At 37.2% G+C, this 121896-nt stretch overlaps 6 protein-coding genes and 1 pseudogene across 8 annotated transcripts; 2 read left to right on the top strand and 5 right to left on the bottom strand.

Annotated features, from left to right (window-relative positions):
* The first annotated feature begins 305 nt into the window (after positions 1-305).
* On the top strand, positions 306-7027 carry sephs1 (selenophosphate synthetase 1). 2 transcript variants are annotated; one of them, XM_039650543.2, is made up of 9 exons: positions 306-589; positions 1960-2224; positions 2661-2764; positions 2849-2956; positions 4455-4609; positions 4719-4809; positions 4883-4982; positions 5063-5275; positions 6001-7027. In XM_039650543.2, exons 2-9 carry the CDS (start codon positions 2032-2034, stop codon positions 6213-6215), a joined length of 1179 nt encoding a protein of 392 aa, XP_039506477.1. In that variant the 5' UTR covers positions 306-589; positions 1960-2031; the 3' UTR covers positions 6216-7027. The 2 variants fall into 2 exon arrangements, with proteins under 2 accessions (XP_039506477.1, XP_039506478.1); XM_039650544.2 differs by having other exon boundaries at positions 585-721.
* Positions 7028-8006: 979 nt separating this feature from the next.
* On the bottom strand, positions 8007-22416 carry cpt1b (carnitine palmitoyltransferase 1B (muscle)). Of its 2 annotated transcripts, XM_039650530.2 has the most exons (19): positions 21987-22416; positions 20775-20936; positions 20336-20475; positions 19822-19993; positions 19634-19735; positions 18080-18217; positions 17567-17644; positions 16574-16681; positions 16396-16480; positions 16093-16288; positions 15677-15862; positions 11730-11835; positions 11519-11635; positions 11217-11381; positions 10985-11119; positions 9484-9636; positions 9285-9398; positions 9092-9184; positions 8007-8261 (listed from the first exon to the last, which is right to left on the bottom strand). In XM_039650530.2, the coding sequence occupies exons 2-19, from the start codon at positions 20913-20915 to the stop codon at positions 8178-8180; spliced, it is 2313 nt and encodes a 770-aa protein (XP_039506464.2). In that variant the 5' UTR covers positions 20916-20936; positions 21987-22416; the 3' UTR covers positions 8007-8177. The 2 variants fall into 2 exon arrangements, with proteins under 2 accessions (XP_039506464.2, XP_039506465.2); XM_039650531.2 differs by lacking the exon at positions 20775-20936 and having other exon boundaries at positions 21987-22414.
* A 123-nt stretch (positions 22417-22539) lies between these two features.
* LOC120462082 (kelch-like protein 26) lies at positions 22540-27727 on the bottom strand. Its single transcript, XM_039650535.2, has 4 exons — positions 26801-27727; positions 25987-26712; positions 24397-24697; positions 22540-23251 (listed from the first exon to the last, which is right to left on the bottom strand). Exons 1-4 carry the CDS (start codon positions 27065-27067, stop codon positions 22908-22910), a joined length of 1638 nt encoding a protein of 545 aa, XP_039506469.2. The 5' UTR covers positions 27068-27727; the 3' UTR covers positions 22540-22907.
* Positions 27728-29194: 1467 nt separating this feature from the next.
* Positions 29195-36307, bottom strand: chkb (choline kinase beta). Its single transcript, XM_039650542.2, has 11 exons — positions 35630-36307; positions 35299-35407; positions 35027-35140; positions 34698-34831; positions 33520-33624; positions 32690-32748; positions 32456-32540; positions 32263-32371; positions 31574-31668; positions 31343-31424; positions 29195-30945 (listed from the first exon to the last, which is right to left on the bottom strand). The coding sequence occupies exons 1-11, from the start codon at positions 35932-35934 to the stop codon at positions 30889-30891; spliced, it is 1254 nt and encodes a 417-aa protein (XP_039506476.2). The 5' UTR covers positions 35935-36307; the 3' UTR covers positions 29195-30888.
* A 2292-nt stretch (positions 36308-38599) lies between these two features.
* On the top strand, positions 38600-78493 carry mapk8ip2 (mitogen-activated protein kinase 8 interacting protein 2). Its single transcript, XM_039650509.2, has 13 exons — positions 38600-39012; positions 56455-56560; positions 65665-65889; positions 65997-66075; positions 66410-66604; positions 66715-69060; positions 70127-70202; positions 70395-70567; positions 70869-70978; positions 71102-71224; positions 71392-71462; positions 74068-74166; positions 74695-78493. The coding sequence occupies exons 1-13, from the start codon at positions 38948-38950 to the stop codon at positions 74765-74767; spliced, it is 3741 nt and encodes a 1246-aa protein (XP_039506443.2). The 5' UTR covers positions 38600-38947; the 3' UTR covers positions 74768-78493.
* Positions 77235-85097, bottom strand: arsa (arylsulfatase A). Its single transcript, XM_039650538.2, has 8 exons — positions 84685-85097; positions 83832-84072; positions 83452-83670; positions 82465-82634; positions 82263-82387; positions 82024-82151; positions 81078-81180; positions 77235-80991 (listed from the first exon to the last, which is right to left on the bottom strand). The coding sequence occupies exons 1-8, from the start codon at positions 84909-84911 to the stop codon at positions 80705-80707; spliced, it is 1500 nt and encodes a 499-aa protein (XP_039506472.2). The 5' UTR covers positions 84912-85097; the 3' UTR covers positions 77235-80704.
* Positions 85098-104131: 19034 nt separating this feature from the next.
* Positions 104132-121741, bottom strand: LOC148977411 (uncharacterized; annotated as a pseudogene).
* Positions 121742-121896: the final 155 nt, after the last annotated feature.

Raw genomic sequence — 121896 nt, 5'->3', positions numbered from 1 at the left:
TTTTAATTATTTTGTTTCCAGATGATTTTGCAATTGTATATAGCCTATACAATTAAAACTGTGAAGATTAAATTAGTGGGTTATATTTACATTTGTGGATGTGGAATTTACAAAAACAAAATTAAATGTATAATAAAACAGTTATCATCATTGAAATAACAGTTTATTTTGTAACCAAAAAGAATACATATATAAAGCAAAGACAAAAATCTGTAAATACTCATAAAACTGGCAAGACCACAGTAAGTTTAAAGGTACAAACTAATGTGGACATTTTTTGTTGCCGCACTCCGATCTCCTTTAAAGGGGAGGTGATTACGTCACGCGGGAAAGAAGGACCCTTGTCGAACTTCGACTTTTTAATTAGAATATCTCCTCAGAACACTTATTAGCTTCAATTGATGTCCGGGATTAATGTATCATCACCTGAACCGTTAAAATACTCTTTTACGCAACACGAATATGGCACTGTTCGCCAAGAAATAGAGTATTGAATTCAGTGGCATTCTTTTCAGGCACATTTTCGAGGCGCCCTTTCTGCGCGCGGTGCATTGCGGGAGCGTCGCCTCTCTTGTATCGAGCGAAACCGGTAAGCACAAACTGAACAGCACAATTAAAGGGGAAATGGGGCACGAATATAACTGTGCCACAATGCATTAAGTGTGAGGGGAGCTATCTAATTTATTCCAGTAGAAGACATATTCAGCGGAATTTGTGTAAAGTGCGTCAAATAATTTTAATTCTTTATTATTTCTCTGTTGTGCACTGCAATCATGGCGCGGGCGCTTTAAGGGTTAATTTTTTCCACCGCCGACATTTTTAGAAACATTTCGACCGGCTTTCTTCTTTTATAAGTGTGGATCATCTGACTTTTTAAGTAATTTCTTAGCGTGCATAACTTATACTATACATTAGATGCGATGAAATGTGATCGGGCAGCGGAAGGCGTTGCATTGGATCAGCGCGTGCAGCAGTATTAGTGATTCATTAGCGAATTGTTCGGTTGAAATGATTCTTTTTTTAAATGACTCAGTCAAGCAGTTTGGTTTGCAAGCGCCTGTATGTTTTATTGTTGATTCTCTAACATCTTTGAATTTATTAATGTAAACATAAGAAGGCAAAATCTTATTTTCGCTGCTTTAAAGACTATTGGTAATCATATAGCTTAAGTAAAAAATGAAAGAGTAATAATTCGGTAAACTGATTAAAAAAATAGTATATGTCTTTGTTTTCTGCCTTTACTGTATTCGTTGATGTCTGAATCGACATTATAAATGTAATATATTTGTTGTGGTAAAAAAAAAAAGTTGCGCTGAGAACTTTGATTAATAAAATGAGTCAAATAAATATTCCGCTGGTTCATTGAAAGGAACTCTTCGAACGAACCGAATCTCTAAGTGAATCAGTCTTGGATAGAGAGTGCGCGCCACATCAGTACAGTTCGAACTATCGGATCCAAGAGATCACAAAATTAGCATGCATGCACCAAAAAAATAGGCATGCACCCATACATCTCTACATGAAAATGCCTTGCATGATCTGATTTTAAATAACCAATTATTTATCACATGAAATCAAGTCTAAATAAAGAGTAGAATGTGATAAATCCGTAAGGTTGAATGTTTTTTTTTGTTTTATTTTATTTATTTTTTTGGTTATGAGCGGGGCTGTTGGGACAGTAATTCATAGGGAGAGAAAAACGTTGCCAAGTAAACAAAAGAAGGATGGACAGTTTATTTCAGCTCAGTAAGAGTTTTAAAAAGAACTGATGTTTTTAAAGGGGAGGATCACCTCAGAGTATCAGTTGCATTATTGTGATTCATATTTGGGGTGAAACAGTAAAATGCAATATGTATTATTATCACTAGTTGCATTTTTGCTCATTTGAATGATCTCTTTTAATGTCTTAATATTGTAGCTTTACACAATTTAATGTTTCTTTCTTTCTTTCTTTTTCAGATTGCATTTGCCATAGTTTGAAGGAGGTGTGTAAGCCATTGTGCGTGCCAGTAACGTTTTGTTTTTTTAAACATGTCGGTGCGGGAATCTTTTAACCCAGAGAGTTATGATCTGGACAAGAACTTCAGACTAACACGCTTCACAGAGCTCAAGGGAACAGGTTGTAAAGTCCCTCAAGATGTGCTCCAGAAACTGCTGGAATCCCTGCAGGAAAACCATTATCAGGAAGATGAGCAGTTCCTCGGGGCTGTAATGCCCAGATTAGGTACACACACACACACAATCATATATAGAATGATTTTTATACTGTTCAAACTGTATATTCTATTCCCCTACACTAAACCTACCCATCACAGAAAGCTTTCTGCATTTTTAAATTTTCAAAAAACAAAAAATAAGCTGTTTCCCCTTATGGGCACTAAAAATGTGTTGACAAGGTTTTTGGATATTGCCATCTTTGTGGGGACATTTTGTCCCCATAATGTACAGTTTACCTGGACCACACACATGCACAGCTAGAAATTATTATTTTTTTTAAGATATTTTATTAGTCTGGTCAGAGAAAAAAAAATCTTTAGACAAAACAGCATTTGAATTTTTGCATGAGCTATTATATTGTAATTGCATGAACTTTCAGCACGTCTTAAAACTTCAGGAAAAGCATTTACCCTGTTTAAAATAACAATGTTTACTTCCAATAGGCATTGGTATGGACACCTGTGTGATTCCGCTGAGACATGGAGGCTTGTCACTTGTGCAGACCACAGATTATATCTACCCCATAGTGGACGATCCATATATGATGGTAATACTCATTTTAAAATAACATTAAAGATGTAATGCATTAGAGAATGTAAATGTTTTTTGTATGAATTCTCTTGTCTTCTAGGGGAGAATTGCTTGTGCCAATGTGTTGAGTGACCTGTACGCTATGGGTGTAACAGAATGCGACAACATGCTGATGCTTCTTGGTGTCAGCAACAAACTTACAGAGAAGGTGAGGCTGAGGAAAAAGCATTTTGTGCTACTGAGATGTGAAACTGATCTGTAAATGTACAGACAAGTTGTGGTTATTTTAAGGAATGGTTAAGTCATTGTTTCTCCTGAGAGTAAATTACAGTTTTGGGGTAAACAAATGTAATAACTGTATAATATTTGATAAGCTAAGTTTGATAAGCCCTTTATATGATCAACAGAATCAAAACTGTGATGGAAAACCTGTTGTACATAATCTGTTTACACTTTTTTTTTAAGCATGTAAAGGTCTTTTAGTATCATTCTAAAAACCTGAAACCTGTGAATAACTTTATAAGAATAGCTTTTACTTTGTTAGTAATATTTCAAGATGAACACTTTCTAGACTGAAGCAGCTTAGGCATTACCATATTTTAAGCACTTAGCATACTTTTTTTTTTTTTTTTTTTAGAAAAATCATGTTACAAATATACATTTGGCTTTTGAGAAATGTTTAAGTTTGTACAACTCATGTCTTAATCATCATTGTATTGTATTGCATTATGATTTATCCCCCATAATGAAAACTACAGAGTTTTGATCAATGGTACGATAAGCTTTAAAGGGTTAGTTCACCCAAAAATGAAAATTCTGTCGGTAATTATTCACCCTCATGTTGTTCCAACCCCACTTCAGTACGTGAAATCTCACAGCCCACAGAGAAGGAAATGAATAGTTGAATGAAGTCGTTATTTTTGTTTGTTTTTTGCGATCAAAAAGTATTCTTGTCGCTTTATAAACTTACGGTTGAGCCACTGTAGTCACTATGACTATTTTAATAATGTCTTTCATAACTTTTGGGCCAGCCAGGTTCGATCCTTTAAGAAGCCTATGGAGGAGTGATTGTATGGTTGTTATTGTTTTTATTATTTGTTGTGTGAGTTTTGTATTTTAGAGTTTTTTTATACAGTAATTTATTATTTTAGTGGATAGCACTTGTGATTTGAAAGTGCTCTATAAATTAATTTTGATTGATTGATTGATTTGATAGCTCAAACTAAGCATTTAAATATCATATTTAGAATTACAACTGATATTTAAAGAGGAACTTGGCAACTCTAGCCATTTCTTCACTGATTTTCGCTTTTAATGTCGCATGTTTTCTCATCACCCGAATGATTTCTAAACGGATTTGTTAAGTTGAAATAGTGATATTAAAATCCACATTGATTTCATTAAAAGCTATCAGAATTAAATCTAACAGTTTGTCCATATTAAATATCCGCACAAAATTTTATATTTTTGTCCTCATTGTGCCTCTGAATATTTTCCTCCTCAAATGTCATTGCCATATTCTGCTATATCATATTATATAAGCCATAAAAGCCTGATGTATCATATAAAAAGCCTTTTTTCATTAGTTTGGTCTACTAGTTAAATACATTTTATTTTGTGGCTATTATTTCTAGGACTAATAAATATGATATTTTCAGAAAGCAGTGCAAAACTAAATTCAGATGATGTGTATATGTGTTTTGTAGGAGCGTGATAAGGTCATGCCACTGGTCATCCAGGGGTTTAAGGATGCATCCGAGGAAGCGGGAACCTCCGTTACAGGTGGTCAGACTGTTATAAATCCTTGGATAGTCCTGGGAGGCGTGGCCACAACAGTGTGCCAACCGAATGAGTTCATTATGTAATTATCTCTAATTTTATGTACTTTTGGAGTTATTGCTACATGCTCAACTAATAGGTCTGTCCATTTCTGTAATTGTGTGCATGTGTGTGTGTTATGCATGTTCTAGGCCAGATAATGCAGTACCAGGGGATGTGCTGGTTCTCACCAAACCACTAGGAACACAAGTGGCGGTCGCAGTGCATCAGTGGCTGGACATTGTGAGTGTTTTAGACATTTGTAATTTTGCATTATAGCTTGAACAGGGTTTAACGATCTTTCTTTCTGTTTCAGCCAGAGAAATGGAATAAGATCAAATTGGTTGTCACTCAGGAGGATGTTGAACTGGCGTATCAGGAGGCCATGTTAAACATGGCTCGACTCAACAGAACAGGTCAGTGCATGTCACATGAGTGCGGCTTATAAATGAGTTTGGAGCAAACGCTTGACACTTCTCTGTTTCTCTCCGTCCAGCTGCCGGGCTGATGCACACCTTCAACGCACATGCAGCGACTGACATCACAGGGTTTGGGATCCTGGGCCACGCTCAGAACCTGGCACGACAGCAGCGTACAGAGGTGTCCTTCGTCATTCACAACTTGCCAGTTCTCGCCAAAATGGCTGCCGTCAGCAAAGCTTGCGGGAACATGTTCGGCCTTATGCACGGCACCTGCCCAGAGACCTCAGGTACAAGATCTGATTAGATTATTAATTTCAAAATTAGAAATTAAACAAGAAAAAAGTACTGATAAAAATGGAATGAATCAAATGGATAAAAAAAATCTAAAATATATTAATAAAAAAAATAATGTAGAAATTCTAGAAAATGTAGTTACACTACCACTCAAAAGTTCGGGGTCAGGGAGATTATTATTATTTTTTTTATTAATGTTTTTTTTTTTTTTTTTAATATCTTATGCTCACCAAGACTGCAATTTTTTGATATAAATATATAGTAAAAACTGTAATATTGTGAAATGTTATTATTCTGTTTTTTATTTGAATATATTTTAAAATGTAATTTATTCCTCTGATGCAAAGCTGAATTTTCAGCATCAGTATGTTCCTGATGTTCCTTCAGAAATCATTCTAATATGCTGATTTGCTACTCAAGAAACAGTTATTATTATTGCCAATTGATATTTTTCAGGAAACCATGATAAAAAATATCAGGATTCTTTAATTAATAGAAAGTTCAAAATTGCCATAACCTTTCTTTTTCCTCAGAATTATGTTTAAGCTAAAATGGGAAAATTAGTTTTCAATATGGTCTCAGATGTTTAAAACCCACTGTATGTTTATTTGTATACCTCCCTGTATATAAGTCTTCTTAATGAGCTATTATTACACATTTAACTTTGCAGAAAGCAGCAATCTGAATCTTGCATTTTTCTCCTTTATTTTTTCTGTAGGAGGTTTGCTGATCTGTCTTCCACGCGAGCAAGCAGCCCGTTTTTGTGCCGAGATCAAATCTCCCAAGTACGGCGAAGGTCACCAGGCGTGGATCATCGGCATTGTAGAGAAAGGCAACCGCACGGCACGCATCATCGACAAACCCCGCATCATCGAAGTCGCACCGCAGGTGGCCACACAGAATGTCAACACCACCCCGGGAGCCACATCTTAAATCTGAGCGGCCCAAACAGCTAGCGTACTCTAGCCTCACCTGAAAATATATCAGCGTAATGATATATATAGAACATCTGCCCACCTTGGCCTTCTGGCAGATTCTACATGGACACGGTTATAAAGCAGAAGAAAATTCAATTGCCTTTTTGTGTCTATAATTTTCTGTTACATTAACTGGCCATGCACCTGATTGTGAGGCAGCTTACAAGTAGAAAGTATAATTAATAGTATAATTCTTATTTGATACTGTTGATTACTTCCAAATATCTTCTGCTAGCACATCACCTGCGGTCTCATACATAGCCATGGTGTGTTTTTGCCTTTCCTGTTAGTATGCACAACCCATGCCGTAGTTCACATCATAATCTTTGCCTCGAACAATAGTTAATGAAGCTGCAGTGACGAGGAAGAGCGTGTCGGGGAAGGATTTCTTTTTTTACTTTTGTATTATCCCTCGTGCGTCGGATAAAATAACCCTCCCTCACTGTTCGGTGGAAACTTTGTTGGACTGAAGGAATCCAAGGTAATACCTCTCTAATAAATCAAGACCTCTTATTCTGGGAAACGCACCGCTGTCTTTGACGGCGACGCTGATTTTTCTCAAAGAATGTGCTAAACGTTGGAGATGCAGTTTGTATTGTATGATAGCTACTGTTTCACATGAACATCATTAGTTCTGTTCTGTGGTAGAGATGTTTTTATATTCTGTACAAAGGTCATAATTTCTTGCCGTCTCTATTTACTATTCATCATGTATATGCCTTGAAAGCCCTCCAATAAAACTCGGATCCTTTTTTAAATTCTTGAAAAGACGTGTATCTGATTGTGTGTTGGATGGTAAAACTTGGATTTTTTTTTAACAGCTTTTTTTAATCAAGTGCAGGGTAAATTCAGAACTTTAAAAGTAAATATGCACCAATTAAATATTTACAGACATTTCACAAAGATTACATGATAAAATATTTACAATTAAATACAATAAAAATTTGTACAATTTTCTTTTCACCCATCATAAATCCCTTTTGCTTTAAGAGCGCTATTTCACTAAACATGTTCTTACCATAAATTACTACAATATATTTACAAGTTTAGGTAACACTTTATTTGAAGGGGTGTGCGTAAGACTGACATGACACTGTCATAAATATGACATAACACCTGTCATGAACATGAAGGAGTCTTTATGGATGTTTATGACTGTTGTCATTAAGTGTCATCTGGTAAATTATGACACTTTTAATGCAAAGTTGACATTGTTTAAAATGTCTTGATTATGACAACTTGACATTAACCAAGAAATCATAACCTGTCAACCTGTCATAACAGGTTTAACTATCAAACTTATACGTTATTTAGCTTTGTGTTAACATTAGATTACCCTGTCATATGTTATGGTTGGTATTAACTTTGGTTGTCATGACACAATTATAACTGTGACATGGATATTTTACTTGTCCTCAAGTAAAGTGGAACACATTGTACTAGTTATAAAGATGTCATTAAGGGTTATTATTACACTGTCAAATGCTTTAAAAACAGTGTCATTAATATTTCCCTTTACCTCAAGTAAAGTGAAAGACGTTGGACTAGTTATGATTTCTTGGTTAATGTCAAGTTGTCATATCAAAGACATTTCTGTCTGTTAATGTCAAGTTGTCATAACAAAGACATTTTAAACAATGTCAACTTTGCATTAAAAGTGTCATAATTTACTGAATGACACTTACTGACAACAGTCATAAACATTCATAACGACTCCTTCATGTTTATGACAGGTGTTATGTACATGTTTATGACAATGTCATGTTAGTCTTAAGTACACCCCTTCAAATAAAGTGTTACCCAAGTGGATTTCATAAAAACGTAACCTAATATTTGTTTGTAGTGATGTTTGTTCAGATTATTGTAAAACTGGTGCTTTCAACTTGGGTCAGGAATTTGAAATTCCTGATTTTAGGAGTCAGATCTTCTTCTCTTTCTGGTTGAATAGAGCTCTTATGTCCAGCATGGCCTGTCTGATATTCTGGCCAAAGCGAAATGAGTCCTGAGGACGGAGGAGAAGATAAAGAGCGGAAGTCAGAAGTGTGATATAATGAAAGCAAATCATCATATGTACCATTCATAAAATTGCTTGGGTTTAGAAAGACATAAGGTTGAATAAATTAGTAAATTTAATTTTTTTTTGTCTGAATTTACAGATAAACTGAATCTGTTTGGTTATTATATTTTTATCCTAACTTAAAATTAAATTCAAATTCCTAAATTCAAATCAAATTCTCAAAATCGCAGATCAAATCAAATGCTCAATGCATTTAAATTTTCTCATTTGATGAAGAATAAACTATAACATCAATTAAATTAAATAGATTTTTGAAATATATTTTATTTTCATTATCAATCCAATATAATCCTCCCTGTCATAATTTAAAACATATTTCAATCTTCAAATAACAAAGTAAATATTTAAATAACTCCAAATGATGAATCAAATGCTCAAAATATAACAGGAATTATAAAGAACTGTAGTTTCAAAAAGAGAATAGCAGAGTTCATAACCAAAATATAACGATAACAACAAAGTTGGAATCACTATTAGTGATATTTCTTTTCTTTCTGATATACAATACTAACATCAACAGTCAATCAAAATCTTTCCTATTTTGACGCACACACTGCCAGCACGTAACAGAAACTTGCTTGCGGTTACATCCGTTGGTGTGTGGAAGCTAATATTTATTGATATAGTTATGATTCTTGGCGTGAACGAGTCAATAACAAGGGTCTTTATCTGAATAGTGTGTGGCCTTTATGTATCATCTCTTCTTAAAGTGGTTGTTCAGTTATGAAAAAATGCAGCGTTTTAAATTCTCTTACCGTCTCAGGGCTGGAGAACTTGCTAGAAATGTGGAATGTAATGAGATCCTCACCGACAATGATGTAAGAAACACCATAACCGTCATCAGCAACCTGCATAAAGAAATTCAAATAACAACTGGTCAAATATATGGGTATATTCATTCACTAAACTCGTTGCAAAGACATGTGCAGTATAGGAGGAGACACTCACAGGCCCAAAGCCGCCTCCTGCTCCCACATATTTGGGAAACTTCTGAATGTCGATGAGATTGAGCTGCTGTTGAGGGGTCTGACTGGTGGAGAGACGCCAGGGCTCAGATAAAACCTTACAAAAGAAGGTTTCCTTGAGACTTTAGCTAAATTAAACAGGTAGGTCATTCTTTATGGTCATGAAACAGACTTGCACTCACCTGTTTGAGGAAGGGTGAGTCTATGCCCATTACTTTGGACACAATATAGAGGCAGAAGAGATGCCGGTCGATCCCGGCTCCTGTCATTGCCAGACGGTACATGTTCTGATGTTTCTCAGCAGCTTTTTTGAAGAGATCTAACCTCTGCTCATTCTGGAGAACAAGAAAAGGTCAGGCATGTTAATAACAATATCATTTACAGGAAGAATAAAACAAATGCAGATTTTTTTTTTCCAAATCAAAACTTATAAGTGCTGATGTAAAAGTCATACAATACTGACAAAGTGTGGATGCAGCATTACCAACACGATCTCATGTAAGTGTGTATCTATACCACAAATTTAATTAATCGTGCCATTTATACGCCAAAATTGTTTTTTGTGTACATATGAGCTACACACTGGGTAGGATTAGGGGAGTGTGTGCATATTACACACTATAAAGTGCGTATCATATGCATGCGAAAACTGCGTAGGATTTAAAAATTAAATAACACAAGAGATAGATAGATATGCACTTTCATGAGATCGGCTGGCATTAAACAAAAACAAATGTTTTCAGTTATCGAAATGTTAAAGGGATAGTTCACCAAAAAATGAAACTTCTGTCATAATTTACTCACCCTCATGTTGTTTCAAACCTGTATGAATTTCTTTCTTCTGCTTAATACAAAAGAATATATTTTGAGGAATATGGGTAACCAGACAGGCCTGTTTGTTTACAGACATTCTTCAAAATATAATCTTTTGTGTTCAACAGAAAAAAAGAAATTCATACAGGTTCGAAACAACTTCTGACAGAATTTTCATTTTTGGGTGACCCAGCCCTTTAATTTTAACTTTTAAAATGGCACCAGAGCCCGTCTAACGGAGAGCCTTGGCACTTCCTATTAGCCTCATTGTGTATCATCTTGGTTGCAGTTCCATTAGAATTCCACTGGAGGTGATCGCGAGCGAGTGCAGAATGAATGGGAGTCTATGGAGCTAAACGGCTAAATGTGTCTCTTTCTCCTGTTTGCCGTTGAATCAACAGAGATTTTATTTTTGATTCTGCAAGTTCAATATAGATTATAGGCCAAAAGTCGAATGAACAAGTATTTATGTCCTTTCGATTTCTTATAGGTTAGGCCGTTGGCCGGAACATGCTAGCATTCTGCTTTTGTGTGGCGTCATCACATTTTTGAATGGATTTTTAGAACAGATAAGTGAACTTAAAAAGAGAATATTATCTTAACCTTCCCTTTTGAATGCAACTTTCAAATTACTTGACAAAAAATTACATCCTGAGAAAAGTGGATTTCTGGGGGTGAAACCCCATAGACTCCCATTCATTCTGCACTCGACCGCGACCGCCCCCGCATGGACAGAGATGTGTTACTGCAGCCAGTCCAGAAACCGGAAGTAACCAGCCAGTGCCAATTCTCTTCAATTAGACATACTCTGATGGCACTTACTTCCTAAATATGACCCCTGGGTTGGGTCTGTATATATATTGCTCTCACCGTTTTGCTCTCGTCTTCCATTGCTTTTACAAACGCTGTGGACTCACAGGTGCAAGAGCGAACGGTTTCCGTCCGGCCCTCGCGGAACATGCGTGTCATGGATGATTCATAAGTCAGACAGAATTTCCCCTTGTCCTACACCAACAAAAACAGCAATAAACTCAGCAAATTAAACGTTATGTTCACAATATACAGACACATTTTTGCAGAGGGAAATATGTGTGGCTTGTACCCTGTATTGAGCTAGCTGCAGTGCTAGCTGGATAAAAGCATCTGGACTTGTTCTGCATTTCTTTATCAGGCCCTTTCCAAACTCATTAAATAAGCAGTCGTGGAAATCCACATCGTCAGCAATTCCCTTAGCAATCATGTAAGAACCTTCAATAATCTCCTGGCACTGAGAGACACAAGGAACTTTGATCAGTTATCAGGATTTATAATAAATCATCATGCATACAATTTCAATTTGTTCAATTTATTCATCTTTAAAATGAAAAACCATGTCAAGACCTAAGATGGAAGGGTAATTCATACCGCTTTTGGGATGTCCCATTGTAGTCTGGTAGGGGGCGCCAGGCTTTTGTTGATGTCTCCTTTGCAATGTCCCTCTGCAGTATATCCCAGGTGGAAACAATCTGTGGCCGAAACATACTAAACAGAAAGTTGTAATGGAAGTTATTTATTACAGCTGAATAGTGTTTAAAAATAAATATATTTATAATTATTATTATTATTCTTTGTTTACCTCCCACATATGTCCAATGATAGGGGAGTCCGCCCATGAATGCTCAGTGTTGACGCCCATTTTACCGTTCTTGTAGACGATCAAAGTGAAGGATTTATCAAACCACCTGACAGATGCGAGAAGATAGATCAGTTAATGTAAATTTGTATGAGTTCATGTGGTTTGAATGTGTGCAGATGTCACCACTATGAACTACCTGGTAATGAGACAAAAAAAAAAAAAGTGTTGATCTAAATTCAAAGTTCTGTTTGTCATCTAATTAGCACAGCTGATTGGTTGCTATTGCATCAGCAGCCAATGAGCTTGCTCCTTAACATAGGAAAAGGATTTCTGTTTCAATAGTATTAAAATCGATACTATAATCCAGCAGAACAAAGAAAATGTAATATACGTAGTATATAAAAAACAGAGCTTCTAACTCTACCTGGATAGCATGTTATTTGTTTTGCAAAAATCCACCGCTCCGGTTCATCGGGTCCAATCAGCGCAGGGGGGGTGTGAGATCTAACTGTCAGTCACAGGTCGTGCAGACGCCACCCCTCGCGCAAGTTACAATCGGATCAGCATTTTGAAAGGTGGAGATTTATGTGATTTAATTGGGTTCAAGCTGGATGCAGAGCTTGCAACATTTCTTCTCGACAGGTAATTGTGCTTTATCAACCAATTACTTTGTTATAAGGCCCTGTTTACACGAGAACACTCGCGGGTGAAAATGTGAAAATATTTTATCGAATTTGCCTTTCGTTTACACGGCGACGGCGTTTTTTGGGGCTTAAAAACGCAAAAAAGTGAAACCACCCTCCAGAGTGGAAATATTTAAAACTCTCCACCGCCGCGTTCTCGTGTAAAGGGTAAAAACGCAAAGCTCTGCTTGACAGTGAAGGTTGTACGCCGGCGCGCGGGCTTGGTGTTGTTGTAGTATGCACTCTTAGCCGCCTGGAGTGCATACTACAGTGAATTTCACAGACTTTTGCGTCACCATCTGCACGCAAATTTCACACCCAAAACGCTTTAGACGGCTGCATTTATGAAAAAGAAACACCTAACCCTAAAAAAATTCTAACAAAAGGTTTCTCAGCTGTTTTTTGTTGTATTAGGTGTCCTAAATAGCATACTAAAAGTTTACCAAAGTTTGACCACTAGAAAGGTGTAATTTTCAAGATGGCGTCTAAGATGCACAAGAAGCCCTTAAAATATCCTACCTCCTTCATTATTTGACTTGAATCTATGAATCCATTGGACTTGTCTAAATTGCACTGACATGATTACAAACTTATGGAATATATGATTTTGTGAGATTACTGTAAGGATTTATCTCTGTTTGGGGTGAACCAGAGATGTAAACCATTTAGCCTGTCATGTTATTCCTACTCAGTACGTGTTTTTGGACACATACCCTTTTTTTGCTAAAACACAGACTTTGCATTCAATGTAAAAATTATTGCACCCAAAAGTAACTTAAATTGGATTGTATAACTCGGATCATAAAAAAAATCTGAATTAGCCCGAACAGAGGCCTGTGTGTGAACCCCCTAAAAAGGTCACTCATTTCAATTTGAATAAGGTAATACATGTGTAATGCATCCTCTATAGATGTTTTTTGAGTATACAGGGGGCATTATACTAAACCCAACAAAATTAAATGCACAATTTTCAGCAATTGACATTGTTGAATTAGCTTGAGGAAAAAGTACACTCCAAATGCAATTTTGACCATGAGTCATGTTGTTATAATCCAAGAAACTTTCCCCATTTGCTGTAAAAACTTAAGAGATGGCTCTGATGTGGTTGAGGTTTATCAGAAGGTAGCTGATGGAATCAACAACGCAAGTGTACAAAGAGCCGACGATGATGTTCCGCTGGTGAAATAGTACTCAAAATGTCGACGGTGTCGAGAATAGTACATAAATAAAAAAGACATTAAAATCCAACAAGAGAATAAAGCTGAGCCACCAAAAAGAAGTGGTCCTTTCAACAGCCAAACCGATTGCCTTTTCTGTTGAACTAACACATGGAAGTAAAGACACAAGTAGTGTTCAGACTGATATGCTCGCAGAGTCCATTCTTGAATGTTGTGACAATCATGCAGATCAATGGGCTTACTTGACTCTTTGCGCTACAACCTTTTTAGCAAGAAAATCATTACCGCCAAATCATTTGTTACCCCAGAACGTCTGCCTCCAACTGAGTACTCAACCAAATACCACTGCCAAAGAGTTTACTTCCAGATCATGGTGTGGATTGGAAAGGAAAGTGTCATGAACACAGTGAATTAGGGATGGAAACTGCTGGACAACCAGTTCCTGCTAGTTATGACCAGTAAGACTGCTGCCCCAGAAAGCCTCCTGCAGATCGATGATCCACTGTAATTGCACAACTACCTGCCGAACACAACCGTGCAGTTGTAGGGCATATGGACTACCATACATGCTTGCTTGTGGACTGTCAAGTTAGGAATTGTGAGAATCACTATAATCAACCTCTATGGGAGGAAGAGTGTGACGACTAATGGTAATAGTCACAGTACAAAAAAAGTATAAAAAATAAACCAGAATTAGAGGAAACAAATAGAAAAAGATATGTATAAATAAGAAAAGTATAAAAAAAGAAAAGAAAAGGAAAAAAAAACACTCATTATGAAAAATATTAAAAAATAAGACAAAAAATTAAAAGGGGTTAGTGGTACTGAGCCTTCACGTGGCAGCCCTGTTTTGACTAATTTAACAGTGCCACACAGTTCTAATGAATTTATTCATTATTGGAATTAAAAGAATTGTTATAAACTACAGAAACCACCAACACTAGGCAAAATGGTATGAGAAAGGAGAAATATGCAATTACTTAAGGGAAATTTTACTTATTTGTTGCATAAATATGCTTGTAACCAATTGCTTTAATATATAATAGCACTTGAAGTCACTTATCTACCATGCAAATATGCTAATTATAATATTACATGGCCAAAACATGTATCAGGCACCAGTATTCCTGGTCTAGGAGGAATACAAAGGAGTAATGGTCATTTTAAAGACCTGACGGCTGCCATTTTGAAAATGGGGCCTTTCTTGGAGTCAAACTTTGGTAAACTTTTAGTATGTTTTTAAGTACATCTGATACTACTATAAACCACTGAGAAACCTTTTGTTAGAATTTTTTTGGGGTCAAGCCATATTTGCAGCTGACTACTTGTCTAAACGCAGAATAAAAAGTGATAACGCAACGCCACTTTTGCGTTTTCTCTTCAGAATCGTTTCAGTGTAAACATAGCCTTAGTGTTACGTTAGTAATCTAAGTAGCCTATGTTTGCCCAAATGTGTTGGTATGGATAGCTTACGTTAGTACTTGTTTGGCAGGTTCGTTAGTTTAGTTTGCACTGAAATCCGTGTGAACGTAACGTTAAGTGTATAAACATGTCCAGATGAAGGAATAAAGTTCGGATTTTTGGAAGAATGTTGATGGATGCTGATGAGACGGGCACATTCACAGAAAAGCTGGTGCGCGCACTGACGAGCACAAACTCTATGGGAGGGTATTCATTGATAGTGGGGAAGGGCATGAGTGTTGTAAACATTAAAAATTTTGCCTAAGTCCACTCAATCTGCCAGACATGCCGACTGCAGCTTTAACATTGCCATATCCATTACCATGCCAACCTTTTAGAGAGTTGTCATGACAGAACTAAGTGTTATTGTTAACTAAAACAATTAAATTGTTTTCGTCAATTGAAATAAAATAAAATAAAATATAAACATTAGCCTAGTTGAAAAAAAAAACAGAAATGCAGTTGGCAACTAACTGAAATAAGTTGAAACTAAAGCTGAAATAAAAATAAAATTGGCCAAATATGTGAAATATAAAATATTAAAAATGCCAAAAGCACATTACAAAATTACTAAAACTTAAACTAAAAATATATGAAATAATACTGAAATAACACTGGTTTCTACCTGTCATAGCACTTTCCATGCAGTAGAGATTTAGCGTAGAGGTCCAGGGATTTTAAATTCTCTGGATCATATCCATGCGCCTCATCGTCCAGGGTCAGGAAAAACGCAGCCGTCTCAATGGCCTCCAGAGACGCCCGGTTGACACCCTCTCTGAAGTACTTTAAACGTGCCCTGGCCCAAGGAACCCTGCATGTGTGTGTTAAAGGGGAAGATTTATATAAAATTTAAAAAAAGATTTCTATCTTTTTTCCCCCTTTGTTTATTTAATTTAATTTGATTTACAACAATATTCATGTTCTTACAATGTTACTATATAGTACTATTATTATTTTTTTATTATTAAATAATTTTCTTTGAAATGTCTGACTGAAAACCCCTGGTTTAGCACACAGCCTATATTACGAGGTCTTCTTCACCTGTTTCCAGCAGTCAGTGAAGGGAGCTTGATCTCTCCAGGCTGTGGTTCAGATTTATCATCCAGGATACGTTGAAACTGCAACTCGAGCTCTGAGGGCCAAAGGTGGCGACCACCATAGTACAACCACACCTTAAAGAAACGGCCTCGATGGTACACCACCAGGTGCTTCCTGTCCTTCAGATGCTGCACAAAATCTGAGCATGAACAAAGGTGGGTGAGAAACCATCATGAGACCATCATCTTTAGGCCCATCATCTATAGTCAAACAGTATTTAAAACATAAATGAAAAAAATTCCTTACCAGTCTCAATGCCAGGGATACGAGTGGTGTTGAACATCCTTTCAAACTGAAAAGAGCACATAGGGACAATCCCAAGAGCTCTCAGCTGAGAAGAGAGAACAGTGGGCATATTTATTTTTGAATGTATTTCATTGTAGTGGATGGAACAACTATTTGTATGTGTTGGATGTGTGTGTACCGGGGTAAGTTCTCCTCGCTCCAGTTTCCGACGATACTGCAGCATGGCATGAACTACATTTCCAGCCCGTGCAGCCTGTCTGTGTGTTGGGATCACATAGAGGAAATCCTGATGGACGGAGAGTGAGAGTAATGGATATAGACAGTTTTATTAAATAAGGCTACGACAAAACACAACTACAAACAAACAACTTTAATGTTTATAAATTTCCATTTTTTTATAGTTAGTCAGTAGGTGGTACCATTGTATTTCAACAGTCAAATGATTCATTTATACTTGAAATTTAGGTAACACTTTATTTCGATTGTAGGCTACACTTTATACATTCGACTAACTACAAGTAACTTTGCAAGTACATGTCAACTAACTCTCATTAGTAGACTGTGTTGCTTTAATATCTGCAAACACTTTATTTTGATGGTCCCCAACAGACATTCTACTAAGTAACTTTGCAAGTACGTCAACTTATTCTTCTAACATGAACCCTAACACCTAAACCTAAGTCTACTAATACTCTAATGACAGTTGACATTTATAAAGCTACTTATAGTTGGTATAATGTCTAAACTGGACCATCAAAATAAAGTGTAACCAAGTTATTTATACTTATTTTGAGTTGCTATTTATTTTGTCACCTTAAAAACAAATCAGATTCACCTTTTATGGGTCTTTTATGTCTTGTAAGCTGGCGTACTGGTGTCCGTGTCCTTAAAATTATGTCCTAAAAATTGACTAAATTAACTTTTATAAAATTGATAAAAACAAACTTATAATGATTTGAAATGAAAAAATAAAAATACTACCAATTTTAGTCCAAATAAATGTTTTTGTTCAATTAAACCCACCTGTGTCTGACTGGTAATAGCATGTAGCAAATCATGCTTCGTGCCTCGAAATAAAGAAATGAGCCTTTTGATATGTACCACCCCAACTTCCTGTTTCATTAGGAAGTAAACCTATGTCAATTCCAGGGCAATTTCATTTCATACACACCATTGTGTAAAAGTTGCTATTAACCATGATGGGGTCGCGTCCTCTCAGGTAGATATACTCCTCCCACCAGTCACTGACCTGTTAATACACACAATGCCATGTCTGTTGTTAGACAGCATTTATAAGAGGGTTTTCACCTGATTTATTAAAGCTGCAGTCCGCAGTTTTTACTCTTTGTCGCCATCTCTGTTTGAAATCTGCAATTGCAGTTATTCGCGGAATTATCAACTTTACGTGAGTTGTAGTTCGACTTGGTACAGCACAGATGAACACAATGTTTGAGGAGAGTGTGCAGATGTCAATATCGACTATATATTGATACAATATCAGCTAATTATATCAAGTGCTTAGTGCAGTGAGAAAGCTATAAATCTCCACCTCCAACATCCTCACACGCAATATAGCCTATTAGACGGACTCCTTCATTTTTGTGTACTGGTGTGACATGCTCGGCTGCAGCTTTAAATGAATATATTCCACTCATGTAGAACATCACTATCTTTGTTTACTTACATAATTTGTGGCCCACCAGGATTTGAGTTTTAGGTGTTTTTGGAATTTGGGGGCAGGGTCCTTTTTGAAGTCATTAGCAACAATCTCCATCTGTTTATATTGATCATCATCCAGAAGAGGTCGAACTGATTCTAGATACTAAAACCATGAAGAGAAATAATCGTACGAATGAAAACAGCCAAAACAGAGTGCAATGTTTAATTATACACAGAACATTGACAAGTGAAGCTCAAATAAATCATGTAATATTGTTTTACTGGTTTAATTTATGCACAAAGCTATATATATGAAGAGTTCAGATGCAAAAGCCTCTAAATGCCATTTGAAATTTTCTTCTTTAATGATGATTTTTCTCAAACTTGTATATTTAAGTTCAGTAATTTCACTTAAATAACAATTAATAGGTAATTATCATTGCCATTTAAGTGAAATTACTGAACTTAAATATACAAGTTTGGTAAAAATCATAAAAATCAAAAATCAAAATCATCATTAAAGAGGAAAATTTCAAATGGCATTTAGAGGCTTTTGCATCTGAACTCTTCATATATATATACTTTTAATTTAAAATAAGCATAAGTTAAAACCCCTTGACTGTCACTGTCCCACCAGCGGGACGCCTAAGTTGATTTCACTATATTACATTTAAATTCTAATCTAATCATGAAAAACTATATCTGTCACGTGTGTCATGTGTTCCCATGTCTTTCCATGTCAGTTGTTCCCCATTTTGTTGATTAGTCTCAAGGTGTTTCTGATTAGCCACTCCCCCTTGTTACCTTGTTTAGCTTGTTTGTCTGTGTATTTATACCTCTGTTCTCCAGTCTTTGTTTGTCTGTCGTTGTTTAGTGTAGTGGTTTCTTGCTCCTGCTTCTGTTTCCTGAGTTCATGTTCTGTTAGTTTGCCTGAGATTACCTGTTTGTTTATTTAAATAAAAGTGCCTGCATTTGGATTCCCAGACAGCAAACTGACATTGAATTAACGTGGAAACGAAGTGTCTCATGACATTGAAACAACGTTGATTTTGCTCATCGAATTAACGTTGAACCAACGTCAGACGCGGCATTCTTCAAAGCTAAATGAAAATCGAAAATTGGTTTGCTTTCATAACGTTGAAATAACGCGTTGATTTCAAGTTGATTTTCCGTTAGTTTTGAAAGAATGACGCGTCTGACGTTGGTTCAACGTTAATTCGATGAGCAAAACAATGTTAGATAAACGTTGTTTCGATGTCATATTTCCACGTTGATTCAATGTCAGTTTGCTATCTGTGTTCTTTCCGTTTCATTCCTCCATGCTCGTAACAATATCATTGGAAAGGTCTAAGACTCCTAAATATATATTTTGCCACTGTTTTTGTTACAAATTACGTAGGAACAGTAATAGATTAATTTATGACAGTCCTGACCTTTGTCACAAGAAGCTGATGCACACAATTGTAATAATTGAAACTTTGGTTTTCATGCTAAAAGTTCATAATAAAAAGTATAATAAAAAAAAAAAACATTAACTCTTGATAACATTATATTTATTAGACATCTAATGAAATTTTACCCTGCTGATTGTGTCATCAATGCTCGGTACTGGCAGATGGGGCAGAGATCCCTGAAAGCTGAAGAGCAACGGCCGTCGACCAGACAACAGCTTTACAAGACTCTAAAAAGCAGACAGAAAATTCATACATCGATCGAACCACTTTTTAAACTGCACTATACTTAAATTTTATTTAATGAGATACGTACCAGCCAAACTTTAGTAGAGAAGCTCATTTTACCATGTGACTCAAAGATCCAGTCATGATAGGACAGGAGAGCTTTCAGGATGTACCGCAGAAGGAAGATGAAGGATAACCACAGGCCTGTGGCAAACAAGATGGCACTCAACACCATCTGAGTCTGAACGGTCATAAATTCACTACAAGGGAACATATTAAAAACTTGTAATTTAACAAATAATATGATCAAAATTGTGAATATTAATGTAGATGTTAAGAAAGAAAATTATATATTTATTATATATTTAATTAATATATTCTGTGGAGCAAGATTTGATTTGATTAAACTGTGCATTGGTAAAACACTGCTAATATTAAAATGCTATCACATCTTATCAGAAAATGTTATATTCAAAACCAAAAAGATAATTTGAATACCATCTACACAGAGCAAGTATTTTTTTTTTTGGTTGTTTTTTAAGCTGCTTTATTCATGCATGATGGTCATACCAGAAGTTTCCACAAATGTGTTAGTAAGTTACCTCACTGGTAGAGATGTCTTGATCCTGTCAATCATACCCATGGAGGGGTCGATCCTGGCATACATTGTGCTCATAATCGCAATGACTACGATTAGCCAGCTGGAAGGACTGGCGGGGTACACACCTGTGAGAACACCATTCTACTCGAGACAAAATAAATAATATAACTTTTAGATAGATAGATAGATAGATAGATAGATAGATAGAGAGATAGATAGATAGATAGATAGATAGATAGATAGATAGATAGATAGATAGATAGATAGATAGACAGATGGATAGATAGATGGATAGATAGATAGATAGATAGATAGATAGATAGATAGATAGATAGATAGATAGATAGATAGATAGATAGATAGATAGATAGATGATTGATTAATTGATTGATTGATTGATTGATTGGTTGATTGATTGATTGATTGATTGATTGATTCACCTTGAAGCGGATAGCACGCTTCTTCCATGATGTCACTCCAGATATGTAAATGTGTTTGAGCACCTCACGGCTCAACTGTAGGTCGATGCCATCTGGTGTGACGGTGAACTGAAATGCCACCGCCTGGTGAGCCTCGGCCATTATACAGGCTTAAAGCACAGCCTGAGGAACAAGACAGGCCCTATTCAAATATATTTTGCAAACACTGCAATGTTTATGTACTATTTTAGCCCAGATGGTGTAGTCTAGTGGAAAGATCTGGGCTACTAAGGGAAAGGTTAAGCTAAGGGTAACTGATGTAATACTGTGACACTTGATCTCAGGATGTAATGTATTAGAACTTAATAATAAACAATATAACTTAATAACTTCTTAAACTCATTAAATTATAAATGTATGTCCTTGAGGGCTTGAGGTTGAAACCTGGCAGGGGAATTTATAAACTGGATAATTATTAAAATCCATCACCACTGCCATTTCACCTCAGGTTGCTACAGGGAAGATTTGCCTTTAATACGTTTCCTGTAAGTTTCTGATAAATGACCCATGAAAATGGGTTTACTAGAACCTATAGAAACTTATAAAGGACATGTACAAGTCACAGAGTTCAGTTATGCTGGGACACTGTCAAGCTTATGTTTCTTTTTCCATGTCATATGACTTCAGCCAGAAGAAGTGGGGCAAAGTTGAATGGTCAGAAATAACATGACATCTGAGAGGGCTTCAGTGACACTGGCTAAAACACACGTGACATCTGATGCATGACAGCGTAGATGAGGAGTTTTTTTTTTTTTTTTTAATAGAATATGCAGCATAAAATATTATTAAAATATATGTTTTGATATTAAATTTGACAGAACTTTTAAACCAATACTTTGTTATTTCTGAACTGTAAATTTTGTCCAACACATAATAGGATAATATAAACAATATGTACATGTTTAACACAAATATGTTATAACAATAAAAAGCATGTTTAAAAAGTTGTACCTTAACTTTTAACAGTGCCTAAATATTTACTACATATAAAATATTTATGTTATCAACATAAAAAAAATTATTTCATACTTGGAAGTGATAAAAATCTTGCAAAGCTGTAAAATTTTAGAGACAATTAGAGAAGACAGACTACACAAAACTCAGTTTGAGGCATTATCAAACAGAATGATTAAGAGTAAAGTTTTAATAAGAAATATACTGGATTTACATTACCTGCAATGCAATGTGACTGCAAAACAGTGTAAGTCAGATGAAATTCAGTGGATAAAAAGATCCAATTTTCTCTCAGCTGGAATGTCCTCGATGGAAGTCAAATGTTCTGGACTCTTGTGCCCTTCAGTCGACGACTCGTGCACTCTGCAAGTCTGTTGCTCAGGGACTAGTTATCTCCTCTTCTACTCAAACCCTCCCACTCTGTTTTCTTTTATTTTGCGAGTTGCCTGTTTTCTGTGAGAGTGTTTGCTTTCTTCTTGTATGCTCTAAACGACCTGTTACATAGTAGCCCTTGTAAATGCTCTCTCTCGTTCTGTGTATGTGTAACTGGATCCTCTCAGGCAGAGTTAAACTGGTGGATGTATGCTAAGTGCACACTATATGATCAATCTCAGGCCCAAATCTTGTGCAGCTGGAAATATCCCACGCAGCATGCCAGAACACTCTGACGACAGTCAGAGACGGAGAGACCTTATGTACATGTAGGGATGTGTCTTTGTAAAATATCCATGAACTGAGGCTTGTGAATGTGTTATGTAATAGACCAGGCATCTAAAATGCACGCATCTTTAATATAGAATAAGGAACTTGATAGACAATCAGATTGTACATTTGTAAAGTACTTTTTAAAAAGAAAACGTAAGTGGTCTGAAATCCCAATTTTGATTACCTAGAAAAGTAATAGCATGCCTCTCTCCTCAACAAGCTGCAAGATTTGGGGAATCATTTATGCCCACAGCAAAGGACATTTTACATGCAAAACAACCAAAAAAGCTTTATCCAAAATATGCACAAAAGTAATGGTCATGTCATAGCAAGCAGACATAATTGTGTTTTATGAAAGATTACGCCACATTAACAGGTTCTTATGGCATTCTCAACATTTTTGAAATATTGTTGTATTTTATTGCAATTTTAAGGTCAGATGTAGAGGTGGAAAATGCTCTCATAACAAGTAGAGAAAGGAAGTGAAGGAAGAGGAAAGAGAGACAGGGAATCCAGGTTAAGTTTAACTACAGAATTGTCCTTTGTCCCTGACATGTAGACGTCGTTATGCCGAATGGTGCCCTGGCCAATTAAAGTGGTCTTCTCGATTGCCCTGACATGGCCCCACTTCTGAGAGTCAACGCAGAAAGAAGTCACCATGGTTTTAGAATTGTTTCCACCAATTATAACCAACTGACTTTCGTTAGCACCCAGGAAGTGCAAGATGGGGAGCTCGGCATTGGTGCGGGTTAGAGTGGGGAGCAGTTCACACCAGCAATCTGAGGGAAAGAGAAATAGTCTACTTTCTAAATGCATCTCAGGGGCAACAGCTCATAGATGAACCCTGAATGCAGCCCGTTCTCATCCCAAGACGTCATCTAACTGACGCTTTTGATCATACGTCATATGTTTTGGTTGGGAGTGTTCATGCGCTTGCGCGTGACAGAACGCAGAATACGCAGCGCTATGAAACCCATTCATTTCAAGGACTTCCAAAGATACATAACAGCTACAAGCACTATCAAGCACTATATATAGGATTCACCGTATTGACACAAATTGATAAGTCAAAAAGCAAACAGCCAGCCATCCACAAATAGTCTATAATATAGGCTGTCTTTGAGTTCACTTGAACAAGGGTTAAATTACTCGTTGGCTACAGAATACCACCTTTCCTCCGTTCAATTAGGCCTAAGACATCGAGAGTCAATCAGACCTATAACAACCCCAGTCACAACACATTATTGGGAATAACATGCCTTACCTTAACACAGAATGGATTTCAAGGACTTGGATTTCAAGGACTTTGCGCAGATCAATGGGCTCCAGCAACGTTTATATTTTTTCTACGAATCTTTGCGTTGCGAGTTAACATGTACTGTATTAAACATGATTGGAATTTGCACTGCAGCGCCACCATACATTGATGCTCATGACAAGAATAGCATGTATAGTTATCTTTATTGAAGTGAATTAGGTTTAAATCGGCGTCATGCATGAATTAAAAATATTTTTGATGTTTTACACATAATACTCCACGATGATCACATTACACAAAACTTGCACGTCAAAATAAAACATTGTCAATATTTTTTGAGACCCCCCAAAATTTCACGAATCACGTTTTCAGGGGAGCCCATGCCATATTAAGGGGAGCCGAGCTCCCCCTAGCTCCCCCGTAGTTCGCACCCTCCTAACCCTACCCCAGACCTAAACCTACCCGCGTCATCTAACTGACGCTAAAGGTAAAGCGTCAGTTATATGACGCCCTAGGATCATCATCTAACTGACATTAAAGGGTACCCTAAAACGTTGGATGTTGACTTATGGTCAAAAGCGTCAGTCAGATGACGTCTTGGGATGAGCATGTGTTGCTGAATGTTGTCCAACCCAAATATCTTTTATCTCTAGGCTACTGTGGTACCTTGTCTTGAATTGTAGCGCAGCACCAGTTTCTCTCCGGTTCTTTGGATGTTTCCCAGTACATAGATGCAGTGTCCCAGGCTCGTTGTGAGTGGGGAATCATGGGAAAGGGACAGGCTGAACTGGAAGTCCGTCAGAGGGAGAGAGGAAACGAATGCCCAGGTGTCCGTCCATGGATCATACCTCTCCACAGCAGTGTAGACACTTGTGCTGGAGTTGGGAGTCACAAGGGAATCCAGATACCAGCCGCCCACAGCAAAGATTCTCCCTTCACACACTGCTGCACTGAAGTGACGCCTGTGCTGGGAGGGATAATGGATAGTCACATTTGAATTTACGAATTTCACCTTTATTTACGTATTTCTGATACTTAGAAGTGAAGCTTGGGTTTTTGGAATGAGATCTTTAGGGATAAACAGTTCCAGACAGAAATCTGCCCTTGCTTCGTTATACTATCTTTAGGATATAAAGTTGAAACATGGTAAACCGGTTTCTTGCTGGTCAAAGGTGGTATGTTGGACTTAAAGGACAACTCCGGCGCAAAATGAACCTTTGGTCTAATTACACATTGTTACCTAGTCAACCGTTAGCTGAGATTTGTTTTCATGATTGCTGAATGTAAATAGTTTTATCTCTAAAAACAGTTTAGCCAATAACGCTAGGGCATAGGGTGTTATTACCACTAACAAGGCTCAAAATAGCCCCACACTAACACGGTAGCATAATAAGGGTCCCTACATTCAAACCGAAGCATTGAGAGCTTTGTCAGTGTCCAAACAGTTTAATAAGAAGATATTTTATACACACAGTCAACTTCGCGAATACAGAATGAAGCCATCTTTGAAAAAAAGTCTCTATCAGTCGATCTATGAACGCCGATCCAAGTGCACCAATGAGATGTGAATAAGGTGATAAGGTGAGCGCGAACAGTAGGCTACGTGTACATATTGAAGAGAAGAAAATGGTTCGTGTTTGTGTTTCTTCCGGAAACAACAGACCATATGAGATTCTGCACAGTTCAGCGCACTTGGATCGGTGTTTGTAGATCGACTGGTACAGACTATTTTTCAAAGATGGCTTCTTCCTGTATTCGCGAAGTTGACTGTGTGTATAAAATATCTTCTTATTAAACTGTTTGGACACTGACAAAGCTCTCAATGCTTCGGTTTGTATGTAGGGACCCTTATTATGCTATCGTGTTAGTGTGGGTCTATTTTGAGCCTTGTTAGTGGTAATAACAAGTGATTTTTTTGTCATTACTCTATGCCCTATATACTAGCATTATACTAGCGTAATAGGCTAAACTGTTTTTAGAGATAAAACTATTGACATTCAGCAATCATGAAAACAAATCTCAGATAACGGTTGACTAGGTAACAATGTGTAATTAGACCAAAGGTTCATTTTGCGCTGGAGTTGTCCTTTAACCAGCTTGAAATTCAGCAGGTCAGTTACTTAAAATGATTAGTTCATCCAAAAACGAAAATTATGTCATTACTGACTCACCCTCATATTGTTCCAAGCCCATATATATCATTGGCAAAGATATTGACTTTTATCTTATTGTAAGCAAATGTTCTAAAGTTTATACCTTAATCAGAGGAGCTGTTGATACCCATTGATTGGTAAAGGGGTTGTACCGGAAAGAAACCATCTTGAATTCATAACCCTTCTTTACACGGTGTCTGTAACCCCCTATAAGATAGAGGTAATTATAGAGAACCGCTGTGGTGAAGCACCACTTATCGGCACAAAAAGGCAAATCTGTGAGAGAACTCCATTTCCCATCATCCCCTTCTTCCTCCAGCCTAAAGAGTCTTCGGACAGCCTCAGTTTCCAGGTCATTACTTGAGGTCAAGTTCTCTTTTCTCAAGCAGCATAAGAATGGACTTCCCTTTGATCTTAATTTGAGAAGCTCCACTTTATGGTGTGGTTCCAAATCCTTGCTCAGGTGTGGAAGCTCCAGCAGATACTTGCTCAGGTAGGTTAGGACAGTCTCTTGAAGCTCCACACAGCAAAGTTCCTCAGCCAGCTGTAGATACCCCAAACAGGTGCACTCCGTCAGGGCCTGAGAGAGGGCCATCAGCAGACAATCTGTGAACCCAGAAGCCAATAGGTATGTGCTTACCCGTAGGTGTGCCCCAAGGAGATCATCAGGAACACAAAACCGCTGTCGAAAGCAAAATTCTAGAAGGTTGTGGAAGACTGGAGAGGGAACATGTTCAAGGTGCACCAGCCGTTCAGATGTCTCTCTCATGGAGGAGTGGGACAGAGCCTTGAAATACTCACTGCAATCTGCAAGCTTCTCTAGATCCACCTGGAAGTGCCAAGAACCATGACATCTTGCATTTGTGGGCCAAGATTTTCACAGTCTGTGGTTTAAGTGTGCTTGTGTAGATACTCACATGGAAAGAATGTGTGCTGGTTTGCACCATCACCATTGGCCCGTTGCTCTGGTGCCGATAAGTTCTGTAGTCTTGATTTGTTCTCCAGACATCTGACTGTAGGTTATCAGACTTCTCTTCAACAACATCAGAATCTGCTTGTTCAAACTGATCCCAGTTTAAACTACTTTTGAAGCACAAAAACCTCTGTAGCTGATCTAAACGTCTTTTTATCCATGTGAAAAAATACATTAAGGCTACAACAATAATCTGACATAGATTAGCCATGTTTCCATTTAGGTAGAATACTCTGATTTATAAGGATTTACAGATTTTGTATACCTCTTCAGCTGCAATTTGAATTAAAATATTGCATTTGGAACTATTCTAGTCTACGATTCTAGTCAAAGAAAATCTGACTCACAATCCCAGACAAGGGCATGTCATTCGGTGGATGGAGAATAAATCCAGCCTTGTTTTTTTGGTAGAACATGCATGGTTGTTTTCAAGGCTCAATATGGCGCCTGTGTGCCAGAGCAAAAGCACTAGAGCTATTTTAAGGAATTGTTGGAACAGGAAGCTAAATCTGGTGGGCCACTCTGTTCAGTCTACTGAATTACACACCAATTGAACCATGTTAGTAACTGATGATGCCTGATTACAATACAGTATATATATATATATATTTTTTTTTTAAACTGGTACACTTCTCAAATTTGTATTGAGAAATATTTCATTAAAGGTGCTCTAAGCGATGTTGGGTGACGTCACAAACAAAACGGAGGCTAGCTAGACCCTCCTTCCCCCTCATCCCGTCCCTTTTTGTATTCAAGCTTGTGTTCTAGCTTATTATCTTCTTGTGTATGTTAGGCGAACACTAAAGTCCATTCAGAAAAACCAAAGTGGATTTACCCACCTGTCCAGCAAAAACAGAACTAACTGTTAAAGGACAACTCGAAATGAACCTTTGGTCCAATTACACATTGCTACCTAGTCAACCGTTATCTGAGATTTGTTTTCATGATTGCCGAATGCAAATAGTTTTATCTCTAAAAACAGTTTAGCCTATAACACTAGTACAATGCTAGTATATAGGGCATAGAGTAATGACAAATAAAAACCGCTTGCTATTACCACTAACAAGGCTCAAAATAGCCCCACACTAACACGACAGCATAATAAGGGTCCCTACATTCAAACCGAAGCATTGAGAGCTTTGTCAGTGTCCAAACAGTTTTATAAGAAGATATTTTATACACACAGTCAACTTCATGAATACAGGAAGAAGCCATCTTTGAAAAATAGTCTCTACCAGTCGATCTACGAACGCCGATCTAAGTGCATTGGTGAGATGTGAATAAGGTGATAAGGTGAGCGCGAAAAGTAGGCTACGTGTAGATATTGAAGAGAAGAAAACGGTTTGTGTTTCTTCCGAAAACAACGGACCATATGATATTCTGCACAGTTCAGCGCACTTGGATCGGCGTTCATAGATCAACTGGTAGAGACTATTTTTCAAAGATGGCTTCTTCCTGTATTCGCGAAGTTGACTGTGTATAAAATATCTTCTTATAAAACTGTTTGGACACTGACAAAGCTCTCAATGCTTCGGTTTGAATGTAGGGACCCTTGTTATGCTGTCGTGTTGGTGTGGGGCTATTTTGAGCCTTGTTAGTGGTAATAACAAGCGATTTTTATTTGTCATTACTCTATGCCCTATATACTAGCATTATACTAGCGTTATAGGCTAAACTGTTTTTAGAGATAAAACTATTTACATTCGGCAATCATGAAAACAAATCTCAGATAACGGTTGACTAGGTAACAATGTGTAATTAGACCAAAGGTTCATTTTGCGCCGAAGTTGTCCTTTAACAGCATGATGTCGGATTGGAAGCTCTTCTGCTGGCAGAGTTCTCGCCACCTTTCAAAGGCTTTTCCAATGTAAATTCGGTACTTTGCTTGTTCCTTCTCCTTTTACATCTTCTTTGCATTTTTGCAATCTGTTCATCGGAACGTTGTCTCTTTGGTCGCGTGTCGGCCATATCAAACTTAAAGACTTAATTCATAATTCTAACTTCCCCCTTCATAGTGTATGTGCACTAACCCAACCACAAATCATTCTTGTCGGTTATTGGCTGGAACACTCTTTGTTTTGTTTTCATGGAGCGGGTTGGCCCAGTTTGTTTTTGTTGCCATTTGTGGTGCCTGGGCTTTTTACAGAGACCCCCCCCCCCCCCCCCCATTCTCATTTTGAGAATTCTCATTTTGAGAATTCTCAAAATGAACAATTCTTCAAAATCTCAACAATTCATGGGTCACCAGTACTTGAAATTGCATCCATAAGCTTTTATGCTAATAGCTCAGACAGTTAATTTTAATGAGCAAAATTAATGGATAACTGCAGTGCAAAGGAACAAACAGAAACAGATTATTATTATAATTATTATATGAATTACAGCCATTCAAATTCATGATACAGAAACAGTAGCAGCTTAAGCAACATTCCAAAATTATCATGGACTCCTGAGTTAAAAAAAAGAAAAAAAAAAGAAGTGCAACATATTTCACAGTTTATAAAAAAAAGATGCGACATTTCGTAATATTTTTAAATTCTGGGGGAGGAAAAATTAACAAGCTATTAAATTGTTTTTATGACAAACAAACTGTAGTATGAAACTAGGACACAAAAATGAGACGAGGACTCAAGAGACAGAATTTGGACCCTGTGGTTTACACCATACTAATGATGGACATATTGGCCCTCATTTATCATTGTTGCGTAGAAACGGGTGTATGTTTTGGCGTAATATTATGCTTGCGCTCCTCTCACCGCCTGATTTATGAAGCTGTGCGTACCTTTGAAATCCAGGTGTACGCAATGCTTGCCCTTGATAAATCCCGTGGCCGAAAACGATCATCAATAGAATAACACGCCCCTAAATATTCAATTCTCCGCTCCCCCCACGAAATGACCTATCACAATGCATTATTTTACAGCACGTCTTTTGAAATGAGCATTCAATTTCGAATCACGTCACATGTATAATAGTGATGATGATGAGATGTGAAGTACCATTCATTCACATTAATAATTGCATAACAATTTGTAATATTCTTCTTATTAATGACGCTTATTGTTATTTAGAAGAAGGATGTCGTTATTATTATTTGTTTTATTATTATTATTTAAAAGAAGAAGAATGTAGCTATTTTTTATTATTTTGTCAGTCTGAATTATTTTTTAGGTCAATGAAAGCCTTTCATTTCCGAACCGTGTCCGTGCGCACCTGCCGGGATAATCCTGAAGCGGCAGGGTAAAGTCCACAGGCTCGCAACTTAAGGAATACATATGCCTACAAATTAAATGCTTTGGTAAAGTCACACAAATTAAACATTGAAGTCTACATTGCACAAAAATAAACACAGAAGTTTATAATTACTATGTTATGTTTTTTTTTTTTTTTTACAGAGGGTCATAATCATATCTTTTCAGTGCGTTAAGTGGTGTTAGGAATTTTTCTCCGCATTTCCTCACTAACTCAAGACGTGCCTACACCACCTCCTGAGCTGGCGTAGGATTTGAGCGTGCCGTACGCCAACGTCCATATTGATAAATCTCAAAGTCACCGTGGTTTTGGGTGTACGCAAGGTGTACGCTGGAAATTTGGTGTACGCACTTTTGATAAATGAGGGCCATTGATTCTTAATAGATAATGTTGACCACATACATGTTAGATAAAATGTAAACAAAATAAACAGACTAAATCAATTTACAGAGTGCCTTGTATTAAGAAAGTGGTACCAACAATGAATGGATGGATTATATCTAAGTCTTAATCAAACCATTAAGTTGCAGATCATTTGTAACTTCAAGTTTTTGCAAGGGACAAAACAACTATAAAGCCCTACAAAATTAGTCTAAGGCAGGAGCTTTGGACTTTTTATATAATAATATAATATAACAATTAGAATGTTCCCCAGGTTTAACCATTCTTTAACAGTCTTAATTGTTTTGTACTGTGCCCTTCCATGAATGGTTAAAAAAACAACAACAACAGTATAAATGATGCAAAATGATATCCTGAAGCACAATCTGCAAGTGCCATTTAGGAAATGAGCTTCTTCTGTTTGAAGTACGTTTCAAACCTGTGCTGTGCGTAGTCCTTTAGAGAAAAACAGAAAGAGATAAAGACAGAAATGAGGTGAAGTTTCACATGACTTCAGATCAGTGACGAACAGATTTGTTCTGTACACACTGCTATGTTTATTGTTCACATAACTATGATGCTGTTCGATTGAGCTCTCAGAATCAAGGATTACTTAACCATTTCTGGAACATGAACTACAATCTTAATGAATGTATTTATAAATGAATATTTATATTCTTAGGTGATGTACTGGTCACCACTGATATGCAATTAATGCGATTAATTAGGGCTTCAAGTAAATCCATTACAATTTAAATACATTGACAGTCCTAAATAAATCATCGTACAAGGATTAGGAAAATGTTTATGAGGTTTATAATCTGTGTGTTGTGATACAGTTTTAATATTTTACCATGTATCCAAACTCGATTTTGGAGATCTTGGCTTGAATAATGGACCACAGACCCCAGTGGAAATGAGACGCAAGGGCAAACCTGTTTGTGCACGAGTGATTTTTTGAGAGATTGGAAAACAAACAGATAGAAAGGTTACTAGGTGGAGGGGGGAAATTCATCAAACGGTACACAATGATGTTCTCTCCAGGTTATGTCAATAAAAGTTTGATAGTAAATGCGTTTCATACCGGTTCGCCTCAATGATTATGTCCTCCTCTATCATGGCTTGGTCTGCAGGTGCAGTTCCTCCCCTTTCTGACAGATAGTGTCTGATAAAATGTAACTGAAAAACAAGACTCTTAAAATACTATCTACAGGAATATCTTTTTTATTTTTATTTATTCATTATATTTAATATATTTAAAAAAAGACTGACATTGTCCCCTGCATGACACAATTGAGCTAATTTCTAATGATTTTGCATCAGGATTAAATTCTTGGACAATTAAATATTATGCTGTTAAATATTAATATTGTGCGAGTCAGGCTGCTGACCTCTGCATGTAAAAGTTATTGTGATAACCTTTGACACACTTTTTATGTCACATCAGTTCCAAAACATTCCACTAGATGGCAGTCACAAAATGATATCCATATGTCCAACACAAATTATTTCTAATTTAACAAAGGTGGACAAATATCAAGAAAAAAAAAACATTTTATAATGTTCTCAATTTTACTTTTACTATTTGTAAAGATGCTTTGGAGAGATAGTATGCAACATCTAAATAAAATGAAATTGTAATTTTGTTTTTCAGTTGATAGCTTGTCAGTCTAAGTTGACCTTTTTGTTTTTTTCTTGATCATCTAATGTTTTTTAATATCAAGACAAATAATAATAAGGCTGTAATGTGTGGATGGGCAGGTAGTGACTCACCTGCTGTTGTCTATTAGGGTAATTCTCCACTTTTGCCTCGAAGAAGGGCCACTGGTCATATGTGTAGTCATATATCCATTCACAGAAATGATTCCCAAAATCAAAGCCTCTGCAAAATCAGAGTTCTTTAGAGCTGCATTTATCATAAATAATAAATTAGTATGCAGATGTTTGCTATATATGGTAGATTTACCTGTAGTTATAACTGCTGTATTCAAAATCAATAAGCATTAGTTTGTCAGATGAATTCTCTCGCCCATCCAACATAAGGATATTCCCTGAAAAACAAAGTATGATTTTATAGGTGAAAGGGCAGATGTGTTACATAATGGTACAGCGTAACAGTGACTGATAAACCCGTATCAGATTACCAGATTAGACAGGACACTAGTATGCGTGTATTAAATGCAAATGTGCAATCTTTTACCTTCCTGTACATCATTATGGCAGAACACAACAGGAGAGGGAGTAGCTGCCAGCAGTGACCTGAGAGAGAGAGAGAGAGAGAGAGAGAGAGAGAGAGAGAGAGAGAGAGAGAGAGAGAGAGAGAGAGAGAGAGAGAGAGAGAGAGAGAGAGAGAGACGGAACATGATCAAGTGTTACTTTTTCACAATGCTCTTATAAACCTGCTTTTAAAGTGATTGTTTTCAGTGTTTAAAAGACCATTGAACAAAAAGTGCAGCAAGGGGCAGGAACACACACACACACACACACATACGGAGCAGTAGGTAAGCATTTAATTCAGATAAAAGTTACACAATCACGTGTGCGTGTTTGTGATTGACAAAGCAAGCTGAGTATGCAGAGAATGCAACTTCCTGTAAGTGTGCCTAATCAGTGATGCCTGGAACTGGGCTAAGGGTGCTGGCATACGACAAAGCCGTTCAAATGTTTAGGGTCAGTACGATTTTTTTTTTCTTAGAAAGAAATTAATACTTTTGTACAGCAAGGATGCATTTAATTGATCAAAAGTGATAGTAAAGATATTTATAATTATACAAAAGATTTCCATTTCAAATAAATTCTGTTCTTTTGAACTATTCACTAAAAATCCTGATTTTTTATAATACATTTTTCCACAAAAATATTAAGCAGAATGGCTGTTTTCAACATTGATAATAATAAGAAATTCTAACTTTTAGATGCTTAATGCATTCAATGACCTTGGCCGTTTACTATTAACTGGAAGTTTAATAATTACAAAATGCTTTTCATTCAACCTTTTTGCTCTTTCAATTCTCATGTCATCTTTCTCACCTCAGACTCTCCAGTTCTGCAGGAAGATCATACTTCATCAGCTTCTTAAATTTCTTAATGTGAGCTTCACGTACAAATTTTATTGTTTTAACTTCCTCCATGTACCTGTTCAGAAGGACAAAAACAATCATTTAACATAAACAGTCATTTAAAACCGCAAACATATATACAGCAAACATAATAAACCACAATCTGCTAAAGGACTGCAGCTTTAATTTAAAAATAATTTGTAAAATGTGATGCTTTTTTTCATTTGTACCTTTCCTTTAGTGTGTAATATAGTTGTTAAACAATTGTAATTGTCTGTACTCCTGCTGTTATATCCATTACGTGGTGACGTCACTATGTAACACAACTGAATATGTTCGTCTGGAAGAGGCCAGGAAGAGTTTATCACTATGCCAAGGAAATGCTTCTTTTTTTTTTTTTTTTTCACTGCGAGGGCAAAACATCACGTGGACTTTCAAAAGGCAAAGGAATTAAAGAATCAGTGGTTAAAATACATTTCTGACACTATTCCTCAGCAGTACAACCACAACCTTTCGTTGTGTTTTCACCATTTTTCTAACAACCCATGCAGTTTGATGCAGGTCAGAGTGTTAAATGGACGTTCAGTTTTTTCTGTGATGTAGAGAAATGACAGTCAGAATATTACATTACACAGGTTTAAAATAAAGAATTACCTAAAAATACCTAAAATAAAGAATTTGCTTGCAAAGGTGATTTGGGTCGATCAGCTTCTTCTTGACTGTCATTATCGGACTTGGGGTTGAACTTATGTGATTATATGTTATTGTTGTAACATTTACAACAGACTGTGTCTGGCTGACCAATCAAAGAAGTCAATGCTTTGTGGAAGGCAGGTTTTAATGAACCAAAACTTAAACAGAGACTTTTAAGACAAATTTCTTCCATTAGCTTAATTACATTTTCTAGGGCATTTTTTGTTATTCTTCAGATAAACTAAGAATTTGAAGTGTTCATTTTCAGTGTTAAAATTTCAACAAAGAAAATTTCTTTCCCGAATCAGCCAAACAGATACAAGATACAAATATAAGCTCAAAGTCACTTGAGCGTGTGAAGCCCACTAGACAGTGCATACGCGCTAAATGTGTCTTCCCGCGCTCACGGCCAAAGGAACGCGGTAATTTAAGTATACCAGGCCTTAAGACTTTTACCTGTCAATGTTTCCAAACAGCCATTTGGGTTCTTTGTTGAATGGCATCTCCATGCCATGGAATCGTGCCACCTTACAGGCTATTTCAGCCGAGATCTCTGGGAACCCCAACTGCTTCGTACACAAACGATTACTCTGTGGAAAAGAAGCAGATTTGACTTATCACTCTCACAATGCAGAATTATGTAGAATGTAAAATGTTTGATCTATGATTAAGGTTTTAAAAGCACTCCTATAGAATGACTGCATTATACAAGACAAGTGTTGTGGTGTTTAAAGATTAATTTTAAAACATGCATATAGGATCTGGGATTTTGGTGTAAGACTCACAGGCAAGTACTGCTCAAGACGGCCTTCTGGGAAAATGCCATAGAGACGTGGGCCCAACTCTCTCTCTGCTAAAATGGCAAACATCACACTTTCCAAAACAAGAGAATCCACTCCCTGTTTGTGCATATGAACAAATGATTAGATATCTATTAGTTATATAACAGTGAATCAACAACATTGGCAAATAAAGATCTAGCCTAAGATACAGACTCCAATCAGCTTGCTTTTGCAACTGTATTTTTGGTCTACTGAATGTGATCAGGATGGCCCACCTGCAGAATAGCCCCGTAGATCCGGAGCAGAACTCTTCGAGGTTCGGTCCCGGAAGGCTGAACATCGTGTGGTAAACTGCACATGTACAGCAGGTTACTGAGTCCTCCACTGCAGCCACAAACAACATTCACACAGTTTATAAGGTTTACTAAGAATAAATAGCGGATCACTGCTTTGCTGATGTCATAGATCAATATATATATATATATATATATATATATATATATAGGCTCTATATATATATATATATATATATATATATAAAGTATTGGCAAGATGATAATATATGATTATTTATACTCCTATGAACTTTCATTACCCCTTTATTACCTTACTATTTTGATCCGAAAGTCATGTTCTGATATTGTCTTCCAAGACCCGGACAGAAAGTCTCGGCACCAGGTGAACGCCCTCCTTCTAGTATCCGGGTCCACATCCACGTTACGCCCGTCCAAGTGTGCCTCCGCTTCAGAGTCATCATCCCCGTTAGCGCCGCGCGGACTGCCGGTTCTCGGATGTCTCTCTTCGGCCACCTTCAGTGAGTCAGATCTGTCCGAATCCGCGTCATCTTTAACGCATCTGCCTACATTTCCAGCACCATCACTCATGCAATTCACTTTTTGGACCGATTGCATGATCTTACGTGCTAGCTAGAAACCCACAGCTCCTTAAAGAAAGTGAGAGAACCGAACCGCTAACGTTGAAACCAAGCCCCAGAAGCAGCATTTATTGAGCTTGAATAAACGCACATGCACCACTGTCACGAGCGCACAATGAAACATAGAATCGCTCGCGATATCAGAACTGCGTTTACGGCGAGAGAAACGGCCGTTGGATTAAAAATATCAGAAAAATCAATAGCTATTTTTTCCGCATATTACCTTTTCTTAAATGTTACATTAACTACACAGATGTAGTAACAAACTGTAAAGGCAGTTAATTAAATACCTCTGCACCACAACTTCCACTAACGTTACTTCCTTCTGAAGTAAAACCGCTAGCGTTGACATTGCAGAATGCAGAGATACTTTAAAACATTGACCAATCAGATTTGGAGACTGAGACACGCGACCCATTTCTAAGTACAGCCCCCTTAAAGCCAGGGCGCTGAATGGTCAGTTCTAAGACAACTACAATAACAAGGGAAGTGTAGTTTAGTTAACACCCTATAGTACAAAGTACAATATATGTTGAAAAGTAGGCTACGTTACAGTCAAATCTAAAAATCTAATTTGTTAACTAAAGTAAATGGACTATATACGATAAAAACAACATTTGTAATATAGCCTTTATGTGATTTCTAAGGTGAAAGTATCGTAGCTAGTGTTTTTTTTTTTTTTTTTTTTTTAAGAAGACTTAATATTCAGAAAGGGGCATTCCAGAATTTCTATTAAATGCCATTATATTTTCTTACAATTTATTTAAAAACGAAGATTATTTTATTTATCTGGGTTATGTTTTATTTATTAAAAGCTATTTCACTTTGGTGTGTTATTATAATGTTTAGTTAATGTTTATAGCATTATTTTAGTTTAATATATATTCGTGTTATAGTGTTTGTGTGGGTAACGCTGTGCTATTGTTAACAGTTACGGGGGGGGGGGGGATATTTGAAACTACCTACATTATTAGTTCATTTTATGTTATAACAAACAGATTATCACTTTATACTTTTTTACGTTTTCTGCTAAGTTTCTAGAAACCAGAGTTAATTTTTTTTAAATAAACGAAAAAATGTATTTGTTTAGGCTACTTACAGTTATTTACATTTAAGATATAGTTTAAGATGTAATTGCATAGCATTTTGTTATCAACTCTTACAGCACTATTTACAGCTGAAATAAATGGCACTGAATCTTACACACACACACACACGCACACACGCACACACACACACACACACACACACACACACGCACGCACGCACGCACACACACACACACACACACACACACACACACACACACACACACACACACACACACACACACACACACACACACACACACACACACACACACACACACACACACACACACACACACACACACACACACACACCTTAAAATCACGTTGTCAGCAAATATTTCGTCTTTAGGCTCTAGGAAACCCCACGACCTAAACGAGACTTCATTACAGCACAACATGTTCCCTGCTGCATTACCCACTGTGGCCACTCTGTCAGTAAGCTTTCAGCACCAAACACTGAACAGCTCCTCTGCGGCAGAACGAGGGTTAATGATCCAAGTGAATGATGCTTTACATTTTTACATATACACCTGTTTTTCGATATGAGAAAATATGATGTCCTTGATAATTAAACCAGCCTACTGCCCAAAATGCCAGAGGTGTCCCAGATATGTCTTTGCACTTTGTTCAGTCTTACATTTGCAGTTATTTTTCACTTAAATATTATTTAATTTACAACTAAATTTACAACATTGGTGATCTGAGATAATGATAGGACTGTCTATCACACCGTACTTTGGGCCCATAAATTTATTAGCCTAGTTAATGGATACTGTATTAGTAGAATAGGCCTATATTCCCATTTAACCATTGTCAAGCTAGTAGCCTATATGCCCACACGAAACATCGTGCTGCAATATCTTGCGTAGCTCTCGAACGGGATATGGAGAGCAGTTAAATACTAACTGTTTTAAACCGTTAATCCTCTAGATGGCGCTCGGTGGCTCAGAAAGATTTTGATATTTTTCCTTAGACATTTGTCCTTAACTAAATAGCTTAATCGTTTAAATATATACATTTTAATAATTAATTTCGGACATACATGCATGTGCACCTCACAGTAGACTATTAAATAATTACAAAGAAACCAGTAGGTCCTATTTCTTAATTGCAAACAAATATTAGTCCATCTCGATTATATCTCGACCAGAGCAAAGAAAAGTAGGCTAACTAATACCACGTGATATAAGGATTGACTTTGTTAATTTTGTAAAAAGGAATTCATCCCAAAACGGTTTTTTAGCCAATAATAAATGAATGAATGAATGAATGAATTAATACATATTTAGGATTTTTTCATGTTAAGTTTATTATTTTTAATTAGGCTACTACTAGCCTATTCTTTGCTATGTTTTATTTTATATAAGCTTTTTAAATTATTTAACCTAACTGATTGTTCAATTGTTGCTCTAAACACATAAAACGTAACTTTTGCAAGTCAGTCTCTAGTTAATAACCCATTCGCCTGACCAATCAGAGACAGTCTCTGCAACTCTAAGCCACGCCCACTTTAAGGCATCGTTTCGTGTTCATTGGCATTCTATCCGCTTGTTCTATTTCTATGGGATCGCATGCACGCGCCTCTGCCTCATCAGCATCAGCATCATCAGATGCGCGCAGATCACGCCAAACAGCGCACTGGTTTATCAGCAGGTGTGTGACTGAAACAGAAGATAATCGATATCAATACATAGCCACCTGTGTATATCTGACTCTCATTTCTTTGGATCACCGATTGAACCGTTTTGATGGTTTGATTCCCAGCGGGCGATAGCAGTCAGTGTGGCCGAAAAGGAGAGAGAATAAAGCGAGATCATATTTAATATCCGCTTCTCCAGTGTCTGTGGATGGGCTGCGGACATCTGCATCTGCAGTCTCTGTTTTTGAGTCACTAAGAAGATGGCGGACAGGGCAGAGATGTTTTCTCTCTCCACCTTCCACTCCCTCTCTCCTCCGGGATGCAGGTAAGACGCGCAGTATTTCTCTCAAGTATGCGCGGGTTTTTCTCTTCTTCTGGCATTTTTATTTATATAAACTGGTCATATGTGACCATATGCGCTGTTTATGTATCTATAATGTCCTCAAACACATCCAGAATTCAGCATCAGCATCCGCAAGCAGTGATGCTCAGCATCCTTGTGTTGTTAATGAGGATTTACACTAACGCCCTTGTTGTTTTAGTATTTTATTTTTAATGTATTTATTTATTTTTTCACGTATGCGTGTATGTAAAATAATGCTCTTATGTGTATGATATTGAGCAAAGGCAGACAATTGATTCCCCCCCAGCCCCCCACCCCCCCCTCCTGGCATGTCATTGCCTGACGCATCCTCTCAGAGATATTTGGCATACTGGAAAGGCCCACGCCCTGTTGTGATACTCATAACTGCATTTTAATGTTTGATGACACATTACAGTGTTCCCACAATTGTGTAATTATATAGTGGTGAGTAATACTAATGAACAGTACATAATTGTGTTGTGGAGCTGCATGTAATTACACATTGTTATTGGTATTATGCTTTAATAATTCTTAATAACATCTATGGGCATTTATGTGTAATTTAAGTTGTTACCTCATTCTTCTGTCACTTTATGCAATATTTTATCCACGAGTAGCATATAATGGATTGTTTTTAAATACACTTTTTTTAGTAAGAGGGTAGATATTTATTAAAAGTTTGATGTGCAGTGCATATTACATTAACTAGTAAATAATTCTTGACATGTGAATGTACTACAAAATACCAAGTAGCCATTTAAATGGATGAATGGAGCCACATCACATTCTGAAAACAATATATTCTCAATTCTATTTCAATGTAAAAATTGCAGTTGCTTCTATAAGGAGCCATTTCTACCTGACCTGACACTTAAAATGACTTTCATTGATGTAACACAATAGTAAGGTCAATTCAGTTATATTAAATATTATGTTTCACTTGAATAAAATAAGTTAGATGTTACCGCATTAAGTGCATTTTAGATTATTTTATAAAATATTTTGAATACTGAGATATGCAAATTGATTTCAGCTACTATTGGTGCATTAAAACGAATAATACTGTTAAATTGTTAAAATCATTTTAACTCCCTTTTATTGGCTTGTTGAATTATTACATTATTAAATTTAACCAAATATATGGTACAAGTTTGATTATACTGCTAAATGTAAATATTTAATTGAGGTACAGTAAATGAAGTATGGTTTAGATTTAATAAAGATGAAAGGGAAATAGTTTGCTTAACTTGGCTAAAACCGTCCAATGAGTGACAGTTAATTTTCATTTTCTCTATGGCTGGCCTATGACCTACTGGTCTTCTTGTTGCTCTAAAATCTAGTGTATTCGTGTAAGGATAGGTACAACCCCAAATCAGAAAAAGTTGCGGCATTTTGCAAAATGCATTAAAATCAAGAATCTGTTATTTGTTCATTCTTTTTAACCTTTTTATAACTGACAAATTGTTTTCCAATGTTTTCACTGACCATCATAATTGTATTTTGTAAATATGAATATGAATTTTGATTTTGATGGCTGCATCACACCCCAAAAAAGACAGAGCCATGTTTACCACTGTCACATCACCTTTCCTTTTAAATACACTTTTTAATAATTGCGAGTTGAGGATAATAATTGTTGGAGTTTTGCTAGTGGAATCTTGTCCGATACAAGACAGCCGCTCAACTGTCTTTGGTCATCATTGCCTAAATTCTCATTTTCATGATGGGTCATACATTTTCCATAAGAGACTGGACTGCAGTAAACAGGCAGGCACATCCCTTTTATGGTGCTAGAGTGTCTAGAAACCACTCAGTTGTAGCACTGGCAGAGGAGGCCTGGCATTGTCTTGCTTCTCAGGAAAGATGTCATCTTGATGGCAGTTTATGTCTCTGTACAATCCAATTATATGCCTCCATGTCAATGGTACCTTTACAATACTGCAAGTTACCCGTACTATTTGCAAAGATGCACCTCAATACCAGGACAGATGTTTGCTTTTGCACCTGTCGCTGGTGAAAGTCTAGTTGGTCCCTTTAGTCTTTGGGACTGAGAACTCAATTCCATTTTCTCCCAAAAACAAGCTGAAACATGGATTCATCTGACCACAGCAGACATTTCCACTTTCTTCTATCTAGACCATCTGAGATGAGCTCAGGCCCAGAGAATCTCCACATAGAACTGAAGTAAAGCTTTCTCCTTGCGTAACAGAGATTCAAGTGGCATTTCTTGATGCAGACTGTGTTCAGTGAAAATGGTTTCCCAAATGACTCCTGAGCACATGTGGCTGTATTGACAGAGTAGTATGATGGTATCTTGTGAAATGAAACATCTGAGGGCTCAAAGGTCAGTCACATTCAACAGAGGTCTACAGAGGTCTACTGCCTTACCCAACACAGACTAAGATTTCTCTGGATTCCCTGAATTTTGTGACAATATTATGTATAGAAGATGATGAAAGGCATAAATGCTTTACAATCTTTAATTGAGAAATGTGATTTTTAAATTGTTTGATAATTCTCTCAAGATATATGGCACAAAGTGATGAGCCATGGCCCATCTTTGCTTAAAAAGACTGAGAAGCAACTTTACACCCAAACATGCTACCCTCAACTATTACCAATTCACCTGCTCATTGTGGACTGTTTCAAAATAGTTGGATCTTTTCAGTTTTATTTGGTTTCTGTCCCAACTTTCTTTGGGGGTGTGTTGCAGCCATCAAAATCAAAATTTGTTTATGTTTACAAAATACAATTCTGTTGGTCAGTGAAAACATAGGAAAATGTTTCTTTGTACTTTTGTCAGCTAATACAAGTTTAAATAGAATGAATGATTTACCTGCACAGCCCTTTACTAGCTGGCCTCCATTACACTCAATCCCCTAAGCCTCACTCCTATCCGGGTCACGGCACCAATGTAACCCCTCCGGTTCTATACTCACTGCTCTGAAACAGATGTTTCTGGCACGGGATGCAGGCACACTGATAAGGACGTTAACGATCTCAGCCTCTAGCGTATGGCGCTAATGCGCCTCTTGAGGCCAGGGAAGTGAGGTTTTGAACATGATGGTTTTGTTGTCGGTTCAAACTGATGTACCTATTTGCTTATTTGCCAGCTGTTCTTTTCAGCTGTCAACTTTTACCCTTTTTCTCTCATTGTTTACTTTACAATGGATTTGTATCCTCTCCTTGTCCTCCCATAAACCTGTCATTTCTTAGAGTAGAAATGATGGGCTGCATTTTGCATTCTCTAATGCATCAGGATGATATTTTAATGAAGAGGAAAAACACAGTCCCTCTCCTCTAAGATTGAAGTAGATTTACTGGCATGATTTAAAAAAAGGTTTACTGAGAAACTAAGAAACAGAGACAGAGACTGTGCCTCTGTCTCAGTTTCTTAGTTATCAGTGTCAAGTTAAATGTGCATGATTGGCGTCACAAATGCATTGTATAGCTAAAGCATTTGGAGTAGGACTATAGATGCATACAAAAAATAGTGCCGTCATGAAATGAAAGTTGAGATTGTCCTTTTTTGGACAATTTGGCGTTTGGTTTGGCGTCGCTAACAACATGAAGGCAGATTTGAATGCCAGTATACAGTCAGTTGTGGAGGATTTCTCTCCAACGGACTCACCACCATTACCCTCCCATGAAGAACCCGATGATGAGAACGAGGACAAGCAGCCAAATTTTCAGAAAGGAATCACCCTATATTTATAAGCCTTCCATGAACCAAGATGAGGTGGCTGATAGTCGGCACACAGGTGCGAACTCGCCGTTATTCCTCCTCTTTCGAAATGCAGGAATTTGAGCCAGCGGGCACGCAAACAAGGTTTTTTAGGGATAGGAAAGACGACGTAAGGAGCGCAACCAAAAATGCATGTAAACACCACATTTTCTGGCTGTCAAACCCCAACAATAGCCACGCCCTCTAGTAATAGTTTTTGACCGGAAGAGAAGAGAAGTCGTTTAATATGGGGTAACGTATTTGATAAAAGATAATAAGGGTACATTAATTTTTTTTTTTTAAATATGAAGTGCACAGATAAATCACTTATAATAAACACTAAAATATTACATATAAAAATATGAATGGTAAAATTTGATTTTATGATGACTGTAAATGACAAAATATACTGTAGAAAGTGGATATCAGGGTTATATCCTTAGTTGTGTGTTTGTTCATGTGTCATGGTTTCATGTCTACCCTTTCAGTCTTTACTTGTCATAGTTAGTTAGTTCCCTTAGTTACTGATTATATTCACCTGTTGTTCATTTAGTTCTTTTGTTAACTATGTGTAAATATACTCCCTGTTCTGTTCAGTTCCTTGTCTGTTCCTCGTCTTATGTTATGTGGTGTTAGTGCCAGTATTCTCCTGTTTGTATTCTGGAGGAATATGGTGAGGGCTTTCTGCAACTCTACAACAAGGCGCGTTGGGACGATGATACTCTCAAACATCTCTTCTGGAGCGGGGTGGACAATATCCTCGGCCAGATGTTGCTGTTGGGGGAGGATCACCATCCTTTTGCCAAGTTTATTGAATACACTTTCAGGCTGTGCAGATCCTCTCTCAACGTGGGAGTTTTCAATAATGATGCCACCACCAACTCCGATTCAGGACCCATTGTCCCGGAGGCCATGCGAGATCTTCCAATGTACAGTAGACCTGACTTGATGCCAGAACCCACCTCCCACCATGGAGCCAGAGCCCGCTATCACGTTTGTCCCAGAGCTAGAGCTAGAAGCCCCCTCCGTCCTGAGACAGGACCCTACTCTCAGGTCAACCTCAGAGTCTGCGCTATGGAGGCAGTCCTCTCCTGAGTCATTTCAGGAGATCTGGCTCATTACCTTCCCAGCAAAGTCAGCTCCCACCCTTATACCAGCTCCAGTAGCTGCTCCAAAGATATTAAATGACCTAGTCCCATCCTGTTACCTGCCCACACCGTTGTCTCATGCAATGCCTCGATTCAGACCTACCTGCTTCGCTGGTAGTGTGCAGCTCCTTGGCTCCACCCCCACCATAGTCTCTCACTAACTCCTTGGGTCTCCTTTCCACCCCAAGCTCTGCGAGACGGATACCCTGGCTTCCCCTGGGTTATGTCAGGGTTATGTCTTTAACTGAGTTTTTGTTCATGTGTCTTGGGCCCCATTTACACTGCATGGTTCAAGTGACCCAAATCCGATTTTTTCCTCTCATGTGGCACAGATCGGATATGACCGGTGAACGTGTAAGCAGGAAAAAAACGCATGGATTCTGATTTTCTCAGATCGGATTCAGGTCTCACTCATATGTGGTAATAAATCGGATATGAATCGGACACGTGCATTTGCGTGTGCCATGTAAGCAGACAAATCGGATTTTCCCAGTAAACGCGAGTCGTACGTCATTAAAAAAGTGCACGATTATAGGCGCGATGGAATAATGTGGAGGTTTCATGCATTTTGAGTGTTTGGGGCGAAGAGTGCAGGCAAAAATGCAGGGTTGTTAATGTTACCGAAATAAATCCGTATTTGAAGACATTTCACGAGAAGGCACGGTTTTCAGCGCTCGTTGCTACAGTGCCAACAAGGGCTATACTCTTTTTTCTCCGCCGTACGAAACCAGTGTTTTGATGACTGTTTGATGACTGATAGTTTTATTCGCATCTGCATCCATTGCTTTTCATGCTGTTTTACTTAAAGGATCTGTATGGAGGTTTGTGGCCAAAACTGGTATTGCAATCAGTTTCAAATTACTGTAGAGCGGTGTTTCCCCTCCCCCTCCCCCCTGACTCGAGGTTGCCAGATAGGCTGCAGGATCCAACATTTTTTTATCCCACACGTTTGTAGCTGCAGCTGTGGTAACTAGAGCAGCACTGGCAACCCGAATGCTGCAACACTACTGACTTCGTGATTGGTAGATGGGTGGAGGGTGGAGCATCAGACCAAAACACAGCATGACAGTTGAGAGCTAACTTCATTTTTTAAATGACAATATCCTTGCCGGACTACTGTTGACAGTGATATAAGTATTTGAAATGAACATGATTTCTTAATGTCTAGTGACATATCAGGGCCATTTTATGATTATTTGAAATAAATTTCTTACATACAGCTCCTTTAATTTTCATTATATTATATTCACCTGTTGTTCATTTTGTTCCCTTGTTAAAACTCTCTGTTCTTTTCAGTTGTCAGTTCTCGTCTTATGTTATGTGTTAGTGCCAGTATTCTAGTGTGTGTATTCTCTGGATATTAAGCTACTCAGTTGGATTTTTTGTGTCATACATTTACTTAATGCCACAGTGTAACAGTGTATTGCTTGATCTTGTCCTTAAATTACTTTTGTTGTTGGTGTATCCTAATGTTGTCCAGTGGATTTTTAGTAATATTAAATGTATTTCACTTGAATAAAATAAGTTAATTTAGATGCACATGCAGCATAAGTATGTTTTTTTAAATTACCAAACAAAATCTAAAATGATCTAACTCTATTTAATAGAATTTACAGAAAAAAGGACTAGACTAAACAATAGAGTAAAAATGAAAAATGTGGAAGATTAGTACACAAGTGAAAGGGTTTCCCATTTCTCAGGGAATGTGTTCTGTGTACTTATACTATTTGTCTCTGTCTACACGCGCGTACGTGTGTATTACAGGTAAACCGTACGTTATGGGGACAAAATGTCCCCATAGATGGCAATATCTGAAATCATTGTCATTGTGGTGACCTTTTTTAGTCCCAATGAGGAAAACAGCTTATGTAACAGCTTATTTTTTAAATAATACAGAATTGTGTTTTTTGAAAATGTAGGGGCAGGTTTAAGCTATCTCAGATAGACACATCATATAGGGACACAAAGAGACACATAACACAAATATACTAATGCCGTGAAGTATACACCAATAAAAGCAACCTCTCCTTAAGCTGTTTATGTAAGTCTACAGCTGCTCCCTTTGGAATACAGAAATATATTAAAATATTTGTGTGCGTGCACGCCATAGCAGTTTTTGAAAATGAATATTCTGTGTTTTGTTGTCAACATCTGCGGTTTCAATAGCCTATTGGTTGTGACAGAAGCCTGATCTAGTAGGTAAAAACAAAAGGCAGTAATGATGTCACTGTTATTAGTGCAGTACTTAGTACTTGTGTAAATAGCATACACACTACCATTTAAAAGTTTAGGGTAGGTAAGTTAAAAAAAAAGTATCAACCTCACCAAGACTGTATTTTTTTATCTAAAATACAGTAAAAAGTGTAAGTTCATGAAATATAATTACAATTTAAAATAACTGTTTTCTATTTGAATATACTTTGAAATGTAATTTATTCTTGTGATTGCTAAACTGAATTTTCAGCATCATTGCTCCAGTCTTCAGTGTCACATGATCCTTCAGAAATCAATATGTTGATTTTCTTTTTTTAAAAAAATAAAAAAATAAAAAAATACATTTCTTGTGAACAGTGATGCTGCTTAATATTTTGTGGAAACTGATCATTTCTTTCAAGATTCTTTGGTGAATAGAAAAGAATTTGAATTAGATTAGAATGGTAATAAGAGGTATGGTCACATGAATATATAACACAAATCTGAGAATATTATGTGACCTACCTGTGGTGTAATAAGCATGTCTAATCAAAATATTAATTTTGTTGAAAGGTTCACCTTAACTAAATTTCAGTTAGTGCTGTGAGTTACGAGGAGGAGAAGAGAAGTGTGTTTGGCAGAGATTTCTGGTCTGTTGTCACATGATGCCCTTATAAATAGTTTGTCAACTGCGTGAAGTGTAACAAATCTTTGAATGGTGTTTGAATGACTTGGATTTAAATTAACACTGCTGAAGATACACTGACGACAAGTAAACAAGTCAAATTCATGTTTGATTGGAGAATCACTGTACATGTACTGTATATGCTTATGTGTATGTATATTACAATATTTGATAGAAAAAAATGCAATCAAAATCAGAAATTCCATAGATTCATGTTCTGAATGTAAACATAGACACGTTTCAGAGGTTTCATCCTTTGTCTTTTTCCAAAACAATTGTATCCAGTCTTTTACTAAATCTCTCATTACCCAACTAACCTTTAAATCTAGCACATTTCTCCCTCCCTTTCGCTCCTCATTTACTGTTATGTCTTTTCCTCATAATTAATGCAGTGCTGGGTTTCCTGAGGTTTTGCTTTATTAGTGTGCCTCATTTCTCAGTTTATTCTCTTTGTCTTAGAGGTGAGAAAATAACGGTTTGAAGGGTCTAAGTTAATTTGAGAATCACTGTTAAACTAGTTCATGATTATTATTGTTATTTAATTCACATGAGAAGTTCCACACATTAATCAGACTTTCTCTTGATTGCATTTGAATTGAAATGCATTTTCAGTGCAAGCAACAATCCAGAAGTTACCATTGTTTGAAAACAAATCAGATTGACTAGATGCATGATTCAGCACATTAAGTCCATCTCTGATGGGATGTGTTGTCATGGTGACAGCTGCAGAGATGACCTCACCCTACTTAACCTGCCTTGTGCCTCAATGGTGTTCTGTTAATGGTGTGACATCACCCCTTGCACAGCACAGCTACTATGGCAACAGCCAATGATTGGCAGCTTGTGCATCCCCTGGGCATGAAAAATCCCCCATCTTTCATAATTAGGATAAATTGGTTTGGAATGGCCAACTGTTGGTTGCCTGAAAGACTAGAGTAAAATTGACAGTCGATCATGGGGAGCAATCATGCATTTGAAATCTTTTTGTCTTTTTGTAGCCGCGATTTACAGTAAATGACCTTTTCTATTCACTCGCACCTTCTTAATTGATTTAAACATAAAACATTCCTTATCAACACAGAACATATGCTTTGCAAAGATTACTAAATGGGAGTCATGCTTGCACATGCAACATACAAACTTGCCTCCATCCACAATGCTGAGTTAGGTGGTTGCCAGGATGTTGCTATGTTGTTGATAATGTGCTCTGCGCTGGTTTTAGTATCGTGTGCCATTGTTAAAGTATTATGAGTGTTTTTGTGCATAGAAATACAGGCTGTTCTGGGCGGTTGTGAGCGTATTTTGCATGTTGCAATACTGTTTCTAGGATGTTTTATGCATAGCATTTAAAGCTGCTGTATGTAACTTTTGTCACTCTAGCAGTTAATGCACAAAACTGCATGTGTCTTACGGAAGAACATTATAGCCGAAGCTACTTCTCTCTGTTTATGTCTATGATGAAATATGCAGGTACTGCTCCTCAGCGGTGGCGACCCGGCCGGTCTAAAATAGTCTGAATATAAACATTCAAGTTGTACCTTAGTGATTTGGGAGCACAAGACAAAAACACAGTTTGGAAAATGGATTCATGATGTTTACTCGCTTATTATATACATTTTGAACACAAAGCTGGACTATGCAACTGTTTTTTTTTAGGTTTTTTATTAGGAAGTTATTAGGGTGTTCTGTGTGGTTGCTATGCTTTGAGTGAGTGTTTATATATATATATATATATATATATATATATATATATATATAAAAAATACACACACACACACACACACACACACACACACACACACACACACACACACACACACACACACACACACACACACACACACACACATATATATAATATAATGTGTTATATATATATGAAGAGTTCAGATGCAAAAGCCTCTAAATGCCATTTGAAATTTTCTTCTTTAATGATGATTTTTATCAAACTTGTATATTTAAGTTCAGTAATTTCACTTAAATGGCAATTATAATTACCTATTAATTGTTATTTAAGTGATATTACTGAACTTAAATATACAAGTTTGATAAAAATCATCATTAAAGAAGAAAATTTCAAATGGCATTTAGAGGCTTTTGCATCTGAACCCTTCATATATATATATGTTAGGATTAACTGCAATTCATCGGTTTTACAGCACTAATATTAATAGATTATTTTAAAAGTATGTTTACTTTGTATAAAACACTTGTAATGATGTAAAACTGACTTTAAATGAACATCATTAACCTAACAGCAAAGATACTGTAGGTTAATTTCCAAAGCTAAATGTCTTTGTAGATGCATCCCATTACTATCCCTGTTGCTAGATCTGTTTTATTTTCTACTCATTCATAATTCATAAATCACTGTGAGTCTGTAACTAATATCACAGAGTGGTTCTGAATCTAGAGCACAGCTTCTCCCAGGAGCTCCTGTACTGTCTGCAGTGAAGCCACAGTTTAGTTCTGAGCATGCAACGTGATCTCATGAGAATACGTATGTATTTATACGTAAAGTGTCGTTCTATCATACGTATATATAATTACGTTTTATATGCGCAGAAACGTATAATACTGACGTATTTACAGTACTAAAACGTAAAATATTTACGTATTGACAGCACAAAAACGTAATTTATTTACGTATGAACAAATCCACCGACGTACACATTGTACGTATCACAATTTATGCATATTAATATCGTAGCAGCATTATGTTTTGACTCTGTTGCATTCCACTGTCTTATTAATGAAGTTTTCAGTCGCATTTATTGATATAATACTCATAAAAATGAACATTTTGCTCGTTTCGCCTGCATGTTGTTAAACAATACACTATAAAACCTTAAAAATACAGTCTTTAACGTTAGCTACTCGTTCAACCATTTTGTAATAGTTTATTTACCTTGAGACACATAAAGCGTTTTCTCCTATAAAACACAACAAAAAAATCACAAAAGACATCAATTTGATTAGTTTGATGTAATCCAAATCTTTAGAATCCATAGTTGTTTGTAAGAAACAACTCCTAATTCAGCCTCTTATCCAGTCGCGATCTCTCCATTCTCAGCAGCGACCGTACATGTCAAACCCCGCGCTGATGAATTCAAATTCAAAAATTGCGCCCTTGAGAAGCGAATCGCGATACGTCATGTTTTACGGCAGTGATATCAAACGTTCATTGGCTCTTCCCTGCTTCGTCACAGTTTGCGACATGAAGGACTGTGCCGGTTGGTTAGTTTAGTTCATTTGAATTTTGAAATTGAGAAGCGCGAACCGAAGCCGGATTAACATTTTCATTATTTAATTTCTGCTCTGTACTTTATACAAAACTATTACAATACTGCCAGAGACAGAGAGAAGACTGCGACTGCAACGCTTCATCATGTGAACGGCTTTTGGTATCGGTTTTCGACATTTTTGCAATAAATAAATTATTGTGATTATACTTGTCTGTTAGTTATGTTTTTCTTAATAATTGTAGTTTGTTACGTAGTTTTAAGGAATTGTTATGGGTAACGTTAGGTTTAGGGGTAGGATTGGTGGCTCAAAATATATTTTAATGTTATATTGTTAATAAAACTACCCTTTCCCAACACCTGTCCGTTACGTTTTATCCTTTTTTATATTAAGTATAAAATGGGTATGTTTAGGTTTGGGATTAGGGTTACGGGATCTTACATTTATGTATAAAATGATAAAAAGGGAAATTATACAGATATCTTTATGATATAGAATATACGTAAATAGTTTACGTTTTGTAGCTGTAAAAACGTAATAATGTTACGTTTAAATGTTGCAGATACGTCTATATTATACGTTTCAGCACCTATCCAAACGTACTGAAAAGTACGTTTTCTATCTTTGCAAAAAACGTAAAATACCTACGTATTAACAATGAGACCAGGCTGGAGCATGCACTGTGAATAGAGATAGAGACCTGCTGAAATGGAGATGTAGTTTTTATCAACATTTAAAAAGCCAGCCAGATTAAAGTGGCATTAAGCACTTTAAGGACTTTAAGGCCAATTATGAATGTAATTTGTTACTTACGACTGATCATGCCCAAACACGCCAAGCCAGAGACAGTTGTGTTCAGTCGGTGTTCACAGTCTGTGTTGAAAATCTGCTCCAGTCGTTGGAAAAAGTCTGTTAGTGTGTTCAGTTCGGTCTCAGAATGTTTCAGCTATAGGCATTAAAGGGTTAGTTCACCCAAAAATGAAAATTCTGTCAGTATTCACTCACCCTCATGTTGTTCCAAACCTCTATGTGTTTATTTGTTCAGCTGAATGCAAAGGAAGATATTTGGAAGAATGTTTTAATCAAACAGATCTCATTCCCCATTGACTACCATAGTATGTATTTTTTCCTATGGTAGTCAATGGGGAATGAGATCTGTTTGATTAAAACATTCTTCCAAATATCTTCCTTTGCGTTCAGCTGAACAAATAAACATAATAGAGGTTTGGAACAGCATGAGGGTGAGTAAATACTGACAGAATTTTCATTTTTGGGTGAACTAACCCTTTAAGTGTGTCCCGGCATTAGACCCTAAACACACACATTCACAAATGCTTTGGTTGACTTGCTCAGAGGAGTGACGTTCTTTTAAATCCTCTGATATTTCAGTGATTAAACAGAAGCTTATTAAAACGCTTCCTCAAACCACACAATCCACTGTCTGGATCCTTGACGTATTTTCTTGTGTAAGTGGGATTATTTCCATACACTCCCATGTTTCATCTCATGGGAAGGTCATTAGAGACTCATGTAGAAATATGTTCAGAGCTGAAATCCCTGTAAATGGTGCTCTGATCAGGATGGCAGGTTGACAGGGGTTAGAGAAATAGTTTTTCTTTTCTGGAAGCATTCTGCTCTGGGATTGCTATGCTGAACCATGTGACATGTTTTATATGATTTTTTTTTTGAATACTTGTTTCACACTCTGACAATTGCAGTAAATTAGTTAAAGGGGTCACATAATAGTACATGCACTTTTACAAGTTGATTGTACTGCAATGTGTGTTGTCAGTACCTGTACACAACCATCATTAATGATTTTTAATAATTAACATTTAATTATTTAATAATGAATTAATGAATTAATGATTTTTATTAATGATAAACATCCATCCAGTGGTTTTGTTTTAATCTCCTCATATGTTTTCCCTGCCTCAAACTGAGCCGTTCGTTATTGTGACATCAATAAAACGGGCGCCCCTCCCACGGTTGTTGATTGACAGCAGTGTTTCAACACAGACCCGCCCTGAGCGAGCTGTCATCACAGTCATTGTTGATACACTGGAACAGAATGGCGTCTAAGCAATTGTGTTGTTCTGTTCTTGGGTGCAATAACAAACACAGAAATCATTCTGATGTTCCTAAATTTGAACCGCTGAAGACGCAGTGGGGAATATTCCCCACAATCAACGTCAATACTTTCTTGCGCGTATGCGCGAATCATTTCTCACCGGACTGCTTTATAAACGAGGATCAGTATAAAGCTGGTTTTGAAAAAATAACCGGTACCAATTATTTATGTTTATGTTATTAATCTTTATATTAATCTTTGCAAATCGTGGGAAAAAGTTTTTCATGACCATTAGTTGTAACGTTAATCTGTCAATGAACTAACGTATACATCAGTAAACACACAGTGTTCGTATCTCACTACTCTACCCTGCCAGTGCATACAAAGATAGATCAAAGTAACATTACGTTAACCAACTGTTCAGAAACGTCCTCGAGCCTTAATTGTCAAACTTCTTTGAGGCCGTCATCTTGTTCTGGTGCGACTCCGGTTCAAACTGATACGGTGTCCTCAGAGACTCCCGCTGCCATTCTCTCTCCAAAACCTTCAACTGTTGTCAAGGCAACACTCCACCCAGAACAGAGGGGCGGGGTTTATTATTTAAAGGCATATGCACTGAAACGGCTTGCTGAAAACAGAGCTGATTTTGACCAGGTAAAATGGTGTTTTCTTAAAATACTAATACGAATTTTTAATAAAAGTATATTACAAAGTTTTTATTTAGTCATTTAGACCCTAAACATTCATATTAACTTGTACAAAAAATGTCTTTATATGACCCCATATTTATATTTATTCAGTTATTTTATTTTACATAATGTATCATACTACATGAAATACTATTCTGTCACAATATATTTTTTTAAAAAGTCAAATAGTTAATTTGGTTGCTGTTTGCTATGTACTATATGTCACAGAAAAAGCGATCGCACCTTGTTAGAAGGAAAAACCACCCAGATTAATTTTCACCATGTTCACCCTTTGCTATCGGAGAGGTGGGAAAGATTTAGTAGTAGTTTACCTTTCTGTTTTAGTTCTGTTGTGCTCTATTAGAATCAGTGTTGCCAATTACTGCTGGGAGGTGCCAGTGTCAACAATAGCCTGGCATCCCTGATTACACCAGTCTCCTGTCCATTCATCTGGAATCTGACCCACAGGTTAGCACACATGAATGAGATTCTACACTTGATTTGCCTTGCGCTGTGCATCAGCACACAGGACACTGTCACAAAAAGATTTCCATCGTGGATTTTTTTAATACATAACAATTTGTTTTAGTTTATGACAAACCATGCACAAAAGTAAATATGCGCATTTGTTAGCTTTTAGGGCTGTGTCTATTTTGCTGACTTGATTGGCATAATTTAATGTTGTCATATTAATTCAGTGATATTATTTTTTTTAATCAAATAAAATGTCATGACAAAACATTTTACGGTGCAGAGAACAAAATGTTTTATCTCTAAATTAGACTTAATTTTGTTTTAGAGAATAACATTTTAATATACCTCCAAATAAATAACTGAAGCACTGTTTGCTAATATCTTCTAGCCTAAACTCTACCGACAGTAGCGAAATAGACCATGCACCTGTAAAGTGGATTAAAAACGAAATCAGATTTAGTCAGTTGAGATCATTCACGTGTATCATACAGAAGAGCAGAAAAAAAAACTGCAGAAATGTGATTAAACAAGTAGGTGTGAGAGCCAACTGGAGCCCAGTACATTTGACCCTAATACTTGGTGGCTACAAAAGCCACTTCACTGCCTGAACAGCTCAGCAGGTTTAGACAGCAACTCATATAGCCTACAAGACAGCACACCACAAAAACCTGAATACTATTATAACATTTTTGCTTGCTTTTTTACACCATAACAAAAAAGCTAAAAAGAAAAAGAGGACTGGGCACCATAATAGTAGGACTTCTGGCGTTAAGAGTTTGACACTTCATATGTTAAATACAGGTTAATGAAATTATGTATGGTTTTTATAAGATGGCTACATTTTTGGCAGCATAGTTTGTCATGACTTCATTAGTTTTGACCTTTGACACAAAAGCTAGGAATAACATGAACATTCATATAAACATAGAACAAAATGACTCATTATTGACAAATGTGATTCAATAAGCCTTGTGAGTAAGAGGATATGAGTGCCAGCAGAGAAATGCTCACAGAATACATTAAAAGACTAAAACAACACAATTGAGCAAATGCTACGTTATTCAGAAAGTAAGTCATCACATTATACTCATGTTTGCCCACATAAAGCTGAATGGCATAGCCGTATTTGTAGCAATATTAGTGGACTAATTTGTAAAAAAAAAAAAAAAAAAAAAACAATAATATATATATAGGCATTATTCAATTAAAACAGTGTGTCTGAATCCAGATTTCTATTAAAAAAAATATTTTAAAAAATTCAGACAAGTGCACCCAGTAAACAAGCCTCTCTCCTCCTCCTCTTTTTCTTGTTCTGTCTTGGATCCTCCATACATTACAGATCTATGTGATTGTGACGCTCTGACTGTGAAAAGCTGCATTGCAGCACTGCTGTCAACCTTAGATGAAATCTTCCCTGCATTAGCTGCTAGCATACACCAGAATCCGGGTTATTGCATTTTGCTGAGCCAATGCAGAGGTAAAATAGAGGATGGCCTTATTTAGCAGCATGCTAACCCATGCTAACCCATGCTGACCCACTTAGAAATAATGAACGGGGATGGTGGAGGAAAGAAAATAAGGTGTGATGGCCGTGTCCTAGCTGGTGTTATGCTTATGTGTATGTGTTTATGTGAACGTGCTTGTGTGTGTGTGTGTGTGTGTGTGTGTGTGTGTGCGTGTGCATATACCGTAGATGTGAGTGACCTTGTGGATTTCTTAGGCTAGTGACCTAAGAGGCTTAGGTAGTTGTGGCAGCTCATATTTCAGATCAGACACACACACACAGTGTTGGGGAAAGTTATGCATTACAATATTGCGTTACTCCCTTAGAAAGTAACTAATTGCGTTAGTTTTTTAGAAAAATAATGCGTTACATTTCTTTTGCGTTACTTATTTTTCAACCCTGGACTGGGCTTGTTTTTTTTGTTGTTTTTTTTAATAACAAAACAGTTATATTTCTTGACCAATATAAAGACCCTCTCACCCCAAAAGTGAATAAGCCTCAGGCTGAATGAAATGCTAATTCACGTGTATACAGTAGAGGGCGCAGCTCAAGCTAATTTTTCAGCTCTGTTGTTATGGGCTCTATGCACGGCGGTATTTCTGTAAGGATGCTCGGTGACTTCCGCCGATCGTAGAGTCCAATGCAATACCAAGAATTTATATTGAATTTTATACTCCATGGTTATACTAAAGAAGCGTTAGTCACAAAATATAATTATAAAACTAAATATAAAATTATATTTAATAAATATAACTATATATAAAATTACATCTAAACGTATGAAAGTTTCTTTTCAAAGACGGGAGGACAGTAAATTTTGAAGACTCTGCCATAATTCTGTTTTCCTCGGTTTTCCTCCGCTCTAATCTCCCCAACCGGAAACTGACGAGCATCCTGCGCCGAATGCGGAACTTATGCGTGCATATGGCCCATTCTGTATAGATGAAGAATACGATGCAGGAGAGTTTAACACTTACTTTTCCCCCAAAAAAAAAAAAAATCTATTGTAATTTCTGCTTATGGTTTAACTGAATCATCAAAGTTTTAGTAGATAAAATCCATAAAAATGTATGTTTCAGTTAATATATTCAGTAGGTTTGCTTAGGATTCTGATTCTGCATTTCACCGATTTTATTCATTTTAAGGAATATTGAATCTTTTTTTGTGCAAGTGAGATGAGTAAATGCACAGTCACATTGAGGCTGGAACTACAATAAGCACCATGTTTACAAACAACGGTCTGCACTTCGATTTGTCTCAACATGGGCACAAGTAACTTAGTAAAGAAAGTAAAGAAAACAAAGTAACTTGCGTTACTTATTTGAAAAAGTAATTAAGATATTTTGATGTAAATTTTAAAAGTAACACGTTACTTTTTTAGTTACTTGAAAAAGTAATCTCATTACGTAACTTAAGTTGATTTTTTATACAGAGGTGATATTTTCTAAATTCCTATGCCTAAACCTAACCCTCACACAAACCCGTTGATTTCTGTCAAATTGGTTGTTGTTTTATTATTATTACTTACTGTATTTATTCTGTCCTGCACGGCACTTTGGTCAGCCTTGATTGTTTTTAAATGTGCCTTTTAAATAAATATTGTATTGTATTGTATTTCAAGAAATCCATGATTTAATTAATGATCCTTTTGAATATTGTGTTTTTTCTGAAGGCCAGCTCATGACATCAGTCTGGAGGAGTTTGATGATGAAGATTTGTCTGAAATCACAGATGATTGTGGCATAGGCCTCAACTACGACTCTGATCCATATGAAAAGGTATGAACCGTTCACAATGCATGATTTATTTGATTTGACTTTTTATGAGACAAGCTGTCCTATTCTATTTCTGGAAAACATACTATTATTATTTTTTAGATGAGACTATTCTATTCTATTCTATTCTATTCTATTCTATTCTATTCTATTCTATTCTATTCTATTCTATTCTATTCTGTAATGAGTTTAGTATTCTGCATAAAGTGTGATGCTTCCTGGCCTATGAGTAAAGGAAACCTTAAGAATCACTTTTAGAATCCAGCTCTATCATGCTCAACATACTTTTTCATGGTCATAGCAGCAAGAGCAGCTAGAACGTATACGTAGATATATGGATGTGGCTTATCACGCCATTGGAAATAGTGTCATCACTTTACTCACTAGTTGGCATGTCAAAGAGCTCATTTGCATTTTAAAAGGATCTAGGTTTGAAAGCATAAATATTCCAAAATGATTGTGACAGGACGTAACGTAAAGTGGAATTTCTCGTGCTAAGCTGATTTGATGGTTATGTTTTTATGTTTATCTATCTCCCTGTCTATATACGTAGGCCTTTAAACCTTTAAACTTTAGTTTTTAAAAAAGCCAACATTCAAAATCTGTTTTGATAAACTTTGCTTTTGACAGTTCAAAGAATTTCTTTGAATTTCAATTCCTTTTATGAATTTCTTAATTCCCTTAGAATTTAAATATAATTCTGTATCCTGTTTGCTACGTTAATTCAAAATCAGGAATAAAAAAAAAAACATTCTTAATTCAATCCTGAATTTTAATATCCAAATGGAATGGAAACATGAATCTTCTACACTATATACTTATGTAAAACGGTAAAACACCCGAATGCAGAGGCTTTCCCTTTGAAGTCCTCCTTGTGTGCAATGTGTTAATATGGGTGGAGTGTGAATGTGCAATTACCCATAGTTGTATTTGCTGCTATGTTTGTGTGCTGGTGGAGGGCTTGTAAATGTTTTATTGCGGTGGCGGTGTGCCACGGCTGCAGTATAAGGGCTGGTGGTGACCCAGTGAAATTTGCTGCTATGCAGACCTCTCTTCTCAGCTTTCTGCCTCAGTCGTGTTACAACAAAACCATTTCCTATTCCTTACCCTGCTAATTTCTTCTGGCCATGTTCTCAATGTTCAAACGTGCATGTAAAGTTTCGATTATAACACTTCACAACACGTGCCTTTGGTGTGTCAAATTGAAATGAACCACACAATTGCAGTCTATGGGCATCGTAGCATGCAGTGACCTCAGATTGTTCAGTATAGAGGCAGATTGATTAGTTGGAACTGGCTGATGATTGGATGGGCTGGTCTTTTATTGATTGGTTGGTTGATCTAAAAAGTGAGCGGCATAGTCTTTGCCAGGGATATTTAATTAAAGTTACAAGAGGTAGTTACAAGATGCAAAAGCCTCTAAGTCCACCTAAAGTTTTTGTTTAATATTAACATTTTTATCAGGCTCCTATGTAGGTTTTTACCCAAGTACCGGTATTTCTGAATGGGCTGAGGCTGGGATTTATTGAGTTTAAAATAAAAGTATTTGATGAGCGTATTCTACGTGCGGAGAGCATTCACTGAATATTATTATCTCATTTTTGACAGAGGTGGCTTTGAGAGGCTTTTTCATCAGAGATTTCCTACCTAGATGAGATCCGGACAATCCTTTTTTGGTGTGTGTATGTAGTAAACAGTCAAAATCGTAATCAAAGATGAGGATAATGGATCAGATCAGAGCCAAAGCATTAGTGTCTGAGAATTAAAATATATAAATGATAATAAAAATAATTCTAGTATTTTATGAGTAGAGTCCAATTGGATATGAACATTAAAAGGTATGATAAGATGTTTTATCAGGCTAATATTATTTTTACATTTAGATACCTTGTTACTGATAAAAGATACTGTATGGGAATTTAAGTTTTCCTCTTGAACTGGACCATTTTTATAGTTTGCTTAAAGGTGCTCTAAGCGATGTCACACTTTTTTTAGGCCCAAACATTTTTTGTCACATACAGCAAACATCTCCTTACTATCCGCTAGCTGCCTGTCCCCTAAACACACTGTAAGAAACCGCGGTCTATGCAGACAACCCAGGCTCCACAAATGGCAACAAAAACAAACTGTGGCAACCCGCTCCACAAAACATAACAAACTGTTCCAGCCAATAACTGACAAGAAGGCCCTGGGGGTGGGGTTTGGGGGGTCAGTGCAGATGAGGAGGAGGGAGGGTCTATCTATCTTTTGTTTGAAAATACGTTAAACGTCAACAAGAAGTCATGTCACCCGACATCGCTTAGAGCACCTTTAAAGTAAGTATCTACTAAAAACAATGTACATAATAATCAAAATGCTCTCATTATGAGCAGAAAATAAAAGTTAATTCGAAATTTCAAGGTTTTAATTGTCTTTCCTCGCCATCTACAAATAATTTTCTCAATTCAATTTTCTTTTATTATGAAATGCTCTTAACTTGCTGATAAACAGGCCTATTGCTAAATGTAGTTACATAAAAAAAACATGTTTTGTTACAAATGGTTTGAACGGTCAGAGTCATATGCTGTATGTTTGACAAAAATAACTATATTATTTTGCTCGATAGAAACAATGCGCACAGAGCGGAAGGGGCTTGGATAAAGAAAATATTAGAGGATATGGTTCTGAATGATCATTTTCATAAGCTTGTGGTGTGTTATTTTGAAAATCTGCTCACTTTAAACTGTAGAAACAGTAAAATGGTGCTGCAGTTATTTAGTTTTCGGTCCGCTATTTGGAGATGTCTGGTCTATGCAGTGCATCAGGCTACAGTCTTTTTTTTTTGTTGACACAATTAGCAGGTCTAATACAACACACACACACACACACATGCACAAATCCCTGCTGTCCCACAGGATTATGTCATGTAAAAGCCACACTGCATTGTGTTCGATGGGCCTGTCCCTTGTTTATGCAACTAGGGACTAAAAAATCACAGTAGACATCCTCTGTGCCCCAAATGTGCCACTAAGAGCAGTTACATAATACTATCCTCCATCTGTTTGGATCTGTTTCTTCTAAATTCACCAATTTAGATTTCTAAATTTCAGGGGGAAAGGATCTTGATGTATGTAAGTTATTAACTTTAATAATAAAACATTTTAGACAAGAAAAAGTCATAAAATGCGTACGGATTTTCCATACAAGGTCATAAATTACATTTAGCCACGTCTTAATATGATTTGCTCATTTGTTCATTATAACTTTTCTCGATAAAACGATATCAAGTTAGAGTCAATATCGTCATCTGACTCAATGCTCGATATCAATATCAAGTTCAATAAATGTTTGATAACGTTAATGTAGCAAAAGTGGAACGAAACTGATTTGAATCGCACGCACCTCACGGACTGTTTATCCGCTCGGCTCAAAATCCAAATGGCAGCGCAGCGCGAGCTCACTACAGCAGACATGTTTACTCTGATTGATACAATTCAGGCAGATCCATAGACCGCAATGTTTGTGAGGTCTGTTATATTTGTGGTTTTAGTAAATCGCACAAAGAAGGAAATAACAAAGAACAGTGTTTATGTTATGATTTGGTTGTGGTGACTGAGGCCCCATCCACACTACTTGCGTTTTCGTTTACAAACGGAGAATTAAAACGAATACGATCTCCGTCCACACCAGCATTTTATTTGCGTATTAGAAATGATCTCTGTCCACATTTAAACAATTGAAAACGTGGATCACGTGACCATTCACCAACACTGGGCATGCGCGTGCCGGTGTAAACAGTGATTGACGAATCAGGGAAGGATACGTCATGACTGATAACACCCAATCATAGAGCCGAGTGTCAGCCCCTGCGTCAGCATTTCTGAAGTCCTCCATTTTGTCTCGCCTACACTAAAACGCCCTCCGGAGATTCAAAACGCAAAACGGAGGTGCGGCGTTTCTAAACTTCTCCGTTTTAGGTCTTCGTTTTTCACGTTTTAGTCTGGACGGGCTTATGTGGATGAAAGACAACAACTCCCAGAATGCACTGCCCTAGGAGGCCAGAGCGCAGTAGTTAAACAAGAAGTCTATGCTACTAGTGAGACTCTGTGATGAGTCTGCCCGGGATTTTGAGATCGTCCGGGATTGGCTTTTGCGTTCTACAGCCGCCATTCATTATGTTTACTGTGGCGAGCAGGACGAGTGAGGGCCGTGTGGAGAACAGCGCAAGGCCGGTGATATGATTACTGATGAGCGACACCTGTGAGACGCACTGGTCTCGTATCTCTCCCGGAGGAGTGGGAATTTTCTTAGAAATGTTAAAACGCACATCAACCGATTACTTGTTTAGCGTTCATGTAAACACTACATTCAGATTGCGTAAAACAAATTCATATGGGGGGAAAAACTGTAAATAAAAATAATCAGCTCCAGCAGATTAAAATACATTTTTAAAATACATTACAGAAAAAAAAAACAAATTTAAACCCATTGCAAGGGATCCGCCAGTATTGGGAACTTGAGCAATGTAAGTAATTACGTACATCCGATGGAACGAGACAGAAGGAAGTTAGTGAGGGAAGGGCATAAAAATTGTGTGTGAATTAACGGTAATTTTCTACCATGCAGTGTTTTTGTTGACTTAACTGGGATACGAAACTTCTACAGTGGCCAAAACTGATTTACCACCTAGGAAAATTGGCTTGTTCGCACTTTTTCAAACTTTCTTATTACGTATTTATTGAATATTTTGTATGCATGATGTGAAGTTGTGCCTGGAATGTAAAACTTCAAATTGTATCATTTCGTCATGAAGCTGTAACAGTTTGACTCTTTGTTTCCCCCTGTTTTCTAGTTTTTTTTGGTTTAGTCCTGTTCTGTTTTCCCTCCACTCATCGGTTTCCATGTCGACCATCATCAGTTTACCTTCATCACCTGTGTCTGGTTAATCTCCTTCTTCTGTATCACCTGGTTTTGGTTCATTAGTGTCTGTATTTAGTTTGTTCTGTTCAGTCATTCTGTGTCGATTGTTAGTCTTGTTTAGTTGTGTGATCTGCCTGCCTGAACCCTGCTGTTTGTACCTGCCTGTTATTATTTGGAGTAAATTGTTGCAATTGGAGCTTCTGCCTGTGAGTCCTTCTTTAATCCACACACGCCGTGACAGACGCAATTACATACGGAATTGTGTGGCTGCAATTTTTGGTCAAGTGGTTATACCAATCTTGCACTCATTATTCCTAGCCCATAATTCAATATACCACTAATCAAATATTAGTCAGCAAATATTTGCCACTTTATTGTATTTTTATTTATTTATTATTTTGTGGGTTTTAGTGAGAATGGAAAGAGCCATCCTTGGCAAAGGAAGATATTGTTTAAACGGCAAAATGTTGTAAGTCGCTTTTGGATATTGCTCATGTCATATGCAGGATGTGAATGATCACAATATGTACATAATTATTTCAAAGCACAGTGAGACCACTACCATGCAGAATGTAAAGTGCTGTGACTTGAGAGCATTTTGACTGGAGGTTGAAAATCATTTGAATGTGTGATCAATTTAAAGCAGCTTCTAAAGACCATAAATTGTTTATTTCTGGTGTTCTTCTGCATCTCTGATAACAGATTAAAGTCCTTCAGTTACAAGGGAAATATACTGTAAATCAGACTAAATTCTATCCTTCCAGAAACTCTCACTCCAGCTTTCTCACCCTTGTTCTCGATCCCTTCATGGATTATTCATTCTGTCACACAGAGCACTGGCTCTCTGAATACATTAAACAGGTTTGGGTTTCTGGGGTTTTACATATTACAGTATGCTGTTGATAAAAATACTATCTGTAATGTGCAACATTGGGGGGAAAAAACAAACAGCAAATTCTGTTAATTTCTTAATGAAACTTTTAGCTTAAAATTATGTGGGGCACTATTTCCCTATGAAGCTTTGACTACATCTGCAAAAAAGAAAAGGAATTTAAAATAGGAGAAACTTGGCAAGACACTTAAACCCTAGTTTCTCTAGAGGCGTTCGACCTCTGACATAAGTCGCTTTGGATAAAAGCGTCAGCTAAATGAATACATTTAAATGTAATATTTCCTGCTGTGCAGCCTTATGTTAGCAGAAAAGAGTTATAAGTTGGAGATTCATTCATTTTAATTATGTATATTAATTATGAATAATTATGTAATTTTGGAAGCTGATATATATATATATATATATATATGTATATGTATATATATATATATATATATATATATATACTTGATTTCTACAGAGGTGGGAGACAATAGGAAATTATTATTAATAATTTTATAATTATTAGTGCCAGTTTATATATAGTGCCAGTTTATATATATATATATATATATATATATATATATATATATATAATGGCACTAATAATTATAAAATTATTAATAATAATTTCCTATTGTCTCCCACCTCTGTAGAAATCAAGTGCATATTTAAGGGTTAAATCTGTTTGTGAGGGATTAGCTAAGCAGCTTGAGATGTAACATCTTGGTGTCAGTCCAAATTGTTCATAATAGGAGATCAAAGACAAGACAGTGTGATGTCTTTCTTGCAGAATGTACCGGTACATGTCTGTTGTACTTACATGACAGGAAGTACGTGTCTGTTGTTTTACATTTGTTTGTGCATTTGTTCCACATCTGCTTTCTAACTCATCAACGTATACAGTTTATATTTAGCTGTAGCTGGTAACATATATATATATGTTTATATGTCGCTGGTAACATTTCATTACATTTCAGATGAGCTGTACTGTATAGTTCAAATCCTTAGATGAAAGACTGAGTTATTAATGTTAGCTAACACAGTCTCATCCCAAATCGTCATATAGGGTGGAGCAGAAAACAGCACAGGTTTTGCTACTAACACTGCATGTGATGACCTTTATTTTGGCTTTAACAATATTTATTATACAATATTTATTTTAATTTATTGTAGGGTTTTTTTTAGGTTTATATCAAATTAATTAGTCACAAAAGCTATATCTTAGATTTTGTCTCAAATCTGATGTTTTCAGACAAGAGTTAACTGTATAAAAAAGGTTCGATTTTTAACTTAAAAGTGTTTCTATTTTAATTCAATTTATTTTTCAAAAAATAATAAATTATTATTTAAATTTAAAGATTGAAGACTATTAATTACCATTTAATAGTCTATTTAATGGTAGATTTCCAATACTGGGTTATGTTGTAACAAAAGGTATGTTCAGTGAACTCTCTCTCTCTCTCTCTCGCTCTCTCTCATTCTGGGCAGTGACGGTAAAAATGTTGACTTTAGTTTACTGTATTGTATTTTTTTTTTCAATTTTATTTATTGCCTTATTTATTTATTTATTGCCTACTTAAATATTCCTAATAATATACTATTATGTTTCATATTTTATTTAAAGTAAACAAGATATTATTACCTGGACATATGTTCTATTTTTTATTTTATTTATGGTTACTATCATAAATCAGGCAACACTGACTGACTGAGAACTGATGAATAGGTCTTATGAATTATTCAACAGCCCTCAACTATGCAGTGCTGTGCTGTAGTTAATGTTTCTGCATTAGTATATACTTGTCTGAGACGACAGTGGCATCGCTGTCCCTCCTCCTTTCTGCATCCACTGCAGTATAAAGCTGATATGTGGCTGTATGTTTTTGTGTGTTTTCTCTTTTCGCTTTTATTTTCTCTCTCTTTACAATCTTATGGTGTTTCCTTCACCTTCTCACACTGTATCTTTTATCTTTTTCTCTCTTCATCTCTCTCTTGCTCTGCCCTTCACGGTCAGCGTCGAGAGCACTGCATTAATTCATGACTTCTGTGTGAGTTCGGCTGGCTCAGCAGAACACTTTTTGCTGGTGTAATGCTGACTCCGTCTCTAAGCAGGGATGTAAAATCAGTGCTGGTCAGGGGTGAGGCCTCGTCCTTGGAAATATTAGAGCGATAGAGTTTCCATAGAACATTTATAGACTAATTCATGCAGTACAGCTGGAACTACATCTACACAGCAGCACTCTCCTGAATGTAGTTATCGTGTAGTCATAGTGTGTTTGACTGCTGCTGGTCAGGGGTATTGATTTGGAGAGATGCATAGATTCAGATCCCTGCAGTGCCAGCTGGTTGTGAATCTAATGCAGTGTGGGACTTTTAATGACATCACCCACACACATTTGCCAAGCAACAAACAGAATTGTAGCTGTAGTGTGTGTGTGTTCTTAATTGAGGTGAATATCAGACGTTATGCTTATGTAAGTGCATTGACTTGTTTTCCTGGAAGGGCGCTGAAACCTGAGGAGATTTAGCATCGATCACCATCTGCCCTTCCCCACAAGACATGATTCTCTCAGCTTTGTGCAGTCCATACACATCCACTTTCCCATTTTGAAGACAAAAAATAAACTCAAAACTGACTTTATTAATACACATTTGTGGTCCTACTGAGTGATTAGCCATTCTAGTCAGACTTGTCACTAACTAATCAAATTATTGAACGATAAAATCAAATCCTTCCCTACATTTGAGTAAAATGGGTTGTGAATATTGTTTGATGTTGACTTTTTAAATTGTCAGTGATAATTGTCCCATTCATGTAGTCAAAGTCAAAATCATTGCCTGTGGTAATCAACCCCAAGTTGTTGTTTTTGTTTTGTTATTTTATAAACCTATAAACTCACAGTTAGTTTATTTATTACAGACAGTTATGCATGTGCATGTGCCATGAAACATAACTGCAAGATGGAGTTTGTTTTGCCTCTGACCATCTATAACATGTGTTTCAAACATGATGGCCTGGCTATAGCAGTCAAGTTTTCATCCAGTCCATGATGAACACATGGCCCAACTAATGAATGAAACACAAAATTAGCGGTAGAAAAGAAGTCCTTGTTGCATCGTGTTTGGTAAACATGAGAAGCATTTGCTCTGAGCTGGAAAGTTCATGCTGATTTATATTTGTGGGTATTTAAAAAAAAAAAAAAAAAAAAAATTTCACTAGTCCATTCAGTCACCCCTGTTTCAGGCTGCAGTATCTATTGATTTATGTTAATGTGATATGGTAGCCAGATTTTTCCAGGTAAATGATATGTAATCTTTTTTTTCCTTTGTAAAGGACTGCTTAATTTTGGAAAAGAATGATTATCACCACCCAGTATGCTCGTTCCAAGATGACTTCCAAGAGTTTGAGATGATCGATGATGAAGATGAAGAGGAAGAAGAAGAGGAAGCAGATCCTGATGCCCCTCCCTCACCATCAGCATCTCCTCCCCCCTCCCCTACTCTGGGCACACTCAAGAGCCGCCCAACCACTCTAAACCTGACAGTACCAGTTTCACAGGTACGTCTATCATGCCTTACACAATCAATAAATCAATAAATATATGTATATCAATATTTATTTAGTTATTTAATTTATTATAATTCTTTTTTTTTTTCTAAAATCAGGACTCCCTAAACAACAACAGCAATGTGTCACCACGAAAGTCAAGCTGGCAGGATTCTCTTCGAAACTCGACTTCACAGGGTGATTATTGTTCATATATATATAATATAATAATATATATAAAATATGTAATAATAATCATAATTTTTAATTATATTTAATACAAAAATATTGCTAAAAATGTATTAACCTTTTATTTAAATGTGTGGTTATTTTGATATTTTATTTTATTATTTTTTATATAGCACTTTTTAAAAGCTCAAAGTCCCTTACATTCAGTTTGTATGCTCTATAAAAGCTGTAACTAGTCAAGAAATTTTTGCATTACATTCTGCCTGACTGATTCTATCGATTCATAATTATTCAGGATATTTCTGTAACTATAAATCTATCCCATTGTGACTCAATATTTTAGGCTGTTTGTCTCCGAACCACTCTTGCCTTGAGGATGGTTCCCATGTGACCAACTCATGCCCAGGGGCTCCAGACACCAACGGCTCTGCCAAAGGTACACCCTCAAACCCACCAGGACATTGCGGTCTTCATCAGTCACCTGGCAGGCCGCTGCTGTACGACTTTGAGGGCAACAGACGAGAGCGACTTGAATACGGTTAGAAGTCTGATCCTGTTGCTAATGGCAAAATGAACCTCCAAAATCATCTTTTTCTTGTCCTTGTCAACTTATCTCAATTGCGCTCTTTTTATTGTCTTCTAAACCAGGCTCCTTTGGTCAACATAACTCTTCAAGTGGCTCTGAGGCAACTGAGGTGAAAGCTGATGTTGAGGAATCCACTCTAAGCGAGCTTGTCCCCTCGGTTGATGACTGCACTTCTCAGTGCTCCGACACAGAGGTCGACCACGACCTGAATGGCCATGTCAAACGTCGACCTTGCCGCTCTCGACCCACCAATGACACCTACACCGTGACCACTGAGACTGCTGACGATGACCAAGAGTTAGAAAACGATGGCACCAGTAGGTGTTTGTCCTCAACTGCACCTCTTGGTAATGATGCCGAGACTCCACTATCGGACGAGGAGCTGGACAAAGAATTTGCCATTGACTTCATGAGTAAGGAGACCTATGATCACACCTGCAAGGAAGCTGGGGGCTCTTCGTACATTGAGTTCCCCTGCATTGAACCAACAGAGTCCATTTCTGTCTCCAGCTACGTGTCATCCAGTCGATCAGACATTCTTGATGCTATGGATGAACCCCGACACATGCATCAGGGCCAACCTGCTCCTGCAAATGACACAACTTCACCTTCCTCAGATCCAGGTATCGCTGATATGAACACCAAACGCTATGCTGAGTCAGACCGCCACAGCGATGACCTTAGCTCTCCTGGTTCGGACTCTGATATCGAAGGGGAAATTGAGGCTGCATTTGCGTGTGGTGGTACACTTGCTAGTAACATGATTTCCTCCATCTCAGAGACAGAGCTGGACCTAACAAGTGAATCCAGCAGTGGGCGTTCCTCGCACCTCACCAATTCCATTGAAGAAGCCAGCTCCCCAACCTCAGACCAAGAACTGGACCAGGAGCTGGACACAGAGCAGGACAGTGGTATTGTTGGTCTAAAAGCATCTCTTCTTCTGGGCCAACCTGACCCAATTAAACAAGACCCTTTACCATTCCTAGATCCCAGCCCAGATATGTTGCAACTAAATGACGGCCAAACTCTTATGGGTCTGCAGAACGTAGATGACGAACAGGGTTACGAGCACCAGGCTGATCCAGATGAGACTCTTCCCCCTGCCGTACCCTGTGAGGATAGCAACTCTCAGCAGTTGTTGTTAAAGATTGAGCCCGACCACAGTCTTGAAAGCTTCAAACGCTCCTTCTACTTGCCGGTTGGCCCCAAACTTATGCCCTCTGTGGACGACTACGATGGCAACAGCGAGGGGGAGTCTGAGTCAGAGTCCGAGGACGAGCTCAGTGAAAACTCGGATTCTCCTTGGCTTCTCAGCAATCTGGTCAACAGGATGATATCAGAAGGCTCATACCCAATCAGCTGCCCAGAGGAGTGCTTCAAACGGTCAGCCTCCATCTCCGACACCATCTCGCCCTCGTCGGACATAGAAACGGATGATTTCAATGAGACAGATGGCAGCAATTTGCAAAAGCAGAAATCTGAAGAAAAGTCACAAGAGGTCACCTCTGAAAGGTCAGAGATGAGAGTGGAGGAAGAGAAGGAGAAAGAAGCCAGCTCTGTATTTGAAGAGGGACAAAAAGAAAGGAAGAAAACAGACTCTTGTCTCTACATGAGCAACCCCACATATGGCACTGTTACACCTGTCTTTATGGCGAGATTCGATGCAAGAACAAAGAACTACGAAACGGAAGATTTCCCACCCCAGAACTCATTGAAAAACAAGCAGAAAGAGGAAGAGGAGGAGCCAAATAATGACTTAATGATGGAGAGAATGAAAGAGCTGGACTCTCCCAGCTTAAGCGAGAGCATAATCAGTGACAAGGACGAGGGACGGGAGACATGGGTCGATCAGCTCACTTTGCAGCGAATCACAGAAGTCAAAAACAGCCTTACGCTGGACCTCCCAACAGCACAGACCAATCACTGTTTCAGTCTTACTTACTCAACAGATAATAATGAAGATGAGCAAGATACCTCCCCTTTTCTGGATGATATTCACAAGGCACCTTCACCCTTTGGAAATGAGACTTACCTGGACAGCTCCCCTCCTATTGACGAAAGTGTACGAGAGTTTAGGAATGCAACCTCCAACCGGCCCATTGATGACTCCTTGGCATATGATTCGATGAAGTACACCCTAGTGGTGGATGAAAACACAACGCTCGAGCTGGTGAGTCTGAAGCGCTGTACCTCTGTCCTTAGTGAGGACAGTGACGGACTCTCTACTATCTGTGATGAAGAAGGGGTTGATGAAGATGAAGACATTTACGGGCAGAGCCAGACAGTAGGAGGCATGAGACCCGATTTGGTGTTAAGTTCCTCTGAAGAAGACTCCTCCCCTGAGGCAGATTTGCCTTTCTCAAAGAAGTTCCTCAATGTGTTTGTCAACAGCACGTCACGGTCCTCCAGTAAGTGAAACTGAACACTGCACAATATACTTAAGAGATAGTTCACCCCAAAATTAAAATTCTTTCATCATGTACAACCTATTTTTTTTTTCAAACCTGAAAATAAAAATTTGATTTTAAGTTAAAGTTAAATTATTATTTATTTGAAAGATTACTTAGTGCCAAAAATTGTCACAGTGATAACCTAGCTCTACTGGTTTGGACTCTGAAATCTAAAGGGGAACTGTAGTGGTCCACTTGCAAGTAACATGTTTTCCTCCCATCACATCTCAGAGACAGAGCTGGACCTAACAAGTGAATCGAGCAGCATCAAATGTTATTGTTTTCTCTCTTGCTGGATTCAAAGCTAACTGATGTGATAATGGTTTAATATGCACAAAGGGGAAAATCTAAATTGTATATTCCCTAAATAAATTAACAAATTAAATCCACTCCCATTCACAGAGCCATTCTGAGCTCTTTTAGTTCAGTTTAGAAGAGATTTAGATGATCATTTTACATAATTTAGGAGACTGTCTTGCTGAATAGAAAGGATATTTAATAATCCTAATGAGATGACATCAGAAGATGAAGGGCTTTCTATGGCATGGTTCTAAATGGGTTTTGCAGTGACACACACACACACACACACGTTGGGTTTTCATGTTTTACGGGGATGTTTTTTATACTGTACAAACTGTATATTTTGTCCACCTACACTAACCCTACCCCTAAATCTACCCATCACAGAACATTTTCAAAACACTTCACTTCTGATTTATAAGCTGTTTTCCTCATGGGGACCAAAAATGTCCCAACAAGGACAATAATTTCAGATATTGCCACTTTGTGGGGACATTTTGTCTCCCATAACGTAAGGTTAACCAGGACCACACACACACACACACACACACACACACACACACACACACACACACACACACACACACACACACACACACACACACACACACACACACACACACACACACACACACACACACACACACACACACACACACACACACACACACACACAGACACACACATACAGTGGGATAATGCATGTGCACTATGCGTGTTTCAGGCACAGAGTCCTTTGGACTTTTCTCATGCACTATAAATGGAGAAGAAAGAGATCAGACTCACAGAGCAGTCTTCAGGTGAGTAATGCTGCCCACGCTATAACCTAAAATCACTTAGTTCTAATTAAAAAGCTCCAGGCTGGTTTAAAGTACACAAACCCTCAAGGAACTCTTATTTTTCAGTATCTGTCAAAACACTTAAAATTGACTGCTATGACTGAATGTCTGTCGCAAGCGATGGAGATGCAAGTTTTAATGCCCACGCTGCAGGTTCATCCCACGACATGCAGATGAGCTGGAGTTAGATGTTGATGATCCATTATTCGTTGAGGAAGAGGAGGATGATTACTGGTACCGTGGGTACAATATGCGCACAGGGGCCAGGGGGATTTTCCCAGCGTATTACGCCCACGAGGTTGTTGGCCAAACAAAAGACCTAATGAGTAAGTATTTTAACAATACAATGTTTTTAAAATGTTTTTTATTTTTATTTACTGTGCTCATGCTTGAGGAGTCTTTTTTAAAAAAAAATAGATTTTATAAAATGATTGTATTCTAAAGACTGTATTCTAAAGTATGTGTGTGTGTGTGTGTATGGTAAAGTCTTTTTGTAATGAAGTGTTTTTCTAGTAAGTAATGTGTGACTGTTTTCTTTTTCTTTTCCATTTCTTTGGCCTTCACATCTGGTCTCTTTGTTAAAGTACTTGGTGAATCAGCATTGTCTGTATATGTGTGTTTCCATAGCAATGAAGAGGAACCCTGCTTGGATGGAAAGCTTCCGAGTGCAGTTCCTGGGTTCCGTGGAGGTTCCTTATCACCAAGGCAACGGCATTCTGTGTGCTGCCATGCAGAAGGTACTGTAAACAGGACATTTATCAGTTTGTTACATTTATTACTTGTGTGAGATAATGAATGAACGCACAATGTTTTATCATATGATGCAAACCTAAACAAATGTGTTTGTGTTTGTCTTACAGATCGCTATGGCAAGGAAGAGGACGGTGCATCTTCATCCCCCATCTATTTGTGAGCTAGAAATAAGCATGCAGGGTGTGAAACTAGTCATGAGTTTGGATGATGAGTACGACCTTTCAGGGGAGGTGAGAGAGAGCGTGATGAAAAGAAGAGAGAAAACATGCATGCAATCTTTCTCTTTTTTTTGTCACTGCCAGATATGACAATGGTCTTGGACTATATAACCAATCAGCAGTCAGCTATGATTAATTTTGATATTTAATATAATTCCTCTTCTCCTTTCTTTTCGTAGTTTGACAGATGTAGTCACTTCTTCCAAATGAAAAACATCTCCTTCTGTGGATGTCACCCTAGAAACAACTGGTAAACATACACACACACCCAATCTACCAGGTAGCGTCTGGTTTAATACATGCTACTTTTTGGGCGGTAAATAATGGCACAAACCTTAGTACAACCCCAAATCAGAAAAAGTTGGGACATTTTGTAAAATGCAAAAAAAAGAAAAAAAAAAATCAAGAATCTGTGATATGTTCTTTCTATTTAACCTTTTATTAGCTGACAAGAGTACAAAGAAACGTTTTCCAATTTTTTTCACTGACCAACATAATTGTATTTAGTAAATATCAGTGTTGTAGTCGAGACCACCTCACTCGAGTCCGAGTCTAGACCGAGACCAGAGAGAGTCGAGTCCGAGTCAAGACCGAGTCCATAGAGAGTCGAGTCCGAGACGAGACGGTCGAGTCCAAGTCGAGACCGAGACCAGTGAGGGTTGATTACCTAATTTACTTTTATTTACTTAGAGAAATCCTTTTTTTTTTTTTTTACTGAATTTACTTAGAGTTTAAAAAATATGATCAGTTTAGGGTAAAAAGGCCACATAGTAGGTGGTGTTAAAAGTAATTTTATTACAATTTGTCATGCGCAGTTGCGCACTAGAAAATCACCAATCACTGGGCGTGTCAATCAATTTAAAGAAATATTTTATTAACATACATTAATAATCATGAAAAATATTTTGAATTGAACACGAGTGGACTCGGGAATAAGTCCGAGTCCTAAAAAAAAAAATGTTCGAGTACGAGTCAATTCCGAGTCCAAATGCACACGAGTCCATGACAAGACCAAGACCATTAAAATATGGTCTCGAGACCGAGTCCGAGACGAGTCCGAGTCTCGAGTACTACAACACTGGTAAATATGAACAAATTTTGATTTTGATGGCTGCAACACACCCCCAAAAAAAGTTGGGACAGAGACCAAATATAAGTGAAAAGATTATCCAAATTAGATTATCCAACTATTTTGAAACAGTCCACAATGAGCAGGTGAATTGGTAATAGTTGAGGGTAACATGTTTGGGTATAAAAGTGCTTCTCAGTCTTTTAAAACAAAGATGGGTCATGGCTCATCACTTTGTGCCATATATCTTGAGAGAATTGTCAAACAATTAAAAAAAATCACATTTCTCAATGCAAGATTGCAAAGAATGTATCCCTTTCATCATCTTCCATACATAATATTGTCACAAGAGGGAATCCAGAGAAATCTCAGTCTGTGCTGGGTAAGGCAGTAGACCTCTGTAGACCTCTGTTGAATGTGACTGACCTTTGAGCCCTCAGATGGTCATTGCACAAGATACCATCATACTACTCTGTCGAATACAGCCACATGTGCTCAGGATTAATTTGGAAAACCATTTTCACTGAACACAGTCTGACGCTGCATCAAGAAATGCCACTTGAGTAGAAAGCTTTACATCAGTTCTATGTGGAGATTCTCTGGGCCTGAGCTCATCTCAGATGGTCTAGAAGAAAGTGGAAATGTCTGCTGTGTTCAGAAGAATCCATGTTTCAGCTTGTTTTTGGGAGAAAATGGAATCGAGTGCTCAGTCCTAAAGACTAAAGGGACCAACTAGACTTTTACCAACGATAGGTGCAAAATCAAACATATTTCCTGGTATTGAGGTGCATCATTGCAAACGGTATGGGTAACTTGCATTATTGTGAAGGTACCATTGACATGGAGACATATATTTGGATTGTACAGAGGCATAAACTGCGGCATAAATCTTTCCTGGGAAGCAAGACAATGCCAGGCCTCATTCAGCACGTGCCACAACTGAGTGGTTTCTAGACACTGCACCATAGAAGGGATGTACTTGCCTGTTTACTTTAGCCCAGATATGTCTCTAATGGAAAATATATGGCCCATCATGAAAAAGAGAATCAGGCAAATATGACCACAGACTGTTGAGCGGCTGTCTTGTATCAGACAAGATTCCACCAGCAAAACTCCAACAATTATTATCCTCAACTCACAAATGATTAAAAAGTGTAATTAAAAGGAAAGGTGATGTGACACAGTGGTAAACATGTCTCTGTCCCAACTTTTTTGGGGTGTGTTGCAGCCTTCAAAATCAAAATTTGTTCATATTTACAAAATCCGATTATGATGGTCAGTGAAAACATTGGAAAACAGTTAGTTAAAAAGAACGAACAAATAACAGATTCTTGATTTGATTGCGTTTTACAAAATATGCCAACGTTTTCTGATTTGGGGTTATAAATCACCTTGTGTGATTCATTTAAATACATATGCAATAAGGTCAGCCGCAAAAATAATTGTGTCCATGCCTTTTCAGCACTAATTTTTCACTGCTAATTTTTAGTAAATCCTGACAGTAGTTTTTTTTAACGCTAAAAGAGGATTTGCGACTTTGCGCAAGCTATCAGTAAATCTGGCCCTTTGTATGATTTATGAGCTATTTTTCTCATGCGGACATACAAATCTCCCCACAAGGACAATGATTTTGGATATTGCCATCTTTTGTCTCAGTAATGTAGGGTTTACCAGGCCACACAAACACCGCAACACTTTCTTCTAATTTTAGTAACCCCCAAATAAGTCTTGGAAGATATTGGAGGTTTACTAACACTCACCCCTGTCTCTATGTGTCTTTCTGTAGTTATTTTGGTTTCATCACCAAGCACCCGATGCTGAACAGGTTTGCATGTCACGTCTTCGTCTCTCAGGACTCCATGAGACATGTAGCCGAGTGTGTGGGGTGAGTCTAATGCTCTTAAACATCACACAATAACATTCACCATGAACTTTTGAGACAGCCAAAAAGAAAAGAGAAGCCAATGAGAGTGATTGGTCTCTGCTCCATTATCAGAGCACAGAACAGACTGATGTGTGAATTATTAAAGCTTCTCTCTTTTGGAGCAGACAGGACACCTGAGTTATGGGCCCCAGATAGCTCTGCCTCTGCCACATTACACAGTATGACCTCATGAACACGTCATATACATTATTTAACCTTATCATCGAGCAGAGAAATGGAGGAAAAAGTTTAAAAACAGAAACTAAATTAAGCTCATCACCCTACACATTATCTACAGACTCACAGCTTCTTGTTTTCCGTAGTGTTGTTGAAATTATAACTCACCTAGTAAAAACGTGTCCTGGTATGTACAGTACAGTACATCACATTACAAAAATGGTTTGCCAACAGAATTTCAAAATAGCTTGTTGTGGGATTTTTGCTTCAATCTATGTTCTGATCACTTCTGACTCTGTGTGCTTGTTTTAGACGGGCATTCCACGAGTACTACCAGGAGCACTTAGAATACGCCTGTCCTACTGAAGATATCTACCTTGAGTAGAGGAGGAAAAGGGTAACCATGGCAACTGCTGACAGATGTCTGTTCCTGGGCTTGGCCACTACGAGGCGCCTGGCAGCCTTCTCAAATGTAACATAGGCCTAATCTCTTTATTCACTTCCTCAGTTTCTCTTGTTCTCTCAACATGAACTGAGCTGAATACTCTACATAGGCTCTTAGTGGTCTTTCTATTTATTTAAATGTTTATCGATTAATTTGTTCTCTTCACTGAGACGGATTGCCTGTTTATTTAACTTTTCTACTATATAATTAATTAGGGACATGGTTCGGGGTGGAAACATTGGTTCGATTTCTTTTTTTTATATATATAGTCCTGGTTTAGAAAAGGCGAAATATGACTTCATGTTTGAATGCATGGCTTTGAGGGTTATGCTCACAAACACACATACACACAGGAGAAATCTTACAGGCAATGTCTGAAATCAAAAGACAATGAAAGGTTTGAGTCTGAAGACCAGGATTGTTTGTATATATGTATTTGTCTGATTCTAATACATTGCTGTACTGGGTTTGTACTAAAAAAGGACAGGGCTGTAGGACGTGACCTGTAAACATTGATAGGTCTACAGATTGTCTGTTCCAATGTAGTAGAAGGTTTAATGTATGTTTCTGATTTTATTGCAATGTAGATACTGTACATTTAGGGACAATTGTAGGTGAATACAGATGCTTCATTACATCACGGTAAGCAAGTATCCTGCTCCATTTGTCTGCGAATTAAAAAGTGGGACGGATTGTAGGTAGGCAGGCTTGACGATGGTTTGGTGAATGGTATGAAGTCAACATATTTGACCCCAAAATCACAATAACTAATTTGCCATTGTGTCATTATTTTCATCACAATTTAACACCTACAATTACTGTAATGCATCCAGATGTTTAAGTGTTGAGTTTGTTTATCATTTTCATTATTTTCATCATAATTGATCACCCACAATGACTGGAATGCATTCAAATGTTTTAGTTTTGGGTTTATTTTTATTTTTTTCATTTTTAGCCATTGATGATTCTTAGAAACTCAGTAATAAAAATCATCCCATCAATATTTTTAATTAAAACCAGCATGCTACAAATACTACCATAATTTATAAATAATTTACAATGATTATATCATTAATATATTTAATAATATAATTAAAATATTAGTTAATACATTATTAATTAATATAACTATGGCTATATCATACAGTATTTTTCCTCTTTTTTTGTTTTACAGTAATGGAGGGTGTGGTTAGGGAATGTGATCATTTCCATTAAACAATAATTCTTGATTTTCTTAAATAAAAAATACTAGTATATCATTTTTTTTTTAATTATTATATATATATTTTTTCATTTAATTTTGGGGTGAAATATGATTTGTGCAATTCACCCAGCCGGCTATGCTACGGTCCTTTGGCTATTCAGTCAAATGATATTTCTCTAGCTTTCAAACCTGACAGCCTCTCTGCTACCACTGTCTGCTGTCTTGTATGATTATCAGGTTGGGCTGATGCTTTTAGCTTTTAAGCCTGATACAGTAGTTCACCTCTTATGCTTTGAACGTTAGCAAGTAGATATTTCATTGAGATGCAATACTTATAGACACTGAGCAAAATGAGTAAAAAGACTGTCCCAGTTCATTAGGAAATGCATTTAATGTGAACACTTTACAATAAGGTTAATTTATTAAACATTATTTAATGTATTAACTAACATGAACTAACCATGAGCAATACATTTGTTACTGTTTTTTGTTAATTTTTGTTAACGTTAGTTAATACAAATCCAGCTGTTTGTTCACAGTGCATTAATTAATGTTAAAAAGATTTTAATAAAGTATTAGTAAATGTTTAAATTAACATTAACAAAGATTAACAAATGCTGAAGAAGTATTGTTCATTCTTAGTTAATGTTAACGTATTGTAAAGTGTTCCTGAAATTATTTACCAATCAGTTTAAGCAGATAATTTACATCTCAGGACAAAGATTGCTTCATATTAGATTGAAAAAGAATAACACACCACGTTGAAGTTCTGTCCAGTGGTGGTCCATGGCTAATATTATCAGCAATGAATAAGTGTATCTCATTTATGTAGATGCCATGTGAATATGTAATAAGCTCAGGACATCAGAAACCAATCCTCCACTTTGTTTCGAGTTAGACTGTCTGACTTCTAACAAGACCTTGTCCTGACCTTGACCGCCACTGCTGAGACTGCACAGAGCAGATCCCCCTGCTGGCTTCATACAATAATTACCTCATTCAATCTGATGAAAGCAATCCAGGGCCATGCAACAATTCACAATCAAAATCATGACATTCAGTTAATATTGCAGGAAAATTTGATGAGTAGTTTTCATTAAAAATGACTTTGTAGATCCAAGGTAAAATGTGCAGGACATGAATAGGTCAAAATGAAGTAATGACAGCATATTTACATTCACATCAGACAGTTTTTCCAGGCAATTTCCTGTTTTATTATTAAGAAGCGTAGGGCTGTGTTCAGAATGGACTATTGGCATACTACGTAAACATACTACTAATTAAATTGCACGTTTAATTCAGGTAATGATGCGTTAAGATTCCCCAGTCTGTTAAAATAATGAAGGAGATCAAAATCACAGCTGCTATTTCATATTCATTTGTCCACTGCATTGGGGGATTTTTAGTATCCTGTCATTTGGCAAATGTAGTAGGTAATCTGATTTTTTTTTTCTTTTTTCAATTGATACAGATGGAAGTGCACACGCACAAAGTATACATGCTTTATACTAGCACGAGTAGTATGCTATTTTGAGCACAGCCCAACATTCCCTGCAAACATGACTGTATCTTCCAGCAGCCTGCAATCTGTTTTCATGGATATCCATTTATTTGTGACGGTGACGCTGTCACATAAGGAGTTTTATGTTTTCAATGTGACTTGTTTTTGTTTAGATTGCTGTAAATAATCTAGAGTCAGGGTCGCCATGCTGTGTCCTTTCTGTTGAGTATGTTATTGAGATAAATATGTACATTTAAAAGAAATAATAAAAATAATAATGTTGATAATCTCACAACCAAAAGCCAACTGTGATGGGGTGAAAAGATATAAATAGATTTTAATTAGTATTTGTATCTTTCCTTTACCTGCTATACATTGGTATACATCTGTTGTTGGATGTGTGCTCACCATGTGCGGAATAAAATGCAATCGCTGATGTTCCAACAGATCCGCCGTGTCAATTAGATGTTCAGATCCTCATTCACAAATAGACACTCATCAAATGTCCCAAATCTCCATTCTCTGCATTTCATCATTGCATTTAATGGGTCAAATCAGCAGCATCAGTTATTTCAGTCGGAGTTCCCAATCCTCAGTTATGACTGTTACATTACATTTTGTGTGTTCATACAGTAAATCAATATCTTAAATATTTTAGCCTTCACTTTAGCAATTTGTAGTGACAAATTGGCTGTGAAACCCCTAACACATTCAGGCAGAGCATCTAATATTTCTACTTAAGCTTGGGTAGCTGAAATACAATTACAAGAAATGCAAAGTTCTGGACTTAAACTTACATAATTCAGTCCTTCACTGTATAACGGAAACAGCTTCAGTATGACAAACCTATGTATCTTGTATCTTTAACAATGACAACTTGTAAAAAAAAAAATCAAACAAAAAAAATCTCACTGCCTTGTCATTTTGGTCTTATGAATAAAATACTATATGCTTGATGTCACCAAGTGTTTCTGGGTTTTTATTTTGTCAACGGTGAGACTTTGCCGCTTGTGGGACTGATGCTGGTTGATAGCAATTTTGTAAATTCTCTCATCTGCTGTCTCTAGGCCGTCTTTACACTGCAAACAGTTTCATGCAAGATCCTATATTCCTAATTCAATGACTCTAGGTCAGTGGTTCTCAACCACTGGATTGGGCCGATTAGGGCCCTAAGCAAATTTCCATGGGCTGCAGATTTAATATTTAAATGAATAAATGATTATTAATATAATTTAACTCTAAATTAAAATGTGAAAACCACAAAACCCCACATGTTCTCTCAATAATTATTGATTTTATTGAAGAACATTTAGTGCTTAACTTCTTCAATCACAAAATAAATCATGACTAATTAATTTAATATATCATATTTAATAAATATCAATACATTTTTTTTTGGTGGGGAGTGCTTTTAAATTTGAAAAGGTTGAAAACCACTGCTCTAATTTTGCACTGTTTAGTTAAACCATTCAGCATTGTAAATATAGTAAGTATTTTAATGATTATAATATTTTTTTCTATCTATACGTTCTAATAAATGGGAAGTCATTCAGCTAGTTAGAATGTGTAAGACAAGGAGGAATAGAAAAACTCTAGACCTGTGTTCTTTTAATTCCTTTTATTTCTAAAACTTAATGATTAGGTGTTAAAAGCAGACTGATATCAAATTCATCTCAAAAGACAGTAGGCCTATGAGATAAATTGGAGAGTAAACATTCATACATTTGTGCTTAAAAAAACAAACAAACACATTCTATAACTGTCATTTAGCTCCGCAATTCCCTTTGAAAACACCAGTAACTTCAATCATACTATCATGTAGTCACTTACAGTTACTGTCATGACAGTAGGGCTGGATATCGTTCAAAATGTTTCAATATCGATAACAATACCTCGACTTCATTTTCTGAACGACACATTTTTTTGATACCAATTACATTACAAATTACCTTAAGTGAAATGTACAGGTATGTGGAACACCTGCTAGGCATTGCTACAGGTCACACCCCCTCTTGGTGCCCACAACGCACCAAAGACAGCTCGCAGACACCTCGCAGACAGGTCACCGAGCTCAGAAAAATATCTAGCATGCTAGATATCTCGAGCAGTCGCGCGACTCAATCTCAGTGATGTCATGAGTACAGCCAATCATAGCAACGCATGGGTTGAGGACACCAGGTAAATCTTACTTTTTCTTTTTTGCATTTTTTTTCTCAGAGCAGATCGTCGAGCAAACAGTGTGCAGCACTAGTTTCTGTCTGACGTCCATATTCGCGTCATTTCTGGTTCGTTTTATTGCGTGGTTTTTCGTGAAAAAACATGGTTTCTAGACCAGATAGAATCGTGTTGTTGTCAACTCGTTATTTGTTTGATTATTTTCAGGATTTAGACCGTACTATAGTACTGAAACAGCTCTCATTGAGTCACAAATGATATGCTCTTATCATCCGATCGTGGTTGTATCTCTGTGTAGTGCGTTGTTAACTCGTGTAGTGAGTCACCTTCTGTTGTGGATCAATCACGTTGTGTTGTGTGGTGTGAACAGCTAAACAACTTGAACACTCATGATTTCACTGAGAGCAAGTCATGTAATGTGAACTGCACAGTTCAGCCCAACATTTTAAAATCATGTAGTGTGAACTAGCTTAACGTGCTCCAGTTTCTCCATGGTGGTTTCGAGCTTCCCACTCTTCTTTTCCTCAAGCAGCTGTCTGGCATGCTTAAAGGGGTCTTTGAAGAAGCTGGCTTGTTCTTTCAATTTCCTGCCCTTGCGGATACGTTCAGCCCTGCAAAGCCTGGACAGTTTTTGTCTGATCTCCTCCCACAAGACTTTTAGACCCTGTTTCTCTGCCTGCGTTGCCTTCCTTCAGTTCTTCCGTAGTTGTTGGTGCCTTCACACTAGATGGTCAGTCTCCCTTTTCCTCATTCCCTTCTCACTTTGGTCGGTCCTCTGGATGGAAGTCACTTTGCCAAACCTGTTCTTGCAGGCCTGGTATACCAACTGGTATATCACCAATACCAGCTGATATACTTTTTTAATACCAATTTTAAAAAAAATCAAATTACAATACATATTACCTAAAAAAATATATTATAAAATCAAATTTTCATGGTCATGCTGGGATTCGACAGTGTTCTGTGTTCCGGCTGACTACTGCTTTTATTAAAGTGCTTAAGTGCAGTGGCAGCATTTGGGTTTAGGGGTGCAATTCGGATTGCAGCAGGGCTCGAGTGCAGAGTCTGTGCCTTTGGCAATCTGACTTTCACCAAACACCATAGAAGCCTCAAACTGCTCCTTGATGGTCTGAATTTCCTTGAGCACAGGGTCCCATTCAGTACCATCAAGGTTATAGTTTTCTGAGGGGTCTGCCTCCAGGTTAAATAGTAAAGGAGGATCATGATACTTGAAGGCCAGTAATGAGCAGTTGTTGTCTGGGGTGGTCTCACTGTGAGCTGCGCCTGAGTTATGGGGGAAAAGACGTATTAGAAATAAATAGGAAGGAAGTGAGGTTTAAATAGGGAGTCTTAACAAATGGTGAACGTACCCCGTGTAAAGTAATGGGCTTTGAAATTTTTCCATCTCACTGCAAACACGCTATACTTCTTACTTGGGTCAGTGGGGTAGTAAAACATGGTCTGTCTTTTACTCTGAAACACAAATAACATTGGCTTAACAACATTACATTTTGGCCAATTTTGGAGGCGTACAAAGTTTCAGATCTTTTTGTCACTTTTATATCCTTACCAAGAAGGTAATGAAATGTGCTTGAGGATATATTATAAATAAATTAAATAATTAAAAATAGATGTGCAACATAAAAAAAAAGGGTCTCGAAAATTGTTTTTAATGACCAGTCTCATCACAAGAGCTCGTTCAGGGTAAAATAATCAAAGAATCCAGAGAAACAAACAAACAAAAAAATGTTAAGCAGCTGATTTAAACTTTAATGATAATAAGAAATGTTTCTTAAACCGCAAATCAGCATATTTCATTCCTTTCTGAAGGATCATGTGACACCGAATACTGGAGTAATGGCTTATCATTACAGGAATAATTTACATTTTAAAATATTCAAATAGAAAAAAATTAGTAATACTATTAAACAATATTACTGTTTTACTGTATTTATGTTAAAAATAAAATAATGTAAAACCCATTAAATCGGTAACACTTTAGTTTATGGTCCAATTCTCCCTATTAACTACTTGCTTATTAGCATGAATAAATTACTAGGATATTGGCTATTTATTAGTACTTATAAAACACATATTAATGCCTTTTTCTGCATGACCATATTCTACATCCCTTAATCCTAGCCAATACCTTGCTGATTAACTATTAATAATCAGTAATTAGGGGTTTACTGAGGCAAAAGTTGTAGTGAATAGTGAGAATTGGACCCCAAAAAAATCTTACCAACTCCAAACTTTTGAACAGTAGTTCAAAATTTATTCAGTATATAACTTCATTTTGATCATTTTGGCTCTTACCGGTCCTTTATTGAACAGGATGTCTATCATGTCCACCCCGTCCAGCTGCACCTCGGGTAATGGAGCCCCAGCCAGTTTGGCAAAGGTGGGCAGAATGTCCAAAGAGCTGGCCAGTGCACGGGTGACACCTTTGAATGATGGGAAAATATGTGAAATAAATGTCCTCCATTTTTTTAAAAAAAAGTATGGTATATTTCTTTTAGCTGAATTTATAAGCCGAGCTGTTTATCTCTCAGGACCTGGTTGAATGAATCCAGGCCAATATGCGATGGCCGGCTCTCTCATTCCTCCTTCGTAAGTCGTGCCTTTGCCACATTTCATCAGTCCCGCATTTCCCCCACGTGACTTCCGCATTAGCTCTGGCCTGGGATCGCACACATATATAGAAATCATGGGACATAGAAACACTCATAAAAGAAGAAACACTTATACCACACCTACCCATTGTCACCAGTGAAGAAGATGAGAGTATTGTTGATCACACCGGTCTCCTCCAGAGTTTGCAGAATCTTCCCCACTGTGCCATCAAATTCCATCAAAGCATCACCGAATGGCCCACGCGGTGACTTACCTGCATAGTCCGCACCTGCATACTGAGGGTAGTGTGTGTGCTAGAAAAAGAGACCATGCAGAAAGGGTTGAGATGTTAAAAATCCCATTTATTTTGAAATATATTGTGTGAAACCTTCTAGAAAGGCTTGCTATAAGCTCTGAGATTGTTAAATGATAGTTAAAACTTCTGTGGAAACCTTTAGGAAATCAGTGTGACTTCCACTATTTCAATTGTTTATTTAAATAATTTTAATTGCTTAATTCTTAATGAAAAACTACACTACCTACAATGCACCTCTTTGGACCATCCAATCAGAAAAGTCACTGTTACCAGGGAAAAGAGAAATGTGCCAAGAGGTAATCAGCGACTGGCCACTCCCATGAAGCTTTGCAAGACGGAATTAAGCAAGTCGCCCCACAACCCAAACAACTTGTATACATTTAAATAATTTGCAGGAAACTAACTAAGCTAAGAAATAATTTGTATTTTATATTATTGATGACTACAAGTCAATTGTTTTTATATTGCAGTTTTATATTATCAGCAAATTACAAACAATATTGTATCATGGGATGCCTTCATTGAATAATTAAAATTTCAGTAAACAGTTTCTTGACTCTTTACATAAAGCATTTGTACCCAAAGGTAAAATTAAGTTGATTAAAAATAACCATGTAACAGGTTTTTTATTTGTTTTTTTTTATTTGTTTACATTTTTTCAAATAAAAATAATTATACTCTATGAATAAGCTACTCCTTTTCAAACACACCTTCTGTCTAGTAAATAATCAAAAATATTGGTGTTGTGAGAGTATTGGTATTTTTAGGGACATACAAGCATTATAAAGATGATTTGATTAAGATTCTTGACTTACATGTGAAGGATAATACAAGAAGAATGGGCTCTTATTTAGGACGGCATCATTAATGAACTGAGACGCAAATTCGCTGTAGGCCTTCTCAAGCTGCAGGAAATCTGCAGGCTGCTGCTTGATAATCTCATTAAACATGAGAGGCACAGTTACCACACCCTGATCACAGAGGCCATAGCACTTCACATCTGGAGGAAAGCAGGTGAGATTCTGACAGGGACCCTATGATACAGATATAAAGGGGTTATTATGCCATGATGAGAGAGATCAACACAATTAAGTTAAGAACATCAAATCTAATACACTTGTATTAAAATATATATTATAATAATGCAATGCAATTTCCAAATGAGACTCAAAATAATACAAGAAAACATAATTACCTGGTCATGCGAGTATGGGATTCCAAGATAATTGTCAAAGCCCTGTCTGGTGGGTAGGAAAGTGCCATTAAGTCCAACGCCCAGGTGCCACTTTCCGATAATGGCTGTTGTGTAACCCTGAGCCTTCAGGACCTCTGCGATAGTGGTCTCGTTGAGTGGGAGACCCCCTCTTGAGCCCGGATAGAGCACACCCGGATAAATGCCGGAACGAGTCTGGAAGCGACCCGTCAGCAAGGCTGCCCTGGGCCAAAAAAAATAGTATGTAAGACAAAATGCTGCACATTATTGCATATATGCAGCACAACTGTTGTCAGAATGAGGATAAATTGTAATCAGGTTGACATTGTTTACTTTCATTCTTCACAAGGGAAATGAAAGGTCAAGGTGATCACACTGCATATAACGTTATCATGCAGTGCACATCATATAAACATTTGGACAAATTTAGATAATGTTTTTCTACTGGTATGTTTTATCTGTGAATATTAGCCTGTATTCTGGCGCCATCTTCTGTTGCCAGACACTGCACGATCAATTACACATTATGTAAAGTCAGTGATTTTGTAAAATATCTAATCAATTCTACAATAAATAAAGAGGTTTTTTTTTTTTGATAGCCTGAAAGCAAAAAACAAATACAGTTCAGATAATTCTGAAATAACGGCGCTATATTAAACTAAATATGTTCATTTAAAATAATAATTAATTTTTACAATAATTAATATTCATCATTTCTAATTTTACAATTATAATACATGTGCAGATACCTGGATGGTGATTCAAAAAACGCCAAAAGCTCGTGTTCAAGAGAACACATGAAAGTATTATGGATGACAGGTGGATTTGGCTTTACCTGGAGGGGCTGCACACGGGACTCGTGACGTAGAAGTCGGTAAAACGCAGACCTTTCGCCGCTAGTCTGTCTAGATTCGGAGTGAGAGAGCTTGGGTGTCCAAAACACCCCAGATCACCGTAACCCAAATCATCGGCGAAAAGCAGAACGAAATTCGGCGGTGATGCGCGAGCACAATGAACTATGATCAAAGCAAGCAACGCGAGGTTACACGTCAAATCCATCATCTGTTACGCAGCTTACAAAGGTGTTATAATTTGTACCCTTATACAACATTAAGTATTATGACAGTTACCGCTTTGTTATTATCTTCGGGTCTTTTCTTCGCAGCTTTATCGTTGCTATTTAAAATTACATCACGTGGAAGTCTCTCGGGTTTTTCATGTCATATGATCACTGACACGTGATCCGATTCCGAAGTGGCTGCTTCTTCTTCTGTGGATTTATTGGCGGGTCGCATGCCCGCTTTTAAGGTGCATACCGCCACCTCCTGTACTGGAGTGAAAAGAGATTTCAGACCAGACCTTATTAAACACCGTTTGTGTTTAAGCTAGAGAGTTTAAATTCATTGCATCATATGTTCTGTAGCCTAGTTTTCTTTGTAGTTCATACAAAATAACTATCAACTGTTTCCTTAACTTAGCATATTTCACATATTTCTGTGTTTTCCTATGTTCAGTGTAGAATTAAGTTTTGCATGACCCGTCTTACAACTATCTGATCTTCTCTACTTAAGTTTTGTTGAAAAATGTCTACGGTTTTTATGTAGCATGCTCCAATTTCCTTGCATATCCTATTCTTTAATTATAGCTTTTTCCTCCTTCCTAAAGAAACTGTAATAGTAGGAATGTTCCGTTTATGTGACTCTTTAGAGATTCTTATCAGATCTTATCAGATTTTTAATTTTCTGGTATACTATCAACATATGCTGGTACCCAAAGAAAATGTACTATTATTCCAGCTAATCTTAATCTATACAATACATTCAATATTTTCTATTAAAATATCATATAATGGTTTGTAATTTTTGAAGACTCGTAAGTCTTCTACCCAACAGAGTGCCATCAGAATAGCCACCATTTCTGCAATGTACTGTAGACTATACAGAAGTCCCATCTGTTAACCTCCTATATTTTCCTATTTTAAATTCTGGGACATAATGCAGATCCAGTATGATCTATCTCTGGGTTTCTTGATCATCTGTGAATACCAGCCTGCAGAAATGAATAATAACCAGTTCTGATATGTTCTATTGTATAGCTTGATATTAATATATCTGATATGTTCTATTGTATAGCTTGATATTATATATATATTAATATATTAATGATTAATTGATATTAATATATTGATATTAATGTCATTCTGTCCTTTTTGAATATCCTCATGAATTTGTAAATCAATGGTTGCAGCTAGCATACTAATCCCAAATAAGTGACAAAATAATGCAAACATTTTCCTATTTACATGTTGTGATTTGTATAGTCATAGTCACATAGTGTACAAATAACAAGGTCATATGAGACAGCCATCATTTAACCGTATAAATATTGGGAACTATATTTTCAGAAGGCGAAGCACCGCTACTTAGGCGGAGTCTAAATAACTATCTAAATAATTAATAATATAAATAACTAATACAATTAGTCAATTTTATTCAAAGGCTTCGGTGAGAAATATCATGTGTTTATCAAATGCAATTATTAAGAACGCTATTCTTATTCCTATTATTTCTGTATCAAAGAAATCGTTTAAGCTTTTTTCTAAAATGTTTGGGAAATGCATTGGGATCCAAAGACTTGAGACCATAGTGGCTAGTATAATTTACTAGCCCTTATTTACTACAGATTTTGTCATTACAGGGCCCAGATCTATAGCTACTAAGGAGTTGATTTGGCAATGTCATATCTGACACACACACACACACACACTTATGTTAATCATATGGATTTTAGGTCTCAGTGTATTTGATCCCTCTGCATATGTTTGCACTTTTTAAATTTGTTTTTCAGGATGCAAAAAGAAATATGAATATTCTGAAGAATTTATTTATTTTTAATTCTATTTTTTTTTAAATAATTTATGTTAAATACAGTTTTTTTTATTCGCTTAGAATTTTTGCAAGTAAGGTGTACATTTTCAAAACTGATCACACTTGTAATGCAGCTAGTCATTCTTTCAAAACCTGGTATATGCTTTCAGTTAGTTTGCCGAATGTTTTCAGTCCATGCCGAATCAATGCTTGACATTGATCTACACTGATGTCATCACCTGCATCAACCATGGCCTGAAGGAGGGTGGGATGCTCAAGGGGTTGGCGATCATAGACCTTTCACCTCCATACTTAAAAAAAAATCCTCAATAGGGTTGAGGAAAGGAGAGTATGGAGGCAAGTAGAGGGACATGAATTGGGGTGAAGATGTGCAGCATTATAGGAGCGAAGTAATGGCTTACGTCCTATGACACCATCTTTAGAATTAGTTGCGCACATGGAGATGTTTCCATAATTTTGTATTTTGTCGTCCATGTTGTCCAGTGTAGCGATGTAACCAGAATCATGGTTCGTTCATCTGAACACAAATAATGCACATTCCATCTGAAATCCAAAGTTTTTACACTCTGAACTCGCAAATGTAAATCAGGACTCTCAGCAATCTAAAATACCGGCATGGTGCCAAACATGTCTGGCATTAGATGTCTGGCATTGATAGAGTTTCCTCTCTCTCTTCAAAATCTCTCTTCTCTTCAGATCTCTTCTTCAGTCCGTTTAGTTTTGTTTTTGTTTTCAGTCTTCATTAGTTTAATTTTATTAAATGGATTTAATAATTTTTTTTAATTTATTAAATCCATTACATTTATTTATTGACTCTCTCTGTTGCTCATATTTCGAAGTCCCTTTAGAATTTGTTGATACTTTAATTAGTATTTTATAAAAGAGGAAAGTTATTTTTCTTGGCCAGAAAGATAGCCTTTCTTGCAAGTCTATAAGGATAATTTCTCTTGAGGGTTGATGTAAGATCGTACAATATGTTTGCTGGACGAACCGATTATTCGATAACAGATTAATTCCATAAGGGTTATCCTTTGAATCTGTCCAAGAAAATTGACATATTAATATTTAATTAAAATTTGTTGTGATTGATTATTGATATATACAATTTATCTATTTTTGCCTATACATATGGATAATTGATTAGACTGTAATCTGTTGTATTTAAGTGTCCATACAAATACATGGGCAATGTATCCCCTTTACGGGTAATTTTAATCTGTGTATGCGATTCCTGATCACATTCATGATCAATTATTAAAATTATTTTTCCTTTACTTGAGCTAGAATCACTAAACCAGGCACTTGGACAGTGGCCTGTTGGCCGATGATGTTCCTTCCACGGTGACAAGTTTTGGCCAGGTTAAAGCCTGCTTCGTCAACAAAATGTACTTGTTCACATCAGTGTCAAGCACCATAACCCTCTAAAAATTTAATTTATTCAGTTCTTTTTCCTCAGAGACCCGGTTCCTCAGATACATCGGATTCAGTGGCCAAGAGTTGTGTCGCACAGTAAAAAACTTATCTGAAGCAGCAGAAAGGAACAGCAACTGGCTGTGCTGAGATGGAAAGATTCTAGCTGGCTGTGTACAGCCCACCACGCTACGGTTTCGTAGAATTCTTAAAAAAACTTGAAGAGTCTGTTGGTTTATTTGTTGCATAGTATTTACAGTCATTACGTTCCTGTGTGTATTGCGCGAATGACGGGTGGTTGTGCAGAGATTGTGTTTTGCGGTACATGGTATGCCATAACTGCATTAACGCACCAATGGGGCTTGACAGCCTTAGTCAAACAGGTTGGCGTGTATGGGTTGCGGAGAGATTGTGAGATTGTGGTTAGGTCTCAGCAGTAGGAGGGATGTAGAGGTCAGTAAGCTGGGCTGAGTTGAGTGGGGGGCAGAGGGGGGTGACTCTGGGACGCCAGAGTCTTTGTCGAGCCTTCTTGAGGGGTCGAGGGCTACTCGACGAAACACTGAGGACGGAAGGTGCCCACTTGACCCTAGAGATGTCGCCTACTCGGCTCAATCCAGACGGTTGTTGTGCTGGTCTTGGCGAAAGCCTAGTACAAATCAGCATGCAGTTTTAACATCTACTCTTGTGTAATGGAAATCATGACGTAAATGATGTTACATGTGTATCCTGTGTTTTCCCCTACTTAGTGTTTTTGGTTCAGTCCTGTGTTCCAGTTTTCCCGCTCCTCGTTTGTGTTCAGTCCCTTCACCTGTGTCTAGTTACTTTGCCCCAGCTGTGCCTTATGGGCTCTATGCACGGCGGTATTTCCGGTGAAGGTGTAAGGATGCTCGATAACTTCTGCCGATCGTAGAGTCCAATGCAATACTGAGAATTTATATTGAATTTTATACTCCATGGTTATACTAAAGGAACGTTATACAAAAACAGATAAAACAGACACCCCTCGTGTTTATGGTTCTTTTTTAAATTATATTAAATAAACATATACAATTACATCTAAACGTATACGTTTTGTTTCAAAGACGTGAGGACAGTACATTTTGAAGACTCTGCCATAATCCCGTTTTCTCGGTTTTCCTCCGCTTTAATCTCCACAACCAAAAATGGACGAGCATCCTTGCGTTTAATGTGGAACTTATGCGTGCATATAGCCCATTCTCCTAGTCTGTTCATAGTGTATTTAAACCCTGTGTTCTCCTCACTCCTGGTCCGTTCTCGTTTATGTATAGTGTGGTTTCTGTTACTCCTGTGTTTTTTGATTAAATTCCTGTTGCCCGGTTCTCCTCGTCTCCTCGTGCTTCCTGGTTACCACCAGTAACAAATGATGCATCAAATAGTAACAGTAATACAATATATAGTGCTGTTCCTGAATATCCTCAGCCCTTGTTGTTTCACCCGGTCATTGTTTCTCTCAAAAGGCACTGTCAAGTGCCTTAACTCTAGTGAAGTTCAACCCTGCAGTTTCCAGGGTATTCTTGCCTATGAAGGTTTGGATTGGATTTTGCTCAATGACATGGAATCAATTATTTCTTTCCTTTATTTTATTTGAAAGTTGTTGTGGCCACAAGCAGGTAAAAAAAAACGACTACTCCTTTGTTCAAACAAACTTTAGTCCTGCTGTCTCATTTTCCCAGTTTCTCCACACATCTTCCCAGCCTGCTTTCTATCCTGTGACTCCAAATCCCTTAATTACCAGATTCTTCCCATCTGGTGACTAACTAGACTGCAGCTGGGTACTACACCCAGCACCAAAGCACCCAAGCAAAAAAGGGTGTGGTCTGCAGCTCAGCTCGACAGGCACCATACATGCTGCCTCTTAAAGTAGGCAGCCTACTGTTGAGCTAAAAGGCTGGTGGGCTGATGGATGCCACATTGGAAAAGGTGTCATTGTTTTCTTCAATTGCCTGCTTTATTTCTGACAGCCGTATATCATTCCTGGCCCTCACCATTTCCACCACTGCCCACTCTTTATGGCAGGTCAGCACACGGCCACAACTATGGGGTTTTCTGTCAGCATAGAACAGAGTATGCAGTACGTCAATAAATCATAGTGTACCAATTCTGTAACATGTCTGATTAATGTACATGCATTAAAATTTACTGTAAATGTAATAGTATACATCATCCACACCTACCGTTTTTCTTGGTGAAAAGTTTGGATGATAGATTGGCCGGACTTCATTAGAGACAACAGTTCTGCCTCCCTCTCTCTGGTGACCAGCCCCGTGACCAGCCCCATGCCCACTTCTCTGACCTCTCTGTTGGTGCCCATGCCCACATCTCTCTGACGGATCCCTTGTCCACGAGCGCCCATTCCTTGCTCTCTATCCTGCTCCTCCTTGAAAGAAATTGCCAGTGTTTACACCCCTATTTTTATAAAGTGACCAATTGTGGTTACCACTATCATGTGAAATTAATTAGCAATAACGAGTATTCATCATGTGTGGTTACACGTAATTTATGTTTGTACAAACACACATTTTATTTTTGTATTTCTTAAAATCCATATACTGTATTTTGCTGAAATGAAAATCTATAGGTTTAACAAATGATTCTGTGATTAACCATTAAGATCAGTTAAATCTTAATGAAAGAAAGAAAAAAAAACTGTAAATTAAAAGTTATTTCATACCCACCAAATGCAGGTGATAATGTCAAATGTCATAATCATCTTTATTTAGCTTACGGGTAGTGATGAGCTAACTGCACTGTTTAAAACACATTTTCAATGTCAGATGTGTAGATGCATATATGACTGTATGCATCTGTATACATCTGTATGTGTCTAGAAATGGATATCAGGTGGCAGTTCAGCCCTCTGCCACTGTGGGTGGCTGTTTCATAAGCGCTAGAGTGGAGCTCACTCTATAGTAGCACACTAAAGCTGTGGCGATTGATGGGTTCGATCATTAATATCTCATTAGAGGCAGTGAGAGCTGGGGTGCAATGTCCAGCCACTGTCCTTTACATCGCCCTGCGCTTGCTTTGCTTGTGATACAACGTGACAATCAGTCAATTAAATGAACAGGGGATGAAATAGATTGCTCCACTAGCTGGAGGAGTTGAAAGTCAGTGGCGATTTTCAGGGAGAGAGGGAAATCTATCACGCTCTGCATTTGAATTGCTCTGCTTTCACAGTTCACACGCACACAAGTGAGAGGTGGGTGTTGGACACCTTTACCAAGTGCCGGACTTCAACAGGAGACATTGGAAACATTACAAAAATCAATGCACTTAAATTAGGAAATGCCAAAAATGCGTGGACTTGTGAAATTAATGGTTCTCTTCATTTAGGCACCTTTTGTTATCTTCCCAGTCAGAAGTGACTGGACACCTAAAAATGAATCTTTCTTCCATCCGAGTAAAACCAACGTAATTTGTTCTATTATATTTAATTTTGAATTTTGATAGAATTTTAATTTACTTATTAATATTTAGGCAATATTTATGGTCCACTTTTTGCCATTGAAAATATATATATATTTTTAAATTTAAAAAAATATATTTTTTCAATTATTGCAATTTTTCAGAGGTGGAAAATAAGAATTACATTTAGCCTACTCGGCTTCCGTACTACGTAATTCAGTAGTTTTTTTTTTGTTTACTTATACTTTTTAAGTAGTTTTTAAAATCTGTAGCTACTTTTGCTTTTACTTAAGTACGTTTTGCTTGAAGTATTGTACTTCGCTACATTTGAAATCATATCCGTTACTAATTAAAAAATAATACAAGGGAGAAAAAAAAAAAATCAAATTTTCTCTCCCAATGTGATCACACCCATTCCAGTAGATGGCGGTAATGCACATAGCTTGCAAACTGCCAATAAAAATCACAGAAGAAGAAGAAGAAGAAGAAGAAAAAAAAAATCACACTCCGGAAACGACTGCGTTGGTTGAAGGGCGGGAAAACAAACGCGCAAAAAGGTGACGTAGACAGCTGAAGCTGAAAGCGAAGCGCCGTCAAGTTGCGAATTATGGCCAGTATGAAAATACTTTGTTGGAAGAAAATCATGGTTGTCCTCGAGGATAGATATCCGATTTGCAAAAAAATGTGGACGCAAAGTGGCTGCAAAAGGATAAATAGGACAACATGATCATCCCTCCTGCAAATAAAGGTATGAGCCGATTATAACTTAAGGCCGAATGATTTGCGTGATGCAGAGGGAATCCTGGAATCCAGTTAAGAAAATGGAATTATTCACCAATACGCAAAATAATGGATACATGGAAAGTAGAACTGTGCAATAAATCCAACTGCGATATGGTCTGTGAATATTTAAGCACAAAAATACTGCATGTTTCTGCTGAACAGCGCCGCGCTTTGTCTACTACATACTCAAGTGTGACGTTCATGGTGTTTTCAGCAAACAATTTGAGGATAAGGATCCATGAACATTTCCATAGTTGCTCTGAGAGAACGCCTAATAGGCATTTTTATAATTTTATTTGAGAAAAAACATTATTATAACACTTTGGTTGGTGTATGAATGAGTGTATGAATGGGTGAATGTGAGGCAAATGTAAAGCGCTTTGGTGGCCATTAGGTCTATGAAGGCGCTATATAAATGCAGTCCATTTACCATATCATTTTACTTTGTTACACTTTTGTAACAAAGTAAAATGATATGGTAGAAATATTACTATTGTATGCATACTATATAACGTAGCCCTCTTCTCAAAATAAGAATAATAACAACAATAATAATACATTTTATTAAAACATTATTTAAAGGAATATATTTTTTGTCCATGGTTTAATTTAGTAAATCTGTTTTTGCAGCGCCTCCCCCCCAAAATAGAAGGAATAAAATGCATTTCATTCATGGGATAAAATTATTCTTCATTTTTAATCTAATTCATTATCAATTATCGGATTTAATTGATTAGACATGTTTTATTGAAATTTTAATAAAACAAATAAATGGTTTGTTATACTTAAAAGCATTTGTTCAACAAAAAAACAAAACGTTTTCATTAATTTAACTGGGCATTTTAACTGATGATGATGATGATGATAATAATAATAACCATAATTAATTCATAATACAGTTTATTTATTTAATAATTGATTAATACTGTAAACTGTGATATTTTCTGAGACCTTATCATACTGTGAAAAGCTCATACCATTACAACCCGGGAGAGTGAATTTCTTTTGTAAGTTGATTTTCTTTATTTTTTTTATTTTATTTGTAAGCATTGAAAAATATTCATCGAAATTCAGGTTTTTGAAAATGGAAATCAAGAATTTTCATATTTAAATTTCAAAGAGGAAACAAATAAATTCAGATAGGGCCTACATGGTTTCCAAAGTAAAGTAATTTCAAAGGGGTGAATTCAGAGCAAATAAATTCAGATAAATGTTTTTCAAAATAAATTATTTCAAAACTATTCAGTGGCTGTTAAATTTCAAATAGTTAAGTCTCATATTTTGCTTTCAAAATGGTGTTACCACTAGATACCTGCCTGTAAAGCTCTCGAATTCTCTAGTGGTTTTTGGACCAAATTCCTTACTTTTAAGATGAGGATTTGAATATATTTTTTAGAAATCAAATAATACTTTTTTGCCAAGGTTTGTAAAATAAGTTTTTGAAGTGTACACATTTTTGAATCAAACCTGAATACAGAGAAAGCATTTTGTTACAGTTAACATTAATTCAATAAAAAAAATTCAAAAATAAACTAATGCTTAATCAAAGCTTATTATTTATATTATGATTATTATTTACTTTTTAATCATATTAATTATTATTTTTATTTTAATAATTATAATGATATATATATTGTTTATTATATCATTAATTATGTTTTTCACTGTTGATGTTTTAGAGTTTCACCCCTTCATTGCTGAGCACATTTTTTCTCTGCGTTGTGGCTGATTTGTAGAGAATTGTGTCTGATTTGCTGATTTGTGGCTGATTTGCCTTTTGAGCGTTAATCAGAAAGTTGAGAGAAGCTCAACTTTGGTAATGAGCTGTGACGCGGTTCAAAACGATACTTTTTTCGATACCAATTTTATGTAACCACTTTTAATTTTCAATATAATATTACCTAATATATATATATATATATATATATATATTATATATATATATATATATATATATATATATATATATTTCTCAGTTTGTTGACTTTTTCACACTCGTATGTAAAAAACCACCAACGCTAAAGTTTTCTGTTTCCTAATCATTTAACAACATGTATTCTTTACTTCAATGAGCTCATTGTTTCTGCCATAGACTGTAAAAAAAGATGGACGACGCCCCTTCGCTCTTTTCCATCAGAGAGAACTGAAGCCACCAGTGTCTATGTCGCTGACATCTTGGAACTTGAGTCTGCGCACTTGCGTGTTTCGGGACCAGTCATGCGCAGTCGTGAGCAGGAAGTAAAGCCACGAAATCAAGGCCGCGCCCTCATTCTCGCTGAATCAAACGCAAGCACACGCCCCGCACTTTCATTAAGTGTCCTCTGTCTGCTTCGTTCTTCTCCAATGATGTCTGCTGATTGCAGAACCTCGTTAAAATAAGGTAAATACAACTACTAACCACATAATCAACATTATAAAAAAAAAGTCAGCTCAGCAGCTGGTGCTTCAGTGGGGGGCGATCGAGACGTTTTAGCTTTAGTTTTGAGGGCTTGTGCGGCACGCTTGGTTTCTGCCTTATCTTAATGCATTGTTTAACAATGAAACTGAATGAAAATAAATTGAAATGCATTACACTGTCACCTCTGATAACAGATCACTCTAAATTGTAATTTAGAAACATGCATTTTCTGTAAAGCTGCTTTGAAGTGATATGTATTGTGAAAAATGCTATAGAAATAAATGTGAATTAAATCAAATATAGGCTACTGGGTGGCGGATTTTATGCCTCGTGCTCATCACACATAAAGCTTGCCGCAAAGCACTGGCAACAGTAGCCTAATGACCCTGGATGTGTCAGGAAACAATAGCAGGGATATATTTTAATTGTTTATTAATGAACAAGTGTTTAATAAGTGTGCTGGCTGCAAATATGATTATGGCGATGCTGACTCGTCATTCCTGCAGTAGTGAATGCACGTGCCTATATGGATTAGGTAATCAAACTATTTATTTCTAATTGTTCCATCTATAGGCCTATTTCTCATGTCTATGAGACAAGTATCCTGTATGCTGAGTTTCGGTTCATTTGTGATGCGCTCCAGTTCTTGCAGTCGAAGAAAGATAAACTTTCTACTCTCAAGTGTCTGTGCGCTTATCAGATTTACCATGTTACCAGTCTTGGCGGCAATTATCTTGTTGAAAATATTGCATGATCGCGTGCTTCTGGTATCGAGTCTAGCACATTGGCACACTTTGGATCATTCCCACATATTTTCTATTTGGGTTATTTTCGATCTGGGTTGGCACGCTTACTCGCGCGCGCACACACACACACACACACACACACACGTACACAAACACACACAGACACACACTACAGCCTCACAAGCGACGAGCTACATCTCTGGGCAGCCGCGTAAACTAGTTTTCCACCACAGCCAATCATGCTGCATGCTTATTGTTTCACTGACTTTGACGAGTTTAACCACGTAGGTACTGAAATTTGTTACCGAAAAACAAGACATGTTTCGATACTCTGTAGTACCGAGGCAATTAGGTCGGTACCTAAAAAGTACCGAACTCGGTACCCAGCCTGAGGAGGTGCCTGAGTGAGTCTCTTGATCTACAAAGAGGTATTATCAACCGTTGCACAAAAAACTTGCATGTACCTGCTTCATACCAATTGCCTTGAAGTCAGGCCTGTTGCTTCGTCTACTCCACATGCTCAAACACCAACTGGTCAAATAGAGGGGCCTTGGTCCTTTGAAGTGGAAATAAACGCCAGAACCGAAAATGCGTTTGGTCTGACTCAAAGCTCTTATGATGTGAATAATGCAACCAAAACCTGTCTTGCATCAATCGAGACTGGAACCCCCAGTGTTTGTGAATGATAGGAATATAACGCTGGACACCGGTGCCTCACTTTCAGTGGTTCGTACAAATTCGACATTCTCAAAAGGTTCAACCCTGGACTTTCCCCCCAATTAAGCTTGCTAACAGTGCTGCTTGTTAGCTGGTGTTGTCTGGTTAAACATTGGCCTCCAGGGAAAAAAAAATCTACCATCGGTTTATTATCCCTAATCTTTCCTCTCCAGTCGTCTTAGGGATGGATTTTATGCTGTGAGCGTCAATGAGTATTCACATCCCATCAAAGACTGTGAACCTCGGTGAATCTACACCCCAAGAGGTTTTGAGTGAGCTTAATGTTCTTAAATGTCTGCCAGTCCACCTTGGATGAGAAAGTTGACAGAGCTTGGGCCCTATTTTGCACCCTGGGGAAATGATTTGTACACTAACGCATGTATAATTCCTATTTTGCACCCGTGCAAAGCGGGCTTTTCCCTCCACAGACACACGTCGGTAAACTAGGAAATGAACTTGCGTGCGCTCCCTGGGCGGGTTGAAAACCATTTCACTACTGACCAGAAAAAAACCTGGTTAGTTCTGTGCAAGTGCTGTGTAGTGTATTTGGATGATATTGTCGTTGTATCCCCAACCTTTGAACAACACTTGGAAAACCTCTGGGAAGTCCTTTATAGAGTTGAGTCAGCTGGTCTTACTCAAGCTAAATAAGTGTCAGTTCTTATTGAGTGAACTCCTTTTCCTAAGATACAGGGTAACTCCGGATGGTATTTCTTCTGATCCGAGAGTTCAGTCCGACAGGGGTAAAACAAGAGAGAATTTCTCAGCCTCACAAACTATTACAGGCGATTAATTCCAAATATGCACAAAAAGCCGAGTCACTTTTTAAACTCACCAGAAAGGAAACTCCATTCAACTGGAACGACAATTGTCAGGCTTCAATGGATTACTTGGAAAAACTTCCTTACATCTAAACCCATTCTGTGCCTTCCAGATTTCACACACCCATTCTTCATCCACACTGATGCTTGTGAGTTTGTTCTTGGTGCGGCCATGATGCAGAAGGATGACATGGGGCGAGATGTGCTGGTAGCTTTTGCGAGCAGGATGTTGCACAATGCGCAAAGACCGTTCTCAAAACCTGAGAAGGAGTGTTTGCGAGTGATTTGGGCTCTGGAATATTTCAGACCTTACATTGAGGGCCTTCATGTAACAATTTATGCTGACCACAGCCTGAGGTGGCTGGTGAACCGTCCCAACCCCTTTGGACGACTGGCAAGATGGTCCTTGCAACCTACAGGATTTAGATTTTAACATCGTCCACTGGCCAGGGGTTCAGAATAAAGTTCCAGATGCTCTATCATGCAACCCACTACCGCATGGGCCCTATTGACAGTCTTCCTTCGCATGCGGCCATAGCTGGGATAGATCTGCGCAGTCTCTCCTCGGTCCTGAAAACAGACAAAACGCAGTTGATGCAGAAACAAAATGATGACCCAGTGGTTGGCAGTCTTCTTTGAAACCTTGAAGTTACAGGTACAGACGAAGGTACTAATGAAGGTACAGATGAAGAACATGTCATTCATGATGGTCTGCTTTATTTCAGGCACCCTAAGATGAGCTGCAGTCTCCACACAATGAAGAAGCTTAAGTTATACGTCCTAACAGTAATTCGATCCACAGTAATTGCGGTAAGCTACAGCGAGTAAGTTTCTTAGTGAAATATTTGCTCGACATGGTGCACCAACCTACCTCTTATCAAATCGTGGTACCTTTTGAGCAGGTAGTTGCTGCCTTTGGAACTGAACTCCGGCTGACAACGGCATACCACCGGCAAACGAACGCCACTGAGTCTGAGAGGGTAAACTGCAGACTTAAAACTGCCATACGTGCATACGTGGAGGACAAGCACAGTTTGTGGGATAAATATCTTCCACAAATCTGTTTTGCAAACCGCTTGCCATGAGAGCACAGTTTAATCTCCAGCAATGTTGTTACATGGCCGTGAGTTGGACACGTCGCTTGTTTTGATAACACTACCAAATTCTGCGGGAGTAGATGATCCTGAGGTACCCTATCCTGAGAGTTTGAGATCTTCCCTGCAGGATGCTCACGATCATGCCAGAGCTGCTCTAAGTGCAAGCCATACAAAAAAGAAGTGCTACTATGACAAGAAGCAACGCACGGTTTCTTATGCTGTTGATGACTTGGTCAGAGGTTGGACCCACCCCAAATCTGTTGCTGGTGCAAACTTTACAGCCAAGTTGGCCCCAGTTTATGCTGGACCATTTCGCATTTCAAATAAACTTTCAAGTGTCAATTACAGACTTTCAAACGTGGACACTGGAGAAGATGCTGGCTGGTTTCATGTAGTAAATCGAAGTTTGTTTGTTTATTAATATTAATATTCAAATATATTTTAATATTAATTAATAATATTTTGACCATTAAATTCTGCAGTACTAGGGCTGGGCTAAGGGGGCTTAAGACCTGAATGGTTAAGTAAAGCCCTGAATATTTTGTTACCTTTTGTCTTTTTCATAGAGCAAAACAATTAATCAGAAAGACAAATGTGAATAAGATTACAGCTGCCACGTTTACCTAATCATGAAAAGTAGTGCATTGTGCATTAAAGGTACTTGCAACATGATTTTGCAGTGTTGAGTATTGTAGCCAATCACGGACATGTCTGTTGAACGCGTCGGCCGATCAGATGCGTTTAAATGAGTCATTGGGTCGCAAACCTGTCATTATTATTGGCAATAAACTTAACATGCAAATAAGAGATCCTCGGCAATGTATTTGCTATTCTTGATGCTGCTCTGATGCACTCTATTATGCACCACTGTTTGTTTTCATGATGACTAAAAGTTCAGCAGTCTAGCTCATCGATGTCAAAATGATTAAAGCTTACCATTCACAGAAGGATGTTAATAGTGAACAAATACCTGGTAAAATGTAAGCAGTGCCACACGATGCTTTTCAAATTGTCAGGAGTGTTGATTTCAAACTCCTCGTCAGGCGTTGTTGTTTTAGGCGTTGACAAGGGCCATTGTTTTGATATACAAAATAAGTGCTAACCGCTAACGTCACCTACAGGAGCCCAGATGACCAATAATTGCCTTGCTAATGAGCTTGTGATTCACAACTTTACCAGGAGTGAAAAAGCCTCGGAATCTGAATTGAAAACACCATTTACAAGCAAACATGTTTACAAAAAATTGTGCTTATAACAGGTTTGAATATTAAAGGCTGCCTAATATTTGTTTGAATGTCATTATATTTTTTAATCTTTGAATTATATTCGAATAACGAAGTTCGGAGTCAAAGCCCTATGGGTCATGGCCATGCCCACTGCAAGTTCGTATGGTGATGATGAGATGTCACTACCTTTGGATGAGAAGTTTGATTCTCAAATAGACAGAGAAGAATCTGTTAATGCTGACCAGGGGTTACTGACAACTCAAATTAACCTTTGAATCGACACTTGACCTTGGTACTGACATTGTTGACGGTGGGGCTGTCTCTTACTCTCATGACTTGACATCTGACGCAGTTACTGCCGAACCTGCAAATCAGGTTCTGAGTCGTTATGTACTGAGAGACAGAGAAGAGTCCCTATAATTACTTTTGACTGGACGGTTAATAAGTGGACTAACTCCTACCATACAAAAAAGTTTGACTTGTATTAAGGATGGCAGACTATGTTAGAGTGTTATTCCAGAGTGTTAATTGTTACTGTTCTTGCATGTTCATGGTACGGGTGTAAATATTAATCGATTTGCATCGATTATACAGCCGACGATTCAATGCATCGATGCGTCCGCAAGAGAATCGATTAATGTGTTTATTTTGCCGCCTGTCTATTTTCAGCATCTGCTCTGACATGTGCGTGCAACCTACTCCTAGCTAACCTCATTATAATATAAAAACATTTACCATTAAATTTTTTACATGCACGTCTTGAGAACCTACATTCAGCTCAACATGAGTGTGTGTGGTTTTAGATTAATGAAGCCAGGTGGAGAGCTAGCGAATGAGAAGGAAGGAGGTGAGGAATTGAAACCACGAGATGCTCTATATGTCTCCCTCTTGCCCTTCCTTTGTTGAAATACTTTTTCTTTCGCTCTCTCTCTTTCTCATTCTCCACAACCACATACGCTCCTTTGCACGCCTGTTTGCTTCCACCCCAAGCAGATTTTTTTTCTTGGTTTTGTACTTTATCACGTCTCAAAAAGACAATTATCTTTGCCCCAGTGACCGGCGGACATGTTAGATGATTTTAACTGAGTCTGGCTGCGTTCCTGCTGGCGGAGGTGGAGAAAGAGCAGGCCCTTACATCAAACCTGCTTTGCGACCAATACATTTGGCATGCCACATTGATTCTTGGGAGTGGTAAATCCTGGCCTTGGTGTAGAAGTCGGCTTGAACAGCTGAGGCAGTGGATGCTATCTCATCTCACCGTAGCCTATTACACAACCAAACTTTGGACACTTGACTTTTTTTTTCCCTCCAGGTCGTCATTTGATCTCAGATTTCATGTTAACGAGTTCATTAAGTAATTGTGAGCAGAGCAAATCTGACCTTTCAGATGCCTCAAGTATTAAAAATATGCCATTGCAAAAAAAGTCTTCACACAGGAAGTAAAGAGGTAGTGAAGATCAAAGATCAGCTGATGGTAATTTTCTGTAATGAGTCCGTGTCTGGTACTTCAGCAGCCATTTGCGTTGTATGTGGACGATTGAAACAAGCAGTGCTTTTGAGATTATCCTGACCGATACTCATTAGTCTCGCAGAGTCACACATTGACTATCAGCATAACATGTGGTGCACTTTGCAGCTTTAGTCTGGCCAAAAAGCACCCAATTAATAAGAATCTGATTGTCATATATTACCAACCACAGATATTTAAAAAGTTTTTGTTTATTTTTTAAATGTGACATTTTGGGGGCAAGCATACTTCAAATTGATGATACCACAATAAAATGAGTTTGCTCTCCCTGGGCACAAAAAGGAGGGGTGATGCATTATGGTGATCTGGCAAAAATGGCAGTATCGGAGCCGATACCGATACTGAGTATCGGATCGGGACATCCCTACTTTTTTTTTTTTTTCGTTTTTCATTGATTGCTAACAGCTCTATATTATTGTTCTAATTGAATTTATTGATTAAATATAAGACATTTCTAAGGCAGTAAATGTGGATCTTTTTGATGAATTTGATGAGTGCTGTGCTGGTCTTGTCTTGTTTTCAACTTCTCAACACCCCTGTGTCTCAACACATGCTGGTCTTGACTTGGTCTCAGTTTAGGTGGTCTTGACTACAACACTAGTAATAGATCTATTTGTTGAGTTAAAGCAGAAGCACTCAAAGAAATGAATCCTGAAACCAATTTGTTATATAACTTAAATAAAGAGATTCGCATCACTCAAAAGAGGTGTTTGGGGAAAATGAATAGTCGAACGAAGCATTTGAGAGTTGTTGAGCAAATCAGTTAAAATAAATGCATATTATAAGACAAATAAAGTGTTTTTTTTTTATCCTTGCATGCACGTTAAACTGTTTTTGGGAACTCCTAAAACAAAAATAGCAACATTTCAAATGCTATGATAGGGGCTCTTTAAAGGTGGGATTATTCCCCTTTTTTTAATTAAGGCATTAAGATCAATTTCCAAAAGAAAATCTTGAAAAATCGTTGAAAATCAAAAGGAAATTTCTCTTTTTAGTCAAGTCAACTTATAGCATGGGTGTGTTCACTTATGCTAAGCACTGTATGTTTATTATGTTTTACTAATAACAAATTGCAATCTTTATGATGTTGGCAGCGGGAGGCCATTTTAAGAAAAATGCAGTTCTGTAGAATCAAATTATTTGTCTGGGCACCCTCATTCTCATTTTATAGTCCCAAAATAAATATTTCTGAAGAAAAATGATATCAAAGATTCATGGTATTTATAATAATATATAAATAATAATGTATTTAATTGATATCTTTAACCCTAGGTTTCACAGACAAGACATAAGCATAATCCCAGACTAAAATGCATGTTTGAGCTGTTTTAACTGAAAGCAACTTGGACTGACGTATCTTTAGAAATGTCATTGCCATTGTTTTCTATCAAGATGCACACCATAAATGTTTTTATTTATTTTTTATAAACGGTTGGTTCCAATCCTCGATTCTGATTGGTCAATAGCTGTGCTTTATTTATGATAAAGCACAGCTATGACTCCGAAAAATTTCTTTTTGTGTGTTCCACTGAAGAGTAATAGAATTATAATGACATGAGGGTGAGTAAATTAGAAGTATTGCCATTTTTAGGTGAACAATTCCTTTAAGTTGCATTCACAGGCAATCAATTAAATGACTTTAGTTGTATAGATCTTACTGGCAAAGTCAGTATTTAGATGAGATAGATGGAGATGCACTTACCTGATCTGTATGCAATGTACTCGAAAGTATGTGAAGGGCCTGAGTCTGCCTTTAAATAAGAACTTTATATTCAGAATATTATAGAGAGAGCGAGAGATGGAGAGAGACAGGTGAGTATATTCAGGGTTTCAGTCACACTGAGTGGATTGCTGAAGAGTTTGGTCCACTTTTATCACTCTTAATCAATAGACTTTGCCAAAAGAATTGAAAACTGGCCAAACCAAATAGCAATATAACAAAAGTATACAGTGTGTTGTTTATGTAACATAAATATATCAATCACCATTTATCAAAAAACTAGTGTTAAGCTCATTCAACTGTCCACGAATAATTGAACTGACGCAAGGGAGAAAGAAATATAAAGAGAGAGAGAGGATGACCTCCCATCCTCTCTCTCTGTCTGTCTGTTGTGGGACAGCAGATAAAGCTGTTGAATAATTCAGGACATATTGAGTGCCTCCTTTCGGCTGTGTCTGGCTGTTAGCTGCTCTTTGAAATGGCTGAGGCATGTGGCAAGAACAATTGCTTGAGAGCAAGGAAGGCATGTGTGCAAAAAGAGAGATACAATCCTGCTGTAATATCATAAGTGTATTGTCTTACAGAGGAAAATGTGACCTAAATGTTGTAAATGAGGAGTAAACAAGATGGTTGGAGGGTGAAAAGAAATTGATGTGGAGTTTCAGAGATTTGTCTGGTATAGTGAAGATTGGTGGTTGACGCCTCGAGCCTTCAAATGTATCAAATCCAAATTAGAAGATTTTGAAGAAAAGGTCGCAAATTATTGGCCTGATTTTTCAATAAACTCAGTTCGCAGTGCAGTTTACAGTTGCGTAAAATGACACAACATAAATGGATTACTCTCATTTTTGTTTTAGGACACCCCATTTATGCTGTTTAGCTGTTTTAAACACAAAATAGTTTTATTCAGCAAGGATGCATTAAATTGGTCAAAATGTAAACATTTATAATGTTACAAATGTTTTCGATTTCAAATAGATGCTTTTAATAACTTTCTATTCAAAGAAAAAAGTAACTATCACATTTTTATGATATTTGTTATTGTCCTTATGTATTTGGTACACTGTAAACCCGGATAAGTTAACAGAACTCAAAAATTATTTTGTAACAGATTACACAAAAATATTTGAGTGATGTTTTTAAAAGTTTTAAGTTTACTTAAATTAAAAGTTATATTTAATGTTGCCTTAAATTATCTCAATGTTAACTTAAAAATATTGATATTTCTCAACTTAAAATTAGTGAGTAATTCACTCAAAAATTTCAATTATCTTCAAATCATAAAATGTTGGAAATACACTCAAAATTTTCACTTTTCTTAAACTCATAAAATGTCAGATATATACTTAATTTTCACTTTTCTTAAACTCATAATGTAGGAAATGCACTAAATTTCCTATAGTTTTCTACTCATAAAGTGGGATATGCACTCAACATTTACTCTAAACTAAAATCCTGATGTCAGCCAACTACACAATTTTACTCAGCTAATAATGTCAGAAAAGATGAAGTGACACCACTGTGACAATTTAGCAACTTTTTTTATTCAACAATGTGCTTTTAAAAAGACACAAAAGGAGCTTGCAAGTATTTTATCCTTCACGACAGATACTCTCAGGGCAGAAGAGGGCTGCATCAGTAGTGTTATCCGTTACGACTGTCAGGAGAGCCACTGGAGTATCGGTGAGGTCTGGACCAACTCCTGACTATAAAACGCAAATAATACAAGAATGAGTTTAGCCCCTCAAGGATACAAATCATGCCAATGATCTCTAAACATTACTGACACTTAGACTACTACTAAGCTACATGTTTAAACTATTTTCTTTACATATGCTTATATCTTATGTTAGTTTCACACCTATCTGTTGGCATACTTTTTGTGGAAAGCTTTATACTTACCTTTTCATTTATAATAACTTGAGAATATCAGTTTACTTAAGAATAACAACTCAGGTCCTGGGGGCTATTCCAGAAAGGAGGTTCAACAAACTCTAAGCCTAACCCTGAACTCTGCGTTGACTTACCATGAGTTTTCAGTTGCAGAATAGCTGATATGAGTTAGGTACTCTAAAATATTATTATTATAGTATTATTATTTATTTCTCTTTTTCTGCCGGCTGGTGAAAAAAAAAAAGCTAAAACAAAGACGATTGTTCTGATCTGAGAGCACATCAGCAATGACGTGTAGTCTGATATTCACTGTGCGGCCGAAGTATATAAATTGCGGACTGATGAGAAAGAGCGGTCTACTGTTCGGTTCAGTCCTTGTCAGGGAGTGAGAGCTCATCAAAATGAATCAAACTATGTGAATTATTTCTGCTTTAACATGATTGGACTGAAAAAGAAAGGACAGCTGCTGTCAGGCAGCTCCGTAAGACTCAGGGTTTCTTCAAGCAAATCTTTAGGTTCACAACGCAAGTTACCACAGTAACAGACCCAGAGATTAAGTTAAATCTATGCTTCCTGATTGCCATGGAGAATCACAGTATCAGAGCTCCATTGATGGCTTTATACTGCTTGTGAAGCACAAGCTCAACTCAAGAGTTAACATACTCGGAGTTGAATTACCTAACTCAGATCAGCTATTCTGCAACTAAGCCTAACCCTGAACTCTGAGTTGACTTACCCTGAGTTTTTAGAGTTTGTTGAACCTCCTTTCTGGAATAGCCCTCTGGAATGGATAAGTCAAGAGTTTTCACATAACCTGCTTTCTGAAATACCCGCCTGGTTTTCCTATAGTTTTTGGAGAGATATGTTTAAGCTGACCGAATAGCAAGGCAAAGGGATTGATAGTGAGGACAGTACACTTACATTACAGGTCCTGAAGAACTTAAAGAATCTTCATGCAGGTAGACAGGAAGTGCACCAAGGATGAGGTCCCATCTCATATTTATATCACGTTGTTCCTAGATGGACAAAAAATATACATTACAAAAGTAATTACACAAATGCAGAACAAACACTTAAAAAAAAGAAAAGTGTTAAATAGCTCCATATTCTGATGGTGGTCTTTGCTATAGAATGGTAGATTCAGTGTTTTTGGTTCACCATTTCTTCATTAAAACATTTTTCAAATAAATTACTTTCTATTGTAAATACTTGAATAACACAAAAAAGGAAAAAAAATTAAAATTGTAAACAAAATTTCATGAATACAGACAGTAGTTATTTTGATATCTTCAAATTGAAACTGAAAGTATCTTTTAAAGGTACCTCTTTCTGATAGAATACATCTTGTCAGGATGTCTATCTCTGATGATATGACAATGTTGTTCATGGAATAATCTATTAGCCTCAGGGCACAGTCCAGTCAATTCACTATGGTTTCTTATAGTTGACTGAATATAATCTGTAAATAATCTGTTTCTGAATCATGTTAAGTTTAAAATTCACCTGAAGGTCATAAATCCTCATGAGTTTGGCTAGCTCCTCCACTGTCTTGACAGTCTTGGTGGCCTTGTCTCTGAACAAGGTGATGAGTTTAGGCGTGTGTCTGTCCAGCTCCTTGTAGAATTGATTGCGCAGGTTAATGTTGTTGATTCGGTGAAACTCTGCAATACATGGAGAGACTTGTGAACGTATTTTTAGTTTAAGTTTTCAGTTGCCAGGTAGGAAAAACAAGGACAATTCTACTAGGGATGAGTCAGAACCAATGTCAAAATAGAAAGTTATTTGTCATTCTTTAATTTAAAACAGGCTGTATAATGTTATCAAATAGAGAATACTTTTCATTTCAATCTGCTTTTAAAAAAAAAATCATATCAGTAAACAATTTACAAATCTCACCTATTGGCAACTGTCTGATGGTGAAACGCTGACTCTCTGTAGCACTCAAGTCCAATATCTATACACAACATGCACACAAAGATGATTAGTCAATTTTCTAAAAACATTTTTTAAACGATACATAATGATACATTAAATTTAAAAAAGTAAATTTACAGATAAAAATCCAAAATTTTCAAATCTATCAAAAACATTCATTGTACAGTAATTTTAGTAAAATGAAAAGTTAGTTAATAACAAGCACAGCATCAAAGTTGTGTGTGTGTGTGTATATGCTATTTCTGTTGATGTTTTGTTTCATTAATACTAACAAAGTATTAATAAAGGGTTCAAGTGATAAAAGCATCTAAAGAAATGGCAAAAGAATGACAGTGGAAACACAAAATAAAACCAATTGTTAATAACATTATTTATTAACTTAACATAACATAACATTAACATAACATAACATTAACATACATCCTACCTGAACTTTTAAAAAAGATTCCTAGATGATCATCTCACAACCAAACACTCGAGCCTGGAAAGAAATACACACAAAGACCTTGTTGGTTTCATGATAACACACTGACATTATGTTGTTAAGCATTGTTAGATTCACGATGGCGCTGCACACAAACACACAGCTCGTCAACGTGAAATACTTACTGTTTAACGCGGACACTTACAAATAAGTAAAACGTTACTTTACATGCATTACCAGCGAAAACAACAGCCGGCAGAAACTGGGAAGCAGGGATAAGTTAACGTTATGCTTTCGGACCATAGACAGTAGGAGCGTTTCGGACTCCACGAGAACATTCAAACTCACGGTCGTTCCTCTACGTCAATGTCCCGGGAAAACATGCATTATGTGAAATGTAGTTCTTCCGGAAACCCGCCAACTGTACACCGTTGTTAGATTCAAACATTTTTAGTTACAATTACTCGGATTTGTAAACTATTTACAACAAATATTCACTGTGCATATTATATACATGTATTCCCAGTTCCAAATGTAAGACTATTTATCGAAATTCAATTAAAAACAACAACAAAAAATGTTAGCATTACTTACCCAATCAGGGCTGATAAGACGGCGCTGATAAGACGGCGCTGAAATGACGGCAGGTCAAAGATGAGAAAACTGAGGTCTTGGTTTGAAGTGAGGGGATAAAAAATGCATTGCAAACGAATAAAAACAAATTAAACTGTAAAAATTTCCATGAAAACTTCTCCGCATGAAGGCAAATTCAAGATGGCTGACTCAGATTTCCTGAGGCAGAGATAAGACTCACCCACCACGACATGACGTCATGCCACTACTCCTAAACTTTTTGAGTGCTCCACACAAATTAACTATCAAATTTTGAGCCCTATTCAATTAAAGTGGCATAAATGTCAACAGAGCTCAATACTTAATAGTTTGTTCAACTGCATAAGGACATTTGACTTTACTGACCTCATTAGTTATGAGCTAGTACAACTGTTAGGTTTTACAGTGTACTTGAATCTATTATAGAAATGAAATCTATTTTTTGCAAATGAAAACAAGGCTGTAAGACAGATCACTACACTTTGTTTAATGGGTTGTACTGTTTTAACGGCTGTGTCAGCTCAACAATCAACAACAAAGTTGAAAATGATTTTTACAACCTAACATATTTACATGTAAATGGGTTTCTGATGATGCTAATGCCTGAGGTGGTTTAAATGCTATCCATCTCAAATGCATCTTGGGCACTTGGCTTTTTCATGATCAAATAACAATCAGTAAAAATGACATTAGCAAGTCTAAGTACTTACTTTTATGGCAGTGTTGACAAAGTACTATTAAATTCAGGTGCACATCATCACTCTCTAGTATTTCTCTGTGACTACGCCCCATACTCTTAATCAGCCGATACGGGATGGGAGTGATGGACGATGGTGAAATGAAGTTGGAATAACTCATATTTGACCTCCAAACCATAGTGGAAATGTCCACTAATTACAACATTATGTCCAATTTCATTAGCCAATTAGTTTGAGAGAAACTGCATCTCACCATTATAGTTCCTTATTTCATGCCAGTCAAGATTCATTTTAACCGCACAGGACGGCTTGAGTCTCATAGCCTTCAATGACATCAAACACATGATATTTAAAGCTGACAGGGGAGACACCCTCTAAGGTGCACATTAAATGAAACATACACATGGTGTGACAAGCTGGCCTTCAGAAACGTGGCTGCGTACCAACCACATGCTAATTCTCTCATCTCTGTTAGAGTGACACATGATTGGGGTGGTTTATTGTTGGACACCGTTTGAGCCTGTTACTCTACATGAACAAGCAAACAGCACTCCTTTGATATTGGAGTGACGCCCGGGGTGGCCCAGAAATGACGAAATGTCAGCATGCAATTTGGAGGGTGAAAAAAAAAATGCTACGTGCAAAACGTGAAGTGGCACATTGACACAGCAGTGATAAAATGTCCCACCAGCTCTCAGACGAGAGCAAGAGAGAGGAAATCACTGAACAGGGTCTTTAGCAGGTATGATAGAGGTGAAGAATAGCCTAGGCAATACTCTTAGGGCTATGTGACAAAAATGATAACTCTGACCTTTTAAAGATGTATATATCAAGACTTTGACAGGAATCAGTGCTGAACATACTAACCTAGGGAATACCAGTCACTGAACTTGTTTAAATAAATGTCTTTAAGTATTAGCAATTAGTCAGTTTCAATTACACTCAGGCTCCATCTGATATTAATTGCTGTTTGGGTGGGTGCGTGTGACTCCTGCAGACATGGGAAATAAAGTCATGATTATTAAAAAAGCAGAAAGACTTCAAGGTCAGTGTGTGTTATTATTGTAGTCCTTCAGCAGGTAACCCCCAAGGCTCTGTACTAGGGCCAGTTATATTAAGTGCTTTGTGCTGTGCAGTAGGTCTGTACTTTGATGGAACGTTTTAGTTTGTGCCCGTGTCCTTGTCTGTGGGCACACATTTATAGTAGGCCTATTTTTAGAGGTGCTTAATATTATTATCGTATGTGCTGCGATCAATTATGATGCCTAATCATGCAGATTCTTAAAGGTTCCTTTGACATGGGGTTATTTTATTATTTTATAATGTTTCCTGGGTTGCCCTTATAATGCTAGATTGTTTTTAGATCATGAATGAATTTGTAAATAAAAGGTATTCCTAGCCTGATTTTAGCCTCTGATTTGAACGCTCTGTTTGAAGGGGCGTCTGCTGTAGGATTCAGTGTAGGACCAGCCACTGCTGTGATTGGCTGACATGCTTGCATATGAAATGGCTCTGTATTACATGTGAAACACTCCCAAACACTTTTACTACAGCTATTTTATGTTTTTACTATTACATCGATCGAGATTAGTCTCAGCCTCAGACGTCACGCCCACGGAACATTGGCTAAATGTCTGATGCATATGGTACACTTAACTGGAAACACTTCAGGAATGTCGAAGTCGTCACCTGATTGGTTGAATTTTATCGGATTTACGGGGGCGACCGTTTATTTTCGGTCCGCCGGGAAACAAAGCGCAGATGTGTGATTGCGGAAGAAAAACTGTTGTGTTTATGAGTGACAATCATAGACAGTAAAAGGTGACAATGAGCATTTATCAAGATCAGCTAAACGTAGTTGTATGTCCCCTCCTATCTATTATGGAAGATCAAGTGAAGTACCTAACTGCGAAGGGGATATCAGCCGTGTTTGTGGGCAAACAGGTCTACGCTGACATCGCAGCTGGCCGATTCAGTATTCATATATAGGGCGCACTGGATTATAAGGCACATAAGATACTGCAGAGTCAAACGTTTGACTGGGTTTGCGTTATGCATCCACTAGATGTGCTAAAGGCTAAAGGGAATAGCGAGTACGCGGCGCCGGAGCTGAGGCGTTTATTTAGTAGGCGTGAGCGCGCTGTGGCGGGGACGTAACTTACATTCGCAGCCGTGACTCGTGAGTATTCAATGTGCGGCGTTGAGAAATCGGGCATAAGATGGACATGAGCGCGAGTTCGTGGGCGAATTTAATAGCGCGGAGCGTTGTTAACCAATTGATCCATATATAAGGCACTCCGGTAACTGCTGCTGACTGCTGACTGACTTGTTGCACGCCGATCTGTTGTTGTGGGGACATTTCCACACCCTGAAACGTGACGCTGAACGAAACGAACTGTAATTGGTTGTTTGACATGTCAGTCAAACGGCCTTATGGGCGGCCCTTGGCCAAAGAAAGCTGCTATGAATTCCAGACCTTCAGCCGTCAGTCTGAAGGTCTGGCTACGCGAGACTACATCGAGATTAACAAATCATGAGAAGTTTTTAAAGTATTTAGAATCTATCCCATCACATAAAATGTTGAAATGTGATGAACATTGAGCAAGCAGATGACAATCTTTGTATCGCAAGAATGAAGATCTTATCATTGCAATGCAGTTTCTGATCGAAAATTCAAATCGCGTTCATACTTCCTAACTCACTTTCTCATGGGCGAGCCACATTCTCTGGTGGGCAAAGCAGAGAAAGGGGAGGTTACCTTTCCCCCGTATGACGTCATATGGAGAAGGTTCAAGATCAGCGTGTCTTTTTAGTTTCTAGCCACTGGGGGACCATATACAGGCTAGTGGATCTCAAATTAATGTTAAAATTTTTTATGTCAGGGGACCTTTAAGATGTGTGCTATTACTTTTCTAAGCAATTATAAGTTTTTTACATTCTGTAGATTTAGTGAAGGAGGGATCTGAGCCATAGAGACTAGAATATGAAAATACGTTATTCAGACAGGCATCCAACTTTTTTGGTGTTTGTTAAAGAGCCCCTATCATGGATTTTTTAAAATGACTGCTCATGTAGTGTGGAATATAGCTCTAAGGGAATGAAAACATCCTGCAAAGATTTATATCTGAAAGTGCAGGATCCAGGGACAAGCATGTGAAGAATCAGTGGTTAGAGTTCATATTTTCAACGATACCACAACAGTATAGCCCGAACCTTGTGTTCTCATCATTTTAATGACGAATCATTCAAAAACCTAAATGAATTCAAATGTGGATTTACAAGCCGGTTGTTCCTGAAGGAGGGCTCAGTATCCAGTGTATATGGATCAGGTTCGTCCTTCTCTGAATCACAATCTGAAAGTAATATTAATAATGTTTGCTGTTATGTTTTCTGTAGCATGCACAATATAGTTATATTTTGTTGTGTGTGTTGTGTACACTCCGCGCAGCTTCTAAGTGGGGTAAAGTTAGTTTTGTTTTTGATATTCCCCAGACATTCATTGAAAAATGGCAATTACCTCCGTAACGAGTAACGACTTAGCCAAATATGACTTCGCTCTATATAATAAGCTCTGCCCCTCAAAAGCCGCCGCAATGTGAGTTTCGCCGGGAAAGCTCGCTTTTGACGGAGTAAGGGGCCGTGTGGAAAGTGCACTTTTTCTGACACGTTTTTTCATACACTGTATACAATTTTCAACACTTGACAATCTATAATCCTGGTTCTGGGCGTTCCATTTCCGACAATCTCTGCCTACGGTTTACCAATAACAACTGACTGGGTCATTTGACCAATCGCCGCAGATTTGCGTCACTCACTGTTTGGCAAAATGAATCGTCGAACGAATCTTTTGGGAGTCGTTGAGCAAATCAGGTATTATTATTAAATCATTAATATTGTATAGTCATATAAGATTATTAGGCTACACATAATTTTTATTTAATTTTTTTTAGTTTTGATAATTGGTGTATATTTTTTATTTATTTATATGCATAACTGTGCACACGTTACTGTACTTTGCATATAACAACATTTATGAAAAATGATTAAAAAATACACAAAGTTAAATATAAAAAAAAGGTTATAAATAAATGCATATTATAAAACAAATAAAATGTTTTTTTTTTTATCCTTGCATGCACGTTAAACTGTTTTTGGGAACTCCCAAAACAAAAATAGGCACATTTCAAATGCTCTGATAGGAGCTCTTTAATGCGTCTTAGTCTCAGTGACCAGATTGGCGCTCTTGTGTTGTTTTCCTTGTGCAACGGATTGTCAGGTTTTGTGACAAGACAATGTCGATCTTTGAAGTTAATTGGTTAAGTGAAGAATACTTTATTTAAAATATATATAATATTGCATTTGCTACCCTTTTCTGTATTTTTTTTTATGTTGTCTGTGATAAATGTGTTCAGATGTCCTCATGAAAAAATAAAAACATAATCAGTGATGAAGCATCCATCACTAAAGTCTCATGCATGGTGAATCGATGCTAGTCTGCATTGCCACTATGAAAACCAGTGGAGACGTGCTAGCAAAAATAAGTGCAGTCTGAACAAAAAAATCAGACCTTATTTAATGTACAATTTAAACAGTCAGTCTAAAAATAATCACATTTTCCTTGCTATTTGGCTGTTGACACTTTTTGACTTGGGCCAGTATGCAAGTACAGTTGTGTCAAGGATCAAGCAGTAAAGGCAAGGCACAAGGTCACAGATTTGCAAAAAAAAATGGCTTTATTTAGCCTACAAATCAAACAAAATTTCAAATCATTAGAAAAAAAGTAATCAATCAAAGTGGGTCTCAACTAAACTGAGGTCAACGTAACAAACCCATAAAATAAGTCTGAACATAACAAATGTGACCTCCTGAATGACACAAAATAGGGGTATATATACACATAGGCTAGCCCACTCCAAACACAAAAGTGGGAAAACTTAATTGATTACAATTAAAAAGACCCAAAATAAATCCAAATCACCAACCATAAGAATATACTGTCCAAATAAACACTACTGAACCCCAATATTAACCTAACAAACAAAATATCCACATGCTGCTGTTTAATCAGAAACTTTGTAGTTCAGAGTCCCTCTGCCCACTGCCAGGAGTTGGTTCCTTCCACTTCCTGTGGTGGAATATAAAAGGTGCTCTCAAACTCCAGCACCCCCTTTGGCAGATGACTCGGCAGCCGCATGTGGAGAAACAAAACACAGGTATAAACGATTATTCTCAAATGAATACTATTTACCAAAATGCGTGCACTCAGATTGGAAACTAGCATCATTGTAAAAGAAATAAAAATATCTAGAAAAAAATCTGTTTGTGATTCATTTACAAAGAAAAATAAATGCATTACCGCCATTTTAGATGTTGGTGGTTGGTAGAACCGCCACAAGTTGTAATTTAAATTAGTCAACCCCCATAGCAAATCAGGTTTATTGGCAAAACTTAAAAGACTTTCAGCTGTTTGCAATAAACAACAACAAATCAAACTCATTAAAAGTTGCATTGTCAGCTGTATTTGGGGAAACCTCTTGAACCATTTGTTATGATGAGCTATTTTAATTACTTTTGTTTGATTTTTTTTTTTCCTTGCAAACATCTGAAAGTCTGTAAATTTTGCCAATAAACATGATTTGCAATGGGAGTTGAATCATTTCGATTACAACTGTATCTATAGAAAGCACCCAGAACACCTTAGCATATTTCCTGCTCACTGTTTTTACAACATCTATGACATCGAGTTTTACCCGACTACACTCATATTTTGTCAAAATCTAGTCATGGTACAATATGTGCATTGCAGTGTTAATTGTTTCATTAGGAGATGGTGTGTGTTTGTGTGTGTATGTGTGTGTAAAAGACAGACACACAGACAGACAGAGAGGAGTTTTCCATATTATCACAGTTTAGTCTTGCTTGACTCATGTTTCTCAGTTGGGGGTGTGTGTCCAAGGGAAAAGACCAATCGGTCTATATCAGTCCTTTGAGGCTCACACATTCTCTCTGTTGCTCCTTCCTTCACTTATACGAGGGTGTGGTGGCATGTAGAAAAATGAACTTCCTGTCTGCAATTCTCGCATGGCATTGCAACAGATAGGTTTACATCACAGAACCCAATCTCACTCTCTTGAGAACATCAGGAAATAGTTCTTTCTCCAACAAAATGCCAGAGAAAGCACTTATTTTGAAGTAAAAGTGTGATAATCCCTAAACACTCTCTATGTCTCTCTCTGTATCTGACATTCATTGCTTCTCTGAGGAATAGAAGGGACAGACTTTATCACCAACAGAATAAAAAAAGAGAAGGGAGATTGTGGAAAGAAATCCGTTCTCGATCATCGAGTATTGGTGAGTTCACTGTACAAGGTTTGTGAATCATTTTCAAAATTCTGTTGGAAGTCTCTATTGGCTGGATGATGATAAACATTTAAATGATGAATATGGCAGTTAATGCAAAACTTAGCATGTATTATTTAATATCCAGAGAAAACCGAGTAAGCCATTTGCCAAAAAGTGACTGTGCTGCTATTAATAGATCCTGACTTTATCTCAACTAATGGTGTGCGGTTGTGGTGGGAATATCTGTTTCTCTGACCAGTGGAAAACGGGGAGTGGTCAAAAATTTGGGGTCCCCCCCCCCCCCCCCCCTTTTTTTTAAAATAAGTTAATACTTCACAAGGACACATTAAATTGATCAATAGTGTAATTATAATTTAAAGACAATTATAATGTAAATTATTCTTTAAAAAAACAAACAAACTTTTGAACCTTTTGAACTTTCTATTTATTAAAAGTAGGGCCCTATGAAATCCGTTTTATTTTTTTCCCAAATTCCATTTTATTTTTTCCCAAATTCTGTTTTTTCCATTTTAATTTTTGGTAATTAGTTTTTTTTTTTTTTTTTTTTTTTTTTTTTTTTACCATTGACTGTTATTTTAGTCCTAAAAAGAGTGTGCTTTTAAAGTCAATGATTAAAATGTATTAAAAAATACAAATAAATTCGGAATGACCTTAAATTTATTGAGGTAATACAGACATTTACTCAGTAGCCTTTTCAGGACAAATACTGCATGATGCAACATAACACTGCACTCTTCAAGTAACAACAAAATATGGTTATGAGCTTTAAACTGTCCAGTAATATAAATTATATTATTTTATATAAGTTTAAATAAAGTCACACTCTGTCTCTCTCTCACCCAGTTCGCTTCGCTTTTGTCCAGTCCGGCGCCTCATAGACAGACGCGGTGTGCACGTTGTGAGTGTGTGTGTGTATGTGAGAGAGACGCTTGAGTGAGAGTTCAGTTGAGTGAACAATACAGGTTTACTGTGCGTTTGTCACATAAGGTGGACTTCCACGCACAATGCAGGAATACACATTCTCGCTCGTATCCGAGGTAAATCATCAACATATCATCCCTTACAAGTGTTTTATTTAACTGAATACATCACAATAAGCTAAAACGCATGCACAGGATACTTTACTTCCTGAACAAGAGCGCACCCGAATCCATGTTGCTTTCACATTCACGCGAACCACGGCACGGTTCGGAAGCAACCGAACTCCGAACTTTTTTTACACAAGCAACATACACATCTCTGCTAAATGACCACTTAAAGTTTTTTTCCTAGGACCTATTTTCGTACATTTGCACTGAAAGTGACAGAAGTGCAAATGTTACAACTTACCCCATATGCGGGGTTAATTGTAACAGACAGAACGGTTAGTTGTAACACTTTTGTGTAACACACATAATTCAGTACAATTTTATTTGTATAGTTTCATATTGTTTGTGCATCTGTATAGACAGATATTCATACATCCATCCCTCATCCAATCATCCTTCTATTGTGGATAAATATCATGGATAGAGACATAGAAAAGGGCTGCACAGTTTTGCGATAAATAATAATAAATAAAATTATAAAATATTGTAATTGCAATTAAATTAGATTTGTGTGTGGCGGCTGCATGTACAATTATTATTATTAATAATAATAACAGTCATAATAATACAAATGAGCTTAAAATAAAAATTTAAAGGGTTTATTGCATTAAAAACAGGCCATATTTTTAATAAATAAACAAGTTATCATTCATAGTACACTAAATTTTAAACATTTTAAATTCCAACACTGTGAAAGTCCAACAAAGTTAAATGTATTTATAAATACTCAAACCTGAAAAGTTTTGTGGCTCTGTTTTCACTTGATTATCATTGTACACTTGGTGGCTTGTTTGTAACACTGTGTTACAACTAACCCCGCTGTATATTACATATTTTAAGCCTAGCTAACAGTCGCTAGGAATTGCTGACATGTTTCAAAACGGTGCTATGTTTGAGTAAACGAGATAGTGATTAAGGCAATATAAAGTTAGATTTGGAAACGTATACACCCAACTCAGAAACCGAAAAAAATCTATGATGAAAAAATGTACTTGCATGGTGTCAAAACACTCTTTGTCTAGTACCTTCACGAAATATTATCAAAACTTTCCCCAAATTCGTGTGAGACCGTCTTCTGGCAGCGAGAGAAAAAGAGCAGAAAGACAGCCTGCTGTTCCTGACGAACTATGTAAAACGTCCATGTTACATTTAACCCCGCGAAGGGAAATTTGTTGGTCATTGTTATTGCTAGAAATGTCCTGAATATCATTTGGTCATTCGAACATTCATTTTTATTTCATAATTGTGTGCATTTGTGACTCACTGATCACTGATCCATTAACAGATCCATTTTGTGACCAATGCGTTAGATAAAATGTGATCAAAAATAACGAGTTCTCCGTTACAGTCTGTAGCTCTTGACAAACTTGACGGTGTCATTAGGATAACAGCAGAAACCTGCCTGGACTGCATTGCTGTTGGTTAGTAGTTATTGCTGATTATTAGACTGACTGCTTAAGTCACTGAAACCAAACTAATTAAGCAATGCATCATGGGGGATCAGTATTTCTATAACCAGAATAAAACACATCCCGTTGTTGTATCATTATATGCAAGTACACGATTCCATGCAGCTATGCTTCAGGCTCTTACTGATATTATTTGTTTTGGAGTGTGACGTTATTTTCCCCACAGTGCTATGAGCACTACATATTGTGGCTTAGATCCATTAGTCTAATCTCTGGTTGTAATTGGCTGGTTCAGGCGCTCAGAGCGGGGTTATGCAACAATACCCAACAGCACACTCTTGTTAATGTTTAAAGAGTCATTTGGGTTGAGAGATATTTCAGCTAACTTCAGTTCTTGCTCCTTAGCTTGGATAGTTTTCTAGATCTGACTCTGAAGTGCAGCAGTGCTGGGATTTAATATATGTGTACTGTATGTGTGTGTGTCTACGAGAGAGAGACCATGCATCCGTACAAGGTTGTGTGTGGTTATGCTTGGATCACTCAGGATCAAGTGTGCTTATTTAGTGTACTTCCCTTTGCTTCCAACAAATATAATTACAGTGATTGCAAAGCAAAACATTAAAAGTCAAATTAGGGCTGCACGATTAATGGAAAAGAAACTGAAATCACGATATGCCTTTGTGTGATTATCAAATCCCAGAGGCTTCAATTTAATTAAATATGTGCTCTGTGTTTCTTTTACACAGAGGCAGCTCATGATCCGATATTTTCTGTGCCAAAGTTTGCAGTAAATGTGGCTCCACTCCACACAAACTCATCTTTGCATGTGAGTCGTTAATAACGTGCATTTGGGAACATAACATGGGCCAGCCGTTTTCCAAAACTTGTAAACCTCCCTGCGGTTTATTGGACAAAAATAAAAGTTTGATGGTTAACTTTTGCGAATTAAAACGACCATAAATATCAGTATTGGAATTTTACATTTATACTGGATTATGTTATATTAATTTATAATTTATTATAATGAGCATTTTTTATTCTTTATTTTAAAAATAGTAATTTGTATTTACTAATAATAACAACTAATTAAATAATTAAATAGTAGTAATAATAAAGTATTATTATTATTGTATATACATTATTTGGCATGATTACTCTTAATTATTACTTAATTTATTGGTTTTCCACCTTAATGTGTCACCATAGTTATTGTTTTGATTTTGTCATTCTGTTCATTAATTACCTTGTTTAATCTGTTTACACCACACCAGTTTCAACTAAAAATGTAAAACTTTATATATGTTCTGCCCGTTTTGGGTTCTCGGCTTTTTGGGTACCTGAAAAAGGCAAAAGTTTTGAAAACTTGGTTTCAAAGTGCAAGTTTTTAAAAATGGTCTCCTAGTGCTGGGTGGTATACCGGTTCATACCAGAAACCAGTGTTTATTTTTGTTTTGATATGAATTTTTTAAATACTGGTGTAATATATCGGTGTATGTCAATTCAACAATGATCGTAACGCGGCGCAACACTGTTTGAGAGGGTCGGTTTTCACTGTTGCACTGTGGTGATACACAGTTACTAAGCGTGACGGTGAAGATGGATAGTTAAACTATAATTGCTAGCTGTCAAATTATATTACAGTGTTTCCCATACATTGGTTCACAATATCAACACTGCTCACCACAAATAGTTTTTCTAAAAAGGCCTTGACATCATTGAATAAACATGAGCACTGTATCTTATAGAGCCCGACCGATAAAGGATTTTGAAGGCCGATACCAATACAAATGTTTTAAAAGCCGATATTCCGATATATCGGCTGATATTTTTTTATTTCTTTTTTCTTATTTCTCTTTTATTTCAGAAACGCACAACAAAGTTTTAACTAAAATAGTTTTAACTAAAATAATATGATAATGCATTTTAAAAAGAAACTTGTTTCTTTTCTTGTCACAACAGAACAGACTGATGATAGTGGCATTAGCTAGCTTCTGGTTAGCTAGTCTATGATGAGCCATAATTTAGCAATGGATAACATCATACTGCAAATTGTAGAACATACATTTTCAATATAACAGGTCAAGGAGAGATGATGTGTCTAACAGTCATGCGCTATTAAAGAAATACTTCATTCACATTATCAAAAGTTAAAAGGACAGTCAATCAACTACACTGTAACAACGTAACGTAACTATTACTAGCTAATTCCGCTTCGCTCTCGGCTTACTTAACGGCACCAAAACTGGACATAATAGTGAAATTTAGAAATTTTGTCATGCTTATTTGAGTTAAGGGGACGGTGTAGAGTGCCCTCTGTTGAGCAAACCATAGAACTCCAACCCTCATGACATGATGGTTCATGACATCATGGTTGGTTCAAGCGTGTTTCATCCGTCATTTTATTTTTGAAATATTCATTTATCGGCCATTATAACTGCTGATACCGATAGTTTGGAAAATGCCTAATATGGCCGATAATAACGGCCGATAATATCCGTCTGGCTCTAGTTCGTTTCAAAGATGGAGATCATGATTCTCCCTATATTCTGAACAGACAACTAAAAAAATAATAATTATTTACTTGAAGTTCTAACAAAATGTTTATTGCTACAATCTATTTAAAAATATTTAATCAATTTGATTTAATTATTTTTTAAATATTTGATTTGAATGAATGAATGAATGAATGAATGATTCAATAAACTTAGGCCTAATTCATTACTGGACAAATCAGCGTTTTGACCTAATCTTTTGAATGAATGATTCAAAGACAAATATTTTGGTGCGGTGTAACGCTTGTTTCACACATACTCGAGTGGGCGGCAGCGAATGTCGGGCTTGCGTGGAATCCTCCGCTTCCTCGGTTGCGTCGCTCCGGTCAGCGACTGGGTCCGGAGGGGCGGAGACCACCTCACGAAGAGGCAGGGCCTCGTGCTGCGTCTCTTCCCCTCCCCTCGCCACAGGGGGGCCCGCAGCAGAAAGCCCACGGGCTCTCTCTGCCGTCTGCCCCCCCGGTGGAAGCAGGTTCCTAGAGAACTTAACGCCCAGACGCCCAGTGGCTACATTTAGGGCTGCAACAACTAATCGATAAAATCGATTATAATCGATTATGAAAATCGTTGTCAACGAATGCCATTATCGATTAGTTGGTCTGATTACGTCACGGGGATTGTTTACATGTTACATGCGCTTCTTACATGCACTTCATGTGGCACACATGCAAGGTCTCTCTCCCTCGCCACTCTACCCTGCCTCGCGCGCACAACACGGACTGTTTGGAGCACATTATCTTCTGTCCCTCATGCGCGCTCTTGATTCTGTGAGTTGTTTGAACTAATTTGCGGGCATCAGCGAACCGCTATCAATATGCCGCATACACGAAAATCACTCACCTTTCAGCACAATTCGCCCTTTTTGAAACCATTTGTGTATACTTTATACTATATGAAGCCATACTATAGTATAATGTGAGATAGAAATGTATATTTAAGTCATTAAATTCAAGTTGACGTAAGCTTTTCCCTCCATTGCGGCTGTTATCATTATGCATATGCCGGTGTTCAAACAGCGCGTCGCGTTCGGTTACGACAGTCAACACGATGAAACTCTTTCCAAGATGATTAAATGGTAATATTGATATGATTGATGACTATCTTATAGTCTTTTATTGCTGTAACTTAATCACTTTCTACTGAGTCTGAGTGTCTGTTAGATCACAACACTAGAGTAGAGTATATATATACACTATAATTGTTCTTCATGCGCACAGTAGCCTAACTGAAATTTAAAACTGTTAAAAGAAAAGGCTGAATAAACTATTGCATAAATACTGTATAATACACTATGCATCGATATGTCTTTCTCTTTCCTTTTAAAAAAGTTTGCTTTTAACTTTTCAATGCGGCGGACTTGAAGAGCTGCGCGCCGCCCTGTGACTCCGTGTTGCTTCAAGCGCATTATTCAGCGCTTGCGGTGCGCATTAAGCGCTGTGTTCAGCACTGTTTTGGAGTCTTTCACAATCATGTCATAATACTTTTGAGCAATGAAAGCTTATTAATAGCCTTTCTTGTTCTGTCCTATCTATTATGTTGCTGCCTCACTAAACAGCGTGCTTTACATTTAAAACAGCTGTGCATCTTATTTTTACGTTGTTATTTTACAACAATACAAAGAGCAATGTGTAACGTTTTACAAAATTTAGTGCTACACTTCTTGTCTCTTATTTGTTCCCCACTAAGGAATGTTTTTTTTTTTCACTAAATGTTCAGATTTTATACAATTATTGTGCACTTGTGATTTTTCTAGACTAAGTTTTGCTGAGTTATCCACTAATCTAGTTTACAATAGCATTTTTGTCATAGGTTATGGTCATATATTTATTTTATTTGTTGTTTTTCTTTATAATGAAGTTGTCTGTATTAAGTAGATTGTATAACACACAAAATAGTGATTATCAGATCAATGAGGCCTGATTTAGGGTTTTATTTTATCCGATTAATTGATTAATCGTAAAAATAATCGTCAAATGAATCGATTATCAAAATAATCGTTAGTTGCAGCCCTAGCTACATTGCCACTGGAGCCGGGTCCCTGCCTTCCACCTCTCTGCCCCTCCGCGGGTACGCCGGCGGTTCGGGTGGGCTCGTTGGGTCGGTACCTGGAAGCCTGGCTAGCACTTCCGGGGCCGTCCCGATGGCTTATCCGCACCATGCGGTTCGGCTATGCAATTTAGTTTGCACACCGGCCTCCCAGGTTCATGGGCATTCACTTCACCCGTGTGCGGTCAGTGGATGCCCCTGTCCTGCGGAAAGAGATCGATGTCCTACTGGCGAAGGACCGCGACCGGTCCCTCCTGCCGAGATGAG

Source organism: Pimephales promelas, chromosome 10 (genome assembly GCF_988280905.1).
Source record: "Pimephales promelas chromosome 10, fPimPro1.hap1.1, whole genome shotgun sequence".
NCBI classification, from domain to species: Eukaryota; Metazoa; Chordata; class Actinopteri; order Cypriniformes; family Leuciscidae; genus Pimephales; species Pimephales promelas.
The sequence above is the reverse complement of the archived record's forward strand: the minus strand, read 5'-3'. Positions and strand labels throughout refer to the sequence as shown.

What these genes read in the sequence shown, in the direction of transcription:
- sephs1 (XM_039650543.2), top strand. Translation starts at nt 2,032, where the DNA reads ATGTCGGTGCGGGAATCTTTTAACCCAGAGAGTTATGATCTGGACAAG. An exon ending in GGCTCGACTCAACAGAACAG is followed by an intron (nt 4,983 to 5,062) that starts GTCAGTGCATGT and finishes CTCTCCGTCCAG; the next exon opens with CTGCCGGGCTGATGCACACC. An exon ending in CACCTGCCCAGAGACCTCAG is followed by an intron (nt 5,276 to 6,000) that starts GTACAAGATCTG and finishes TTTTTTCTGTAG; the next exon opens with GAGGTTTGCTGATCTGTCTT.
- cpt1b (XM_039650530.2), bottom strand. Translation starts at nt 20,915, where the DNA reads ATGGCCGAGGCTCACCAGGCGGTGGCATTTCAGTTCACCGTCACACCA. An exon ending in AAGACATCTCTACCAGTGAG is followed by an intron (nt 19,994 to 20,335) that starts GTAACTTACTAA and finishes GTTCCCTTGTAG; the next exon opens with TGAATTTATGACCGTTCAGA. An exon ending in TATCCCTGGCATTGAGACTG is followed by an intron (nt 16,289 to 16,395) that starts GTAAGGAATTTT and finishes GTTCATGCTCAG; the next exon opens with ATTTTGTGCAGCATCTGAAG.
- LOC120462082 (XM_039650535.2), bottom strand. Translation starts at nt 27,067, where the DNA reads ATGGCTAATCTATGTCAGATTATTGTTGTAGCCTTAATGTATTTTTTC. An exon ending in CAACAGCTCCTCTGATTAAG is followed by an intron (nt 24,698 to 25,986) that starts GTATAAACTTTA and finishes TATCCCTCCCAG; the next exon opens with CACAGGCGTCACTTCAGTGC. An exon ending in GCGCTACAATTCAAGACAAG is followed by an intron (nt 23,252 to 24,396) that starts GTACCACAGTAG and finishes TCTTTCCCTCAG; the next exon opens with ATTGCTGGTGTGAACTGCTC.
- chkb (XM_039650542.2), bottom strand. Translation starts at nt 35,934, where the DNA reads ATGCAATCGGTCCAAAAAGTGAATTGCATGAGTGATGGTGCTGGAAAT. An exon ending in GTCTTGAGCAGTACTTGCCT is followed by an intron (nt 34,832 to 35,026) that starts GTGAGTCTTACA and finishes TCTTTTCCACAG; the next exon opens with AGTAATCGTTTGTGTACGAA. An exon ending in AAATCGAGTTTGGATACATG is followed by an intron (nt 30,946 to 31,342) that starts GTAAAATATTAA and finishes TTTTCTCTAAAG; the next exon opens with GACTACGCACAGCACAGGTT.
- mapk8ip2 (XM_039650509.2), top strand. Translation starts at nt 38,948, where the DNA reads ATGGCGGACAGGGCAGAGATGTTTTCTCTCTCCACCTTCCACTCCCTC. An exon ending in ACGAGAGCGACTTGAATACG is followed by an intron (nt 66,605 to 66,714) that starts GTTAGAAGTCTG and finishes CTTCTAAACCAG; the next exon opens with GCTCCTTTGGTCAACATAAC. An exon ending in CATGTAGCCGAGTGTGTGGG is followed by an intron (nt 74,167 to 74,694) that starts GTGAGTCTAATG and finishes TGCTTGTTTTAG; the next exon opens with ACGGGCATTCCACGAGTACT.
- arsa (XM_039650538.2), bottom strand. Translation starts at nt 84,911, where the DNA reads ATGATGGATTTGACGTGTAACCTCGCGTTGCTTGCTTTGATCATAGTT. An exon ending in TCCCATACTCGCATGACCAG is followed by an intron (nt 83,671 to 83,831) that starts GTAATTATGTTT and finishes TCTGTATCATAG; the next exon opens with GGTCCCTGTCAGAATCTCAC. An exon ending in GCCTGGATTCATTCAACCAG is followed by an intron (nt 82,152 to 82,262) that starts GTCCTGAGAGAT and finishes CATCATTCAAAG; the next exon opens with GTGTCACCCGTGCACTGGCC.